A 126,328-nucleotide genomic window follows, 5' to 3' on the forward strand; every position below is an offset into this window, starting at 1 on the left:
AGAAAGCTCCAGATCTTTGCTGAACATAAACTTGTGTGCGTTCCTTTTACTAATACAGGCCTCTTCAACTACAGACTGAGGCCGGTAACATAGGCTTAGCCAGGCGTGACGTTTTGATAACCGTGTAATTCTGTCTGGACAAGGTGAGGTTTATCAATATATTTGCCTAAATTTACAACAAAAAAATGCACAATTCTAATTTGCAACAGAAGACCTCAGCAAGACTACAAATTCCTGCACGTCATCTCTAGTAGACACTGTCAGCTACCGTTCACCAGTGCGATCCAGCCTTCTGTGTCCACCCATTAACATTTTAAGTCCCCTTTCACGGTCTTAGCTGTCACTGACTACACTTTAGCTAGTTAGTTAGCAGAGCAGTAGATCAAAACATAATTTGGTTTTACTTAGCCTAGATAATATTGTTTGTCCAATATGTCGACTTTGGTGTCCATTTCAGACCTTCTGGCATTTTTCAAGGATGAGCATAGAAGCATTAAAAGGGAGAAGACCAATGTAAATCTTGCCATGTGGCGAAGTGCAGCTATAGTGAGGGGCAACTTAAGTGTGCCTTGAATTTTAAATAAATCACTCAGTGTCACCAGCAAATACTTTATACACAAACAAAAATTCCAAAATTCTACACCAAAATTACACATTTGATTGAATTTAACTATCTTATTAAAACATTATCCCTAGTGAATAACATTTTCCTGAATCATTATAATGCGATTTTTTCAGTGTGATTACAAATATTTTTTTCATTTATATTTTTTGTATTGTAATGAAACAGGCAGGGAGCAGGTCTCGAACCCTCGACCTTCTAGCCCGAAGTCCTGCGCGCTATCGACTGTGCCGCAAAAGCATGCTCGTGCGGCAGAGTCGATTTCCGCGCTTCTAAACCCAGGGTCATTACAATATGTTTTAGTATTTTCTTGTTAATACCTGCGTTCTGTTTTGTATGATGTAGTAAAGTAAGTTGTTGATCTGTATTGTGAATATATATATATATTTTTATCATTCCCTCCTCCCTCGCAAGTGTACACTCCTCAGAAGTATTGACACGTCATCAGAAGTGTCCACTTAATTTGAGGCGATAGGGTGTGTCTTAAGTGTTTGGACGTAAGCCCTATTTTAGCGATTGGCAACGCAGACGCTCTTTGTTGCGCAATAATGTAATAACATGTATGTTTAAATTTATTTTGCAACGCTCGCGTTAGCATATTAAGTCACAGCTTGCGACAAGATTTGTAGTTCTGTATGATAGCCACATTAGCAGCTAATTAGTATTTCGTTTTGGGTCGGTAATTACAGCCGAATATATAATTTACCTTGTCTGAGAGCAATTTCCCTTGTCTGAGAGCAATTTACGCAGTTATCAAAACGTCACGCCAGGGTAAGCCAACACGAAACACTGGTTGGAGTAATAACATTGGCTCGAATGTAGGTTATAATGCCTTTATATTACCAGAAAATTAACAACTGAGGAAGAATGTTTCACTTCTCAAACCTCGGTCTGGTCTGTTTCGCAAGTCTCACATTGTTGCGCCCATGGTTTCAGAAATAGTTACATGCCGCGTTCAAAACAACTGTGAGAACTGGTAACTCCGAAATCTCTGACTACAGAAGTCGGGGGGAAAACAGCTCCGACTTAGAGAAATAGATTTGAACGGTCGTCCAACTCGGAATTGCAACTCGGGCCTCTTAATTTTTTTTTTTTAGGAGGTAAAAAACTAGGGTCTCTTTCTAGAATCCGACCTGAAGATCACGGACGTCATTATTTGACCTCGTATTTTCCCCAGTTGTTTTGAACGCGGCATCAGTATGTTCAGAAACTCTGTGCCGCTACTTTCACTTTCTTCTGGTGAGCTGAAGGTGAAGGTGCATCATCTTGACGAACACGAATTAGTCTAGTTATGCTATATAGCGAACTAGTTATTATATTCTGCCCAGCTTTGACAGACACAAGGTATTTCCCTAGATGACAAACGGCTTAAAACAAAAGTAAGTCGTACTGTCCTGCTTATCATCTTGTTGTGGCACTAACGTTACTGCAGTGCTAGCTAGCCAGCTTCAAAACTTGACTTCTGTCGGGGGCTCTTTCCTGAAAATTAATTAACTCTGGCTGGACAAAATATAGAGCAGATATTTCTAGCTTGACAAATTGTGGTTTTGGTATGGTGTGGGATTTGCAAACTTTGGACTTCAGCAAACTTTGGACTTAAATCATTCTTCCAGACCAAAGGCCGGCTGATGGCGATATTGAGTCGTGTCAGTTTACCGTACCAATGCATTGTATGCAGCCGGCAATACATTCGTATCCCTCGTTTCGTACCTAAAATATTCGACTGCATAGGCTTCGATTTCCTCAACTTCAAAACGTGCAAAATATGCGTACGTTCTTTGTGAAACCATTTCCCACCACCATGCTAGAGTGGCTAAATGCTAAACCCGGATGTTCTGTATCGCGTTCAGCCAAATCAGGTTGTAGCAGTCTGTTTTTTTCCACCTAAGGTTAGGTAAAATGTAGTGCTGAGTGATTTACGTACGTGCTTTGAGGTCGGTTCGATTATTGAAAATTAATCACGGATTTTGGTTTCACTTTTTCTTTCTTAAACATTCATTGCATTATAAAGTTTTTTTTAATGGAAATTCCAAAGCCCAAAATATTTAACTTACTAAACATTGAAAATATTCCATTGTCTCTGTCAGGTCCACATTGGGTAGACATCAATATAAAAATAGGAAATTACTATAAAATAGTACAATATTTCAGGTGTATATTACTTAGTTTTTATTTGGACTTTATTATTTGTATTTCCTTAAGTCATCATGGCGTCTCTGCTCAGGCAGTAGCAGCCCAACAGCCAGACACTTATGCCCCCCATACTGTACTCTATAGTCATCCTCTTTAACTAGGCTAGCCTGCCTAAGCTTGCTGCAGAGCTGTCTGATAATCATTTTACTAGTTCTTCAAGTAGATAAGGCATACTTTACGAACTGTCTGTCCCTTTCTCTCACCATTGTGTTGTGTACATTCCTCTCATGTGGTCTGTGTGTAATTAAAATAGCAGGCATCTATGTATCCATCTATGTTCGAGCCGGGAAAAAACAGGCGCAATAGATTATGGTCATTGTAGTTAATTACCTCGTTTCTGCGGTGAACTAGGTTGAATATTTGCGAAAATGGTCCTTGATGTACTCAAACATACCTAGCTACAACCAGGTCTGCCCTGAGAACAGTCTTATTTTCCTCTAATGAGATGCTGCTAATGCAGCAGGCGTAAAAGAAACAGAACCCCTGGGCTGATAGTTTCAACCTGATTGGATAAACCCGATACATAACATTCGGGATTAGCGTTTAGCCACTAGTAGCATGGTGGTGGAAAATTGTTTCTTAAGGAAAGTACGCATATTTCTGCATTTGTTTTTGCCTGCTCATTAAATAATTTGTTGTGAAACAAGAAATAAGACATAAAAACTGAACTATTCACCCCCCCAAAGTCAATAACTTGTAGAGCCACCTTTTGCAGCAATTACAGCTGCAAGTCTCTTGGGGTATGTCTCTATAAGCTTGGCACATCTAGCCACTGGGATGTTTGCCCATTCTTCAAGGAAAAACTGCTCCAGCTCCTTCAAGTTGGATGGGTTCCGCTGGTGTACAGCAATCTTTAAGTCATACCACAGATTCTCAATTGGATTGAGATCTGGGCTTTGACTAGACCATTCCAAGACATTTAAATGTTTCCCCTTAAACCACTCGAGTGTTGCTTTAGCAGTATGCTTAGGGCCATTGTCCTGCTGGAAGGTGAACCTCTATCCCAGTCTCAAATCTCTGGAAGACTGAAACAGGTTTCCCCCAAGAATTTCCCTGTATTTAGCGCCATCCATCATTCCTTCAGTTCTGACCAGTTTCCCAGTCCCTTCCGATGGAAAAACATCCCCACATCAAGATGCTGATTACTACACACCTTTTTATAGTGCTAGGATTATTGTTCCCACATGCACATATCTCCATGTTACAGCGCACCATATGTTTCTAAAACCGTATCGCAAGCGATGATTATTGACGTTTCTAAATGTTAACAGAGCGTCGGGATTGTAGTTCAATGTCCCACCGGTAAGCAGTGTTTGTAGTTGAGAACCCTATTGATAAGGCCTTGTTAATGCCTTGTGTTCGCGATAGCAAATAAAACATTAGCTAGCTAGCTATGGTAATCTATTCTGTAGCTTAAATATCCATATCATTAAATGTGTCAATACAAAAATAAGGTCCGCCAAAGCAAAACCTGATAAAAATGTATTTATATGAATGCTGTACAATCAGTGGCCTGTTTATTAGGTACACCACCCCATTCACAAAAATGGTTCGCTCCTACAGACAGTGAGTCACGCGGCTTGCTCTTTAAAGCAGACAGATGGGCATTGAGGCATTCATTCACTTTTCGATTGAACGTTAGGTCACTCGTTTTGCCCATTCTAAGTTACATTGTGCGTGGTATGATAGTATATCAAACGGCCGGCCTCCTGGGATTTTAATGCACGACAGTGTCTAGGGTTTACCGTGAATGGTGCGACAAACAAGAAACTTCCAGTCAGCGGCAGTCCTGTGGGAAAAGACTGCTAGTTGATGAGAGGTCGAAGGAGAATGGCAAGAATCATGCAAGCTAACAGGCGGGCCACAAACAGACAAATAATGTTGCAGTACAACAGTGGTGTGCAGAACGGCATATCAGAATGCACAACTCGTTGGCACTTTACACAGATGGGCTATTGCAGCAGACTACTACACCGGGTTCCACTCCTATCAGCTAAAAACAAGAAGAAGTGGCTCCAGTGGGCACGAGATCACCAACACTGGATAATTGAGGAGTGGGGAAAAAATTGCCTGGACCGACGAATCCCGGTTCCTGTTGCATCGTGCTGATGGCAGAATCAGGATTTGGCATTCTGGAGCAAAGGGGGGTCCGACCCGGTACTACCTAATAAACTGGTTTTATGTACAGAAATAGTTTACTCAGTGGGAAATTAATATCCAACTAGTCAGTGACAACAGCGTGGAGTTTGTGACAGCAACTGTAAGATTATTATAGACTCTTATGTCCTGGGATTTCCTATGATCTTCTATGTAGAAGAACCCCTTAACTTCTAAAGACGCTTGTGTAGCTTGTGAGCATCATAGAGTAAAACACGTTTACACGTGCGTGTTTGAGAGTCTCAACTATTCATAGATGGCTTTAATAGTTTGTAGCTCAAACCATTGACTCTACAGACGTTTTTGTGAAAAAAGATCCGGCCTGAGCCACTTCGGGATCCGCCCTTGTCTCACAAACACTGCTCTAGCTTAGCCCCTGTTAAATCACACAGACTAATGGTCTGTATCTTAAACACACAATGTCGAAAAGGGGTAGGAAGTTGTAAATCACGCTGGTGCAACGGTGGGACTCATCGGATTAAACCTATCTTGGATGTCAAAGACTGTCCGTCCTTGTATCTAGAGCACTTGCTAGGAATTTAGCAGAGATTACATTTCCCTGACCCCATCTCTCAGCTGTATTCCAAGTGGCGGGGATTCAGTTTTTTTGTTGTTGTTTTTTTAGAATCCTGGAATGTAGCTTTAATGAATAGGCCCAGCTGGAGCCATGTAAGAAATATAATTTATATTATATCATGTCTGTTTATATAAATTGGCTGATGTTTTGTGTGTGTGACATAGATGGCGGCAGAAGAACCTGATGTTACTCAGCTAGAGGGAGAAGTCGTGGAGCTTGAAGATGCAACAGATGCCAAACCTGACCGAAAGGGAAGATTCCTCCTCTTTGGACTGTGAGTACCTTGTCCAAAAGACATGAAAGAGGTGCATGTTTCAACAGTCTTACCCTGGCGGAGCTATACAGTACATGCAAGGACTGACTATAATCATATTTTGAAGCTATACATAAACAATGGATTTAAGCTATACAATCTTACATTTTGGGTTTTAAGGTAGGACAGTTGTACTTAACTCATAAGGCATTTATAATCTTAAGATATTATGCCTGTCTAAGCATGTAAAATGAACTATAAAAACATGAATGAAATTCAATTAACAGACTTTTCGGACCGATATTTAACGGTCGACCAACAGCCAGAATCAGGAACAGCCTATTAAAAAAAGTAGAAACATAACATTTAAGAGTGTTAATGTTCAGACTATTGAAAGTCTGTTGGTGGAAATGAAAAAAATATATATAATTAGTGTTTCAATACATTAGTGAAGAGGGAAGAACCATGTATGATATGTGATTCCCCCTCTTCAAATAATGTTCACCACAGGGGGGCGCTACAAACCGTATCTACTGCTTTCAGTGCAGGTTATGCGCAATTAAACAGACCTGTGTTCAAATACTTGCATATTTAAGTATTTGTATTGTAAATACTTATTTTCTGTGTATTTTAGTATTTTCAAATAATGTGGCCGAATCAACTACAGTACTTCTAGGCCTAGTTGAAGTACTTTGAGACATACAATTAGAACCCACACATGCATACAAAATCATGTAAGTGCATGACTGTCTGAAAGGGATGCTGCAGAGTTTTAAAAATACTTTTAAGACAGTTGTTTTGAAAGTAGCGCTAGAGCCAAAAAGGGTCCTCGAAACACGTGACGTTGTACACAATTTTTCACGTCATTGTTCTCGAGCCATGCAGAGTGTGCAATAAGAGAGTAAAAACATTTTGTCTTTTCAAATCGGTAGACTAAATGACAATCATTTACAAAATGACGCAAGAGATTTTGTTTGCTGGCCAGGGCCTAATTGCCTTCCACGAGTGAATGTGAATATGTAAATGTCTACAATGGAAAAGTTATACTTTTATGTTTGCATCAAATACCCTACTCCTTGGAAGTTGTGTATTGATTATACAGAGCCTTCAGAAAGTATCGTTCACTTACCAAATCCACTTCAATCAGTATGGATGAAGGGGAGGACACAGGTTAAAGAAGGATTTATAAGCCTTGAGACAATTGAGACATGGATTGTGTGTGTGCCGTTAAAAGGGTGAATGGACAAGACAAAAGATTCGTGCCTTTGAACGGGGTACGGTAATAGGTGCCTGGGGCGGCAGGTAGCTTAGTGGTTAGAGTGTTTCGTTTACTGGATCGAATCCCCGAGTTGACAAGGTACAAATCTGTCGTTCTGCCCCTGAACAAGGTAGTTAACCCACTGTTCCCTGGTAGGCTGTCATTTTATATAAGAATTTGTTTTGAACTGACTTGCCTAGTTAATTAAAGGTGATTCTTTTTTTTAAGGTGCTAGGCGCACCAGTTTGTGTCGAGAACTGGAACGCTGCAGGGTTTTTCACACTCAAGTTTCCTGTGTGTATCAAGAATGGTCCACCACCCGAAGGACATCCAGCCAATTTGACACAACTGGGAAGCATTGGAGTCAATGTGGGCCAGCATCACTGTGGAAAGCTTTCAACACCTTGTAGAGTCCATGCCCTGACTAATTGAGGCTACTCTGAGGGCAAAGGGGGGGGTGCAACTCAATATTAGGAAAGACTCGACATTGACACGTCGAGTCCAAAATGGAAGGTTCAATCACTTTAAGTACAGCATGCTCATAAACATTTTTAAAAAATGAGATTGAGAAGTGTCAGTTCCTCCAGCAGTATAAAGGTTACACCCTTGAGGCCATTTCCTAGATCCAGATTAAGTCCACTTCATGCTCAATGGAGATTTTACATTTTACAATATTTTTCAGTTTCACATAACTCAAATACATTAGGTCAGTAACTTTTATGATAAACCTCAACAAGTCATCTCACAGCTACACTAACACAACATTCCATCTTGCACTCGTATAATCTACCTGGGGTATTGAAATCTGGGCCTGGGTTTGTAGCACATGCACAGATTGTTATTTGGAGATTTAGAAAATGGGAAAAGAAACAATGGAGGGCGAAGTGAAAATGACCCTAAACTTTGGCATAATTTAAAATAAAATAAAATGGATGTACCAATCCCAGATTGCCCCTTTTTAAAGCCTTAAAATTTTGATGGTGTTTTATTTGCATAAGATGCTATGTTGAAGGAATTTTAAAGATTCAGTTAGGCCACATTTTATACGACAGTCCATCATTACTTTAAGACATGAAGGTCAGTCAATCTGGAAAATTTCAAGACATTTTTGAAAGTTTCTTCAAGTGCAGTCGCAAAAACCATGAAGCGCTATGATGATACTGGGTCTCATGAGGACCGCCACAGGAATGGAAGACCCGGAGTTACCTCTGCTGCAGAGGATAAGTTCATTAGAGTTAACTGCACATCAGATTGCAGCCCAAATAAATGCTTCACAGTAGGGCTGGGTGATATGGCCAAAATCTCATATCCCGATATAGTTCATTTCATATAAAGATACATATTGATATAGCACATTTTCTGTAAATTCAATTAATAAATAGTTTATATAAAATGACCACATGTAAAGGCCTCTTTTACATTTTGAATTATACTCAACAAATAAAATGTACTTACTCATATTTGATTATTTCTCATTTAATTTAGAACCTTTGTGCAAATTTTCAATTAAGCATTTAACAAAATATTAATGTATAAAATCTAAAAATGTAAATAGAAAACACTTAAACTATAGTTGCAAAACAGACAAGACCCCAAAAATATATATATATATTTTAGGCCTAAATTTTGTTTGCAAGTTATTTTGGCATTAATACGTGTCACATTTCAATTTGCATTTGGTACCTTGGGTCGAGTGTTCGCACCAACTCACGAAACCCCCGTTTCTCGGCTGTGTCAATTCTTACCAGGATTAAATGTCAGGAATTGTGAAAAACTGCGTTTAAATGTATTTGGCTAAGGTGTATGTAAACTTCCGACTTAAACTAGGTCCCGTGTGGCTCAGTTGGTAGAGCATGGCGCTTGCAACGCCAGGGTTGTGGGTTCATTTCCCACGGGGGGGACCAGGATGAATATGTATGAACTTTCCAATTTGTAAGTCGCTCTGGATAAGAGCGTCTGCTAAATGACTTAAATGTAAATGTAAAATGTAACTATAGGTTTGTTCCCCAGTTGCATCTGTGACCTTTGGCGTTTTAACCATGCATGGAACTAATCCACTGTACCACAGGACTGGAGCTAAAGTGTGTCCTCTTACTTTTTACTTTCACCAGTCCTTTTCAGATCATGTCAAGTTTAGATGTTTCGACTTCCGTACAAATGTACAGTACCAGTCAAAAGTTTGGACACACCTACTCATTCAAGGGTTTTTCTTTATTTTTACTATTTTCTACATTGTAGAATAATAGTGAAGATATCAAAACTATGAAATAACACACATGGAATCATGTAGTAACCAAAAAAGTATTAAACAAATCAAATTATATTGTATATTTGAGGTTGTTCAAAGTAGCCACCCTTTGCCTTGATGACAGCTTGGCATTCTCTCAACCAGCTTCATGAGGTAGTCACCTGGAATACATTTCAATTAACAGGTGTGCCTTGTTAAAAGTTAATTTGTGGAATTTCTTTCCTTCTTAATGCGTTTGAGCCAGTCAGTTGTTTTGTGACAAGGTAGGGGTTGTATACAGAAGATAGTGCTATTTGGTAAAAGACCAAGTCCATATTATGGCAAGAACAGCTCAAATAAGCAAAGAGAAACGACAGTCCATCATTACTTTAAGACATAAAGGTCAGTCAATAAGGAACATTTAAAGAACTTTAAAAGTTTCTTCAAGTGCAGTTTGCAAAATTACAAGTACAAGCCCAAATAAATGCAGCCCAAATAAATGCTTCACAGAGTTCAAGTAACAGACACGTCTTAACATCAACTGTTCAGAAGAGACTGTGAATCAGGCCTTCGTGGTTGAATTGCTACAAAGAAACCACTACTAAAGGACACCAATAAGAAGAAGAGACTTGCGAGCAATGGAAACCGGTGGTGGAAATCTGTCATTTGGTCTGATTGGTTCCAACCGTTGTGTCTTTGTGAGACGCAGAGTAGATGAACGGATGATCTCCACATGTGTGGTTCCCACCGTGAAGCATGGAGGAGGAGGTGTGATGGTGTGGGGGTGCTTTGCTGGTGACACTGTCTGTGATTTATTTAAACTTCAAGCCACACTGAACCAGCATGGCTACCACAGCATTCTGCAGCGATACGCCATCTCATATGGTTTGGGCTTAGTGGGATGATCATCACTATCACGACCCAACACACCTCCAGGCTGCTTAATGGCTATTTGACCAGGAAGGAGAGTGATGGAGTGCTGCATCAGATGACATGGCCTCCACAATCACCTGACCTCAACCCAATTGATGAGTTGGACCGCAGAGTGAAGGAAAAGCAGCCAACAAGTGCTCAGCATATGTGGGAACTCCTTCAAGACTGTTGGAAAAGCATTCCAGGTGATGCTGGTTGAGAGAATGCCAAGAGTGTGCAAAGCTGTCATCAAGGCAAAGGATGGCTACTTTGAAGAATATAAAATATATTTTGATTTAACACTTTTTTGGTAACTTTTTTTGGTTATTCTACAATGTAGACACCTGAAACCCCACCTCTTTAAGGAATACCTAGGATAGGATAAAGTAATCCTTCTAACCCCCCCCCCCCCCTCCCCCTTAAAAGAGTTATATGCACTATTGTAAAGTGGTTGTTCCACTGGATATCATAAGGTGAATGCACCAATTTGTAAGTCGCTCTGGATAAGAGCGTCTGCTAAATGACTTAAATGTAAAATGTAGAAAATAGTAAAAATCAAGAAAATCCCTTTAATGAGTAGGTGTGTCCAAAGTTTTGACTGGTACTGTATATTAACATGAAATTATTGCTTGCCAGATTGTGGTGACGTGTCAATAGATATATGCAAATATCTACTAAGACATAGCCGTGAGACTTGAAATTCTTAGCCTTTGTGTACAGATCAACTCCATCCTGGTGGTGCAGTGTGCTAAGTACAGGGCTGGGAAGTAGAAAATCGTTCAAATCTCATTGATGACCTTCCTCAAGATAGCTATAACTAAGTTTGGGCAATAGCCTACTAAAATATTATGACGTAAGTAAACTCCGCAAAAAAGAAACGTCCCTTTTTCAGGACCCTGTCTTTCAAATTTCGTAAAAATCCAAATAACTTCACAGATCTTCATTGTAAAGGGTTTAAACACTGTTTCCCATGCTTGTTCAATGAACCATAAACAATTAATGAACACGCACCTGTGGAACGGTCGTTAAGACACTAACGGCTTACAGACGGTAGGCAATTAAGGTCAAAGTTATGGAAACTTAGGACACTAAAGAGGCCTTTCTGCTGACTCTGAAAAACACCAAAAGAAAGATGCCCAGGGTCCCTGCTCATCTGCATGAACGTGCTTTAGGCATGCTGCAAGGAAAGATGAACTGAATAATGCTATTTTAGGAAATCCTTGCACGTGTATAGTGTGTGGGTAAAATATTTGGTTCCACAGGTGTTAATCTATATGTATAAGCTATGTGTACGCAGTGTAAGGGCCATGTAAAGTATGGTGGTGCAAAATGTGCTAATATTATAGGTCTTGCCAGAGCCTTATAAACTCAGCAAAAAAAGAAACGTCCTTTTTTCAGGACCCTGTCTTTCCAAGATAATTCGTAAAAATCCAAATAACTTCACAGATCTTCATTGTAAAGGGTTTAAACACTGTTTTCCATTGTTACGTCCGTCGTTAAATGAGGACCAAGGTGCAGCGTGTTAGGCGTACATTTTCTTTAAAATTAAATGCTCCACCAAAAAACAATAAACAACTCAACGAACGTAAAGCTAGGAGTGCAACACATGCAACACAAAAAGACAAGATCCCACAACTGAAGGTGGGAAAAAGGGCTGCCTAAGTATGATCCCCAATCAGAGACAACGATAGACAGCTGCCTCTGATTTGGAACCATACTCGGCCAACAAAGAAATATAAACATAGATTTCTCACCCTAGTCACACCCTGACCTACAAAATCGAGAATAAAAAGGTCAGGGCGTGACACCCATGCTGGTTCAATAAACAATTAATGAACATGCACCTGTGGAACGGACGTTAAGACACTAACAGCTTACAGACGGTAGGCAATTAAGGTCACAGTTATAAAAACTTAGGACACTAAAGAGGCCTTTCTACTGACTCTGAAAAACAACGTGCCGTAGGCATGCAGCAAGGAGGCATGAGGACTGCAGATGTGGCCAGGGCAATAAATTGCAATGTCTGTATTGTGAGACGCCTAAGACAGCGCTACAGGGAGACAGGATGGACAGCTGATCGTCCTCTCAGTGGCAGACCACGTGTAACAACACCTGCACAGGATCGGTACATCCGAACATCACACCTGCGGGACAGGTACAGGATGGCAACAACAACTGCCCGAGTTACACCATTAACGCACAATCCCTCCATCAGTGCTCAGACTGTCCGCAATAGGCTGAGAGAGGCTGGACTGAGGGCTTGTAGGCCTGTTGTAAGGCAGGTCCTCACCAGACATCACTGGCAACAACGTCGCCTATGGGCACACCCACCGTCACTGGACCAGACAGGACTGGCAAAAAGTGCTCTTCACTGACGAGATGCGGTTTTGTCTCTGGAGCGGGATTGATTTGGAGGTGGAGGGTCCGTCATGGTCTGGGGCGGTGTGTCACAGCATCATCGGAATGAGCTTGTTGTCATTGCAGACAATCTCAATGCTGTGCATTACAGGGAAGACATTCTCCTCCCTCATGTGGTACCCTTCCTGCAGGCTCATCCTGACATGACCCTCCAGCATGAATGTCACTGTTCTGCCATGGCCAGCGAAGTGCCCGGATCTCACATCTGGGACCTGTTGGAAGAGTGGGGTAACATCTCACAGCAAGAACTGGCTAATCTGGTGCAGTTCATGAGGAGGAGATGCACTGCAGTACTTAGTATCTGGTGTGGCCACCAGCTGCATTGACTGTTACTTTTGATTTTGACCCCCCCCCTCCTTTGTTCAGGGACATATTATTCAATTTATTTTAGCCACATGTCTGTGGAACTTGTTCAGTTTATGTCTCAGTTGTTGAATCTTGTTATGTTCATACAAATATTTACACGTTAAGTTTGCTGAAAGTAAACGCAGTTGACAATGAAAGGATGTTTTCTTTTTAGATTAAATTGCCATATGTAGGCTATGCTTATAAATTAAGTAACTTCATATAATGTTACACTATACATCAATATTAGCAGAACATTGCAGTAATGTTTTCAGAACCACTTCCGTTATCAATACTGTATGTTCTCAGAACATTATTTGTAACAGCATAACATTAAAGAATAACTTATTGGGGTGTCCCTTGGTGGAGCGTTTTTTGGTCTTAAGAACGGCAGATTTGCTACAATATGTTGGGCAACATCCATAGACATAATGGGAGGTTCCAATATTGTTTTCTAAATAACCACTTTCATTGTATTCTGGCAATATCTCTGAAGTATATTGAGGGAACATAATTGGAACAAATATAACATCACTCTGTAAGTTCGAGAGTATTATATGTATGTTTCTGTGCTTGTTGTTATAGGTGTCTTGGATGACGTCTCCATCAGCAGAACGTTCCAGTAATGTTTTCTCATAACCAATTTCATTGAATCCAGGCATGATCGCTGAAGTATGTTTAGGGAACTTTTTTTTTTTGAACGTCCTAACATCACACTATAACTTTGAGAGTATTGTGGGAATATTCCCTGCTGGTTGTTATAGGTGTTTTCAATAGCATCTCCATCAGCAAAACATTCCATTCTCAGAACCACTTCTATATCTCCCACTTTTTGTTGCGGAAATGATGTTTTCAGAACATTACTGGAACATTGTGTTATAACGTTCCATGGTATCGTAACCTAATAATAGGGGAATGTTCTGTGGTTGTTGTCATAGATGAATGTTCCAAGGATAGCCTATTTAATGTCAAACGTTTTCTTAGTAAAAAAAAAAAAAAAAAAAGAAGTGTGTTATCAAAAACATTATTGGAATGTTTGTGGGATGTTAGATCAAACCCTAACTAGAAATGAATGGGAATGTTAGCTAATGTCCTGGGAGTGTTCCCGGCTTGCTGGGTAGCTATCTGCGTCCGTCTCTGTCATGTTATTTTTCAAGAGCACAATTCCCGCTCACATTTAAGCCCCGAATACTGAAATTCGTGATTTTGTTGGGAGGATTTTCTGTCTATAGAGCACCCATTTTTTTCCCCCTCCCCTTTCAAAGTGGCCCCAAAAATCCACCATGTTACCCAGACCTAGTGCTGTTCCCTAGGTGTGAGATTTCAAGACTACCCCACTTATGGATGTAGCTAGTCTGCTGTTTATAACCATACAGGAACCTATAGTCTGTTATACAGTTTGACCACATATACAGGAACTGCTAATAACCATACAGTATAGCTTGTTAATAATCGTATGTGTGTGTGTGTGTGTGAGAGAGGCTGATTCTGTGCTTGTCAGCAGCCATAAAGGCTACGTGCTGCACTGCCTGACCTCCACAGAGTGTGCAGGGTCATTTGAATAGGCCTTTAGAAAACTCTGGTTTGGTGTGGTGACTGCTGACTCAGGGAGCTACAGCGCGCCACCCCTGTCCCCAGTGCACGCAGGCCAAGTTCAGAGTATAGAGAGCATGTCAGGATCCTAGTGCACACCAACCGCTCCGCACGCCCCAAAAATATCGACACCTCGAGGTTTGGAGAAGGCCAAAAAAATAATTAAAAAGGAGCGAGACAAGAGGAGCAACGTATTTCAGATGCAGAGTGGCGTGGCGCTTAATGAGGAACCCAGGTAAGGGACCCCACCCACCCCCACAGTGCCACAGAGGCAGGGCTCTTTGCCCACTCTCGTACCACTGCTAGGCATTCTGGCACCATGAGGGAGGGGGTGGGGGTGCTATGGAAAAGTTCTGGATCACATGTGGGGTACAGTATGGCCTGTTTGGCCATTTCTGTGTCTGCGTGCATGTGAGCGTGCACGTGCGCATGTGTCTGAGTATGGGGTCCCATTGTTGCAGTTCTTGGGTAACCTGATGACTAGGCTCTTCTAGAACACATGCTGATATTGTGAGCCCAATGGGCTACTGTGGCCTAGCTATCTGGATGGGTCCTTTAAAGAATGGAAATATGACAGGTCTGTGAGAATTGTCACTCGGGAAGATTTACTCTGTCGGGGACATACTTTGATTCACTTATGACTTCTTAATACCCGAGCTAGCTGAACATGTTGTAACTTTATAATTCACCTGCCAGTGGATTACTTCGACAGATTTGGCCATGACATTAATGCCTCATTTGAAAATGTACGTGCTCAATGGTCTCTGAGTAAGTGGTTCAAGGATGTTTTTGATTCTGTGTGTTTTGGATGTCTTTTTGGCATTCCTGATTTGTTGAAGTCAGCAGAATGTTTTGAGAAATGTTAGCGTGTCTAATGTTGAAGTAATCAAAGGAATTGTGCCAAGTTAGCCTTTTCTCAAGGAAGCCGGGCACTACCTACTTCCCCAGAAATAGCCTCGAGTAAGAATACCGTTTTTACGGATGTCTCGCTCTTATATCGAGGTCTGATATTTTTAAATCCTTGGTTTTATGTTGAATACAGTGAGGGTCAATAATATATTTTTTTCAGTAGCATGTGTGTTATGTATTTTCATTAAGAATGCCCTGTGTTATGTGGGTACTGTTTGAAGGTGTACTGTTCTAAGATTCACCCTTTGAAAGTGATGCCAAATTTTCTTTGCAGAGGAATTTTGGTGAGTTTACCGGAGGTTATAGATGTAGGCCTATTCAAACAAGTTGGTCTGTTGGTGCCAGTAATACAAACATAAGTCCGTCACTATCAAATGGGTTCAAATACATTTGGTGTAACTTTACCTGAAACATTTATCCAGGTATCAATGGATACCTGTATGTGTCGTCTTTGTCATCACTAGCCGGCTTCCACCGGTTACGCAACCCTGCACCTTGAGGCTGCTGCCCTATATACATAGACTTGGAATCACTGGCAACTTTAATAATGTTTAAATAATGTTTTACATACTGCTTTACTCATATGTATATACTGTATTCTATTCTACTGTATTTCAGTCAATGCCACTCCGACATTGAGCAATCTAATATTTATATATTTCTTAATTCCATTATTTTACTTTTAGATTTGTGTGAATTGTTAGATACTGTTGAAGCTAGGAACACAAGCATTTTGCTACACCCGCAATAACATCTGCTAAATATGTATTATTCTTTAAAACCTTTTATTTAATTAGGCAAGTCAGTTAAGAACAAATTATTATTTTCAATGACGGCCTACACCAGCCAAATCTGGACGACGCTGAGCCAATTGTGCGCCGCCCTATGGGACTCCCAATCACGGCCGGTTGTGATACAACCTGGATTTGAACCAGGGTGTCTGTAGTGACACCTCTAGCACTGAGATGCAGTGCCTTGGACCGCTGCGCCACTTGGGAGCCCCGAGTGTGACCAATAAAATTTGATTTGATCGAATTAACCTTTTTTTTTCTTCTCTCTCCCTATGGCTTGCTCAGTAAGAAGAATAAGGATGGCAAGACGCGGGAGCAGGACTACTCCTCTGAAAGCCATTACAGAATTGTTTCACCAACATTCCAGTATAAGATGAGCCACCAGCGAGTGGGCAAGTGCATCATAATCAACAACAAGAACTTTGACGAAAAGACGGGTATGACATCACCTTTTATATTGACTTGGATACATGGTTGTCTAACACTTTTATATTATCCACACTGCTTTATTAAACTTATACAACACTAATACATTTATGTAACACAGTTACTCTTTATAAGATTGTTCATTTCCACTCAGGGCTCCAGACTCAGACCATTTAGTCACATTTTGCAACCCTTTGACTTTGAATTGGTCACACCGGTGTGAGCCCCACATTCTAGTCTGGTTACCTCAATCAAAACATTCCATTTTTTGGGGCGGATAAAACTATGATTTGGTCAAACATGCATTAATGTCATGATTCCTGTAATGAAAGTGTCTGCTCTGCCACTGTGCCTGTTTCACTGCTGCCGGCTGCTGTAATGGGAGCCTTGCACATTCTCTCTCTTCCCCCCTCGTGCACCCCGAAAAATGCATTCTGATTGTGTAACATTTCAAAATGCAATTGCGGGGGAAAAACGCAGCTTTGGAAGTAACTACCTGTTAAAGAGAAGAGGGTCTCAGCTTTCTGAAAGCCTATTTTGATAGTAAAATATATATTTTCTTAAATACAGAATTGTCAACTCGAAATTCATGACAATCACTGGATTAGGTTGCATATCAAAATGTCTTGAATCATACATTCCTGATTGGACATAGTATTCAATAAATAAGTTGTTACATCTAACATCTCAGTATTCTATTAAACATCTTGAAAGACTTTAATGACTTTATAAGGTGATTACTCTTATTGTTTCTATTGCGCGACGCTGCAATTTTGTATATTTTTTGGGTGCGACCAAATTATAGAAAAAAATGTTAGCCTGGAGCCCTGCCATTAGATATAGCTTGATTTTAGTGGCCTATTGTATAACACTGCGTAAGCTATATACTGTACATGTAGAGTACAGTGAATGCTGTTCATATTGTCTGTCAGGGATGAATGTCCGCAATGGCACGGATCGAGACGCAGGCGAATTGTTTAAGTGCTTTAAGAGCCTGGGCTTCGACGTCTGCATCTACAACGACCAGACGTGTGAGAAGATGGAGCGTCTTCTCCGAGAGGGTGAGTAACACACTGAGTACATATTGTCCGTAGGCCTTACATCATCTCGCGACAGCGAGACAGAGTAACCTGTCTCGCTGTCGCCCCCCCCCCCCCTACTGTTCCAGTGAATACATTTTCAAACACTATCAAACACTATCAAATTAGTGCTGTTTAGGGCTGACCCAATTTAGTCGACTGGTCAATTGGCTGTTGGTCGACGAGATTTCTTTAGACGAGCAGTAGAATTTGTTTTTGATTTATAATAATGGTGTACAAGACACCACTCAGACAGGCGCGAATCAGACCGGACTGATCCATTTGTGGAGACCGTGGGGATGGCACAGTCCATCAGACTAAAACATGCGCTACTGAAATTGTATATGGTCATATTATGTAAGAACAATGGCGCAACACCAAATGTGACATTATTTTAGAACAAATGCGCTTTCTCCCGCGTTGGTTCTGAAGCACATCAGTGCGCTGTTGAAATGGCGCCTTTTCCTAGACCATGTTGCTATGTGCATAATAGCAAAGTTAACCAGTGGAGTTAGGAGACGAGAAAACAGCCCTTGCCTTAATTGTCTTAGAAAAGTGAGGAGAGAGGAAACCCCAACATAATTAGGTCTATAATCAACAGCCTGACTGTTAAATGTGCCTGGCTTTATAAATCATCCATGTACAGCTGAAGTCAGAAGTTTACATACACTTAGGTTGGAGTCATTAAAACTCGTGTTTCAACCACTCCACAAATTTCTTGTTAACAAATTATAGTTTTGGCAAGTCGGTTTGGACATCTACTTTGTGCATGACACAAGTCATTTTTACATCAATTGTTTACAGACAGATTATTTCACTTATAATTCACTGTATCACAATTCCAGTGGGTCAGAAGATTACATACACTAAGTTGACTGTGCCTTTAAACAGCTTGGAAAATTCCAGAAAATGATGTCATGGCTTTAGAAGCTTCTGAGAGGCTAATTGACATCATTTGAGTCAATTGGAGGTGTACCTGTGGATGTATTTCAAGGCCTACATTCAAGCTCAGTGCCTCTTTGCTTGACATCATTGGAAAATCAAAAGAAATCAGAAAAGAGAATTGGAGACCTCAAGTCTGGTTCATCCTTGGGAGCCATTTCCAAACGCCTGAAGGTACCACGTTCATCTGTACAAACAATAGTACCCAAGTATAAACACCATGGGACCACGCAGCCGCTATACCTCTCAGGAAGGAGACGCGTTCTGTCTCCTAGAGATGAACGTACGTTGGTGCGAAAAGTGCAAAGTGCAAATCAATCCCAGAACAACAGCAAAGGACCGTTGTGAAGATGCTGGAGGAAACGGGTACCAAAGTATCTATATCCACAGTAAAACGAGTCCTATATCGACATAACCTGAAAGTCCGCTCAGCAAGGAAGAAGCCACTGCTCCAAAACCGCCATAAAAAAGCCAGACTACGGTTTGCCACTGCACATGGGGGACAAAGATTGTACTTTTTAATGAATGCGACTAAAAACAGTCTTTACTGTGTTAAAGTTTTTACAAAAAACGTTACAACAGACTCTGGTACACTTATTTTGTGTGTAATTGTTTCAAGCGGTCAGAAAAATTATATTGTAACCTAACAGCACCTGTTTGGCACACGTAATATGCACACAGAGCTTGCTCCTTTTTCTTCATCTCCAGTATTTTCTACAACTAGTCACATTTACTCCACAGATTCCCTTTTTACCTCCTGAGAAACCAGTAAACATTCCGCCGTTTAGTTTATTTGTCACGTCTGCATCCATTTTGCTGTCACGTGTTACGTGTTCAGAGTTTGATATAACCAATTTATTGATGTTATTATGATGGGCTATAGGTCAGGCCCTATTGGTCACGTGCATGCAATGCTTACAGGAGAGAGAGACAATGAGTTCTAGTCACAGTCACTCACTGTCTTAAAAATAAAAAATAAATACACAGCGCTTTTTACCACAGCGCTGCAAGTCTGAGCCAGGCCCTCCACAATCAAATCAATTGCAGTCGGACTCCCTCTAGTCATTTGTGTGTCTTAATTATTTAAGCTTCTTTTTTTTTTTTTTTACACAAAGGTTGGGTCTATATATGGAAAGATACACATTTGAAAATGTGGGCCAGTCGATTGGTCGAAAGAACAGTTGATTCTTGGTTGACGAAGATTCTTTTTTAGTCGGGGACAGCCCTAGTGCTATTGCTTAAATCCCCTGGTTTCTCCTCGCCTGTATATCGAAGTAGCTATTTAGCCTTTTTTGCAACCATGTACTTACTTTTTATTAACATCCCACATAAATAATGGTGACAATAAATAGGAAACTGGGAATGGCAATGCATTTAAAACGTTTATTTAAGCCTATTGCAATTTTAAAAGTGTGTGTGTGTGTGTGTGTCCTAGCCTCAGAGGAGGACCACAGCGACAGCTCCTGCTTTGCCTGCATCCTGCTGAGTCACGGTGAGGAGGGTATGATCTATGGCACTGACGGAGCCATGCCCATCAAGAGCATGACCTCACTCTTCAGGGGTGACATGTGCAAGAGTCTAGTGGGCAAGCCCAAACTCTTCTTCATCCAGGTGAGGGCCAAAGCCAACACTGGGCTGGGCAGCTTCACAAAACCCAGGCTTTTGTTCTAGCTAGGCTTGATTAAAGCATTTATTGTTGAGCTTAGCTCCCTAACCTTATAGAAGAGGTAGATGATTAATCATGGTTAAATATTGTCAGTTGGCACCTGGTTGGAACCAGAACGTGAAAGGTTGTCTAACCCTAGAATACAAGATGCTGATTTTCTTTTTCATATGTTTTGAGATTTTAGAATTTATTTGAGTTGAAGAGTATTAGGTCATAGGGCAAACTAGATAGTTTACCCAATGTCTGTAAGTGAGCTGTGCATTTATGCCAGTGTTTTGAAATAAAAAGGACTTGTAAATAATTGATGCTGTTCCACAAGGCTGAATTCCAGGCCCTCTTATTTTTTAGAAATCTATATAGATTATGGTTATGGGTATCCCATTTATATGCAAGGTGACTGTTGTTTTTCTTGATGGACAGATTACTAACTATACAGCCGTATTTGTAGAACTTAATAAGACATACTGCACTTTTTACTAGGTCCTTGAAAAATATATTCCTGATCTCAACATTTGATTCACCAGGCTTGTCGAGGTTCTGAGTTCGATGATGGCATACAGACTGATTCCGGGCCCCCCAATGATACCCTGGAAACGGATGCAAATCCCAGGCACAAGATTCCTGTCGAGGCAGATTTCCTTTTTGCCTACTCCACCGTGCCAGGTAACCCACAGCATTCCTGTACATTTCCAGCTAAACTAGTTCGCCCGCTCCTAAATGTTCCTTGCACCGATAGTCTGACAGAAATCCCACAGCCACCATCTCTACCTCACACCCTGGTTGTTCCAATCAACCATGGTAGCTGGTAACGCACATCCACTATCCAGTTGTTTTCACATGTGTTCAGTGTGTTTGTTACTGTGTGAGAGAATCTGTATGTGCGCTTGTAAAGTGTGTGTGCGCGCATCAGTGCCAGTTGGAGAGAGTGACGCAACTACTCTTCCAGGGTACTATTCGTGGAGGAACCCTGGGCGCGGCTCCTGGTTTGTCCAGGCTCTCTGCAACGTCCTCAATGAGTTTGGTAAGCAGCTGGAGATCATGCAGATCCTCACACGTGTGAACTACATGGTGGCCACCAGCTTCGAGTCCTGGTCCGAGGACCCACGTTTCAGCGAGAAGAAGCAGATCCCCTGCGTGGTCTCCATGCTGACCAAGGAGCTGTATTTTAACTGACCGTCATTGACCACTGACTGACAGACTGACGAGACTAACTAAACCACGCACTAACCGAGCGGTCGAAAAATTCAGGGTTGATCCAGGTCCAGCAGGATGCTGCGCGGTTTGGGAGAGAATGCCGTTTTGCACGTAGCTGGGCACAAAACAAGCTCTCCAAATCAATTTCTACAGTGGCACGCTGCGTTCATGTGTTGGTGGTGATACTTGCCTCCTCTTCAGGTTATTCCGAGGAATAATGATGTCACATTTGATCTGGTTTTTGTCAACAGGCTGTGTGAAATATCCATGTTATTTTACTGACCCGGGAAATTTGCTGCCAGTTCTGTAGGGTTGTTAAAATGTTAGGAATCAGTTGTATCTGAAATCTGTAATATCTGAACATGTTCTTGTTCATTTTCCAGCTTGTCCAAATTTGGACATGCATACAAGCATTTGATTGATTGGCCAAGATCCCAGCTAACATTATTTATGCCTCGGGGCATTTATTTTAGTTTTGGAGGGAAGGGTGCATTTCTTGACATGAAGTAGTAGATTTCCAGAGACATTGGCTATGTCTGAAAACTGGCTTGCCTACTACTCAAGCTGCATACTGTGTACTGATCGTACTACATACTATTTAGAACGTACTGTTCAGTAAAAACAAATGCAGTAAGCAACACATCTCAGCATACTACGCTCATCCTACTAAGAATGCCTAATCTAATTCGCAATTGCGTTGAGCACTGCCATTATCAGCTGTTGTCAGACACGTGGGTCTCGAAAGACGGTTCTCTTACTAAGTCGTGTGCAGCAAATTCTGAAATAATAAGCTGAAATAAGTATGACATCTTGGCATTTTAAAGCATACTAAATTTCACATAATATAAAACGTAATTTTTTTCGCATACCCAAAATGCCTTATATTTAGAACGCAAGTATGGATAATTGGACACGGCCACTTGTGAGAACGTTTATGAAACAATCGTACTTGAACGTTCTACTAAAACGTTCTACAAGTGTTTGGGGATTATTTGCTGATGATGTTATAGAACCACACGGAAACCAGATAAAACATTCCCTTAAGCTGTAAGGATCCTAGTTGGTTGGGAGAGCCGTGTCTCATTAAGTCAAAATGCTGTGATGTGTAAGGACATCAGACTATTAGAGGGGACTAGCTTATTGCAGTAGCATACGGGTCAGTTTAAAAGCACCTTATGAAAGATCACGGCAATATGCTGAATTTCAACTGACCCAGGAGGGTAGCGGCTGGAAAATGTACAATTACATTTTTGGCTATTTGTCTTAATGTTTTTATAATATCATTCATCCTCAAAAGGGATTAGGTCTCTCTCAAAGAGCAATCACTTGTCATTTGACCCCATGTAACAGCGGTAACAAAGTCAAGTACGAATAATTTAACTATTCATACCAAGAATGCACTCCCAGCAGTGACTGTCAAAGATTACATTTTACTGTCATCCTCAGGTTTCTTTGTGAGTGAGATTTATTTTTTGTGGATTTCTTTGAGTTTCACTGGCACAATTGTCAGGAAAGAGTGCTAATCTGTTGCATGAAGAAAAAAAGAAAAACAAATGTTTTATGTGGATTTTGGTCAAGGGTACAGGAAATGTTCCATCATACCACAAGCAAGGAGGATTTGAGATTTTGCCAGTTTATATGTACATACATTTATTCATTAGGTTGAAGATGATGAAGCTGTCAGTAAAGCAAAAGACAACTTTTATTGCTTGTCATTCTAACTTTATCCACCGGAGTCAATGTATTTACACTGAGTATACAAAACATTAAGAACACCACGACATAGACTGACCAGGTGAATCCAATGATCCCTTATTGATTAGTTAAATCCACATATATGAAGGGGAGGAGACGGGCTAAAGAAGGATTTTTAAGCCTTGAGACAATTGAGACATGGATTGTGCATGTGTTCCATTGAGAGGGTGAATGGGCAAGACAAAAGATTTAAGCGCCTTTAAACGGGGTATGGTAGTAGGTGCCTTCGCACCGGTTTGTGTGAAGAACTGCAACGCTGCTGTTTTTTTTTACAAGAATGGTCCACCACCCAAAGGACATCCAGCCAACTTGACAACTATGGAAGCATTGGAGTCAACATGGGCCAGCATCCCTGTGGAATGCTTTCGACACCTTGTGGAGTCCATGCCCCAATAAACTGTTCTGAGGGCAACTTCAATATTAGTAAGGTGTTCCTAATGTTTGGTATACATTATCAATATATGGCTTGTTATCAATGTCTTCTTATCAATGGCCAAGGATAATTTAACTTGTCTTTTGAAAGACCCCTTTATGTTGGCCTACAAATTCACTCATTTCGTTGCTTGTAAAATGATGTATGCCTGAATTTGTTTGTCAAAATGGAGGAAGTCCATGTGATAAGTGAATTGAATTTGGTCTCAAAGCACAAATGACCATATTGTTTCACTGTATATCAGTGTGGTAAACCGTCACAGTTATTACCACGGTTAAAGGCACCTTGCGTTGTCCATCAATTAAATTAAAATCAAATTCATTAACATTTTACATACGTGAAATGTATGAAAGTTGATTCAACTGAAACACAAAACGATTGTTGAATGTTATTCTCATGACAATTGATAAATGGTTTGAGTGTCCAATAGTCACATACATTTGATCATTAATACCTTCAATTGACAGCACTTTGGTGGCCTTCAAAAGCACACATATACATATTTAAGGTTGTCATGGCATATTCACTGCATGTTTGTCCCAAAGTCAGAAATACTCTGTCATCTGCAGAGGCAGCTAACACTTGTCACCACCAGTAATATCATTCACATGTCCCAATTCGCACACTGCATTCTTCCAATGTTGCTGCAACGTTCCAGTGCAATTTACAGGATTGCTACCATAGATTGCTAGTAACTTTGGGAAAACATCCGGTGCTAGCTTTGCTGTTCTCCCCCCCCCCCCATCTTAGTTTTATTGCATCAGTCATTCTTTTCTCTATTTTTTTTAACCTGATTACACAATATTTCTATGAACCACAGTAGTGAACAGTACGCTGGCGACCAAGTAGACATTTTACACATACCTGTCAATCACACAGATGGCACTCTTGAATCCTCTCGACACATGAATCTCTTATCAGTGATGTAGTGCCCATGCTGTATTGAAAGGAGTGTTAGCTCCACTTGTTTTGGAATGGAATTTAAGGGAATAAATCATATTTTTAGAAGTAACTTTTTAATGCTTTCCGGTGTTAAATGCTATTGTCCTCATTAATATATTTTAAAAGATTTGGAAAAATGAATATATAGTATAGGGAGACGAATCCCCCCCACCCAAAAAATGTTTTTATTGTGAATTTACTAAATATTGCCATACTCTGCAGCCCCCTTTGAATCTGGGGCAATACAATGTTTAAATTACTTCACATCAAATGAATGCCTATGTTAACACACTTTTATTGTATTAAACATGAAGATTCTATTGTGAAATGAGTAGTGTGGTTATTTTTGTCATTTTGTGTCTAACATCGTATACTCATGCTAATCCTGGATTTACAATCTATCAATTCAGTTCAATTGAAAACTTTCAGAGATGCCTAAGGGCCTGCACACCAAGTCCGACGGGTGTAAAAACAATCGTTTCACCATTAGGTGGGTGATTCAAGCTCTGGGAAATGTATTTAGGCTAGTCAGCCTGATCTGCTACAGCTAGGTGAGTGAATTATTTTGCTACTTGAAAAAAAACGTAACCCTAATAAACTACAAAAGCACAGGAATAGATTTTTTATCTTTTTTTACAACTAGAATTGTTGTATCACTGGCGATCAGGAGCACCTTTTGTATACAAAATCAGGCCCATCCCTCTTGACATGTTATTTTGTCCCATTTATCAGTAAAATCTTGAGACCTCCCACAATCCTTATAGTTTACAGTAGTGTTTGACAGAAACAAACCAATATTAACACATTTGTTTTGTGAGTTCTAAAAATAAAAACCTTCCCCAGCAGAATCTGACCCTTAAAACCTCTCTAGGGTACGTGAGACGTTAGCGTCCCACCTCTTCAACAGCATAATTAAAATTCCTCAAACATGCATGTATTTTACACCATTTTAAAGATACACTTGTAAATCCAGCCCACAGTGTCCGATTTCATATTTATATATTTATATCCAAAAATCTGAGTTTACATTGGCGCCTTACGTTCAGAAGTCACAAAACATCCTTTGATTTTGCAGAGAGCCACATCAATTTACAGGAATACTCATAATAAACATTGCTAAAAGATACAACTGTTATGCATGGAATTTTAGATGCACTTCTTAATGCAACCGCTGTGTCAGATTTCAAAAAAGCTTTACGAAAAAAGCAAACCATGCAATAATCTGAGCCGGCGCTCAGAGCCCAATCAAGACACAAATATAACCGCCATATTATGCAGTCAACAGAAGTCAGAAGTAACATTATAAACATTCACTTACCTTTGATGATCTTCATCAGAATGCACTCCCAGGAATCCCAGTTCCACAGTAAATGTTTGTTTTGTTCAATAATGTCCATCATTTATGTCCAAATTCCTCCTTGTTGTTCTAGCGTTCAGTACACTTTCCAAACTCACGACGGCAGGTCCAGCGGAAAGTACGGACAAAAAGTTATATTACAGTCCGTAAAAACATGACAAACGAAGTATTGAATCAATCTTTAGGATGTTTTTAACATAATTCTTCAATAATGTTCCAACCGGAGTATTCCTGTCTTCAGAATTGCGGTGGAACAGAGCTCGCTCTCACGCGAACGTGCATGGTCAGAGCATGGTCACTTCATGGCAGAGCTGACTCATTCCTCTCCTTCGGCCCCACTAAACAGAAGAGGCATCAGCCAAGGTTCTAACGACTGTTGACATCTAGTGGAAGCCTTAGGAAGTGCAACATTACCAATATCCCACTGTATTTTCAATAGGAGCTGAGTTGAAAATCGACCATCCTCAGATTTCTCACTTCCTGGTTGGATTTTTTCTCAGATTTTTGCCTGCTTGATGAGTTCTGTTATACTCACAGACATCATTCAAACAGTTTTAGAAACTTCAGAGTGTTTCCTATCCAAATCCACTAATAATATGCATATTCTAGCTTTTATGGATTTGTAGCAGGCCGTTTACTCTGGGCATGCTTTTCATCCGGACGTGAAAATACTGCCCCCTACCCCAAAGAAGTTAAGCCCCCAAACTCGTCAGGGCCCAAAACGATCCCCAGAGTCTTAACAGGTTAGAAATCGGGCAGGAACCAAGTAATGTGAAAATAATTTAAATTTTTTAAATGTAGCCTTTATTTAACTAGGCAAGTCAGTTAAGAACAAAATCTTATTTACAATGACAGCCTAGCGGGGCACAGCGGGTTAACTGCCTTGTTCAGGGGCAAAACGACAGATTTTTACCTTGACTGCTCTGGGATTTGATCCAGCAACCTTTCGGTTATTGGCCCAACACTCTAACCACTAGGCTACCTGCTGCCTCTTGCACTGAGATGCAGTGTCTTAGATCACTGCGCCACTCGGGAGCCCCACATATACAATGCATTCGGAAAGTATTCAGACCCCTAAAATATTTCCACATTTTGTTACGTTACAGCCTTATTCTAAAATGCATGAAATAATTTTCCCCCCTCATCAAACTACACACAATACCCCATAATGACAAAGCAAAAACAAGTTAAGAAATTTGTGCAAATGTATGAAAAAAACAACTGAAATATGACATTTACATAAGTATTCAGACCCTTTACTCAGTACTTTGTTGAAGCACCTTTGGCAGCGATTACAGCCTCGAGTCTTCTTGAGTATGACGCTACAAGCTTGGCACACCTGTATGTGGGGAGTTCATCCCATTATTTTCTACAGATCCTCTCAAGCTCTGTCAGGTTAGATGGGGAGCGTCGATGCACAGCTATATTCAGGTCTCTTCGATTGGGTTCAAGTCCGGGCTCTGGCTGGACCACTCAAGGACATTGAGACTTGTCCCGAAGCCACTCCCGTGTTGTCTTGGCTGTGTGCTTAGGGTCATTGTCCTGTTGGAATGTGAACCTTTGCCCCAGTCTGAGGTCCTGAGCGCTCTGGAGCAGGTTCTCATCAAGGATCTCGCTGTACTTTTCTCCGTTCATCGTTCCCTCGATCCTGACTAGTCTCCCAGTCCCTGCCACTGAAAAACATCCTGACATTATGATGCTGCCACCACCATGCTTCACCGTAGGGATGGTGCCAGGTTTCCTTCAGATGTGACGCTTGGCATTCAGGCCAAAGAGATCAATCTTGGATTCATCAGACCAGAGAATCTTGTTTTTGTGGCTGGAGTCTCTGACACTGCCTGGACGGCAGGGAGATCGGCTGGGCCGTATGCACTGCCCTCTGTAATGCCTTGCGGTCGGATGCCAAGCAGTTGCCATACCAAGCAGTGATGCAGCCAGTCAAGTTGGTCTCGATGCTGTATTTGTAGAACATTTGAGGGCCCATGCCAAATCTTTTCAGCCTCCTGAGGGGGAAGAGGTGTTGTCGTGCCCTCTACACGACTGTGTTAGTGTGTTTGGACCATGATAGATCCTTAGTGATGTGGACACCAAGGAAATTGACGCACTCGACCCTCTCCGCTACAGCCTCGTCGATGTGAAAGGGGCTGTGCTTGGCCCTCCATTTCCTGTACTCAACGATCAGCTCATTTGTCTTACTGACGTTGAGGGAGAGGTTGTTGTCCTGGCAACACACTGCCAGGTCTCTGACTTCCTCCATATCGGCTGTCTCATCGTCACCGGTGATCAGGCCTACTACCGTTGTGTCGTCGGCAAACTTAATGAAGTTGGAGTCGTGTGCGGCCACGCAGTCGTGGGTGAACAGGGAGTACAGGAAGGGACTAAGCACGCACCCCTGAAGGGGTCCCCTTGTTGAGGGTCAGTGTGGCGTATGTGTTGCCTACCCTCGCCTCCTGGGGGTGGCCCATCAGGAAGTCCAGGATCCACTTGCGGGGGGGGGGTGTTCAGTCCCAGATGAGCTTCGAGGGCACTATGGTGTTGAATGCTGAGCATTCTCACGTAGGTGTTCCTTTTGTCCAAGTAGGAAAGGGCAGTGTGGTGTGCAATAGAGATTGCTTTATCCATGGATCTGTTCGGGTGTTATGCGAATTGTAGTGGGTCCAGGATGTCTGGGATGATGGTGTTGATGTGAGCAATGACCAGCCTTTTAAAACATTTCATGGCTACAGATTTGAGTGCTACGGGGCCTTAGTCATTTAGACAGGTTACTATAGCGTTCTTGGGCCCTGGGATTATGGTGGTCTGCTTGAAACATGTAGGTATTACATAATGTGTCAGGGAGAGGTTGAACATTTCAGTGAACACTCTTGCCAGCTGGTTAGCGCATGCTCGGAGTACGTGTCCTGGTAATCCGTCTGGCCCTGCGGCCTTGTGAATTTTAACCTGTTTAAAGGTCTTGCTCACATCGGCTATGGAGAGTGTGATCACACAGTTGTCAGTAACAGCTGATGCTCTCATGCATGGTTCAGTGTTGGTTTGCCTCGAAGCGACTATAGCTCATCTGGTAGGCTTGTCACTGGGCAGAAAAATCACGTATTTACCTTTTTTTGTTTAATATTTATAGTTAACAATTAATATGCTTAGCAATAGTAAAGACATTTCTTTAATGCCAATGCTGTGCTTCCGAGAAAGGAGGTTTCATCTCTTCCACATTCACTCCCCGCAGCTGGTCTAGGAGTGTAGTCAAGGACATGGGTTAGAGGTAAGCTTGAAGAACAGATAGACCTGTATTGTTTCCATTTCTCTTTGCTTCTGAGTAACCTGGTCACACTGCATAAGAAAAGGGCCTCTGAGAAGTGACCAGAGTTCTTCAGCCCATCCGTTTCTTTTACTATCTTCCAAGGGCACAGCTGTGGGGCGATAGAAGAGATGGAGAAAGGAGTAGCTAGCTTGATGGAGAAAGGAGTAACGGAACTAAAGTTATAATTTGTTGGTGCGCTTTGACCCGATACAAATAACCACAAGAAGAAGCAAGGTAGCTTATATTGCCCTGATATGCTGGGGAGGGGTGGAACCAACCACGACTAAGCAGTTCTTGGGTTTCTATATAAACCCCTTATTATTTGAGCTCTAACTCCATTCACTCTGTGCATGTAGTGACCTTGCTCCCTTATTAATAAGTGAATAAAGATTTAGTATAACTCTGACTTGTGTGATAAGTGTGTCTCTCCTCATTTGATAATACAGTAATAACCACCACAGGCTCGGGTTCCCCTTTGTAATCTGCAATAGTTTGCAAGCCCTGTCTCTCCGATGAGCACCAGAGCCGGTGTAGTAGGATTCGATCTTAGTCCTATATTGATGCTTTGCCTGTTTGATGGTTCATCAGAGGGCATAGCGGGATTTCTTATAAGCGTCCGGGTTAGTGTCTTGCTGCTTAAAAGTGGCAGCTCTAGCCTTTAGCTCAGTGCGGATGTTGCCTGTAATCCATGCCTTCGGGTTGGGATATGTACGTACAGTCACTGTGGGGATGATGTCTTTGATGCACTTATTAATGAAGTCGGTGACTGATGTGGTAAACTCCTTAATACCATCGAATTAATCCTGGAACATATTCCAATCTGTGCTAGCAAAACAGTCCCTTCAGCTTAGCATCCACTTCATTGGACCACTTCCAAACTGAGCCTATCACTTGTACTTCCTGTTTGAGTTTTTGCTTGTAAGCAGGAAACAGGAAGATAGCGTTATGGTTAGATTTGCCAAATGGAGGGCGAGGAAGAGCTTTGTATGTGTCTCTGTGTGGAATAAAGTTGATCAAGCGATTTTGGGTCATTGTCCTGTTGGAAAAACAAATTATAGTCCCACTAAGCGCAAACCAGATGGGGTGGCGTATTGCTGCAGAATGCCGTGGTAGCCGTGCTGGTTAAGTGTGTCTTGAATTCTAAATAAATCACAAACAGTGTCACCAGCAAAGCACCCCCACACCATAACACCTCCTCCTCCATGCTTTACGGTGGAAAATCCACAGGCGGAGAACATCCGTTTACCCACACCGCGTCTCACAAAGACACAGCGATTGGAACCAAAAATCGCAAATTTGTACTCCAGACCAAAGGGCAGATTTCTGCCGGTCTAATGTCCATTGCTCGTGTTTCTTGGCCCTAGCAAGTTTTTTCTTATTGTTGGTGTCCTTTAGTAGTGGTTTCTTTGCAGCAATTCGATCATGAAGGCCTGATTCACACAGTCTCCTCTGGACAGTTGATGTGTCTGTTACTTGAACTCTGTGAAGCATCTATTTGGGCTGCAATTTCCGAGGCTGGTAACTCTAATGAACTTATCCTCTGCAGCAGAGGTAACTCTGGGTCTTCCATTCCTGTGGCGGTCCTCATGAGAGCCAGTTTCATCATAGCGCATGATGGTTTTTGCGACTGAAATGTTCCTTATTGACTGACCTTCATGTCTTAAAGTAATGCTGGACTGTCGTTTCTCTTTGTTTGTTTGAGCTGTTCTTGCCATAATATGCACATGGTCTTTTACCAAATAGGGCTATCGTCTGTATTACCCCCCCACACACACACACACCTTGTCACAATACAACTGATTGGCTCAAACGCATTCAGAAGGAACGAGTTACCACAACTTTTAAGAAGGTACACTGTGTTTGTCTATTGTTGTGACTTAGTTGAAGATCAGATCAAATTTTATGACCACTTTATGCAGAAATCCAAGTAATTCCAAAGGGTTCACCTCCTTTTCCTGCTACTGTACATCCTGCTCCTTCCCTGACTTTTCCTACATGTTTGTATTTTACACTGCTAATTTGTCAGAATTTTGAAATCACAAACAGAAAAGTATTTCGAGCCTTTTGACCCATCTTTCCCCCACGCCTATTCCCAACTTAACCTGCCAAGACATTGTGCTGTAGGACGTTGGCACCCAGGACGCTAATGTGTCTCTTTCTACAAATGGATAAATGGGCGATAATTGTGCACCTTCACAATTGTATTTAAATTAGGCCTAACTGAGTGATAAGGAGGGTGAAGAGGTTGATTTAGAAAGACAACAGTGTAATGGTGAGTTTGTGTTATGCCTATTTATCAGCAGCAAATAATTTGACCGCATGCCTTGCTGGTTAATAAAATTCTCCTTTGTTTTACTTTGTAAAAAGAAGCTGTTATATTTACTGTAACCCTATTACTAATCTCATGTATTGTAAGGGAAATGAAAACGTGTTGCAGTAGGCCTTTAGAATAATGCAAAACATATCCTTCACTCTATCCCTTGAACCAAACGATGCCAGCCCACTGAATGAATGAATGACAAATGGATGGGTGATAATTGTGCAAGTCACTTCACAATCAAATTTAAATTAGGCCTAACTGAATGATGAGGGTGAAGAGGTTGATTTAATTTAGAACAACAATAGAGTAATGATGAATGTATTATGCCTAGTTATCAGCATGTTATGCCTATTTATGGCGCCATTTGAATTATTTTGACCTTGCGTCTTGCAGGTTGATACCATTCTCTTTTACAGTTTACTTTGCAAAAATAAGCTGTCACAGGACTGTTATATTTACTGTAACTATTAATAATCACATTTATTGTAAGGGAAACAAAAACATGCAATATGTTGCAGTACGCCTTTAGAATAATGCAAAACATATGCTTGACTCCTGCCATGTTGATGAGCGGGAAACAAACAAATCCAGTCAGCCAGAAACTACACCTAAACGATACCGAAACGAATTACACACATAATAAGAGTTAGCCTGTAGACAATATAAAATAATCTGATGAGTGACAATATCAGTTATCAAATTGTACACGAAGAGATGGGCACATCTTGTAATTGACAGATGCACTTTATCAAATCCTCCTTCAGAGTCACATGCAGGTAAAACATTTTGAGTTCCATATACATTGTACAAAAATATAAACGCAACATGTAAAGTGTTGATCCCATGTTTCATGACCTGAAATAAAAGATTGCATAAATTTCCATACACACAAAAATATTATTTCTCTCACATTTTGTGCGCAAATGGTTTACATCCCTGTTAGTGAGCATTTCTCCGTTGCCAAGATAATGCATCCACCTGACAGATTTGGCAAATCAAGAAGCTGATTAAACAGCATGATCATTACACAGGTGCTGTGGACAAAAGGCCACTATAAATGTGCAGTTTTGTCATACAATACAATGCTACAGATGTCTCAAGTTTTGAGGGAGCTTGCAATTGGCATGCTGACTGCAGGAATGTCTACCAGAGCTGTTGCCAGAGAATGTAATATACATTTCTCTATCATAAGCGGCCTCCAACGTTGTTTTAGAGAATTTGGCGGTACGTTCAACCGGCCTCACAGACAACGTGTGTGAGAGAGCGGTTTGCTGATGTCGACGTTGGGAACAAAGTGCCCTATGGTGGTGATGGGGTTATGGTATGGGAAGGAATAAGCTACAGACAACGAACACAACTGCATTTTATCGATGGCAATTTGAGACACCGTGACAAGATCTTGAGGCCCATTGTCGTGCCATTCATCCCCCGCCATCATGTCATGTTTCAGCATGATAACGGATGGCCCCATGTCGTAAGGGTCTGTACACAATTCGTGGAAGCTGAAAATGTCCTAGTTCTTCCTTGGCCTGCATACTCATTGAAGAATGGGACAATATTCCACAGGCCACAATCAACAGCCTGATCAACTCTATCCAAAGGAGATGGGGCAGCAGGTAGCCTAGTGGTTAGAGCGTTGGACTAGTAACCGGAAGGTTGCAAGATCGAATCCCCGAGCTAACAGGGTACAAATCTGTCGTTCTGCCCCTGAACAAGTCAGTGAACCCACTGTTCCTAGGCCGTCATTGAAAATAACAATTTGTTCTTAACTGACTTGCCTAGTTAAAAGGTAAAAAAACAAGTGTCTACGCTGCCTCAGGGAAATGGTGGTCACACCTGCTACTGACTGGGTTGCTGATCCACGCCCCTACCTTTTTATAAAGATATCTGTGACCAACAGATGCATATCTGTATTCCCAGTCATGTGAAATCCATAGATTAGGGCCTAATTAATTATTTCAATAGACTGTTTTCTTATATGAACTGTAAATCTTTTAAATTGTTGCATGTTGCGTTTATATTTTTGTTCAGTATGGTATCAGAAAGAGCATATTCTGCAGTTTCTATGACACTGTCAAATAACTCAAAATTGCAGCTCTATTTCTGCCTCGCCGCAGACAAAACCGAACAGAGCCAACTTAGACAGTGATCCCAACTGCCACGGTGAGACAGGAGCCTGGAAGGGATGGCACGGTTTGGGTAGAAAAAAGTGACGAGTTTATGTGACATGCAGATGTTGCTGCACGTCAGAGATTGTATTGTTGCTTATGCGCACAGAAAAGAAAACAGTACGTGGGAAAGGCACACCTGTTAATTGAAATGCATACCAGGTGATTACCTCATAAAGCTGGTTGAGAGAATTCCAAGTGTGCAAAGCTGTCATCAAGGCAAAAGGTGCTTTCAAGAATCTCAAATATTTTGATTTGTTAAACACTTTTTTGGTTACTACATGATTATATGGGTTATTTCATAGTTTTGATGTTATTCACTATTATTCTACAATGTAGATAACAGTAACAAAAAAAGGAATGAGTAGGTGTCCCCAAACTTTTGACTGGTAATGTACCTGTGGACGTCGGGCCCTCATACCACCCTCATGGAGTCTGTTTCTGACCGTTTGAGCAGACACATGCACATTTGTGGCCTGCTGGAGGTCATTTTGCAGGGCTCTGGCAGTGCTCCTCCTGCTCAAACCCTAACCCTAACCCTGCTGCTGGGTTGTTGCCCTCCTACGGCCTCCTCCACGTCTCCTGATGTACTGGCCTGTCTCCTGGTAGCGCCTCCATGCTCTGGACACTACGCTGACAGACACAGCAAACCTTCTTGCCACAGCTTGCATTGATGTGCCATCCTGGATGAGCTGCACTACCTGAGCCACTTGTGTGGGTTGTAGACTCCGTCTCATGCTACCACTAGAGTGAAAGCACCGCCAGCATTCAAAAGTGACCAAAACATCAGCCAGGAAGCATAGGAACTAAGAAGTGGTCTGTGGTCACCACCTGCAGAATCACTCCTTTATTGGGGGTGTCTTGCTAATTGCCTATAATTTCCACCTTTTGTCTATTCCATTTGCACAACAGCATGTGAAATTTATTGTCAATCAGTGTTGCTTCCTAAGTGGACAGTTTGATTTCACAGAAGTGTGATTGACTTGGAGTTACATTGTGTTGTTTAAGTGTTCCCTTTATTTTTTTGAGCAGTGTATATATAAATAAAAAGTCAGTTAGGGAAGCTACTTTGAAAATAAATGACCAATAACTTCACGCTGTGAGATGTTAAGTTACACTAAAGCTAGCCTCATGATATAAACAGAGATCAACCACAGACAACACCCACACAAATAGCCACAGACAGAATCAGAGTGTTTAAACATCTTATTATACAGTGTTACTTTCTATACATGACAACCCATCATAAGAATTGGGTTGATTTAATTTGTACATGTTTTTACAGGTAAACCAACAAATACTTGTGCTTAAGACCTCTCCTGTTAAAAGCTCCATTCTTGTTACCCCACTTTACTGGTAAACATGTTTGAATCACCCCTGTTCTCTGGTTCTAAATAAATTAACCACGATGGGCATAGTTCATTTCACATATCTGGCTATTATTAAAACATTTTGGAAAGGGGAGCAAAGACAATGTCTTAACCCCACACCCACTCCCAACAGACACTTGGATACAAGAGACAACCTATTGTCTAGTTGTTTGTTGGTGGTTTCAAACTGGTTGGTCTGATCACAGGACAAGACAACCCCTTCCTCTCAGCCTTGAGTGCCTAAACTAACCAACGTCTAACGGCGCACACACACACAAAACCTACATAAAAAGTGCTTACATACAATGCAAGGTGACCACTTGGATACCTATTTTAATTACACCTCAGGACAAACCCCTTCATAAATCGCAAAGTTTTAAGTAGAGTTTGATGCAAACCGCCCTACATCTACTACAATATAGAATGGGGTCTAGAGAGGCGCGACTTTGATGTTGAGGTAACAGTGAACTAACAATGTTGATGCAGATTTAGCCTTGGGTTTGAGGTGTTATCTACTGTATACCATGAGTGAAAAGACCATTAAAAAAACTAACCACAACCAACCCATACCATTTCCTCTCAAAACGCCAAGGTAGTGTGATTAGGTTAGTTTTGATGCAGAAAATCTGGAAAATCTTGATCCCACTGGAAGAGTAGATTCAGGGTGGATTTAGAAAGTTGAAAGCCACTAAAACCAAACAGGGACATTCTTACATCTGAAAACCAAAGGTTACTAATTTTATTAAAATATTTAATTGTTAAACTTATGGGTATAAGTCAGTTTTTATATTGAGAAGTGTCAAAGAAATTAATGTACTTACTTACCGTTTCTTCTGTGCTGCGCAGGCTACACAGAGAAGTAGCACAAGCTGGTGAGGGAAATTGCACATAATGGAATATAACGTTGCGGAAGTTCGGAATGACACAATTGCATGTGTACAACATCTAAAGACCTACATCACGATATGGAGAGCGTGTGTTTCTAAAAGCACATATTTGTGTGTTTTTGGTCATGCTTTTTGGATGCCCGCACACTGCACAACGAGCAACCAGGAAGTCTATCACGACTGGGGTAAGTTTCTCAAAAACAAGTTTAAAAAAAAATCACACAAACAAAGCATCTTCACCCTTTTATAACATGCCATTAACATCAAAAATACAGAGTAGGTTGAAAAATAGCAACATTCTCCTTTAAAGGTCTTCAACTCATAAAATTAACATTGATAATTTGACAAAAAGTGAGATCTACCAGGAGCAAATGAGGGCCCAAATATCTAGCGAAGTTATTTCACACACAGGAAAATAAATAATGTTGTCTTATCTTAGATCAAGCACTAAAACACATTGCTAATCGGCATGTAGTCTGTGCCCTGGCTGTTTGGTTATCCATCAAGAAATCCGCTCCAGTAAATGCTTTCAGTTAATGTCACAAAGCCATTCCATATCCCAAACTGAACTTTAATTAAAACAAGTAAATGAGAAACCATGCCTCTTCAACAGATGGTGGAACACTAAACGAGAAGGCAGGCACATAATCATGTAATGTTGCTGTGACTTGAGCAATGGGAACAACCTTAAAGCTTGAATCTGAATTCAAAGCTGGATTCTGGATACAGTATATTGAAAAGAAGACTATGATACCTAACATTACTGATGCGTTGACCACATGGTCCCAAAACAATAACATTTCCAAGATGGCTTACTTCTGTAAAGTACAATTATGATATAGTTTATGATGAAAGTGTAAAATATGATTACATTTCAGTTAAACAATACCTAAAACAATTAGATTAGCAATTTTAAACCAAAGTTTAAAACAAAGTCCTGATCAAGAGAGCTGTTCCAACATATTATATCCATAATGTAAATACTTTTCACAGACAAGATGCAACATTCACCCACCAAAAACCCTTGAGGGAACATCCCAACTGAACGGCAAAGCATAAATCACCTAACCTGAATACCTACATGTATTCATGAATATTCCTAGAACATAGAGTTGTGTATGGCAGTCACTTTGACCATCCACCTATTTGCTTCACGAGGAACAGAATGTGCTCTTCCAGTTGGTCAATCTGTGAAAGAGAAGGGGGTTCAAAACATGTTGGTTCTACACTTTGGGCAGAAGATGGTCCTTAACACTAGAACCGCCGGGCCTCGAGGCATACCAGGCCAATGTCGCACCCTTGGCGTGTCTATTTTCACAGTCTAATAAATCAATTTAATATACACCATCACAAAGAAACTCATCATTTCATTTAGGCAGGTCTTAAGAAACATTATGAAACTAAGACAATGTATTCCAAAAGAGCAGCATGTTTAAAGTTATGTAACTAGTCTGTGCTCAGTAGCCTAGGCTATATGCTGCCACGACTGCTCACGTGTGTAACGCATGAAAGAGCGGTTATTCTACAAAAAAAAGTTTGATCAAAATAGAACCCTTGAGTTGTTTGGCAAACGTAGGTGTTTTAGAAACCATAGAATCTGCTCTTTCCGATAGGTTATAGGAATCAAAGCGGGTTTTTTTTGTGTAATTGACAAAAAAATGGAACAGTCTCTTCATTCACAATTGATAATATTGTCAACCACCAGAATATTGTCTATTTAATCTTGCCTTTATGCTACTTCTATTATTATTTGTGTGTAATTAGTTTTGATATAGTTCAGGTGTACTTTCGATGGGCATTATGAGATGGGCCACTAACTGTTGAGTGTACTCGTAAAACTGCTTATAACAAACTCTGTTGTATCGAAATTCTCACAACGTAAGTGTGTGAAAGACTTATTTAGGAAAAGTCAAGGACGGAGGGGGACATGACTAAAAATGGCAGCGATATTACAATTGTTAAATCACATGAACATGGTCAAAAGACCATGTTCAAAAGACGTTGGCGGTTCTAGTGTTAAAAGAGCATAAGGTTCAATGAATTTGAGATTTCACAGAAACAAGGGCCAAATAAATGGATAGCCAGCGCACAAAAATACATTTTACTGTACAGGTGCATCAAAGCTGGGACAGAGACAAAAACTGATTCTGTCACCACTAGCCTTAATCACTGTTCTAGCCCGGCTACCACTCGGTACGCTACCCTTCACCTTAGAGGCCCCATTAACATAGTTATTAAACATTGGTCACTTTAATAATGTTTACATTCTGTTTTACCCACTTCATATGTATAGACTGTATTCTAGTCATGGTTCATCCTATACAACTACTGCTGTACACAGCTTTTCTATTCATATACTGTCCACACTGTCTTACACTATACACAGTTGTGGCCAAAAGTTTTGAGAATGACAAATATTAATTTTCACAAAGTCTGCTGCCTCAGTGTCTTTAGATATTTTTGTCAGATGTTACTATGGAATACTGAAGTATAATTACAAGTGTTTCATACGTGTCAAAGGCTTTTAATTGACAATTACATGAAGTTGATGCAAAGAGTCAATATTTGCAGTGTTGACCCTTCTTTTTCAAGACCTCTGCAATCCGCCCTGGCACGCTGTCAATTAACTTCTGGGCCACATCCTGACTGATGGCAGCCCATTCTTGCATAATCAATGCTTGGAGTTTGTCAGAATTTGTGGGTTTTTGTTTGTCCACCTGCCTCTTGAGGATTGACAAGTTCTCAATGGGATTAAGGTCTGGGGAGTTTCCTGGCCATGGACCCAAAATATCGATGTTTTGTTCCGAGCCACTTAGTTATCACTTTTGCCTTGTGGCAAGGTGCTTCATCATGCTGGAAAAGGCATTGTTTGTCACCAAACTGTTCCTGAATGGTTGGGAGAAGTTGCTCTCAGAGGATGTGTTGGTACCATTCTTTATTCATGGCTGTGTTCTTAGGCAAAATTGTGAGTGAGGCCACTCCCTTGGCTGAGAAGCACCCCCACACATGAATGGTCTCAGGATGCTTCACTGTTGGCATGACACAGGATTGATGGTAGCGCTCACCTTGTCTTCTCCGGACAAGCTTAATTCCGGATGCCCCAAACAATCGGAAAGGGGATTCATCAGAGAAAATGACTTTACCCCAGTCCTCAGCAGTCCAATCCCTGTATCTTTTGAAGAATATCAGTCTGTCCTTGATGTTTTTCCTGGAGAGAAGTGGCTTCTTTGCTGCCCTTCTTGACACCAGGCCACCCTCCAAAAGTCTTTGCCTCACTGTGCGTGCAGATGCACTCACACCTGCCTGCTGCCATTCCTGAGCAAGCTCTGTACTGGTGGTGCCCCGATCCCGCAGCTGAATCAACTTTAGGAGACGGTCCTGGCGCTTGCTGGACTTTCTTGGGCGCCCTGAAGCCTTCTTCACAACAATTGAACCGCTCTCCTTGAAGTTCTTGATGATCCGATAACTGGTTGAAATGGTTGATTTGATGACGGCACGTGTTTCCTTGCAGGTAACCATGGTTGACAGAGGAAGAACAATGATTCCAAGCACCACCCTCCTTTTGAAGCTTCCAGTCTGTTATTCGAACTCAATCAGCATGACAGAGTGATCTCCAGCTTTGTCCTCGTCAACACTCACAGCTGTGTTAACGGGATTGCAGCCATAACAGGTTAACGGGATAAGTGTCATCAACAACCGCTGAATAGCATAGCGTTACATTCAATAAATATGACAAAAAATATTTATATTCATTAAATCACAAGTGCAATATAGGAAAACACAGCTTAGCCTTTTGTTAATCCACCTGTCGTGTCAGATTTTGAAATTATGCTTTACATCAGAAAAGCAATCAAATTAATCGTTTACCTTGATGATCTTCGGATGTTTTCACTCACGAGACTCCCAGTTAGACAACAAATGTTCCTTTTGTTTCATAAAGATTATTTTTATATCCAAAATACCTCCGTTTGTTTGGCGCTTTATGTTCAGAAATCCACAGGAAAGAGCGGTCACGACAACGCAGACAAATTCCAAATCATTTCCATAATGTCCACAGAAACATGTCAAACGTTTTTTATAATCAATCCTCAGGTTGTTTTTAAAATATATAATCGATAATATATCAACCGCAAATGTCTTTCACAGTAGGAGAGGGGAAAACAATGGCTGTCCAAACTCTGTTGCGGGAGCAAAACTCATGTGACCACTTGACGTGATGTTATCGTTCTGGCTCATTTTTCAAAATAAAAGCCTGAAACTATGTCTGAAGACTGTTGACACCTTGAGGAAGCGATAGGAAAAGGAATCTGGTTCATATCCCTTTAAATCCAGCAAAGGGAGGCTATGGAACATGCAGTTGTCAAAATAGAACCCACTTCCGGTTTGGATTTTCCTCAGGGTTTCGCCTGCAATATCAGTTCTGTTATACTCACAGACAATATTTTGACAGTTTTTGAAACTTTAGAGTGTTTTCTATCCAATACTAATAATAATATGCATATATTAGCAACTGAGACTAAGGAGGTGGCCGTTTACAATGGGCACCTTTTCATCCAAGCTACTCAATACTGCCCCTGCAGCCATAAAAAGTTAACGAGAGAATCACTGACATGTCGGCAGGGCTGAAATGCAGTGAAAATGTTTATTTGGGATTCAGTTCATTTGCATGGCAAAGAGGGACTTTGCAATTCATTGCAATTCATCTTCATAACATTCTGGAGTATATGCAAATTGCCATCATACAAACTGAGGCAGCAGACTTTGAAAATTAATATTTGTGTCATTCTCAAAACTTTTGGCCACGACTGTACAGTGCATTTGGAAAGTATTCAGACCCCTTCCCCTTTTCCACATTTTGTTACATTACAGCCTTATTCTAAAATGGATAAAATATATATAAAAAACGGCCTCAATCTACACACACAATACCCCATAATGACAAAGCGAAAAAAGGTTTTTAGCTCTAGAAATTCTTGCAGCTCTAGGAAGAGACTTGGTGTTTCCAAACTTTTTCCATTTAAGAATGGAGGCCACTGTGTTCTTGGGGACCTTCAATGCTGCAGAAATGTTTTGGTACCCTTCCCCAGATCTGTTCCACAACACAATCCTGTCTTGTAGCTCTAAGAACAATTCCTTTAACCTCATGGCTAGGTTTTTGCTTGGACATGCACTGTCAATTGTGGGACCTTCTCTCTCACCTCCACAGCCAGTAGTGCCATTCCACAGCTGGTAATTTCATGTAAGATGGTCATTTTCATTTCCCCCCCATTTAATCAATTTTAGAATAATAATAATAACAAAATGTGGAAAAAGTCAAGGTCTCTGACATTGCTCGTTCTGATATTTCCTAATATCTTGTTTTTTGGGGAGACTGTGTGTGTTTATTTTATTGCTAGGTATTACTGCACTGTTGGTTCTAGAAACACACTCATTTCAATGTACCTGCAAATTTGTGTACACGACCAATAAACTTTGATTTGATTGAACAAAATAAACCAAATTCTGGAGCCCTATTTTGAGAGTAAAATATAGCAACAATAGCCTAAAATTAATAACTGGTTTAGGTTACATATCAAAATATCTTAAATCTTTCTTGGATATGTCAGATTAAACAATGTATTTATTTACTTGAATCATACCATCTCATTAGCACTGTGAATTACTTTATAAGTAATTTTTTCTACTGCGTGACAAAGCAACAATTACTGTGTGACCAAATCATGGGCTGGTGCCACCACCTGAATATGCTAGTAGCAATAGTAGAAAAATGTGTTTCACCTTTTGCACCAAGTCCCGGCAGCAGCATGGAGAGGCATCATCTGGAGAACAAATACTGGAGTCAGTGCTTAACCAACTTGGAAGCCAACAGCTGGGTAAAATGTGCCAATAATGTGTCAAAGTGATCAAGTAAGCAGTATCTGATGAGTCATTTGGACATACCATTCACACTCTTTGAGCAAGTTAGGCTCTGTGGTTCCTTGGGTTCGGTATTCTTCGGTGCAGCATAATCTGAAACTACATAAGATGTATATATACAGCTCATCTAAAAGGTTTCATGTCCAATATTTAATTAGAAGATCCTACAAACACAATGAGCAAGATGCAAAAAACAAAAGGTTACATTGCCAAAGAAATCGCCACAGTGCGGTGACCCTGGAGCAGTGTAGGGGTTAAGTGCCTTGCTGAAGAGCACAACAGCAGGAAATGGCATCTGAAACCTAGAATACCACCAGACTTTCCTGTCACACATGGGATTCGAACTAGAAACCATTAGTTGCAGGCCTGCCTTTCTAACCTCTAGGCTACCTGCCACACACTACGATATCCCTTTGATACTGTATTAGTACACGGATGCCTGAACTGACACACCAGTTACTGGAGCTGTGGCCGGCGTGACTGGAGCAGTGGCCGGCGTGACTGGAGCAGTGGCCGGCGTGACTGGAGCAGTGGCCGGCGTGACTGGAGCTGTGGCCGGCGTGACTGGAGCTGTGGCCGGCGTGACTGGAGCTGTGGCCGGCGTGACTGGAGCTGTGGCCGGCGTGACTGGAGCTGTGGCCGGCGTGACTGGAGCTGTGGCCGGCGTGACTGGAGCAGTGGCCGGCGTGACTGGAGCAGTGGCCGGCGTGACTGGAGCAGTGGCCGGCGTGACTGGAGCAGTGGCCGGCGTGACTGGAGCTGTGGCCGGCGTGACTGGAGCTGTGGCCGGCGTGACTGGAGCAGTGGCTGGCGTGACTGGAGCAGTGGCCGGCGTGACTGGAGCAGTGGCGATGATGGGGATCTTGGTCTGGAATGGCTCCTGTCTGGGAGTGGAGGTCTTGGCACTGCCGGTGTGTGTGCTCTGCAGCCCCTCTAGGATCATAGTGTTGAGGTGGCCCCCGCCTCGCTCTATTTGCAGGGTGACTGACAGCAGGTTGGAGTTGCCATCGAAGTCCTGGACAGAGGCCAGCACTCCATCACTCAGCAGGGCACTGAAAAGCTCCAGGACCTCTACGGGCCACACTGACGGGAAGTGCTCCTTACCTACAGCAGACAACAGACAACATGACACAGACTGACAGGTATCATCTCAGAGCACTTCTTAAATACAGGGATGAAGACTCAGAAACAAGACGGATCAGTCACACAGGCAGTTGACAGGAAGACACAGGTCTTAGATCATATCCCGCTTTATGTACAGAAAATGAGTGTCACAGAAACTAGACAGACCAGTCACAGACATACAACAGACACAGATCACATCTCAAAGTGCTCCTACAGGCCCAGACAGACACAACGGGACAAGATCACAGCTACAGGGCTAGGCGTTAACTTCAGACTGTGCAGTTGACTTCTGCCTTGTGGCCCCTCTTACCTGTGAGGGCACAGCGGGCAATCTGGAAAGGGAGCTCCAGGAACTCTGTGGGGATGGGCAGAATGCTGGCGAAGGGGAGCTTCTCGGAGTTGCCGTAGTCTGCATAGATCACACTGGCCTCAGTCTCTGTGGTCTCCAAGAACACGGCTCTGTACCAATTCTTATCACCTGCGGGGTAAAACAACAATAGCTTTCCTCAACTAGAGGAACGTGGTCTACATGTACAGCGCCACTGAGATTTTGTGTACAAAAATGAGGGATTGAGCCATCCGTTGACAGGTGATGAACAGAGATGACTGTCCATAAAAAAAAACTGACAATATGTTTGCCTTTGTACCGTATGCAGCTCATCCAAAAATAGTTGACTTGAACTGAACTTTTGAAGGACAAAAAGAGAATGAATTCATATTCGATTTCATCCATGTTCATGTGGCTATAGTCAAAAGGAATGTGTAGTCCACATTTCATACAACCAGGTCAGTACTTCCACACTAGCATCCCCTATATCAGGTGTAATATTCAGAATATTCTGATTATTAGGGCTTTTCACATAATCTGATAATTCAGTAGCTTTTCTCAGTGCGTCACATAATGAAACAATGGCATTTCAGCTATTAAAGACTATTGGAACACACTTTTGTTGAGAGTTTTTAAGACTAGACTATTCACACTGTACTTTGACTTTTAACATTCAATCCCAACCAGGTATTTACCTGCGCGGCAGAATGCACTCTGCACTCATTGTATATTCTACACCTAAACCTCCACACTGTGTTGAAAGAAGAGTAGACCGCTGCTTGGCTGCACACACATTGTGTCATTACTTCACTATCAGACATGAAATTACCAGCTTTGGCCTGGAATGGCCACTGGCTGTGGAGGCGAGAGAAAGAGGGGGACAAAGAGAACAAACTCTGGTCTTTGATAGATAACCTGGTCTGTCCAATTTAGGAACACCTACCTGTAAGGTGCGTGTACATTTTGGCCAATTAATATTTCCTATAAGACAAGATAAATTATTATTTTTTTTAATTTTTTTTTTAAACGAGTGCAGTGTAGTTCCTCGTTTATTTGATTTGAATCTGAAAACAGAATGCTTTTTTGCTTTCATTGTCTAAAGGAAATATTGGATAATGAGAAACAGAATAACGAATTGATTATTCAACATGTTACGTTTTCAATGATCAGTTCTGGTTAAACCCATGCTCCGTAAGTTGTGGCCTTGTGGGTCAGGTGACCAGTCCAAATTGGCCTAGGTCAGTGAAACAGCCACTTCCACAACTTTTACAATCTTTTGCACATCAACATGCATCCTACAGTGCATTCGGAAAATATCCAGACCCCTTGGCCATTTCCACATTTTGTTACGTTACAGCCTTATTCTAAAATGGATTTAATAAAACATTGTCCTCAACCTACACACAATACCAAATAATGACAAACACAAAACAGGTTAAGAAATTTTTGAAAATGTATCACAAATACCTTATTTAAATAAGTATTCAGACTTTTTGCTATGAGACTCGAAATGTAGCTCAGGTGCATCCTGTTTCCATTGATCATCCTTGAGATGTTTTTACAACTTGACTGGAGTCCACCTGTGGTAAATTCAATTGATTGGACATGATTTGGAAAGGCGCACACCTGTCTATATAAGGTCCCACAGTTGACAGTGCATGTCAGAGCAAAAACCAAACCATGAGGTCGAAGGAATTGTCCGTAGAGCTCCGAGACAGGATTGTGTTGAGGCACAGATCTGGGGACGGATACCAAAACATTTCTGCAGCATTTAAGGTCCCCAAGAACACAGTGGCCTCCATCATTCTTAAATTGATTTTTTTTTGGAACCACCAAGACTCTTCCTAGAGCTGGCCGCCTGGCCAAACTGAGCAATCGAGGGGGAAGGGCCATGGTCAGGGAGGTGACCAAGAACCCGATGGTTACTCTGACAGAGCTCTAGTTCCTCTGTGGAGATGGGAGAAACTTCCAGAAGGACAATCTCCGCAGCACTCCACCAAATCAGGCCTGTATGGTAGAGTGGCCAGGCAGAAGCCACTCCTCAGTAAAAGGCACATGACAGCCTGCATGGAGTTTACCAAGAAGCACCTAAAGACACTCCCACCATTAAAAGAGACATTCTCTGGTATGACGAAACTAAGATTGAACTCTTTGGCCTGAATGCCAAGCGTCACGTCTGGAGGAAACCTGCCACCATCCCTACGGTGAAGCATGGTGGTGGCAGCATCATGCTGTGGGGATGTTTTTCTGTAGCAGGGACTGGGAGACTAGTCAGGATCGAGGGGAAGATGAACAGAGAAAAGTACAGATAGATCCTTGATAAAAACCTGCTCTAGAGTTATCAGGACCTCAGACTGGGGCGAAGGTTCATCTTCCAACAGGACAACGACCATAAACACACAGCCAAGACAATGCAGGAGTGGCTTTGGGACAAGTCTCTGAATGTCCTTGAGTGGCTCAGCCAGAGCCCGGACTTGAACCCAATCTAACATCTCTGGAGAGACCTGAAAATAGCTGTGCAGCGACACACCATTAAACCTGACAGAGCTTGAGAAGAACTGCAGAGAAGAATGGGAGAAACTCCCCAAATACAGGTGTGCCAAGCTTGTAGCGTCATACCCAAGAAGACTTAAGGCTTTAATCGCTGCCAAAGGTGCTTCAACAAAGTAATGAGTCTGAATACTTATGTAAATGTGATAATTCAGTTTTGTATTTTTAACACATTTTCAAAAATGTTTAAAAAAAACATCTTTATCATTGTCATTATAGGCTATTGTGTGTAGATTGATGGGGGGAAACTATTTAATCAATTTTAGAATAAGGCTGTAACGTAACAAAACGTTGAAAAAGTCTTAACACTTTCTGAAGGCCTATTGCATTTTGCACACATCCAGCCTATACTGTCCATTGCTTGGCCTTTTCATGTTTTTTTTTATTGTGTAGGCTATGCTGTAAAATTAATCTTATCTAAATCAAGATGAGCCCATTAAACCGGCTCACAGGAAGACACTTTCAGAACAATTGCCCGCCATCGCAATTCAGCGTGAAGAACTTGTGCTGACCGTGAGTTGGTGGATATTGTCACTCCAGGCCTGGGTTGATACCAGTTTTGCATGGTGCACGCCTGCGGGGCGAGAGACTGCCAAGACTAGAGCTTTGATCCTTAATCCAAACCTGTCGGACCCTAACAATATACAGTGCCAACATTTAAGCAAAATAAGGTTTTTGTGCGTAAGCAACATTTCTGGGATCTTTTATTTCAGCTCACGGGAACAAGACTTTACATTAGTGATGCACCGATGACATTTTTGGCCGATACCAATATTTTCCTTGCAAAAAAACCCCGACACCGATATATACAATTTTAGCGGCCTTTTAAGCATTCTAGTAGTTAAATAGTTAACACACACACACGCAGCGGTCTAAGGCATTGCATCTCAGGGAAAAAGGTGTAACAGTCCCTGGTTTGAATCCAGGCTGGATCACATCTGGCCTTGATTTGGAGTCCCATAGGGCGGTGCACAATTGGCCCAGCGTCGTCCGGGTTTGCCGTCATTGTAAATAAGAATTTGTTCTTAACGGCCTTGCCTAGTTAAATAAAGGTTACACACACACAAAAAAAATTGTTGGCATTTACATATGTCCCCATTACCAGTAAAACATAATCAAAACCTATTTTTTTATTATTTCTTTCACTTACTTGCTGTGCTGTTTTGTTGTTCATTTGTTCAGTCGTTTCATTCTCAACCAGGATTTCTATGGAATGCCGTTTGGGTCTTTGCGTGTCAAAAAGGATACACATCAAATAACACTATTTTCATGTCAAATAAGCTTGTTGACCAATCAAGACCTGAATATGACTGCACTTCACAAACGCGTTCATATATTTTTTTACATAGTTATTACACATTGATTACACCATCACTCGTATGTCATATGTCACGATTGATCGATATCTATGCTATGATGCTGGTAAAGTTGTCTCACGCACCTACAGTGCTGGTCATTAAAAAAAAGCTAGCTAGCTCATGGATGCACAAAAAAATATTCCCCAAAAACATAGCAAAACGACATAATCTGTTTCAGTAGCTATAGATAGCTAGCTAACTATATAGCTAGGTATCATCTAAAATACCTCTAATTTATAAAAATTATTATTTGATTAATGGTGGTCGGACCCATCTATGTGAAACTAGCCACAATAGCGGTTAGCATTCAAAATAAAAGTATGGCATAATTCTTCTATTTGTATTTATTTGCATCATTGTCAATGACATATTTTCATTTTGAAGGTAAACCGCAAATTCCACTATTGTGCCTAATTAGCTTCACAAAACATTACCCCGGTCCGGTCGAGCATCATTAGCCAGATTAAGCTAGCTGGCTGCTTATAACGTTAGCTTTGGGCAACAGGGTTAAGTAGCTGGCTAGCTATTTATTTTCATGAATTGAAGTTCAATTTCAATAGGCGAACAAGTGACAACCTTGATAATACTTACTCACAAGGATTCCTAAATCATTGCTAAGAATAATGAAAATGACTGCAGTTTCTACTGGTCATTGTTTTCAGGCTGGTTGTATTGGTGCTAGCTAGTGTCATGACGTTGCCCTCTTTGGGTACAGCAAGCCCCATCCCCCTCTCTCTGTCTCCCACACTCAGGCTGCTGCGACCTCAGGTCGTAAATTCCTGGAGGAGATTATCTCCTCATGGCCACAGTATAGAGAGAGAGGGAGTTTTCATAGAGAGAACAAAGGAATTTCTTCCACCTCACAGAACTTTAGGTCCGAACAACATTTATGTTCTGGAGAAGGTATAAAAGATCGGTGAAGAATCCAGCTACGAACTGGTCCATTTGGTACAATTTTGTGAAACTCATGAGACAATACGGCCACATTACCATAACGCTGTTTATACAATAGCCTCAGTAATGAGGCTTACATCTAATTGTTGTATAAAATGAGGAAAGATTAAACTATTTGTGAAATTATGGGATGCTATGTAATGTGAGAGAATTGCATTTCTGTGTAAAGTTTCACTTAAGTCACTGGCACGCCCCCATGAACACAGTTAGGACCTGGCGTCATGAGACAGCCTTTTTCTGCTCTTCCGAATAAAACCCCCACCTTGAGAATTTCTCAACAGACCATGTTTCTCTCAATTACGAGAAGACAAAGGTTGCAGACCAGCTTACCTCGATAACGAGAGGGCCAAGGTTTGAGACGATTGCTGAATCTTTTAACCATCCCACATGGTTAAACTCTTAGACTATCGATACCGACAGAATAAGAACAAGTCTTTGCTAGTCTGCAGCTAGGAATTCGCGTTCAATGATACCGAATTCCTAGCTGCAGACTAGCAATTAATATCAAATATCTATTCTATAACGACATGAATGAATGTCACTCTGAACTATCCATTCTAACCAAGACAGAGAGAGAGGGCGGACAGACTCTCCAACAGAAACAAACTTTTCAACAGAGATCCTGACGACACACTGAGCGTAAATATATATAGTGATTGCAATTGTTCCTGAATGAGTGAGCGTTCATGTGCAAAGGATTAGCATTTAAATTGTTATAATTATCAACTGTGTGTTGTCTTATCTCAGTCGACCCCCACTTCCCTTCTGTACACCTAGCCGCGATGCCGGTTTATCCCATTAGGGAAACTCCATTATCATTTCCTTGTAACAATCTACTGTTTGTTTATGCATTTCTGTGAATTACTTAGTAAATAAATGACTTAAGATAATTGATGTAGGATGACTCAGTGAAGACTGGGTTCGTGCAGATAACCAACAATTTACGACGTTTGGAATGAGACTAACATGAGGTAAATAATTCATTAATTCGAAGACTAAGTGATCAGATATTCAAATATCTGAAAGTTATGTTAGGAAAATTATAAATTTATAATCGGAATATTTTCCTTGGTGCCACGATTTCCTAGTTACATGATTAATCAATTTAGAGAGAGTTATTTGATAAATAAGTCTTCAGTTTAATGATGCCAAAGACACAACACTAGGTACCAAGCTAAAGCTAGCTACCCCAGAAGTTGCGGTCCAACAAATTATGGTTTATTACCAACGCGGTATTGTAAACACATCGTTCGTGGCCGGTGTTTGCAGACTTTTTTTGTACAGCTTTGACAGTGCTACTGTATCTTTTTTGACACGCAAAGACCCAAACGGCGTTCCATAGTATGTATGTCGTGAAGCTAATAGCAGTGACGCTATTACTGTGTAACGCCGGCAAGGCAACATCTGAAAAATAGCGCACTTGGTAGTGTGTAACGGTGCTCGACCAGTCGGCGAAAGCCAGCATCACCCACGACAGAGAACGGTTGATTGTCAAGGGCAAAGAATCCCATTATCTTGGCTTTAATCGATTTCGCCTTTGTGTTGTCTCGCTGAAATGGTATTACTCTTACAAATGATGTTCGACTTGTTGACTGCTCGATCCACACAACAGACATTGTGGGCTAGGTTAAGAATGCTGTGTTGCACGTGTAGCGCAAAATTTTACGTGGCGTCATTATGTCATGTACCTACATTAAATAGGTATGCAAGGTAGCTTTGACATCGGTTTTTAAAAATCGGCGTTAACTTCTTATGGCTGCAGGGGCAGTATTGAGTAGCTTGGATGAAAGGTGCACAGAAGTGCCCATAGTAAACGGCCTGCTCCTCAGTCCCAGTTGCTAATATATGCATATTATTATTCGTATTGGACAGAAAACACTCTGAAGTTTATAAAACTGTTTGAATGATGTCTGTGAGTATAACAGAATTGACTCAGGGGTGTGAATACTTACAGCGCCAGTGAAAAGTTTGGACACCTACTCATTCAAGGGTTATTCTTTCTTTTTTTACTATTTTCTACATTGTAGAATAATAGTGAAGACATCAAAACTATGAAATAACACATATGGAATCATGTAATAACCAAAAAAGCGTCAATATATTTTATATTCTTCAAAGTAGCCACCCTTTACAGCTTTGCACACCCGTGGCTATCTCCCAACCAGCTTCATGAGGTAGTCATCTGGAATGCATTGTTAAAAGTTTGTTCATTTATTTCCTTCTTAATGCGTTTGAGCCAGTTGTGTGTGACAAGGTAGGGTTGGTATACAGAAGGTAGCGCTATTTGGTAAAGGACAAAGTCCATATTATGGCAAGGAACAGCTCAAACAAGCAAAGCGAAATGACAGTCCATCGTTACTTTAAGACATGGTCAGTCAATACGGAACATTTCAAGAACTTTGTAAGTTTCTTCAAGTGCAGTTGCAAAAAACCATTAAGCACTATGATGAAACTCTCATGAGGACAGCCACAGGAATGGAAGACCCAGAATTGCCTCTGCTGCAGAGGATAAGTTCATTTGAGTTAACTGCAGCTCAGATTGCAGGCCAAATAAATGCTTCACAGAGTTCAAGTAACAGGCACATCTCAACATCAACTGTTCAGAGGAGATTGCGTGAATCAGGCCTTCATGGTCGAAGAGGAGACTTGCTTGGGCCAAGAAACACGAGCAATGGACATTAGACCGGTGGAAATCTGATATTTTTGGTTCCAACCGTGGTGTCTTTGTGAGACGCAGAGTAGGTGAACAGATGATCTCTGTGGTGTGATGGTGTGTGGGTGCTTAGCTGGTGACGCTGTCTGTGATTTATATAGAATTCAAGGAACACTTAACCAGCATGGCTACCACAGCATTCTGCAGCGATATGCCATCCCATCTGGTTTGTGCTTAGTGGGACTATATTTTGTTTTTCAAAAGGACAATGACCCAACACACCTCCAGACTGTGTAAGGGCTATTTGGCCAAGAAGGAGAGTGATGGGAGTGCTGCATCAGACGACCTGGCCACCACAATACCTAACCTGGTTTGGGATGAGTTGGACCGCAGAGTGAAGGAAAAGCAGCCAACAAGTGTTCAGCATGTGGGACATCCTTCAAGACTGTTGGAAAAGCATTCCTCATGAAGATGGTTGAGGTCGGGTGTGCAAAGCTGTCATAAAGGCAAATCAAATCAAATTTTATTGGTCACATACACGTGATTAGCAGATGTTATTGCAGTGAAATGTTTGTGCTTCTAGCGCCGACAGTGCAGCAATATCTAACAAATTACACAACATATACCCAATACACACAAATCTAAGTAGGAATGAATTAAGACTATATACATAAGGACGAGCGATATCAGAGCGGAACGGTCTAATATACCGTAGAATAGTATAGAATACAGTAAATGCATTAGATGAGTAATGCCAGATACGTAAACATTATTAAAGTGACTAGTGTTCCATTCCTTAAAGTGGCCAGTGATTTCAAGTCTATGCCTATAGGCAGCAGCCTCTAATGTGCTAGTGATGGCATTTAACAGTCTGATGGCTTGAGACTGAAAAACAGCTTCTGTCTCTCGGTCCCAGCTTTGCTGCACCTGTACTGACCTCGCCTTCTAGATGATAGCGGGGTGAACAGGCAGTGGCTCAGGTGGTTGTTGTCCTTGATGATCATTTTGGCCTTCCTGTGAAATCGGGTGATGTAGGTGTCCTGGAGGGCAGGCATTGTGCAGACCTCACTACCCTCTGGAGAGCCTTACGGTTGTGGGCGGAGCATTTGCCGTACCAGGCGGTGATACAGCCCGACAGGATACTCTCGATTGTGCAGCTGTAAAAATTTGTGAGTGTTTTTGGTGACAAGCCAAACTTCTTCAGCCTCCTGAGGTTGAAGAGACACTGTTGCGCCTTCTTCACTACCCTGTCTGTGTGGGTGGACCATTTCAGTTTATCCGTGATGTGGTCAGCGAGGCACTTTCCACTTTCTCCACTCTGCTGTTTCCTGAAATCCACGATCATCTCCTTGTTTTGCTGACTTTGAGTGTGAAGTTATTTTCCTGACACCACACTCCGAGGGCCCTCAAGTCCTCCCTGTAGATCGTCTTGTCGTTGTTGGTAATCAAGCCTACGACTGTAGTGATGTCTGCAAACTTGATGATTGAGTTGGAGGCGTGCATGGCCACGCAATCATGGGTGAACAGGGAGTACAGGAGAGGGATGAGAACGCACACTTGTGGGGCCTCGGGGTGGAGATGTTGTTTCCTACCCTCACCACCTGGGAGCGTCCCGTCAGAAAGTCCAGGACCCAGGGTCTTGAGCTTAATGACGAGTTTGGAGGGCACTATGGTGTTAAATGCTGAGCAGTAGTCGATGAACAGCATTCTTACATAGGTATTCCTCTTGTCCAGATGGGTGAGGGCAGTGTGCAGTTTGCAGTGTGATTGAGTCGTCTGTGGACCTATTGGGGCGGTAAGCAAATTGGAGTGGGTCTAGGGTGTCTGGTAGAGTGGAGGTGATATGATCCTTGACTAGTGTCTCAAAGCACTTCATGATGACGGAAGTGAGTGCTATAGTCGCGATAGTCGTTTAGTTCAGTTACCTTAGCTTTCTTGGGAACAGGAACAATGGTGGCCCTCTTGAAGCATGTGGGAACAGCAGAATGGGATAGGGATTGATTGAATATGTCCGTAATCACACCAGCCAGCTGGTCTGCGCATGCTCTGAGGACGCAGCTAGGGATGCCGTCTGGGCCGGCAGCCTTGCGAGGGTTAACACGTTTAAATGTTTTACTCATGTTGGCTGCGGTGAAGGAGAGCCTGCAGGTTTTGGTAGCGGGCCGTGTCGGTGGCACTGTATTGTCCTCAAAGCGAGCAAAGAAGTTGTTTAGTTTGTCTGGGAGCAAGACATCGGGGTCTGCGATGGGGCTGGTTTTCTTTTTGTAGTCTTATGATTTGTTTTGTTATCCAGATTGAGGGTTATCACACACCAGTTTGTGAAGTGCTAATATTTAGTCTAACTTACTGATATTGAATATTACATTTTTATCTTGAGTTGATCGACACTGCTGTGTCCAATCCATTTTTGTGGGTTTCCTACCTCGTGCTTTGACACCTTGTCAGAGCAATCCACCATTTAGTCCACTACCCTAGTTCCTCATGTAAGCATATTGCTAATGTTGGCATTCAATTGGTTTGAAAACATCCCAAAAGAGCTGTGTGATCTATCAGTAGAACTCTTTGTAGCATAATTCAAGTATTTGGAACAGAACTTAAATTCCCTGTCTTTCCAGAAAGAGATTTAGCCATATTGAAACGTCAAATCTGATCATAAAGTGAACGGACGGCCATATTGCCAAATCCTGAGCAGCGTGAAAAAATGGCAGTCCGTTCACTTTACGATTAGATTTCACCTAACGTTTAAAAAAATTAGTGTCATTGAGTTAGAGGTTATTTTATAGTGCCCTTGAAATGGGAAATATCTGATTGTTGTTGAAGCACTGCATGTGTATGCATTGTGTGAGGCACTGAATTAGTGTGTATTTTAGCAGTGAGAGTGCATGTGTGTGTGTGCAGTCCTGTCCACAAGGTGATGAAAGTGTGGGTTAGGGTTAGTGTGTGTGTGTGGGGGGGAATGACGACTCCTCACCCGAAAACTGGGCACAGCATGCAGCTCCTGGCATGGGTTTGCACTGACTAGGCAAGGCCTTGGTGGTGCAGTATACAGCCAAGTCCATCATCACACTCTGCAGTCTCTCCACATACACTAGACCACACAGACACAAATTAGTGTTCATACCGTATACACAGATAATTTGTGGGTGAGTCTGGTGTAATTGTACACCTGTAAAAATTGACATAGATTTCTGTAGACACAAAGAACAAGAGACAGGAGAGTCCTCACCGTGGCTGGGGTTGAAAAGATAGAATAGACTGGGGCTGACAACGGCTGCTATGCAAGGCTGGAAGGTCTCATTGCGAGGCAGCTCCACCGTCCTCCAGTCCAGAGGGAATTTGTCTGCTGAGGTAGATATATCGTTCGTCTGATTAGCACTACTAGCGTTAACATTGATTGACTAATGGTTTCCTTGACTAATGTCCTTGAAAATACAATTATTTCCATAGCTCACAAGTCACCCCCCCACCCCACACATATGCATTAGGGCTGACCCCAATTAGTCGACTGTTTGGTTGTTGGTCGACCAGAAACAAAAATATATATGTCAACTAATCCATTGCGGAGGCCTAGACTAAAACCCAATTTATGCTTGATCCAAAATTGTGGCCGAAGGCTCCATGTGACAATTGCAGCGCCTCCAGAGACATGCACAGGACAAATCAAGCGCCGTACCGCATCGCAATTCGCTTCCCAAATGTTGTAACAATGCGTAGGGCTCTGTATAACTCCGCATTGACATGATTGGTTGACGGTAGGTGAGGGTGGTACATCCTGTAGATAAACTTACTTCCTTCCTTGCCAACAGCTCTGCACTGCTCCACGAAGCTCAAGCAATATGAATGCTTTGACTTCCGCTGAGTCCGTATCATCGTAAATGCTGCATGGACAACGCAGACGTCGGCTTAACCATGCGCCCAGATGCACAATGTAATTATCTCTCTCCAGAATGCGCTCTTCCGACAATGTGCATATGTGGGAACTCCATCAAGATTGTTGGAAAAGCATTCCAGGTGAAGCTGGTTGAGAGAATGCAAAGCTGTCACGAGGCAAAGGGTGGCTACTTTGAAGAACCTCAAATGTAAAATATATTTTGATTTGTTTTAACACTTTTTGGATTACTACATGATTCCATATGTGTTATTTCATAGTTTTGATGTCTTGACTATTATTCTACAATGTAGAAAACAGTAAAAAGAAAGAAAAACCCTTGAATGTGTTCTAAATCTTTTGACCGATAGTGTATTTAAAAAAAATCTTTCCAGCCCTCTCCCTTTCGATAACCACTCAGCGTGAAAAGGGAAAGATATCATGCACTGATCAAGTGGAAATGACATAAAATAGGCCATCCCAATTACTTCTTATCAGTGCTCGACTTGGAGTGAAATAGGTTCCGGTACTCATTTTGGGTGCTGGTATGGTCTATATTTAGGTGCAGAAGCGCCACAATATTTTTGAGCTAATATTCTAAGAGGAACAGGAGCTTAAGCATTACAAAGCTCCGGTGAGCTCCTGCCCAAGTCAAGCATGGCTTCTTACCCCTTGCACAAATAGCCTACAACGGTGTCTGTCCCGAGCTCACCGGCGCTGGAAACTCTGCTCGGCCAGAATATTTTATGCAATGTTGCAAGTTCGCCAGCACAAGCTTCTGGCCGTACCAAAGTTAATAGTTGATACAAGGTTTCAAGTTTGTTGCAGACAGGCTCATGTGTAGCCAATGTGATTTATAGGATACATATTTTTTTTTTTATTGGGCTATATGTAGGCTATTACATAGTTGGCAATGGAAGTTACTTTTTAGGTTGGTACAATTTTTATTTAGATTGGGATAGAAGTTTGATTAACCACATGACAATGATTGAGATAAGACATTATTATAAATGAAATTAAAATGTGCCTATGAAAACCAGAACTGGCAAGGCAGATCAGTAGATATGGTAAGATAAATTGGCATTCCACTTGAGAAAAGTTGCAGACTCCTCGTGTAGCCTATTACCGGCAACTTAATGAAAGTAATGGCGGAATCTGCGAAAGCCAGCAGGAGCGGGAGAATAGTTGGGTAAAAAAAAGAATATTCTGGTTATCTAGATCTCTGGCGCCCTCGAGGCATTGGTCTTATTTCATCAAACCGTAAGTTCAATGCATATAGTTGATTTTATTAAAACACATAGGGTGTGTCTATATGGAAAAATACACATTTAAAAATGTTTACCAATCAATTGGTCAAGGACAGCCCTAATGTGCACAGACATTAAAATTAGGAAGTCACCCGGAAATGTATGTTAAATTCCAGAATCAATTAAATGTCCTGCTGAATTATGGCATTTTACTGTCCTGTACCGTCAACCTGATGGGAGAAGGCCAAAGCTCTGGTTGAGTGGTTGGTTGGGCTGGAGATTATTTAACAGGCTTTGCGCTGGATAGGACGTTTATTTAGGAGTGATATTTTAAGGGATGGGACTGGGTGTCAGATTATTTTTCATGCAGTTTGTAATCCTGTGAGACTGACAATGTTGTACTAGTAATATCTTCGATATGCAGGTAGGGAGTCAGATACTTGGTAAAGTAGCTAACAAAAGGAGTTAAGGTTTGATGTAAATGTTACAGACATTTTATGACTGACAGTCACGGCTGGGATTTCTTTGTTATGTCTGTGGTGAGCTTGTGGTCTATTGGTATTCAGAGGTATTTCCATTTCAACTCTCTATTTATGGTGGTAGGACCTTTGTAGGATTTTTTTTCTTATGTCAGTAAGTATGAATTGGCATTGTCTTGCTGCCATCTTGTCTACACTGTCACAATCAGAAACAACTGTCCCAGTGAGTGCAGGTGATGGAACTTAGGACAGGGTTCATTGCTTCTCTGTCCATTGCTGGATGGTTCATTTGGTGGGTTTAGTTCTCTTCAGTAGCTTATGGTATACAAAATGTCAAACCAACATCCAGTTTGTTATGCAGCGACTGCATATTGGAACTACACTGAAGAAAAATAAATGCAACATTCAACAATTTCTAAGATTTTACTGAGTTACAGTTCCTATAGGGAAATCAGTCAATTGAAAGAAATTCATTAGGCCCTAATCTATGGATTTCACATGACTGGGAATACAGATATGCATCTGTTGGCCACAGATACATGGATCAGAAAACCAGTCAGTATCTGGTGTGACCACCATCTCCTTCACATAGAGTTGATCAGGCTGTTGATCGTGGCCTGTGGAATGTGGTCGAACTCCTCTTCAATGCCTGTGTGAATTTGCTGGATATCGGCGGGAATTGAAAAACGCTGTCGTATACAGAGCATCCCAAACATGCTTAACAGGTGACATGCCTGGTGAGTATGCAGACCATTGAAGAACTGGGCCATTTTCACCTTCCAGGAATTGTGTACAGATCCTTGCAACATGTTGCCGTGTATCATCATGCTGAAACCTGAGGTGATGAGGCAGATGAATGGCACTACAATGGGCCTCAGGATCTTGTCACGGTGTCTCTGTGCATTCAAATTGCCATCGATAAAATGCAATTGTGTTTGTTGTCCGTAGCTAACCCCACCGACACCATGGGACACTAAACAATATTGACACCAGCAAACCGCTCACCCAAACACACTGTCTGTCATATGCCCGGTACAGTTGAAACCAGGATTCATCCATGAAGAGCACACTTCTCCAGCGTGCCAGTGGCCATAGAAGGTGAGCATTTGCCCACTGAAGTTGGTTACGACGCTGAACTGCAGTCAGGTCAAGAACCTGGTGAGGACTACGAGCTCGCATATGAGCTTCCCTGAGACGGTTTCTGACAATTTGCGCAGACATTCTTTGTGCGAGCACACAGTTTCATCAGATGTCCGGGTGGCTGGTCTCAGATGATCCCGCATGTGAAGAAGCCGGATATGGAGGTCCTGGGCTGGCGTGGTTACACGTGGTCTGCGGTTGGGAGGCCAGTTGGACATACATTGTTTTAAAGAATTTAATAGTAACATTAAATTCTCTCGCAACAGCTCTGGACATTCCTGCATGACAATTGCTTGCGCCCTCAAAACTTGAGACATCTGCGGCATTGTGTTTTGTGGCAAAACTGCACAATATAAAGTGGCCTTTTATTGTCCCCAGCACAAGGTGCACCTATGCAATGATCGTGCTGTTTAATCAGCTTCTTGATATGCCACACCTGTCAGGTGGATGGAGTATCTTGGCAAAGGAGAAATGCTCACTAACAGGGATGTAAACACATTTGAGATAAATACACTTTTTGTCTGTATGGAACATTTCTGTAATCTTTTATTTCAGCTCATGAAACATGGGACCAACACCGTACACGTTGCGTTTATATGTTTGTTCAGTATAGATTAAAATGAAGTAAAGTTGTGGAGCTTGCTCTAGCTTTATAAAATACATTTTCTGTCTGGGTAGTGGAAGAAGTTTAAAAAGTTTTACTTTACTATTTTTTTCCCCTCCCACCTTTATTTAACCAGGTACGCCTGTTAAGAACAAGTTCTCATTTACAACTGCGACCTGGCCAATATAAAGCAAAGCAATGCGACAAAAACAACAGAGTTACACATGGAATAAAAAAACGTACAGTCAATAACACAATAGGAAAAAAATTAAGTATATACAGTGTGTGCAAATGGCGTGAGGATGTAAGGCAATAAATAGGCCATAGTAGCAAATTAACACTGGAGTGATAGATGAGCAGATAGTGATGTGCAAGTAGAAATACTGGTGTGCAAAAGAGCAGAAAAGTAAATAAAAACAATATGGGGATGAGGTAGGTAGATTGGGTTGGCTGTTTACAGATGGACTATGTACGTTAGCTGCTCAGATAGCTGATGTTTAAAGTTAGTGAGGGAAATATAAATCTCCAGCTTCAGCGATTTTTGCAATTCGTTCCAGTCATTGGCAGCAGAGAACTGCGTGCTAAAGAATAATAACTAGGTAGTAACTTTAAATTAAATTAAATGTGGGGCTTGATTTAACTCTTTAAAAGTATGTTTGTGGTAGTGGAAGAAGATTAAAATGTTTCAGCAAAGCAGGTAATTATAGTCCAAGTTAAATTTAGTCAGTTGGTTTGATTACTTTGATAGTTGTAATAATACTATTAAAGCAGTGATAGACTATCACCCTCATTAGTTTGGATTGTGTGGCAGTTAGATCACACTTTTCATCAGACTACACTCAAGACTACTACACTTTTATACACTCTCCTACTAAAATACCACACTATACAAACTGTAATAAGAGAAGACAAGGAGACCATTGGATCCAAGCCCATAATTGCATCCCAGCTCATCATTGGATCTAAACCCCATCAATGGGGGAACACTGTACCAAACCCAGCACCACGTCTCACAGCTGCTGTGATTGTGGCAAAAAGTTATATCTTTTAAAGCTGACCTGCAGAGCCATGTGACTCTCGACAAGAGACCCAGCAAATGCCGCTTCTGCAAAAAAACTATTCAGTCTGTAAATTGAAGGCCCATGTTTGACTAGGTCACAGTGGGATACCCAGCACCTGCCCCGTTTGTGGCAAGACCTTAAAACACAAAATATCTGCCCATGCACATTAGGATTCCCACAGGAGTAAATACATTTAGCAGTGGGGCGGCAGGGTAGCCTAGTGGTTAGAGCATTGGGCTAGTAACCGAAAGGTTGCAAGTTCGAATCCCCGAGCTAACAGGGTACAAATCTGTCGTTCTGCCCCTGAACAAGTCAGTGAACCCACTGTTCCTAGGCTGTCATTGAAAATAAGAATTTGTTCTTAACTGACTTGCCTAGTTAAATGAAGATATAATAAAAAATAAAAAAACATTTAGCTGTGATGACTGAGGAAAGAGCTTCAATCTCAAGGGGAACCAAACTGTCTCCTACAGGAGAGACACCATTTAGCTGTGGTGACTGTGTGAAAATATTTTTTAAGAATAACCTGACCAGGCATAGACCAATTCAGACAGGAATGAAACAATTTAGCTGTTGTGACTGTGGTTAAAGCTTCAGACATAAACACACTAAACAATCATATACTAATTCTAGTGCTGAGCGATTAGTGCTTTTTGGAGGTGGGTTCGATTACGATCAATACATTTTTTTTGCGATATTTTTAAACATGAAATAATGACATTAGAATAATTTAAGCTTTTTAATGGAAATTCTAAAATCCCAAAAGAGTGAATGTTCAATTGCCAAAACATTCCATATTCCATTGTCTCCGTCAGGTCCACATTGGGTAGACATAAATAGAAAATTACTTTGTAATAATAAAATATTGCAGTTGTGTATATTACTTGGTTTTTATTTGATGATTAGATATTTCCCCCCCCTCAATCTACACACAATACCCCATAATGACAAAGCAAAAACATGTTTTTACAATATTTTGCAAATGTATATAAAAAATTTAAAATTACATTTACAAAAGTATTCAGACTCATTACTCAGCACTTTGTTGAAGCACCTTTGTACATGACACTACAAGCTTGGTAGACCTGTATTTGGGGAGTTTCTCCCATTCTTCTCTGCAGATCCTCTCAAGCTCTGTCAGGTTGTATGGGGAGCGTTGCTGCACAGCTATTTTCAGGTCTCTCCAGAGATGTTAGATTGGGTTCAAGTCCGGGCTCTGGCTGTGCCACTAAAGGACATTCAGAGACTTGTCACAAAGCCACTTCTGTGTTGTCGTGGCTGTGTGCTTAGGGTCGTTGTCTTGTTGGAAGGTGAACCTTCGGCCCAGTCTGAGATCCTGAGCAGCTTTTCATCAAGGATCTCTGTACTTTGCTCTGTTCATCATTCCCTCGATCCTGACTAGGTCTCCCAGTCCCTGCCGCTGAAAAACATCCCCACAGGATGATGCTGCCACCACCATGCTTCACTGTAGGGTTGGTGCCAGGTTTCCTCCAGACGTGACACTTTACATTCAGGCCAAAGAGTTAAATCTGGATTTCATCAGACCAGAGTATCTTGTTTCTCATTGTTTGAGAGTCTTTAGGTGCTTTTTGGCAAACTAAGCGGGCTGTCATGTGCCTTTTACTAGGGAGAGGCTTACATCTGGCCACTCTACAATAACATGCCTGATTGGTGGAGTGCAGCAGAGATGGTTCTCCCATCTCCACAGAGGAACTCCGGAGCTCTGTCAGAATGACCATGGGGTTCTTGGTCACCTCCCTGACCAAGGCCCTTCTCCCCCGATTGCTCTGTTTGGCCGGGCATCCAGCTCTAGGAACTGTCTTGGTGGTTTGAAACATCTTCCATTTAAGAATGGAGGCCACTGTGTTCTGTGGACCTTCAATGTAGCAGAAATGTTTTGGTACCCTTCCCCAGATCTGTGCCTCGACACAATCCTGTCTCAGAGCTCAACAGACAATTCCTTTGACCTCATGGCTTGGTTTTTGCTGACATGCACTGTCAACCGTGGGACCTTATATAGACAGGTGTGTGCCTTTCCAAATTACGTCCAAATCAATTGAATTTACCACAGGTGGACTCCAGTCAAGTTGTAGAAACACCAAGGATGATCAATGGAAACAGGATGCACCTGAGCTCAATTTCGAGTCTCATAGCAAAGCCGCTGAATATTATGCAAATAAGGTAACTGTTTAAAAAATAAATAAAAAAGTCTAAAAACCTGTTTTCGTTTTGTCATTATAGGGTATTTATTGTGTGTAGATTGACGAGGGAAAAAAATATTTTAATCAATTTTAGAATACAGCTGCAACTTAGAATGTGGACAAAGTCAAGGGGTCTGAATACTTTGTGAAGGCACTGTACATACTTATTTTGCCATAACCTTACCACTGTTTCAGGATAAATGATAAATTACTCCTTATCAAACCACATTTACTGAATCATGATTTAATTGTATTGATGGCAGGTGGGTTGGAATTCAAGTTGATATTTCTAAGTTGCGCTTGAATTTATTAGCAACAAATATTGTATGACGGCACGAGTAAAGACAAACAGGAGATATTTGATAAACATGAATTGTTCTTGTAAAAGTGTGTGCCACTGGCAATGTGACTGAATTAATTGGTTCAGCACTGTCATGTAAGCTCATGCTGAAATAAAATGAAGAGAAGTGTTTTATCTGAAGGCAAGACATGGACAGACAGATGAACTGTGACATTGCAGCCAATCTTGTGCTGTTGTCCAAAAAAGTTATTTTAATTATTACACAAGCTAGGTTTCCATCTACTTGTCGACACATTTTCAATCAAATGATACAGATTTGGTTTTGTCAACATTTAAGAAAGTCCACCAACAATTTGCTGTTTCCATCAGGCCCATCATCAGTTTTTTTTATCCGACATGTACTTGACTTGTTTAAAAATGGTTGGATGGAAACATGGTTACAATCTATTATTGATACTGAAAATACAGTAAATCTGACTCACCAGATGCAGTTCCATCGGACCCAAATGGGATGGACACTTTTGCCGGCTGCCGAGCACTAGCCTTGCTCTGATTGTTTTTCTTGACCTGCTTCTCAGTGGGCGGCTCATTTTCATTGGTGGCTGCGGGTTTGGGTGGTCCCACACTAGTGGTGGTGTCTCTCTGAATGGCAGGCTTCTGCTGGGGGATTTTAGGGACAGTGGGATCGGATTTAGTATGGGCCTGGCTCTGTCCAGGGGCTTTGGCCAGCTGTTCTGAGAGCAGTGTGGTGGCCACGTTTTGACCACTGCTGTCCAGTTCAAGTCCGTAGCCTCGCTCTGTGATGAAGAGGACACGTGCATGGAGCTGCTGGCCCACACACAGGGCCTGGAAGCGGCCTATAGACTCAGCACTCCACTGGGGGCTCAGAGGCTCAACACCTACAGGGATTGGGGGAAGACTATTTTATAGTCATGACTTGCTATGTTTTCCCACATTGACATTTGCAACAGTTTCTCACCATATTCGTATGAGCAGGTTTTGAAAACAATTACAATTTTAGGAATGAGGATATCATGAACAAAATCCCCAAAATCCTGCAAATATACAAACACGTACATACAATCTTTTCTTTGTGCAAGACCGGGTTTAAATATTTCTGTATTTACTTAACTGTATTAACTATTTTTTTACTGCTCTAGATATTATTATTGCTTGGATAACTTTAATACCTTACTGCGCAGAACTGCGCAGAACAGTAATAATTATCACTTTAGTATCACCGTGAACCATTGTAATGTTTGTTAGTGTCAATTAAGTCAGTAAGGTATGGGTTGCCAACTGGAGATTTGACATGAAAATAAAATGTAATTCATTCACACACACAGTAATGGTTAACGGTTAATGTAATAACACCAGTTAATGTTATAACTTACCGGATAACGTAATAAAACACGAAGAGATAATGTAATAACCTTTCACTTTACATTATAAGTTATGCTACTACACAGTGGTTTTTTACGTTATCATGGGAGTAACAACTTGATGAATAACGTATCATCTTTAACTGATCATGTAGCTAATAACATAGCAAAAGCAATGTTTATGTATTACTCAGTTTGTGCCAAATCGCATCTGCTCTATGTGGGGGTTGTAACCAATAGGGTCCATCTGCGATGTCATCTCTCTGAGCAGTCAAACCTGTGTCTCTTGTTACCTTGCTATGGGGCGGCACGTAGCCTTGAGGTTAGAGGGGCAGGCCTTTGAATCCTGGGTCTCATGGGAAAAATCTGGTGGATGTGAATCGGCAACTGGAGGGTTGCTGGTATCTAATTCTAGATATAATCTCCTGCCGTTGTGCCCTTGAGCAAGGCACAAGCACAAAATGGTTTCAAGAAGTAATCTTTATCTCAGGGGACTGTAAAACAAGGATCCTCAACACACAGGTGAGGTTCACCAAACCTTTTGACCACCCCCTCCTAGCGGACACCCATCCAGGCACAGACTGGATTCAAAACTAGCTCTCAAGGAAGGTTACTCATCATCATACACAGCCTGTTGTGTGTATGGCGTGTCAGGGTTTGGGTACTGTGACATCAAAAAGAAAAGTTCCAGTTGTACAATGGCCAAGTAAAGAAGTGTTATATTGGTATTTTGAAAATCTCTTTCAACTAGACCGGTTTCAGTGTGCGCTTGTCAGTTTCTATTTATGAGTATTCAGTTACTTTTGTGTGTGTGTGTGTGTGTGTGTGTGTGTGTGTGTGTGTGTGTGTGTGTGTGTGTGTGTATGACTGTGCACATTTCAATGTGTGCTTGCGAGTGTGTTTATATAGAAGTATTCCGGTATGATGTGCATGAGCTTGTGTTTGTAACTAGCAGTATATGCATCAAATTGAAGGAAGCAATACGTAAAAACATTAATCAAAAAAGTTTACATTATTCCTCAAAAAAGTTGTTACTCACCTGATAACATTACAACCACCGAATAATGTAATAACTTATTACATAAAAAACCTGTAAAGTTTGACAATGTAGAAAAGTTACTACTTTAACTGTCACACACACACACACCTGCTAGCCAGCAGCGGATAGCCAGGAAGTGGTGTTTGAGGAGCTCGGGTGTGATCGCTCTGAGGTGGGCTGGTTCTACATCACTGGTGTTGCCATAGTCCACAAAATACACCCGGGCTTTACTGCCAGCCCACACACCCTGCACCATACCACGGTACCATGCCCCATCACCTGTGGAGGGAGAGCACACACACCAGTATTAACCATAATATACAGTTTCCGACTACATTCACTGCACCAGTGGGAGTAAGAGAGAGGGCCTTGGTGATATTTTTACTACCCCATATAGTATGATAGATATTCAGTTAGAGTGGCGTTTGATAAATCTCGTCGTTTGTTCTTACCAGAGAACAGGGCGCAGCAGGGCTCACCCACACTAGGACTGAAAGGGGTGATGTCTGCCTCACAGTGCCGCTTCAGCTCAGCCCTCAACTCCGCTAGAACCTGCAGGTCTTACAACACCAACAGATATCGCTGATGAATGTCAATTACAGTGAAAACAGGGAATGTAACACATAAAAACGATGAATATAACACATGTACCATATTTAACCGTTACTGACATTCAACAATTTCAAAGACTTTACTGAGTTTTCATATAGGGAAATCAGTAAATTGAAATAAATTCAGTAGGCCCTAATCCATGGATTTCACGACTGGAAATACAGATTTGCATCTGTTGGTTACATAACAAAACAAAAAAAAGTAGGGGCGTAGATCAGAAAACCAGTCAGTATCTGGTGTGACCACAAGACACGGCTCATGCAGTGCTGTTGATTGTGGCCTGTGGTCCCACTCCTCTTCAATGGCTGTGCAAAGTTTCTGGATATTGCCAAGAACTCGAACAAGCGGTCGTACACGTCTATCAAGAGCATCCCAACATGCTCAATGGGTGACGTGTGGTGAGTATTGCAGGCCATGGAAGAACTGGGAAATTGTGTACAAATCCTTGCGACATGGGATCGTGCATTATCATGCTGAAACATGAGGTGATGGCAGCAGACGAATGGCACAACAATGTGCCTCGTCATGGCATCTCTGTGCATTCAAATTGCCATCGATAAAATGCAATTGTATTCGTTGTCCGTAGCTTATGCCTGCCCATACCATAACATCACCGAAACCATGGGCACTCTACTCACAATGTTGAAATCAGCAAACCGCTCGCCCACACAAAGCCATACAGTGTCTGCCATCTGCCCGGTATAGTTGAAACCGTGATACCTCCGTGAAGAGCACACTTCTCCAGCGTACCAGTAGTCATCGAAGGTGAGCATTTCCCACTGAAGTCGAGTCAAGACCCTGGTGAGGACGACGAGCAAGCAGATGAGCTTCCCTGAGACGGTTTCTGACAGTTTGCACAGAAATTCTTCAGTTGTGCAAATCCGGAGTTTAATCTGCTGTCCTGGTGGCTGGTCTCAGACTATAGCGCAGATGAAGCCAGTCCAGGTCCTACACATCCGGCGTGGTTACACATGGTCTGCGGTTGTGAGGCCGGTTGGACCTACTGCCAAATTCTCTAAAATGACATTGGAGGCAGCTTATGGTAGAGAAATTAACATTAAATTATCTGGCAACAGCTCTGGTGGACATTCCTGCAGTCAGCATGCCAATTGCATGCGCCCTCAAAACTTGAGACATCTTTGGCATTGTGTAAACTGCACATTTTAGAGGGTGGCCTCATTGTCCACAGCACAAGGTGCACCTGTGTAATGAATGATCATGCTGTTTAATCAGCTTCTTGATATGCCACACCTGTCAGGTGGATGGATTATCTTGGCAAAGGAGAAATGCTCACTAACAGGGATGTAAACAAATTTGTGCACAAAATTTGAGAGAAATAAGCTTTTTGTACGTATAGAACATGTCAGGGATCTTTTACTTCAGCTCATGAAAAGCTTGTGACCAACACTTCACATCTTGCTTTTATAATTATGTTCAGTGTACATTGCAATTGTATGTAGTGGTATAGAAGCAAAGTTTTAACTCAACATATCATCACTTAAGAAACAATATGTCAATGGAAAAGGATTCTGAGGTGAGGCTCCCACAGCAGTCAGAAAGTCCAGGACCCAGTTGCACAGTGCGGGGTCGAGACCCCCGGGTCTCGAGCTTAATGGTGAGCTTGGAGGGCACTATGCTGTTAAATGCTGAGCTGTAGTCAATGAACAGCATTCTTACATAGGTATTCCTCGTCCAGATGGGATAGGGCAGTGTGCAATGTGATGGCGATTGCGTCATCTGTGGACCTATTGGGGCGGTAAGCAAATTGAAGTGGGTCTAGGGTGTCAGGTAGGGTGGAGGTGATATGATCCTTGACTAGTCTCTCAAAGCACCTCATGATGACAGAAGTGAATCTTATGGGGCGATAGTCATTTAGCTCAATTACCTTAGCTTTCTTGGGAACAGGAACAATGGTGGCCCTCTTGAAGCATGTGGGCACAGCAGACTGGGATAGGGATTGATTGCATATGTCCGTAAACACACCAGCCAGCTGATCTGCGCATGCTCTGAGAACGCGGCTAGGGATGCCGTCTGGGCCGGAAGCCTTGCGAGGTTTAACACGTTTAAACGTTTTACTCACGTTGGCCAGGGAGAAGGAGAGCCCACAGGCTTTGGTAGCGGGCCGTGTCAGTGGCACTGTATTGTCCTCAAAGTGAGCAAAGAAGTTGGTTAATTTGTCTGGGAGCATGACGTCGATGTCCTTTTACGGGGCTGGTTTTCATTCTGTAACCCGTGATTGACTGTAGACCCTGCCACATACGTCTCGTTTTTGAGCTGTTGAATTGCGACTCTACTTTGTCTCTATACTGACGCTTTGCTCTTTTGATTGCCTTGGAGGAAATAGCTACACTGTATTTGGTCATGTTTCCAGTCGCCTTGCCATGATCAAAAGAGGTGATTCGCGCAATGCTGCCATCAATCCACAGTTTCTGGTTAGGGAAGGTTTAATAGTCACAGTGGCTAAAACTTCACCGATGCACTTGCTAATAAACTCGTTCACAGAGAAAGCGTATACATCAATGTTATTGTCTGAGGCTACCCGGAACATACAGTTGAAGTCGGAAGTTTACATGCACTTAGGTTGGATTCAATAAAACTCGTTTTTCAGCCATTCCACAAATTATTCTTAACAAACTATAGTTTTGGCAAGTCGGTTAGGACATCTACTTTGTGCATGACACAAGTAATATTTCCAACAATTGTTTACAGGCAGATTATTTCACTGTATCACAATTCCAGTGGGTCAGAAGTTTACATACACTAAGTTGACTGTGCCTTTAAACAGCTTGGAAAACTCCAGAAAATGATGTCATGGCTTTAGAAGCTTCTGGTTGGCTAATTGACATCATTTGAGTCAATTGGAGGTGTACCTGTGGATGTATTTCAAGGCCTACCTTCAAACTCAGTGCCTCTTTGCTTGACATCATGGTAAAATGTGATGAAAGAAATAAAAGCTGAAATAAATCATTCTCTCTACTATTATTCTGACATTTCACAATCTTAAAATGAAGTAGTGATCCTAACTGAACTAAGACAGGGTATTTTTACTAGGATTAAATGTCACAAATTGTGAAAAATGTAGTTTAAATATATTTGGCTAAGGTGCATGTAAACTTCCGACTTCAACTGTATACCAGTCTACGTGATCGAAGCAATCTTGAAGTGTGGAATCCGATTGATCAGACCAGCGTTGGATAGACCTGTGCATGGGCGTTTCTGGTTTTAGTTTCTGTCTATAAACTGGGAGCAACAAAATGGAGTCATGGTCAGATTTGCCGAAGGGAGGCCTTTGTATGCATTGTGGAAGTTAGAGTAGTAATGGTCCAGAATGCTATCAGCCCGTGTCGCGCATTCAATATGCTGATATAATTTAGGAAGCCTTGTTCTCAGATTAGCTTTGTTAAAATCCCCAGCCACAATACATGCAGCCTCAGCATGTATGGTTTCCGGCTTACATAGCTAGCACTGCCTTAGACCACTGCGCCACTCGGGAGACCTAGGCTCCCTTATTCTAATCTAGTAAAATCTCACTCCTACTGTAAGATGTTTAGAATGCCTGTACCTTCTTGGTTATATTTGTAGCAGTAGAACTCTCCAGGATTCTCCATCACACTGACCACCAGTGCCACCATCTGGCCCTCAGTAGGAAGCTCAGCACATGTCCACTGTAGCTTCTCTGCCACAGCAGGCTTGGCCACTGCGGGACAAAGAAATGGAATAGCAAGGGTGAGATACTCCCATACAACTAAAAGGCCCCTTTTTTTGAGAAGAACAGTATACAAATGCAAGATATCACCGTCATCATTGTGGACACGCTTCAAAACTAGCAAAGTTCCCCTAGCTTCGATCAATGGCCTTTTCAACAACATATCCTTCATGCCAAACTATTGACACACTATGCAATCTATAGCCTGTCTAACCAACCGGTTTGTTGTAGCAAAGCGTATCACATTCTTGTTTCATACACAATGTGCAGGGACATGCAGCAGGTATCAGTTAGTTGCTTTCTCAAATGGGAGCCATACATTCATCAGAATTTCACTCAGCTTGACCTGGCTGATAGCAACAGTATCTAAGGGGAACTGGAAGGGTCCCTTCTTAGAACAGGCAACTTTAAAGAATCTCTACGAGTACCTCTTCAGCGAGGCGGCAAAGCCCATGGCTCCCACAACAACGCGTGTGCAGTTCCCACACATGTGGGAACAAACATGTAAATGCACATTTTTTTGCCCAATAATGACGTCGGCAAAAGACTGCAGTTTTTTAAGAACGTTGGGCCAGTAACTGAAAGGTTGCTAGGTCCAATCCCCGAGCCGAATAGGTGAAAAATCTGCCAATGTGTTCTTGAGCAAGGCATTTAACCCTAATTACTCGTGTAAATCGCTCTGGATAAAAGCGTCTGCTAAATGAATAATCAAATGTAAATGTAGGAATGGTAGGCTATAGACTTATGGGCACAACGAGAAATATATACACGTTTCAACGTACAATCAGGGTCGTCCTTAGGTGATGCTGATGTAGACCTAAGATCAAGTTGGAGCGTTTAGCATTTTTGAAACACCCGTTACTGCCATTTCCTGAAACCTAGATCTTGGGATGGGCAGTATATCGTATTTTACTATATACCGGTGTTGATCTACACACTAGTGTGGATTTTTATTGTACCTTCTATAACGATAAGTGTGCTTGCTTTAGCACTCTTGCGTATTATCAGGCTGAAAGCACAACTTTAGAAAATGTTCATATTATTGGGGGATCAGCAGCGAAGCCAGTGAAACCCAATTGTATTAGTTGGCAAATACTTTTTCTAGTTCCGCCAATTTGATTAATAAAATGCTAATTCCCTTAAGACCTAGGAGGATGCAAATGTGCATGATTGTATAAAAGGCCATGGGTCACACGCTCTCATGTAATGCCATTTGGCCAAAAGGTGGCGTTATAACGCTTCACAAGCTGTGTGACCTAGAAACATGAAATTCTGTACATACACAACATTGCCAAACGGCTCAGTCGCGAAGTGGTAGGCCACATACAGGGCCTTGCAAAATAATTAATCCTAGGATGTTTGCTTGTTTTTACTGCGAAGCTTAGCAGAAATAGACATTCTAATGTTATTTATGTTAGTGCCTAGTGAGCTGCACAATAGACTCCTACTTGGGCACACCACCTCTGTTTTTGCACCAGGAACCTCCCAAAATCACGGATGGCGAGACGGAGGAAGAAATCCTCCCACTCCCACAGGATGTTGCAGGCCTCAGACAGATGGAGATACCCCGCTCGATCAAGAGTAGGGACAAAAGGTTGCCGACATAGACTTCAAAATCGTAGAGGAAGGACCGCAGATACCCCCCAGCGACTAAGGTGCAGGAAGATCAGCCTCCAGGGCGGTGAAACTATTAGTTGTTTGTATCCGCTCAGGGCCTCTCATTGGGAGTGTAGACTGGTTTGCGGGAGGCCGCTGTCATCGGCTTCCACGGCTCGTGACATGCGACCATTGTGATTGCCGTGCTCCTTCGACTACGCTATCAGATGGGATAGGAGAGATAGGAGATGGCTCCCCTGGCGAACGAGCTCCGGGCAACACCGGACCAGACGACACACAACAGCGATGAATCCAACATGTGAACACTGTCCAAACACCGGCTTAGAAAAGGTAAACATTCCACTCTGCGATTCCCCCAGTTTCTTACGTCGGCTGTCGACCTGTGCGATCCAGGAAGCCACTTCATGCCTATAATCCTTGGCAAGCAAACAATTGCCACATTGGAACTATGAGTGATCCAATTTGTCCCGAAACAAAGCATAGTACATACAACTCCTACAGCGCTGGAACCGTTCATTTACCTCTACATACAAAGAGGGCAACATTGGAAAACTCATCTGGGACTAACTTTGTTAGCTTCATGGCTAATGTTAGAGGTTTAGCATCTCTTTAAAGCAGTCTTTAACCTGTCAGTTAAGCAGGATTCCGGCGGCCCTACCTGTTAAAAACAAACTAAAACCTGGTTGTTTTAGTTAAAATAACAAACCGAGTGGTTCCTGTTTAGTGTTCAGCTGCGCACTCTGATGATGTCAGAGACCCGCTGTTGGGAAGCATAGGAGTCAACATGGACAAGAAATTGAGCTCAGGTGCATCCTGTTTCCTTGAAATGTAAAAAACAATTTTTGAGTCCGCCTATGGTAAAGATCGAGAGGAAGATGAACAGAGCAAAGTACAAAGAGATCCTTCATGAAAACCTGCTCCAGAACGCTCAGGACATCAGACTAGGGTGAAGGTTCACCTTCCAACAGGACAAAGACCCAAAGCACACAGCCAAGACAACGCAGGAGTGGCTTCGGGACAAGTCTTTGAATGTCCTTGAGTGGCCCAGCCATAGCCCTGACTTGAATCGGATCGAACATCTCTGGAGAGACTTGAAGAAAGCTGTGCAGCGACACTCCTCATCCAACCAGACAGAGCTTGAGAGGATCTGCAGAGAAGAATGGGAGAAACAGGGTCGTCTGAATACTTATGTAAATGTGGGGAAGAACGGTGCCGGATGGGTGGCTGCCTTTTTACGGGCTCCTAACACAACGTGCTATTGTTTGTTTTTCGCATTTTTAAAACTTATTTTGTACATGATGCTGCTGCTACAGTCTATTATGGCCGAAAAGAGCCTCTGGACTCACCTTGAACTGGACAAAGATTTTTTCTTTAATGAGTCCGACGCGAAGGATATAGCACTTTCTCAAGACAAGGCCCAAATCCCTGTCATTCGCGAGAAGTAAAGAAGGAAAAATTGGGGTGCTTCGTGACAATTCGGAGGCGAGTGTGTAAACTACCATCAGTACTTTTGTCCAACGTGCAATCATAGGAAAATAAACTTGACGATCTACGATTAAGACTATCCTATCAAAGGGACATTAAAAACTGTAATATCTTACGTTTCACAGAGTCGTGGTTGAACGAAGACGCAGATAATATAGAGCTTGCTGGGTTTTCCGTGCATCGGCAGGACAGAGCAGCTACGTCTGTAAAGACAAGGGGTGTGGCTTGTGTCAATAACAGCTGGAGTGTGATGTCTAATATTAAAGAAGTATTTAATATGAGGTAGAGTAACTCATGATAAGCTGTAGACAATAAGACCGCACTCAATGAGCTGTATAAGGCCACACGCAAACAAGAATATGCTCATCCAGAAGCTGCGCTCCTAGTGGCCGGGGACTTTAATGCAGGGAAACTTAAATCCGTTTTACCTCATTTCTACAAACATGTCACATCTGCAACCAGAGAGAGAGAAAATATAAATAAATAAAAACTCGAGCACCTGTACTCCACCCAGACACATATACAAACCTATCCCTCGCCCCCTCCATTTGGCTAATCTGACCATAAATCTATCCTCCTGATTCCTGGTTACAAGCAAAAACTAAAGCAGGAGTTAAGAGTGAATCGCTCAATACGGAAGTAATCAGATGACGCGGATGCTACAGGACTGTTTTGCTAGCAGACCGGAATATGTCCCGGGATTCATCCAATGACATTGAGAAGTATACCACCTCAGTCACCGGCTTCATCAATAAGTGCATCCTGGACTTCCTGATTGCATCCTGGACTTCCTGATGGGCCACCCCCGGGTGGTAAGGGTAGGCAACAACACATCTGCTATGCTGATACTCAACACAGAGGTGCGTGCTTAGTCTCCTCCTGTACTCACTGTTCACCTATGACTGCGTGGCCAAGCACGACTCCAACACCATCATTAAGTTTGCTGACGACACAACAGTGGTAGGCCTGATCACCGACAACAACGAGACGGCCTTTAGGGAGACCTGGCAGTGTAAATGTAGGAATGGAGACCTGGCAGTGTGGTGCAAGGACAACAACCTTCCCCTCAATGTGAGCAAGACAAAGGAGCTGATCGTGAACTATAGGAAAAGGAGGGCCGAAAAGGCCCCCATTAACATTGACGGAGCTGAAGTGGAGAGGGTCGAGACTTTCAAGTTCCTTGGGATCCACATCACCAACAAACTATCATGGTCAAAACACACCAAGACAGTTGTGAAGAAGGCACGACAATATCTTTTCCCCTTCATGGGTCCCCAGATCCTCAACAAGTTCTACAGCTGCACACTCAAGAGCATCTTGACCGGTTGCATCACCGTCTGGTATGGCAACTGCTTGGTATCTGACCGTAAGGCTCTACAGAGGGTAGTGCGTATGACCCAGTACATCATTGCGGACAAGCTTCCTGCCTTCCAGGACCTATATACTAGGCGGTGTCAGAGGAAGGTCCCCAAAAAATTGTCAAAGACTCCAGTCACCCAAGTCAGACTGTTCTCTCTGTTACCGCACAGCAAGCGGTACCGGAGCGTCAAGTCTAGGACCAAAATGCTCCTTAACAGCTTCTACCCCCAAGCCATAAGACTGCTGAACAATTAATCAAATGTCCACTGTAGGAGTAAATGAGACGTATAGGACAGCACATAGACGTATAGCACAGCACATAGATGTATAAGACAGCTGAACATTAAAAATAGACCACAGGAAGACAGGGAGACACATAGGCGCCTAAGACAATTGGACACACTAAGGATAGGGGAGAACAGAACAAAGAGTAGATTGACACAGTAATGAAAGGGAGAGACACATGGTCTGCTGACCTGACACACTAATGATAAAAAGACCCATAGTCAGCTCCTTCTAAAAAGTAGGCTTATAGGATAGAATCTGCTGATTCCAATAAAGGCAGAACAAAGAGTACATTGACACATTAATGAAAGGAAGAGACACAGAATCTGCTGACACACTAAGATAGAGGGTCCGGCCACCATTATAAACTAATTGAAAGCAGATATGGGCGGTATTGGGCGTGAACAAGTAGGAAGCTTGAACTAAAAGATAATGGTGGTGAATGACTTAAGAAATGAAACTTCATTTGCATAAGGGATGGACATAATACTATGTGTGTATAAATAGAAGAGCTAGGGCTCTGGGAAATTGTGTGTTCCGCGGGACATTCCGGCTGGCAATGCTCTGTATTAAAAGCCTAATTGATTTCACAAGTTCTTACGAGTGTTATATTTCTGAGACGATGTTCCACGACATATTTGGCGAGCATGCCAGGAGGGACAGGGACTGAGGAATGGCGTTCAGGGCTGGTGATAGTTTCTTTGGACAATCTTGCAAACAATATGGCCACAACTATAAAAAGGTAAGCCTGTTCTTACATAGTTGAAATGTTTGTATGGATTGTTTCAGAGATCCTGTCTCAGCGAGAGGGGCGCCACGTAAGTCTCTCTTTCAAATTTCCTAAAAAGAAACCAGTAAATACTAGAGAACTTTCGAATTCAATGAATTTGCATGTATGTGTAATTTGGGGAATTGTATTAAATATAAATGTATGCGCATGTATAGAGACTGAGTGAATAGGCGCTGTGAACTTTGCTTGTGTTAGGTGTTTAGCGGAGCGGGCATGCATGCGCTCGTTCTGATCAGACCGTTCGAATGTGTAGCTTAAATGATGCGGTTGTTTGCGCATCTGGCTGAGATGGCTGGCTATAATGAGGGACAGCCCATACGGTCAAAACAGATAATGTAGGTAGAAAATCCTGTGATACCTATTCAATAAAATTAGTAGAAGGAATGCTTGGACAGGTTACTTATGAATAATGGCTCTAAAAATAATAGAGAACTGCATAAATAAGTAGTTAGCTAGATATTTATGGCTACCGCTCCGTAAGGAGGACTGAACGGGTGAATATTTAGGATGCAGGAAGAACGTTGGCCCGATTGTGCGGCGTTCAACTGCAAAAGCAGCTTATACGGTTAAAACGTAAATAAGTAGTTAAATAAATATTCATGGCTACCGCTCCGTAAGGAGGACTGAACGGGTGAATATTTAGAGCGCAGGAAGAACGATGGCCCGATTGTGCGGCGTTCAACTGCAAAAGAAATCCTGCGGATACGAAACGCTTCGTCTAGCTAAACGGGGGGTTGAAAATCGGTAGGTCACGCCACGATATTGCTCTAATATGGAATAGAGATCAGTATTGGGGGGTGAATAGGATATGAAGACAAGCTGATCCGATTAGACAGTAGTCTCGTCATATCGTAGAAATCCTATCAGTCTAGGCTTATGTTGAGGAAATGGAGTAAGTCAATAAAGAAAGACTGTAAGTTGTTTTTAGGTAAAAACAAAGGGATTGAATGAACGAATGAAAAAATAAACGAATGTATGAAAATACTGTAAGAGAATGAGTGGATCTGTGTAAAGATAGAACATTAGAAAGAAAGGACAGGTTGTGTGTGTTTAGGCAGAGCGTCCAGAAGAGGGAGCGCGCAGCCTTCCTGTGACAGAGTATAGAGTTGAGGAAGGGTGCCACTAAACTACTGTTAGGCAGAGGGAACGAAATTAAGAAACATCGAAGTAAAATAAGTTATAATCAAGGATAAAAACACTGACGTGATAAAGTAGTAAGCGACCATAGTAAAATTACTAAAAAGGTGTCAAAATAAATAAAAAATACTGAGGCTTGTTTCACTAAAACCATGAATCAGGAATTAAACAGTAAGATTGTCTTTTAGCCTATGTAGCAAGTGGATAAATAAAGAGGTAAGAAAGTGTAGACATTATAACTAGCTAAATTATAAAGGAAAAATGTATTCGAATTGGATTTCATACTAAATAAAGTTAAAAGTAATAAAATAAGCAAATTAATAAAATGAATAAATAATGATATCTGTAAAGGGAAAAACACAGTGATGTTTGAAGTACTGTACTAGAATAAGACATTAAGTCATTTGTAGTATTCAGAAATAATGTCTGTACTATATAGAGTAGGCTTTGATAGGAGAAATTAAGTGATGTGACAAATGAATTATAATCTGGGAAAGGTGATTAGCAGAACTATTGACAATATCTAAGAACCAATAAGAAAATAGCTCTCTGTTTTGGATATACAGTGGGGAGAACAAGTATTTGATACACTGCCGATTTTGCAGGTTTTCCTACTTACAAAGCATGTAGAGGTCTGTAATCTTTATCATAGGTACACTTCAACTGTGAGAGACGGAATCTAAAACAAAAATCCAGAAAATCACATTGTATGATTTTTAAGTAATTCATTTGCATTTTATTGCATGACATAAGTATTTGATCACCTACCAACCAGTAAGAATTCCAGCTCTCACAGACCTGTTAGTTTTTCTTTAAGAAGCCCCCCTGTTCTCCACTCCACTCCACATTACCTGTAGTAACTGCAACTGTTTGAACTCGTTACCTGTATAAAAGACACCTGTCCACACACTCAATCAAACAGACTCCAACCTCTCCACAATGGCCAAGACCAGAGGGCTGTGTAAGGACATCAGGGATAAAACCATCAGGGATAGACCTGCACAAGGCTGGGATGGGCTACAGGACAATAGGCATGCAGCTTGGTGAGAAGGCAACAACTGTTGGCGCAATTATTAGAAAATGGAAGAAGTTCAAGATGACGGTCAATCACCCTCGGTCTGGGGCTCCATGCAAGATCTCACCTCGTGGGGCATCAATGATCATAAGGAAGGTGAGGGATCAGCCCAGAACTACACGGCAGGACCTGGTCAATGACCTGAAGAGAGCTGGGACCACAGTCTCAAAGAAAACCATTAGTAACACACTACGCCGTCATGGATTAAAATCCTGCAACGCACGCAAGGTCCCCCTGCTCAAGCCAGCGCATGTCCAGGCCCATCTGAAGTTTGCCAATGACCATCTGGATGATCCAGAGGAGGAATGGGAGAAGGTCATGTGGTCTGATGAGACAAAAATAGAGCTTTTTGGTCTAAACTCCACTCGCCGTGTTTGGAGGAAGAAGAAGGATGAGTACAACCCCAAGAACACCATCCCAACCGTGAAGCATGGAGGTGGAAACATCATTCTTTGGGATGCTTTTCTGCAAAGGGGACAGGACGACTGCACCGTATTGAGGGGAGGATGGATGGGGCCATGTATCGCGAGATCTTGGCCAACAACCTCCTTCCCTCAGTAAGAGCATTGAAGATGGGTCGTGGCTGGGTCTTCCAGCATGACAACGACCCGAAACACACAGCCAGGGCAACTAAGGAGTGGCTCCGTAAGAAGCATCTCAAGGTCCTGGAGTGGCCTAGCCAGTCTCCAGACCTGAACCCAATAGAAAATCTTTGGAGGGAGCTGAAAGTCCGTATTGCCCAGCGACAGCCCCGAACCCTGAAGGATCTGGAGAAGGTCTGTATGGAGGAGTGGGCCAAAATCCCTGCTGCAGTGTGTGCATACCTGGTCAAGAACTACAGGAAACGTATGATCTCTGTAATTGCAAACAAAGGTTTCTGTACCAAATATTAAGTTCTGCTTTTCTGATGTATCAAATACTTATGTCATGCAATAAAATGCAAATTAATTACTTAAAAATCATACAAAATGATTTTCTGGATTTTTGTTTTAGATTCCGTCTCTCACAGTTGAAGTGTACCTATGATAAAAATTACAGACTTCTACATGCTTTGTAAGTAGGAAAACCTGCAAAATCGGCAGTGTATCAAATACTTCTTCTCCCCACTGTAGGTATATCGGGTATGGGGAAAATTAGTGTAAGGTGACACTAGAATTTAGGGCGGTAGCAGAAACTGCCGCTATACAAGAGTTTGTATCCTTGTCAAAATAACAAACAACTAATCGGTTTGAGGTTAGTGAGAATGGAATTTTTACTTGGCGGTGTATAGTCTCTGAGCGAACAATGAGTGTTTCATAGAGATTACAGTTTATATGTGGTCAAGAAGAAGTATTAGATCACGTTTGACTTGACATCTAGTAGAGTACAGATGGAATTTTAATTGTTAGACATTCTATACCGTCATTCTCTGAAAACTGATAAGACGTTTATGGAATAAAAACTATTTGCTGATTAAAAGGTAACATTGTGAATATTAACGATATGTATACTTCCTTTTCCAGAAAAAAAGGGTTTAATCTTCTCTGGTCAAAATGTCATTGGAGACTGCATTACTGTGGAAAGCAGTTCTTAAAGTCAGTTGCTTTAAAAAAAAAAAAAATCTGGATAAGGCAAAAAAACTAAAAAACATTTTAATTTAAATAAAAATTTGGAGTTCTGGATAAGTGAGTCCAGTCCCTTTGTGTTATTGGCCTATGGTTCACTAGTAAGTACACCATGTACCGGGAATGAATACGCATTAGTAGATTTATTGGAAGGGTTTATTTCCAATTCAGTTTCAAATTGGGTATGCAGAAGGATGGAAATGTTTTTTGAAAAATGTATTTAAGTTGTTCCTAAAGAAAGGGGAGTGGAAACATATTAATGGTGTCAAAATGCCCTGAATCCTAAGAATTTCCTGTGAAAGACTGATCACCTTTACTAGAAATTGTTGGAACAGGTGGGATTTAATTATAAAATGATTAAAAGACACCAGACTTTATTCAAAATGTATAATTACTTTGAAAATCGATTATGTCTCTGGGAAAATTATGAAGAGTTGTACCCTTAAATTGAATAAGTTATTCAAATAGGTTTATTATTATTTTTTTTTTAATTATCAGTTCCTGGGGTTATGGTCTTTGGGTAAATACACAAATGTGCTTTGTTCATTCTGCATATAAAAAGTGATGAAAGTTACTCCAAAGGGTTTATTGGAGTGTGGGTCTCTGTGAGGGTTTTGTTGATAAATACATCATATGTAATTCATCTGAGAGATCACCAGTAGAATAAGGGAGTTATCATGGAAGGTGATGTCAGAATGCTTTAAGGCATGGGAGAGAATATCACCACAAGTGAGTGTGGAGCTCAAACCCACCCTAACCGACTGAATAGTGAGGGACAACTGTGTCTGATGACCTGTGAACTGTATCTAAAAATAGACATGCTGAAATGATATGGGCCAGGGAGAATAATGACTTAAAGGAATTGGGGTACTGACCTTTTATTACCACTCATGAGAGAAAAACTGAGACAAAAGGGCTATTGGGAAAATAGATAATACTAGTAATAAAAGTGTTTAGTATAAATGTTAATTACTAAAGGGATGGTGTGTATTGAATAGATACGGTCAAATTTGAGTTAAAGTAAACACTAAGGACTGTTATCCTGAATATTGGGTTGGAAAAAGTATTTTTTTTAAAAGAACTGTTTAGTTATTTGGATATAGAACTGTTTAAATTTAATTGGCCTAGGGAAGCTCTGGAAACTAATCCTGAGACAAGGTGGTTGACAAAACTTACAGAATATTAGATTAAAGGTTTTTTGTTTCTTTTGTTTTATAATGTCATTGGAATGATAAAATGTAATAATATAATTAAATAAAAAGGTAGTCTGTTGTGCGATGATACCCAAGGATGAAGAAGAAAGAGACCCACAATAACATTGGCATAGAATGAAACGGATGGACGTTTTCCCCAGGTTTAATTACATTACAAATAGTGGTAATATTGCAAATGTGCAATTATTATAATTTATTTTTCTCTTTTTCTCGTTTGGTCAATTTATTTTTGTTTTGAGGAACATAAGGTTGTGAATATGTTCCTAAGGAGGGATTGATATCTATTTTAAATTGATTAGAAAAGATTTGAGAATGTTTTAAGTATGTATCAAACAATGGCTGTTATCAGTTAGAAAAACTGTGACTACATTGAGAATATGAAGGGGCTCATAAATGAAGGTAATGATAGTGAAGGGGTGTTATTTCTAGAAATATGTATAAAAATAGAGATAATTCATAGAAAAGGAAAGACAGCTGGCTGTGTAAAATATAGGGACAATTCTAAAGTAAATAGAACAATTCACATACTTAAATTATGGTAAAAATAATAAGTGGTGGCATTTTGAACACTAGAGCAAAAGTTTAAGAAACTTATGACTTAGTTTTGTGAGGATTGGATATTCTTCCAACTAGAAGACACTTGACTGATTACATGTTATTTTACAGCAGTTGCTGTAGGGACCATCATTTGACTATCATTATGAATATTTCTGTGGCAGGAGGCCAGGTAGTTGAGGCAGAATGTTTACATAGGGCTGTTATTTAAAAATTAAGATTTAGTGATCTTGCTATAAGAAGAAAGTCTGTTGTCAGGAAATAACCCATGTGTTAGTGTGTATGTCCTCAGGGAAAAAAACAGCCAGAAATGAAAGGGCTTGGGCTGCATTCTGGAGACTGAGTGTACATCAAGATACACCAGGCTGGGGGTATACTTCTTACAACACTGCAGTGGTAAAGATCTTCATGTCTCTCTTTGGTGGGTGCATAAGTCTCACGAGAAGTGAGGTTCAGCTGAATAATGGGTGAGCTTGAAAACACCATGACAGAGGACGTGGAATCAGAGAGAGAGAGAGAGAGAGAGAGAGAGAGAGAGAGAGACTAGATTCCACTATAGACATACTGGGTTGAGTTTGGGGGCTACTTGTTTCATTTTTTAATACATCATGTGAAAAAGAATAGATGATAGGATATTATACTCTAAACAAACATGTTAAAGGAATTGATATGAAAGCATATACAGTGTTGAATTAATTCAAGAAGAGATAATGTTAATTGTAGGTTATGCACATGATTATCAGTTGAAATGGAGCAGATGGGAAACTAAGTAAAAAATGACATGATTTGGGAACACCTCTCAGAACCTGGGGCCGAAACGGGAAGACTGGGTGGAAGCATGAGGAAGCTTTTTAGGGCTTTTATTTTTGTGGAGTCCAGCAGAAAAGTATCCTGGAGGCATAGACAGGTAAAGAGAGAGTGGGAATTGTCATGGTCTCAGATTTCAGTTTTCAGTTTTCATGAATATATATATGCATAACACATAACATTGTCAATAGTGTTATGTTTTGTCTGTTGTTTTCCAAGTCTTATGTTTAGGAAACCAGAAGGAGAGGGGTTCGCCAGCTTAAGCTGGAATGTCAGTTTGTTGTGTGATGAGTGATGGAAGTAAGAGGATGTATGGTGTAATCATAGAACAGAGGCCATAAGTCTCTAAGTCTGAATGCCTCACAGAAAGAAGGCAGAAACCTGAACCAGGACGAGAGGTTCCGCGTCTGATGATCCAAGGGGACCAGAAGGACCTCTCCCAGTGATACCAGGAGATCTAGTCCACGTTCGAGTGTTCCGAAGGAAGTGGGATCAGCTGAGGAGAGAAGGACCCTACGAGGTGGCAACAGCCACAAAAACAGCAGTCCAAGTGAAAGGAAGCAAGACGTGGTACCATCTGAACCACTGCACCTGAGTCCCAACAGAGAGAAGGATACAACCACATAGAGATGAGGACACAGAGGATGCTGATTCACCAGGAGGGAGCCCGGAGGGAGCAGGAGCAGCGGAAACGATTGAGACGCCAGGGAGGAGCCAAGAAAACAGCAAATCAAGTGAAAGCCAAAATACGACAAGTGCACCGACTAATGCACCCAGAAGAGGAGGAGAGACCTCACAAGGAACAGAATGAGAACATCTCTTCCCTAAAAATTGAAACCCTTCCAGATGGAAGCTAAGTCCGGCCTGAGGAGGGAGCCTCAGGTGAAGAAAGAGGAGGAAAAGTCCCGTAAGCTGAAGAAAATGGGGATTTCCCCACAATTGACTTTTAAACTCTTGAATGGTCTCCTTTACAGACAATTGAAGTTAGAACAACAAAAGAATAATGACATTGACATAACAGAAGTAACAGTGAATGCTAGTATAGAAACAACAGACTAATGCACAATCAAGACGTATGGTGGAAGCAGGAAGAGAAGAAAGGAATCAGTTGAACAATCCCAAAAAGACTGACAAGGTGAGAATCTCTGTTCTACCTCAACTCATAACAGAAGCAGGAGAACTGAAGTCTATCTCAATAATAAGGATCAAACCCTTACCGGAGATGGCACTCTGTGGATGGACACATCACCAAACAAAGGGACAAGTCGTTTGGGATCCGAAAGGATGTGACCTGACATTAATCAAAGAAAAAGACGAGAGGGTGCTCATCATGAATCAGATTGAACCAGTTGAAGGTGAAGAATTAATAGTTGAAATAACAAAAACAACAGTGACCGAAGGGAGTAGCACCACGGTCATTAAGATTGATCCTACCCTTGCACCTGAACAAGAAGAACCTGTGACAATGACAACAACAATGGTGGCAGCTGCTGTGACGACCACAGTAGCTACCACTAAGATGACATCGACTGCCCTTACCAAGCAGACCACCGTACCCACAAAGCAACCTGAGACGTCAGAGCTAGTAGAGTTTTTTACTGACATTTGGAACTTTTTGACAAACTCTAATGATCTACCTCATGACAAAAACATTGTAAAAGCGACAGAATTAGATACATCAGACTCAGAACCACTCAAGGAAATCACACAAGAAGAAGTAGTGAAGAACGAGTGGTACGAATGGGCTAAGTATATGGCAAACAAATACAGAATGGACAATTGTATTTTGTGTAGAAAATCACCTTTGTCTGATCTCTTAATAGTCTCTGAACTGTCATCATTTAAAAACTGTGTAAGTTGGAAAAATGACCATTGTACCAATAGAAAGTATTCTATTCCCTTGTGTGACATAGAATATAGGATTGCTCTGGGTAAGCACTAGGGGTAAAACTATGTTGAATGAGACCATGCTGGGAGACAATGATTGTGCTGCCTATAACATTAGAACCGAATTAAATGGACCTCAATTAGACAGAAGTACTGTGGTTAAAGGAAAATATGAATGTTTTTACAGCCATAACACCGAAGGAATTGATGTAGGAAACACCACTGTAGAATGTGATACTATTTGGGTGCTAGAGACTGCGGGAGTTCGTAGAAATAATGATAAAGGGTTGATAATGAATAGAAAAGGGTTGTGTGGTAAAATAACTCAGGTTGCACCTTCTCTCACTATGTTAAAGAATCAAGACAGAGGTATTGCGGATAGTTTCTGGATGTGTGGAAAAAACAAATTGTTGAATGTATTGCCTAATGAATGGATTGGTCTTTGTGCCTTAGTTAGAGCAATTCAACAGGTTACCATTATTAAATCACCCCACGATGACTATGTTAATCCTAGAGTTAAAAGGGAGTATGAGAAAGACCCTGAGGTATACCTTGATGCAATTGGACAGCCTAGAGGTGTACCTCGGGAGTTCAAGGCAAGAGATTAAGTTAAATCAGGATTTGAATCTATATTTTTGTGGATAACACCAAATAAAAACTAGGAGTGGATTAATTATATATATTATAACCAACAGAGATTCATTAACTATACTGACTCGGCCCTAACAGCGTTGGGGGAACAGGTACAGGCTACCAGTAAAATGACTTGGCAAAATAGACAGGCTCTCAATTGGCTCTTAGCGGAGAAGGGTGGAGTTTGTGTTATGTTTGGGGATGATTGTTGCACCTTTATTCCCAATAACACTGCGCCTAATGGATCCTTTGCAATCGCTATGGCTAAACTTAAAGGTTTACGAGCAGAGGTTAAGGCAAATGCTGGGTTTGACTCTCATGTTTGGGATTGGTTGGACCTAGCATTGGGAAAGTGGGGAGCTATGTTTGCTAGGATGGCTATTATGCTGGGAGGAGGGTTATTGGCTCTGGGTATTGTATTATTTTATTTTAATTTTTAATTTTCTCATATTCAATTTATTATTATACTCATTGTATTATTTTTTATTTTAATTTTTAATTTTCACATAACTGAGATAACCTCAGGCAAGGTTAGGTACCTACATGCTCATGTTTCATCAAAAATGTAATGTATTAATTTTTATTAGTTCTATACCAAATTAGATCTTTTAATCTTATGAATTACTAGATATGTTTGGTCTAGTTAGGTTTTCATTAATGTTTCTAATTGGATCTTTTACTCCTATTTTAGTATTAATCATTTGGAGATGTTTGGTCCAGTTGGTTTATATGCTTTACTCTGTTTTTGTATTTTCTTGTCCATCATAGGTATTCTCATTTACTATCCCAAAGTCATATTTGTATAATTTATGTGGCTAATTAGCCCTAGAGGAGGGTTTGTAGGAGTAAATGAGACGTATAGGACAGCACATAGACGTATAGCACAGCACATAGATGTATAAGACAGCTGAACATTAAAAATAGACCACAGGAAGACAGGGAGACACATAGGCGCCTAAGACAATTGGACACACTAAGGATAGGGGAGAACAGAACAAAGAGTAGATTGACACAGTAATGAAAGGGAGAGACACATGGTCTGCTGACCTGACACACTAATGATAAAAAGACCCATAGTCAGCTCCTTCTAAAAAGTAGGCTTATAGGATAGAATCTGCTGATTCCAATAAAGGCAGAACAAAGAGTACATTGACACATTAATGAAAGGAAGAGACACAGAATCTGCTGACACACTAAGATAGAGGGTCCGGCCACCATTATAAACTAATTGAAAGCAGATATGGGCGGTATTGGGCGTGAACAAGTAGGAAGCTTGAACTAAAAGATAATGGTGGTGAATGACTTAAGAAATGAAACTTCATTTGCATAAGGGATGAACATAATACTATGTGTGTATAAATAGAAGAGCTAGGGCTCTGGGAAATTGTGTGTTCCGCGGGACATTCCGGCTGGCAATGCTCTGTATTAAAAGCCTAATTGATTTCACAAGTTCTTACGAGTGTTATATTTCTGAGACGATGTTCCACGACACCACCAGGACTATTTACATTGACACCCCCATCCCCCCTTGTTTTTACACTGCTGCTACTCGCTGTTTATTATCTATGCATAGTCACTTTACTCCTACCTACATGTACAAATTACCTCAACTACCCTGTACCCCCACACATTGACTCTAACGGTAACCCCTGTATATAGCCTCGTTATTGTTATTTTATTGTGTGTTACTTTTTATTTTATACTTAGTTTATTTTGGAAATATTTTCTTAACTCTATTTCTTGAACTGCATTCTTGGTTAAGGGCTTGTAAGTAAGGATTTCACCTGTTGTATTCGGCGCTAGTGACAAATACAATTTTATTTGGAATGTGATATTTCAGTTATTTTTTTATACATTTGCTAACATCTCTTAAAATCTGTTTTTGCTTTGTCATTATGAGGTATTGTGTCAATTGATGAGGAAAACAATTTAATACAATTTAGAATAAGGCTGTAACTTAACAAAATGTGGAGAAAGTCAAGGGGTCTGAATACTTTCCAAATGCACTGTATGAGAGGCCTGTGTTTACCACAGTCCTTATTTTCAGCATTTATCCAAACCCCCCCCCCCATGGCGGAGTTAGGCTCCGTCACCATTTTAACTTTGTTATGCATTTAAATAGTTGAATGAGTGATAACACATTTAGGCGACAACTAAACCAGACATTGTTTTTCCATTGGGATTTGGTTGTGCTTTTAGTTGGTTGAAAGCATAGTGATGACACATTGGAAATTCAACAAACTTATGGCTGTCTTTTTTTACTGGGTTGTAATCTCATTGATCAACGTCGCAACCAAATATTACCCAATTGTCCATGTTGAAATTACATGGTGTGCCCAATGGGCCAGTACTACCACTTTTAGGGGCCAATACAAAACTTTCCCTAAATTCTAGACCTCAGCTGAATCTGGTAATGAATGTTGTGTCTGTTGAAGAAGTTGAGGAGACTAAATTACTTGGTGTTACCTTAGATTGTAAACTGTCATGGTCAAAACAAATAGATTCAATGGTTCTAAAGATGGGGAGAGAGGTCGGTCCGTAATAAAGAGATGCTTTGCTTTTTTGACACCACACTCCAAAAAGCAAGTCGTACAGGCTCTAGTTTTGTCTCATTTTGGTTATTGTCTAGTCATGTGGTCGAGTGCTGCAAGTAAAGCCCTAGTTAAGCTGCAGCTTGCCTAGAACAGAGCTGCACGTCTTGCTCTTCATTGTAATCAGAGGGCTAATATAAATACTATGCATGCCAGTCTCTCTTGGCTAAGAGTTGAGGAGAGACTAACTGCATCACTTCTTTCTATTTGAAACAATGTGTTGAAAATCCCAAATTGTTTGCATAGTCAATTTACAGACAGCTCTGACACACACACTTATGCCACCAGGGGTCTTTTCATAGTGATAATGGGATTTATTTGATCATGTGAATGATTAGAATATTCCACCCTGAAACCATATGATTGTATGAAATTGATTAGAATCATGAGATTATTCTAATGGTGTGTGTGGTTTTAGTCAGTAGAATTATATATCCGGGTGTGTAGGTTGTCTATTATAGTATCTTAAAAACAGACTGTCTGAGCAAGATTCGGTGCCGACCTTGGCTGGGGCCACAGAGTACTTCCCCGGGTCTCTCTATCTTGAGGGAGGATGGGGAGTAAGTCTCACGGATTCCCCTAATCTTTGTCGGCTGGGTAGCAGGACATTGCTAATGTTAGTGTGAATGTGTGTGCGTATATTAGTGTGAATGTGTGTGCGTGAGAAGCAAGTATAAACTGAATTGTTTTGTACAACAGACCAGAGCTCCCGTAAATAAACTTTCTGACTATCGTAGCTGGGCCTCCGTCTGATTCATTTCAACCAGTTTCCTACAAATTCTGGGTTTCAGGCTGAGTAGTTAATTGAATTGGGTTTATGAACATTGAGAACATAATAAGTCCCCAAATCCAGAACAAATTCAAGAAAACGTACAGTATTATATAGAGCCCTTATTGCATGGAACTTCCTTCCATTTCACTCAAATAAACAGCAAACCTGGTTTCAAAAAACAGATAAAGCAACACCTCAACGCCTCTCCCCTATTTGACCTAGATAGATTGTGTGTATGTATAAGGAGGTTACGTGTGCCTTTTTTAAAATGATGTAGTTTTGTCCTTGAGCTGTTCTAGTCTATTAATGTTCTGTATTATGTCATGTTTCATGTGGAACTCAGGAAGACTAGATAAATCTTTCGTGACAGCTAATGGGGATCCTAATAAAATATCAAATTCACCATTGGGCGTTTGTACCCTGGCGCTAATGTATCTCTTTCTCCTCACTAAATAAATGAGATCAATGGATGAATGGACAATCGAAGTTGATAATTGTACATGTGACTTCATGATTGAATTTCAATTAACTGAATGAAGAGGGAGAAATATATTGTTGCTAAATAAAGAAGGCTCAAGTATGAGGTTGCCCATTGAGTTAATCATTAGCTGCTAGATCACAAACTCTTAACATGATCGTGTTACTAGTTAGCACCATATTGATGACTTTCATGCTAAATGAGTACAGCAGAAACACTGCCGTACAGGTTGGCAGGTCTGACTTCTAGTTACCATGAGATGATTCTGTCCAGGCTATTTCAGCCTGCCCCTTCGTGGTGGGCTCTTCGTCCTGATGGTTGGAAGGCAAGGCATAACCTGTGGCGACCAGCATCTCAGCCACATTGCCCTGGGGGTCGCTGGCCTCGTCGATCATGGCCACCAGTGCCATACCCTCCCGCTCGCCCAGGATCTCTACCCGCAGGAATCGGTTGCACACCATCCGCCTGAGCATCAGCACAGTCTCCTCTGACCAGGCCTCTGCTGTGGGACGCACTCCTATAGGGGGAGGGGTGGGATTGTGTGCGTAACAGGCAATACTTTTTATTTTAATGTGATGAGTTTGTAAGTGATCAGGTTAACACCACCACTATCCCTAAAAACACAATTTAATGCACTAGAGATTCCTTTGAGTTTGAGACGAAAAGGAAGGAATCAAAAGGCATGAAATGGCAATACATTTCTTTATTGCTATAATTTTGTTATTGACACCTTGGACAAAAGGAATGACAGATGAATAGATGTCGCCAGAAAAGCAGAAATTCCAGATTAATCAATACATTGAATTGAACATGTAATAGGTCATACCTGCCAGGGCACAAGGGATGGCCTGCATTGGCAGGGCTAGGAGTTCAGAGCTGATGGAACACAGGCGACTCAGCTCCACCTCCTCTGAGTTGCCAAAGTCAATGTAGCCTACACACACCTTCTCTTCAGAGGAGTAGGCCAGCACTTTGGCCCTGTACCACTGGTTGTCCTCTGGGAAGGTACACACGGAGAGAGATCACTACCAACTGCGATGAGATCACTGGCTGGCAATGCTCCACAAATGTCCTCAACCAGGTCAAGATTAAGATCAAAGGAGAAAGCTCATCATGTGTCCTTTTTCTGACCGTGTATGTGCCCTGAGTGAATGTGAGTACTCTAGCCTGACACAGAATTAGCGAGAGTGTCCTTACCATAGAATAGGGAGCAGCACACTGTGCCAGGGGCAGGTCTGAAGTTTTGGCTGGCTGGGGCCTGAGAGCAGTGGTCCCTCAGTTTCAGATGCAGCTCCTGGATCACACCTGTACAGACATACAACACTCAGCACCCATGATGCAAGAGACGGAATCACCTCCACAGGGTTACATTCAATTCACTAGGGCACATTAAAGCAAAACATTTTATAAACAGTTTTTTTATCAGTACCTCCTAGGGTTGCAAATAGGGACGCATGATATATCGGTGGACATATCGGGAAGATAATAGCTAAAAATGCCAAAATCTGTATCGGCCCGAAGTCTAGTTTAACGGCTATATTAAAAACCGATGTCAAAGCTCCCGTGCATACCTATATGACGTAGGTACATGACGTAATGTGACGCTACAGACGCTACACGTCTGCTGTGTGGATCGAGCAGTCAAGAAGTCGAGCAGTCATTTGAAAGAGTAAGACAACTTCAGCGAGACAACTCAAAGACGAAATCCATTAAAGCCAAGATAATGGGATTCATTGCCCTTGACAATCAACCGTTCTCTGTCGTGGGTGATGTTGGCTTTCGCCAACTGGTCGAGCACCGTTACACACTACCAAGTGCGCTATTTTTCAGATGTTGCCCTACCGGAGTTACACAGTAATAGCGTCACTGCTATTAGCTTCACAACATATATACTATGGAACGCCGTTTGGGTCTTTGCGTGTCAAAAAAGATACAGTAGCACTGTCAAAGCTGTACAAAAGAAGTCTGCAAACAAGCAAACACCGGCCACGAACGACGTGTTTACAATACCGCGTTTGTAATAAACATCATTTGTTCGACCGCAACTTCTAGGGTAGCTAGCTTTATCTTGGTACGTAGCTAGCTTTAGCTTGGTACTTAGCTAGCTTTAGCTTGGTACCTAGCTAGCACCAATACAACCAGCCCGAAAACAATGACCAGTAGAAACTGCAGTCATTTCCATTATTCTTAGCAATGATTTAGGAATCATTGTGAGTAAGTATTAGCAAGGTTGTCACTTGTTGTTCGCCTATTGAAATTAAACTTCAATTCATGAAAATTAAGGAGAAGTGCATCTAAAATTCCATGCATAACACTTGTATCTTTTAGCAATGTTTATTATGAGTATTCCTGTAAATTGATGTGGCTCTCTGCAAAATCAAAGGATGTTTTGGAACTTCTGAACGTAACGCGCCAATGTAAACTCAGATTTTTGGATTATAAATATGAACTTTACCGAACAAAACATACATGTATTGTGTAACATGAAGTCCTATGAGTGTCATCTGATGAAGACCATCAAAGGTTAGTGATTAATTTTATCTATATTTCTGCTTTTTGTGAATCCTCTCTTTGGCTGGAAAAATGGCTGTATTTTTCTGTGGCTATGTACTGACCTAAAATAATCGTTTGGTTTGCTTTCGTCGTAAAGCCTTTTTGAAATCGGACACTGTGGCTGGATTTACAACAAGTGTATCTTGAAAATGGTGTAAAATACATGTATGTTTGAGGAATTTTAATTATGGGATTTTTGTTGTTTTGAATTTGGCGCCCTGCAGTTTCACTGGCTGTTGAAGAGGTGGGACGCTACTGTCTCACGTACCCTAGAGAGGTTAACAAGAAGTATATCTTTAAAATTGTGTAAAATACTTGTATGTTTGAGGAATTTCAATTATGAGATTTCTGTTTGTATTTGGCGCCCTGCACTTTCACTGGCTGTTGTCAAGAATAATAATATGCATATATTAGCAACTGGGACTGAGGAGCAGGCAGTTTACTATGGGCACCTCTGTGCACCTTTCATCCAAGCTACTCAATACTGCCCCTGCAGCCATAAGAAGTTTACTGTCATGGTCAAAACATATTGATACAACAGTAGCTAAGATGGGGAGAAGTATGTCCATAATAAAGCTCTGCTCTACCTTCTTAACAGCACTATCAACAAGGCAGGTCCTACAGGCCCTAGTTTTGTCGCACCTTGACTAATGTTCAGTCGTGTGGTTAGGTGCCACAAAGAGGGAACATTGCAATTGGCTCAGAACAGGGCAGCACGGCTGGCTCTTGGATGTACACAGAGAGCTAATATTAATAGCGCTCTCCAAGCATGTCAATCTTTCCTGGCTCAAAGTGGAGAGATTGACTTCATCATTACTTGTATTTATGAGAGGAGGTATTGACATGTATGCACAGAGCTGTTCGTTTAAACTACTGGCGCACAGCTCAGACACCCATGCATACCCCACAAGACATGCCACAAGAGGTCTTTTCACAGTCCAAGTCCAGAACAGACTATGGGAGGCACACATTACTACATAGAGCCATGACTACACGGAACTCTATTCCACATCAAGTAACTCAAGCAAGCAGTAAAATTAGATTTAAAAAACAAATAAAAATACACCTTATTGAACAGTGGGGACTGTGAAGAAACACAAACAAGCACAGACAAATGTACACACACGATAACACACACACATATTTCTTACTGTATATATGTGGTAGTGGTGGAGTAGGGGAGTGAGGGCACACAGTGATTTTGGAATTAGAAGTTTGATGAGCAGGTGTCCACATACTTATGGTCATGTAGTGTAACACTTGTCCAGTCAAATCTACAGTATACACATGTAGAGACAGCAGTCACTACCAAGTGGACAAGAGTCAATGTACTACAGTAGTGGAGGCTCCTTAGAGGAGGAAAGGGAGGCCAAACCTACGTGAATTTCATAAAAATAAATAGTAAAACATTTTAAAAAGTTATCATTTTTAGATAACACTATAGTAAATATATTCACGTCAACAAATATTGCAATAAAAAGATCAGTAGCCTCAACAGCACTCTGTAGGGTAGCACCATGGTGTAGCCGTTGGACAGCTAGCTTCCGTCCTCTTCTGGGTACATGGACTTCAATATAAAACCTAGGAGGCTCAAGGTTCTCACCCTCTTCCATACACTTACACAGTAATTAAGACGACTTCCAGAGGACATCCTCAAACCTAGCAGAGCTCTTGCAACATGAACGGACATATTGTTCACCCATTCAAAGGATCAGATAATCTAGTACTGAAAGCATAAGCTACAGCTAGCTAGCACTGCAGTGCATACAATGTGGTGAGTAGTTTACCCAAGGGGAGATAGATAGACAATAGTTTACATTAATTAAAAAATAGAAGCAAAAGAGATTATTATTTTTTGCACACCAGAATTTCTACTTGCACATCATCATCTGCTCATCTATGACTCCAGTGTTAATTTGCTAAATTGTAATTACGCCGCTAGTATGGCCTATTTATTTCCTTACCTCCTCATGCCATTTGCACACTGTATATAGACTTTATTTTTTTCCTATTGTGTTATTGACTGTACACTTGTTTATTCCATGTGTAACTCTTTTGTTTTTGTCGCACTGCTTTGCTTTCTCTTGGTCAGGTCGCAGTTGTAAATGAGAACGTGTTCTCAACTAGCTTACCTGGTGAAATAAAGGTGAAATAAAATTTAACAAATTAAAAACTTGTAATAAATGGTGTGGAAATTGGTTGGTGACTAAACTGCTTGGAGTAACCCTGGATTGTAAACTGTCATTGTCAAAACATGCTGATACAACAGTCGCTAAGATGGGGAGAAGTCTGTCCATAATAAAGTGCTGCATTCTTAACAGCACTATCAACAAGGCAGGTCAGGTCCTACAGGCTCTAGTTTTGTAGCTCCTGGACTACTGTTCAGTCGTGTGGTCAGGTGCCACAAAGAGGGACCTTGGAAAATTACAATTGGCTCAGAACAGGGCAGCTGGCCCTTGGATGTACATGGAGAGCCAACACGTAAATCTCTCATGGCTCACTACTTGTTTTTGTAAGTGTTGACATGCTGAATGCACAAGGTGTCCTGGCTAAATTCCCAATCTGGCCCTCAACCATCACGGTCACCTAATAATCCCCAGTTTACAATTGGCTCATTCATCCCCCTCCTCTCCCCTGTAACCATTCCCCAGGTCGTTGCTGCAAATGAGAACGTGTTCTCAGTCAACTTACCTGGTAAAATAACAGATAAATAAAAAAATAAAGGTGTCTGTTTAAACTACTAGCACACAGCTCGGACACCCACACATACCTCACAAGACATGCCACCAGAGGTCTCTTCACAGTCCCCAAGTCAAGAACAGACTACGGGAGGAGCACAGTACGACATAGAGGCATGGCTATACGGGAACATTATTCCACATCAGGTAACTGATGCAAGCAGTAGAATCAGATTTTATTTTAAGAACTAGATACATTTACACATTATGGAACAGCGGGAACTGAAGAGACACACACAGGAAAACACACAAATGATAATACATGCACTCTACACGTACGCATGGATTTTGTATTGTAGATATGTGGTAGTAGAGTAGTGGTCTGAGGGAACACACTTCATGTGTTGTGAAAAGTGTTATGAAATGTAATGTCAAGTAATATCTTAAATTGTATAACTGCCTTATTGTTGCTGGACCCCAGGAAGAGGAGCTGTTGCCATGGTAACAGCTAATGAGGATCCTTAATAAACACAAATAAAGAAATTAAACAAAAGCGTATTGATGAGTTGTCACTAGGTTGTACTCACTGGCGTTGTCCAGTTTCTGACAGATGATGTCGTAAGGTGACTGCAGGTGCGTCACCATGGCAGCGAAGGTGTCTCCCAGTCCCTGGGTCAGAGGGTCAGGTGGCTGTGCCTCCATGTTCTCGTTCTTACCCACCGACTGGCGGCGGAAGTTTTCCAAGGACGCACTCACCAGGGAGTCTGGAGCAGAGGGGGACCAGCAACTAAATATTTCAACAAACTGGAGATGTGAAAATATTTGTATGAACATAACAAGATTAAACAGACAAACTGAAAAAGTTCCACAGACATGTGACTAACAGAAATGGAATAATGTGTCCCTGAACAAAGGGGGGGGATTGAGAGCCGGGCTCTTCGCTGGCCATGGCTGAACACTGACATTCCTGTCTTGCAGGAAATCACTCACAGAACGAACAGTATGGCTGGTGGCATTGTCATGCTGGAGGGTCAGGTCAGGATGAGCCTGCAGGAAGGGTACCACATGGAGGAGGATGTCTTCCCTATAATGCACAACGTTGAGATTGCCTGAAATGACAAGCTCAGTCCGATGATGCTGTGACAACGCCCCAGACCATGACAGACCCTCCACCTCCAAATTGATCCCGCTCTACCACACAGGGAGGAGGTGAGGGCCCTCGGAGTGTGGTGTCAGGAAAATAACCTCACACTCAACGTCAACAAAACAAAGGAGATGATTGTGGACTTCAGGAAACAGCAGAGGGAGCACCCCCCTATCCACATCGACGGGACAGTAGTGGAGAAGGTGGAAAGTTTTAAGTTCCTCGGTGTACACATCACGGACAAACTGAATTGGTCCACCGACACAGACAGCGTTGTGAAGAAGGCGCAGCAGCGCCTCTTCAACCTCAGGAGGCTGAAGAAATTCGGCTTGTCACCAAAAGCACTCACAAACTTCTACAGATGCACAATCGAGAGCATCCTGTCGGGCTGTATCACCGCCTGGTACGGCAACTGCTCCGCCCACAACCGTAAGGCTCTCCAGAGGGTAGTGAGGTCTGCACAACGCATCACCGGGGGCAAACTACCTGCCCTCCAGGACACCTACACCACCCGATGTCACAGGAAGGCCATAAAGATCATCAAGGACAACAACCACCCGAGCTACTGCCTGTTCACCCCGCTATCATCCAGAAGGCGAGGTCAGTACAGGTGCATCAAAGCAGGGACCGAGAGACTGAAAAACAGCTTCTATCTCAAGGCCATCAGACTGTTAAACAGCCACCACTAACATTTAGTGGCCGCTGCCAACATACTGACTCAACTCCAGCCACTTTAATAATGGGAATTGATGGAAATTATGTAAAAATGTATCACTAGCCACTTTAAACAATGCCACTTAATATAATGTTTACATACCCTACATTACTCATCTCATATGTATATACTGTACTCTTACCATCTACGGCATCTTGCCTATGCCGTTCTGTACCATCACTCATTCATATATCTTTATGTACATATTCTTTATCCCTTTACACTTGTGTGTATAAGGTAGTAGTTGTGGAATTGTTAGGTTAGATTACTTGTTGGTTATTACTGCATTGTCGGAACTAGAAGCACAAGCATTTCGCTACACTCCCATTAACATCTGCTAACCATGTGTATGTGACAAATAAAAATTTGATTTGATTTACAGGCCTCGCTGTAACGCTCATTCCTTCAACGATAAACGCGAATACGACGAATCACCTCTGGTGAGACAAAACCGCGACTCGTCAGTGAAAAGCACTTTTTGCCAGTCCTGTCTGGTCCAGCGACGGTGGGTTTGTGCCCATAGGCGACGTTGTTGCTGGTGATGTCTGGTGAGGACCGGCCTTACAACAGGCCTACAAGCCCTCAGTCCAGCCTCTCTCAGCCTATTGCGGACAGTCTGAGCACTGATGGAGAGATTGTGCGTTCCTGGTGTAACTCGGGCAGTTGTTGTTGCCATCCTGTATCTGTCTCGCAGAGGTGATGTTCGGATGTATCGATCCTGTGCAGGTGTTGTTACACGTGGTCTGCCACTGCGAGGATGATCAGCTGTCCGTCCTGTCTCCCTGTAGCGCTGTCTTAGTACGGACATTGCAATTTATTGCCCTGGCCACATCTGCAGTCCTCATGCCTCCTTGCAGCATGCCTAAGGCACGTTCACGCAGATGAACAGGGACCCTGAGCATCTTTCTTTTGGTGTTTTTCAGAGTCAGTAGAAAGGCCTCTTTAATGTTTTTATAACTGTGACCTTAATTGCCTACTGTCTGTAAGCTGTTAGTGTCTTAACGACCGTTCCACAGGTGCATGTTCATTAATTTTTTTAATTTTTTACACATTTTTTACAATTTTTTTACAAATTTTTTATTAGGGGTGTTCATTAATTGTTTATGGTTCATTGAACAAGCATGGGAAACAGTGTTTAAACCCTTTACAATGAAGATCTGTTAAGTTATTGGGTTTTTACTAATTATCTTTGAAAGACAGGGTTCTGAAAAAGGTTATTCATTTTTTTGCTGAGTTTAGTATAAGACAACACATTTCAGCAGGAATTTGAATCAGAATCCAATTATTATTATGGAACTTGGAAAAACTGTTGCAAAATGGAGACAAAATAAAATTGACACTGCTCACCAACGTCCTGTTCTGCACGCTTCTTATTGACGTCCTCCCTCACAGCGTAACCTTGGTCCATGAGGAAGGTGCTCAGCTGTTTTCCTGTCAGAGAAAGATATGGTGTTTACATGGCAGACATGAAGACAGACAACGTGAAAAGCACTTCAATAGTCATACAAAGGACATATTTTAAAAAGGGGAGTATGGTTACTATATTATGGTGTTAAAGTCAGTTAAGCATTCAGTAATACAAACATGAGAAAAAAAATTTAACGATGCAAAGATTAATGCAAAGACATCCATATAGTTCAACGCGACACTTCGTAGGACAAATTACGCTGTATACGGACAGAGAGCTGTACTCCAATAGGCGCCCCCAAAAAGATGCTCAAGGTTCCTAAACCTAAAGCTTATGTTTATTATGGAGAAGTACATGTGGTGATTCAGTTTTTCACCTTCTATTATTCACTGTAGCCAACTGACCATAGCCTTCCTGTGATACAGTACCGATAGGAGTCAGCAGGATGTCCACTGCGTAGGTGCGGTCATTCTCCTGAATGTCCACCACAGTGAGTGTCAGGCTCTTTCCAGCCACCAGCTGTCTCACAGCCATGCAACACACCCCCATCCAGCTGTCAGTCACCGGTGTTATCCCGGCGACACTGCACTCCAAAGCCTGCAAGAAAAATGCTGTGGTAAATAAACGTGAACAAGTGCAATTCATCAAGAATAAATACGCATTTGAAATAAAATAGGGCAGTAAATATTTGGGCATTGAATGTTACTCCTAGGAAACAGATTAATTTGGAGAAGGAAAATGAACTTCAGTGCACACAATTTAACCTCTGACTGATGCCTTTCTTTTATTTAATACATTTTCAAAAATGTATAAAACCCTGTTCCCGCATTATGGAGTATTGTGCGCAGATTTCTGAGGAAATTGTTTTATTTAATACATTTTAGAATAAGGCCGTTACAAAATGGAAAAAGTAAAGGGGTCTGAATTAGAGGTCGACCGATTAATCGGAATGGCCGATTAATCAGGGCAGATTTCAAATTTTCATAACAATCGGAAATCTGTATTTTTGGGCACCGATTTGCCGATTTTTTTTTATTTTTTTACACCTTTATTTAACTAGGCAAGTCAGTTAAGAACACATTCTTATTTTCAATGACGGCCTAGGAACGTTCTGCCTCGACAGATTTTTAACCTTGTCAGCTCGGGGGATCCAATATTGCAACCTTACAGTTAACTAGTCCAATGCTCTAACACCTGATTACATTGCACTCCACGAGGAGCCTGCCTGTTAGCGAATGCAGTAAGCTATGGTAAGTTGCTAGCTAGCATTAAACTTATCTTAGAAAAAACAATCAATCAATGACTGTCATTGCTCCAATGTGTACTTAACCATCAATGCCTTTCTTAAAATCAATACACAAGTATATATTTTTAAACCTGCATATTTAGCTAAAAGAAATCCAGGTTAGCAGGCAATATTAACCAGGTGAAATTGTGTCATTTCTCTTGCGTTCATTGCACGCAGAGTCAGGGTATATGCAACAGTTTGGGCCGCCTGGCTCTTTGCGAACTAATTTGCCAGAATTTTACATAATTATGACATTACATTGAAGGTTGTGCAATGTAACAGGAATATTTAGACTCATGGATGCCACCCGTTAGATAAAATACGGAAAGGAATAAACGTTTTGTTTTCGAGGTGATAGTTTCCGGATTAGTCAAAGGTATATGGTTTAGAGAGAAATAGTCGACGCGTTATAATTCCTGTAATAACTTGCGGCTGAACTTGAAAGGGGTTCCTTCGTTATTTTACCGTTCATGTCTTCCATAGAGAATGTCTTGATCTACTTCAAATAAGGTCTGTGTTTCGTGCAGGCTTAAACCGCCTCGGCGTTTTGATACCCGTGTAAATCTCACTAGGATAAGGTGATGTTTGTCAACATATTTTCATAAATCCACTCTACAATTTTTTTTTTTAAATCTTCGCTTATATTTAGCCAATATTGATCAGAGTTACCTTGTCCTATGGATATCTACACAGTTATAAAATTGGCAAGGTGGTGTAAGCCTACACGAAACACAGACCTTATTTTAAGTGAATCTAAAAAATATCCTATGGAATAAATGAAGGAACCGCTTTTCAGATTTTGCTAGGTGTCAAGGGAATTATGACTCGCACTTTGGTCGTCAATTCTTACCATGCCCATTATTAAAATAGGATTTCCTGCATATAGAAATGACAGTTTTTGTTTTCAACATTCATCACAGGTAACTTAAACTCTATTTTTATTCAAACAGTTGAGAGTATGTCTCAAGCAGACTCTTCAGTATCATTGTCACTTCAGAGCTGTGTGTGTGTGTGTGTGTATTTATGTATTATATTGAGTTAAAATAAAAGTGTTCATTGTTCAATCAGTATTGTTGCAATTGTCATTATTACAAAAATGTGTGTGTGTGATATATATATATAAAACAATTGTTTTATATAAATTGGCCGATTAATCGGTATCGGTATTGAAAAATCATAATCGGTCGAAAAGTATGTGGACACCCCTTCAAATGAGTGGATTCAGCTAAGTGTATAAAATTGAGCACACAGGAATGCAATCGCCATAGACAAACATTGGCAGTAGAATTGCCTTACTGAAGAACACCGTGACTTTCAAAGTGGCACCATCATAGGATGCCACATTTCCAACAAGTCAGTTGGTCAAATTTCAGCCCTGCTAGAACTACCCCCATCAACTGTAAGTGCTGTTATTGTGAAGTGGAAATGTCTTGGAGCAACAACGGCTCAGCCGTGAAGTGGTAGGCCACACAAGCTCCCAGAACGGGACAGCCCAGTGCTGAAGCTTCATAGCTAGTAAAAAACGTCTGTTCTCGGTTGCAACACTCACTACCGAGTTCCAAACTGCCTCTGGAAGCAACGTCAGCACAAGAACTGTTCGTCTAGAGCTTAATTAAATGGGTTTCCATTGCCGAGCAGCCACACACAAGCCTAAGATCACCATGCGCAATGCCAAGTTTCGTCTGGAGTGGTGTAAAGCTCGCCGCCATTGGACTCTGGAGCAGTGGAATTGCGTTCTCTGGAGTGATGAATCACACTTATCCATCTGACAGTCCGACGGACGAATCTGGGTTTGGTGGAAGTCAGGAGAACTCTACTTCTAAAAGAACTGAGGTGAAATTTCACGATGAACTCACACATGGTGGAATGGGTTCAATGCTGGCAGCGAGGGGCTTGATCCGATCCAGTGTCACGTCTTCTTCGTTTCCAAAGTCAATGTAGAGAACTTTAGCATTTCCATCATCTGCAGCTACAGACTGGACAACACCTCTGTACCAGTTCTAGAGGGAGATAAGCAAAGGATTAGATAGAGGCTTTAAAAATACATACTAAGTAGTATCTTTACGACTGCGTTTTTTCAATTATTCTCAGTGTTCTTCTTCATCACCTGATCCAAGGAGTATTTGACGGCACAGACCTCTCCGGTGTCGGGCTTGTAGTCTGTCCCTAGCGAGCCGCCGTTGGTCTTCTGCAGTTCCACAGTAATGGCTCTCAGAGCCTCAACCAGCTCTGGGCTTTGGACGTGAATGAAAAACCTACCAGGGCTATGCAGCTCCACCACAGACACCTTAAGCCACAGACAACCAGGAAGAGAGAACACTTCATCTGAGTACACAAACACAATGAGACTCAACATACTACATTGATAATGTTGGCCTATGTACCTACAGGACAATCGTCATTGTGTGGGTGGAACATTGAGGTATGCTGGATTAGTTAGAACAATCCACAGGTGTACAAACATCAGACATAGCATATTTTCTAAACATGTGGAAAAAATAAGATAAGTCATTAATTCTGCCTCTTGAATTCTTTCAACAGTGACATTTTAGGTCCGACTTTTTCCCGGACCTAAACATGACCTCAGGAGGACATTAAAGGAGCTGGCCAGAGCACAAACCTGAATTTCCATTCCTTTGGTGATGTCATTCTTACGGAGGTCCCGCAGGTACACTCGCTGGGAGCAAGTCACATCACCGTTGTTCACCTGCAAACGCCAGGTAACTGTGTTACAGATCTCAAAATAATGTTCTCCTCAGTTGACTGGTCACATGTTCTAATAAATTCCATACAGTTGCCTGTCAAATATATAGTCAGCCTTGCACAATTCACTATTTCTTCTAAGTACAACAAAAAAAAGAGGAAATTTTTTTGGGGGGGAAACTTAGTTCACATGTATATTTGCTTGATTTACAAACACACAGGAACAAGAAAAAAAAATGGTCTGGACTAACTTACTCATTTACTGTGTAATTTCATGTGGTAAAATAGCAAAAATGAAAACCGAACATTTTGCTCCACATTGTAAAGTGCAAGGGTGCAAATATATTTGACCTCAACTGTACAAGTACATGAACTACAAAGTGAAAGGTTCAACAAATTGTGTGAGGGGTAGGAATGGGCGGATTTTTCCATTCCCTTCTCCGGCCGTTGTATTGGTAAGCTCAATGTTGAAAAATGTCTCAGTCCCTGGAGCAAAAACGTTGTGCTATCCAGGAGTACAAGTACAGGACATCAATATGCTTCTTCCAAACATTTTACACAAGCATCAGAAAAGTCTATCATAGTTCATGTAGAATTCAATGACATTATGGAAGGGCAGCTCAGAACACCTGGATATGGATTTCAAAGAACTGATTGGGTCACTGCTTGACACCAACAAAAAACCCATAATATCTGGCCCTCTACCATCCCTAAATCGTGGCATTGAACGTGTCAGCAGACTTTTAACCCTCCATAACTGTCTACGAGATATGCAGATGGGTGTAACATTTGACAATTTTGAAACCTTCTGGAAACATAGCTCTTTTTGGTTCCTGGATCCTTTCAAAGCATTTTAAGGCTGCATTGAGACAATGACTTATCAATGACCCAAGGCCAGCTCAGTTGAGCCCTACCATTGTGTCGCTGAGTTGTCATAATGCTTCAGCAAATGTACATTACACCAGGGGCGTTGGAAGACACAATGTAAGTAACCTAAATTTGTCCCTCTCACTGCCCTGAATGCCTCTGCTGATCCTACAGCTATTGTATGCAGTTATCATGTGCCCATGAACAAGAGTTATACCATTAGCACTGAGGCGGTGTGCCCTTGTAGGAAGTGCAGGGCGTGCAGCTCACCCTGCACTAACAAATAAAATGAGCATGTCTACTTCTGCTAAGCTTCCCAGTAAAGCAATGAAAACAAGCAACCATCCCAGAAAAGCGCTAAAAATATCCCACATTAACATATGTAGCTTAAGAAACAAGGTTCATGAAATCAATAACTTGCTAATAACAGATTACATTCATAAACTCACTTAGATAATACCATTGATGATACAGTGGAAGCAATACATGGTTATAACATCTACAGAAAATCCAATGGCAGAGGTGTGGCTGTTTATATTCAGAACCACATTCCTGTAAAGCTTAGAGAGGATCTCATGTTAAATACTATTGAAGTAATATGGCTAGAGGTTCATCTGCCTCACCTAAAGCCCATTCTGGTGGGAAGCTGCTATAGACCACCAAGTGCTAACAGTCAGTATCTGGATAACACGTGTGAAATGCTTGATAATGTATGTGATATCAACAGAGAAGTATATTTTCTGGTTGATTTAAATATTGATCGGCTTTCGTCAAGCTGCCTACTCAAGAAAAAGCTTCAAAATGTTATCAGTGCCTGCAACAAACAGCACAGGAATGAAAGCATCATCTTTACTAATGCTGCAGAAATGTGCTTGAAAACAGTATCCAAATCCATCGGATGTAGTGATCACAATATAGTAGCCAGATCTAGGAAAACCAAAGTTCCAAAGGCAGGGCTTAATATAGTGTATAAGAGGTAATACAATACATTTTGTAGTGATTCCTATGTTGATGTAAATAATATTTGCTGGTCTGTAATAACCAGACGCTGCACTTTACAACTTTATGAAATTGCTTATCCCAGTTACTATTACGAATGCACACATGAAGAAAATGGCTGTAAAAACTGTTAAATCCCCAAGGATTGATGTGGATTTTTTTTAAATGATGGTTGAGAGTAGGGTTGTTACAGTGACCGTATTAAAGCCAACCCGGAGGTCACGAGTCATGACGGCAGTCAAATTCCACGTGACCGTTTAGTCACGGTAATTAGGCTTCTCCAAGCTCAGATGCTGCTGATGGTCAAACTTCCTGGTACTCAGCACTCTATTGTCCCTCTAATCACAGACATCAATGCAAATGTGATCTAAATCAAACACTTCATAAGAGCCCATGAGCTTATGTTGCGCAACATTTCTATAAGGCTATGCAAATGTGTGAGAAAACAGAGTGATGGCCTTTATTAAAAAGAGGATCCCATCAGCTTTCTATATATATTTATATATATATCTATATTTATTAATCAACTTTCCTAATATTAAGCACATTGCTTATCTTCACAACAGGAGTATCGCCTACCTGGCTGGCATGAAAATTAACCACGGGAAAGCGTTCCTCCATTCGCTATTTAAGTGCATAGATTACATGTATTTCCACACCCTGCCCCTTTTGAAACAGGTGCATGATAATGGTCCATTCTAAATCAAAACAAATTTCACACATTATTTAATATGAAGACGAGATTAAAACAAGAATAGTCAAACTTTGTCACATGCGCCGAATACAACAAGTGTAGACCTTACCGTGAAATGCTTACTTACAAACCCTTAACCAACAGTTCAGTTCAAGAAGAGTTCAACTCAAACTAAAGTAAAAAATAATAAAGAAATACAAAAAAATAACAATAACAAGGCTATATACAGGTGGTACCAGTACAGAGTCAGTGTGCATGGGTACAGGTTAGTTGAGGTAATTTGTACATGTAGGTAGGGGTGAAGTGACGATGCATAGATAAACAGAGAGTACCAGCAGTGTACAAAACAAATGGGGGCGTCAATGTAAATAGTCTGGTCGCCATTTGATTATTTATTCAGCAGTCTTATGGCTTGGAGTTAGGAGCTGTTAAGGAGCCTTTTGGTCCAAGACTTGGCGCTCTTGTACAGCTTGCTGTGCGGTAGCAAAGAAAACTGTCTATGACTTTGGTGACTGGAGTCTAACAATTTTTGGGGCATTCCTCTGACGACGCGTATTATATAGGTCCTGGATGGCAGGAAGCTTGGCACCAGTGATGTACTGGGCCGTACGCACTATCCTCTGTAGCGCCTTACGGTCAGATGCCGAGCAGTTGCCCGTCAGGAACTCCAAGATCCAGTTGCAGAGGTAGTAGATGTTTAGTCCCAGAGCCCTTAGCTTAGTGATGAGCTTCGTGGGCACTATGGTGTTGAATGCTGAGCTGTAGTCAATGAACAGCATTCACACATAGGTGTTCCCTTTGTCCAGGTGGGAAAGGGCAGTGTGGAGTGTGATTGAGATTGCATCATCTGTGGATCTGTTGGTGCGGTATGCAAATTGGAATAGGTCTAGGGTATCCGGGAGGATGCTGTTGATATGATCCATTACCAGCCTTTGAAAGCACTTCTTGGATACCGACGTGAGCGCAACGGGGCAGTAATCATTTAGGCAGGTTACATTCTCTTCCTTGGGCTCAGGGACTATGGTCTTCTGCTTGAAACATGTAGGTATTACAGAATTGGTCAGGGAGAGGTTGAAAATGTTAGGCTCGACACTTGCCAGTTGGTCCGCGCATGCTTTGAGTACACGTCCTGGTAATCCGTCTGGCCCCGCGGATTTGTGAATGTTGACCTGTTAAAAGGCTTTATCACATCGGCTACCAAGAGTGTTATCACAGTCATCCAAAACAGCTGATGCTCTCATGCATGCTTCAGAGTTGCTTGCCTTGAAACGATCATAAAAAGGCATTTAGCTCGTCTGGTAGGCTCGCGTCACTAGGCAGCTTGCGTCTGGGTTTCCCTTGTAGTCTGTAATAGTTTTCAAGCCCTGCCACATCCGACGGGTGTCAAAGCCGGTGTAGTAGTTCAATCTTAATCCAGTATTGCCGCTTGATTGTTCGTCTGAGGGCATAGCAGGATTTCTCCTAAGTGTCCAGATTAGTGTCTCGCTTCTTGAAAGCGGCAGCTCTAACTCTATGCGGTTGTTTCCTGTAATCCATGGCTTCTGGTTGGGATATGTACAGTTGAAGTCAGAAGTTGACATACACCTTAGCCAAATACATTTAAACTCAGTTTTTAAGAATTCCTGACATTAAATCCTAGTAAAAATTCCCTGTCTTAGGTCAGTTAGGATCACCAATTCATTAAAAGAATATGAAATGTCAAAATAATAGTAGAGAGAATGATATTTTCCAGCTTTTACTTCATCACATTCCCAGTGGTTCAGAAGTTTACATACACTCAATTAGTATTTGGTAGCATTGCCTTTAAATTGTTTAACTTGGGTCAAACATTTTGGGTAGCCGTCCACAAGCTTCCCACAATAAGTTGGGTGAATTTTGGCCCATTCCTCCTGACAGAGCTGGTGTAACCGAGTCAGGTTTGAAGGCCTCCTTGCTCGCACATGCTTTTTCAGTTCTGCCAGCAAATTTTCTATAGGATTGAGGTCAGGGCTTTGTGATGGCCACTCCAATACCTTGACTTTGTTGTCCTTAAGCAATTTTGCCACAACTTTGGAAGTATGCTTGGGGTCATTGTCTATTTGGAAGACCCATTTGCGACCAAGCTTTAACTTCCTGACTGATGTCTTGAGATGTTGCTTCAATATATCCACATAATTTCCCTCCCTCATGATGCTATCTATTTTGTGAAGTGCACCAGTCCCTCCTGCAGCAAAGCACCCCCACAACATGATGCTGCCACCCCCGTGTTTCACGGTTGGGATGGTGTTCTTCATCTTGCTTCTTCCTCCAAACATAACGATGGTCATTATGTCCAAACAGTTCTATTTTTGTTTCATCAGACCAGAGGACATTTCTCCAAAAAGTACGATCTTTGTCCCCATGTGCAGTTGCGAACCGTAGTCTGGCTTTTTTATGGCTGTTTTGGAGCTGTGGCGTCTCCTTGCTGAGCGCCATTTCAGGTTATGTCGATATAGGACTCGTTTTACTGTGGATAGAGATGCTTGAGGAAACAGGTACAAAAGTATCTTCACAAGGTCCTTTGCTGTTGTTCTGGGAATGTTTTGCACTTTTCGCACCAAAGTACGTTCATCTCTAGGAGACAGAACGGGTCTCCTGAGCGGTATGACGGCTGTGTGGTCCCATGGTGTTTATACTTGCGCACTGTTTGTTCGTACCTTCAGGCATTTGGAAATTGCTCCCAAGGATGAACCAGACATGTGGAGGTCTCCAATTTTTATTTCTGAGATCTTGATTGATTTCTTTTGATTTTCTCATGATGTCAAGCAAAGAGGCACTGAGTTTGAAGGTAGGCCTTGAAATACATCCATAGGTACACCTCCAATTGACTCAAATTATGTCAATTAGCCTATCAGAAGCTTCTAAAGCCATGACAATTTTCTGGATTTTTCCAAGCTGTTTAAAGGCAGTCAACTTAATGTATTGTAAACTTCTGACCCACTGGAATTGTGATGGTGAATAAGTGAAATAATCTGTCTGTAAACAATTGTTGGAAAATGTACTTGTGTCATGCACAAAGTACATGCCCTAACCGACTTGCCAAAACTATAGTTTGTTAACAAGAAATTTGTGGAGTGGTTGAAAAACTGTGCACTTATTGATGAAGTCGATGACTGAGGTGGTATACTCCTCAATGCCATTGGATGAATCCTGGAACATATTCCAGTCTACAGTCCTGTAGAGTAGCATGAGCGTCATCTGACCACTTCAATATTGAGCTAGTCATTGGTACTTCCTGCTTCTATCAGGATGGAATTATGATCAGATTTGCCAAATGGAGAGCGGGGGAGAGCTTTGTATGCATCTCTGTGTGCGGAGTAAAGGTGGTCAAGAGTATTTTTCCCCATGGACGCACGTGACATGCTGGTAGAAATTAGGAAAAAAAGATTTAAGTTTGCTTGCATTAAAGTCCCCGGCCAATAGGAGCGCCGCTTTTGGAAGAGCATTCGCTTGTTTGCTTATGGCCTTATACAGCTCATTGAGCGTGGTCTTAGTGCCAGCATTGGTCTGTGGTGGTAAACAGATGGCTACGAATAATATAGATGAGAACTCTCTTGGTAGGTGGTGTGGTTTACAGCTTATCATAAGGTACTCTACCTCAGGTGAGCAATACTTTGAGACTTCTTTAATTAGACATCGCACACCAGCTGTTATTGACAAAAATACACACACACCCAAAAATCGCATCTTCTTCTCTGTTCTGCCGGTGTTTGGAAAATCCCACCAGCTCTATATTATCTGTGTCGTCATTCAGGGACGACTAGGTGTAACATAAGATTACAGTTTTTAATGTCCCGTTGGTAGGATAATCGTAGGTCATCAATTTTATTTTTCAATGATTGCACGTTAGCCAGTAGAACAGATGGCAGTCGGAGTTTAGTCGCTCGCCTACGGATTCTCAGAAGGCAGCCCAATCTTTCCTCACGCAAATTACGGGGATTTGGGCCTGTTCTCGGGAAAGCAGTATATCCTTCTTGTCGGACTCGTTAAAGAAAAACGCTTCTCCATTCCAAGGTGAGTAATTGCTGTTCTGTCCAGAAGTTCTTTTCGGTCATTAGAGAGTAGCAACATTATGTACAAAACAAAAAATAAAGTTACAAAAAACACACACAAAAAAAAAAATAGCACAGGTGGTTAGGAGCATGGAAAACGTCAGCCATCCTCTTCAGCGCCATGGGTGACAATATTAGCCTATCACTTGTGAACGACATATCATCCCTTGTGAATGAAGCTCAGCTTAAGGCAAAAAATAAGCATGTCTTTTTTGTGTGCAAATTTCTCAAATCATAGTCCCACACCTCATGCAGCCAAACCCATAGACCAATATGTTTTGATAAGGTTTGTATCACAACTAAAGTAGCCAAATAACTTCTTAAAATGAAGCACATTAATCCGCTTTACAACGGGTGTAGAGCCTAACTGGCATATATACACAGTGTGAGTTTCAAGTTTGGGGAAGATCATTTTCACCATATCAATGCCCCTTTATAATAAAAGTATTACATGCATATTTGCATTTGCAATCACTTTTGAGAATGGCGTTTCCCTGTTAATTTAACATTCACGCTTATAGCCTACTGCCATGTGTGCTAGAAATAGCCGAATCGTTGGTCAACATTTTAAGCTTAACGTTCTGATCTGTTGCGTCAGGCTCATTGCTTAACTTTTTACGGCTAGGAGGCAGTATTCGGAAGTTTGGATGACTGAGGTGCCCAAAGTAAACTGCCTGTTACTCAGTCCCAGAAGCTAGGATATGCATATGCATTGTAGTATTGGATAGAAAACTCTAAAGTTCTTAATACTGTTAAAATAATGTCTGTGAGTATAACAGAACTGAAATGGCAGGCGAAACCCAGAGGACAAACAATCAAAAAAATCAGCCTACAACTGATTTCAAAGGCTGGCACTTTTATAATAGGGTGAAATCATGCCCGATTGCAGTTCCTAGAGCTTCCATTAGATGTCAACAGTCTTTAGAAAGAGTTTCAGGCTGGTTTTTGGAAAAATTAGCCAGAAATTGTAGTTTTTCTAGGTGGCTCCCATTTTGGCTATAGTGTTTCCAATGAGAGCGCGTTCTTTGGTACTTTTCTCCGGTAAAGACAATAACGATTCTCCTTCTTAAATTTGATCGTTTATTTGCGTATTAGGGTACCTAAAGTTTGATTATAAACGTTGATTGACTTGTTTGGCTAAGTTTATTGGTAACGTTTGGGATTCATTTTCTATGCATTTTGAAGGAGGTAAACCGAGTGGATTATTGACTGAAGCACGCCAGCTAAACTGAGTTATGGATATAAAGAAGGACTTTATTAAACAAAAGGATCATTTGTAATGTAACTGGGACCTTTTGGAGTGCCAACAGAAGAAGATCTTCAAAAGGTAAGGCACATATATCGCTATTTCTGACTTTCGTGTCGCAACTCCCTGGTTGAAAATGATTTGTTATGCATGTGTGTGCTGGGCGCTGTCCTCAGATAATCGCATGGTTTGCTTTCGCCGTAAAGCCTTTTTGAAATCTGACACGGCGGCTAGATTAACAACAAGTTAAGCTTTATTTTTGATGTATTGCACTTGTGATTTCATGAAGGTTTAATATTTATAGTAATTTAATTTGAATTTGGCGCTCTGCAATTTTACCCGGAAGGTGTCGAAATGCTAGCGTCCCACTGATCCGCAAGAATTAACAAAGAGCTGCAGTTAGTTTCAGAATGGGTGGCAAGGAATAAGTTAGTCCTAAATACAATAAAAGTATTGTATTTGGAACAAATCATTCACTAAAACCTAAACCTCAAATAAATGTGTAATAAATGGTGTGGAAATTGAGGAAGTTTGTGACTAAACTGCTTGGAGTAACCCTGGATTATAAACTGTCATGGTCCAAACATGTTGATACAGCTGTAGCTAAGATGGGGAGAAGTCTGTCCATAACAAAGCGCTGCTCTGGCTTTTTAACAACACTATCAACAAGGCAGGTCCTACAGGCGCTAGTTTTGTCGCACATGGACTACTGTTCCAGTCGTGTGGTCAGGTGCCACAAAAAAGGACTTCGGAAAATTGCAATTGGCTCAGAACAGGGCAGCACAGCTGGCACAGTACTACATAGAGGCATGGCTACATGGAACTCTATTCCACATCAGGTAACTGATGAAAGCAGTAGAATCGGATTTAAAATACAGATAAATATACACCTTATGGAACAGCGGGACTGTGAAGAGACAGGCACATAACACAAGCATTCTACACACAATTGCACATGGATGTTGTATTGTAAATATGTGGTTGTGGAATGGTGGCCTGAGGGAACACACTGAATGTGTTGGGTAAGGTGTGAAATGTAATGTAGTATTTTAAACTGTATGTAACTGTCTTATGTTGCTGGGGATCCGTAATAGGTACAAATACAAAAGGAAAGATAATAAAAAATATTTAAGTTGAAATACATTTACTAACTCGTATCAGCTCCATTAATATTCCTTTAACAGCCTCACTGAGTAAGTAGTGCTCTATTCTGGCCCTCACTGTAATTCATTTTCAAAGCAACTCGAGTCAGAGCAGTAGTGATGTGCAGTTTGTGAACGATTCTTTAGAGCAGGATTAATATGCTCTCCTCTGGCTCAGTGGCTCCGGAGATGTGCTCTGACCACCAACTGTATAAGTATGCAGAGAGAAATAGATCATGCTGCAGGAAGCAAAGAGAAGAAAACGACATGTTTAGAATTGATAATTGATCGCATGGTGCAAGAATGAATGCAATGAATTGATTATTATCGATGGAAATGGCTTTGTAGAACAAAAACACAGCTTTCTCTGCTCAACAAATTTCAACTCGACAATTAATCATTTGGGGGGGGGGGGGGGCTGCTGCAGTTTGCAAACGTTATTGTGCCAATCTCCCTCGCAGCAGTCAAGCAATTGCATTCCGCCAATAGTCATTCTCAATCGAGGAGTTTATTCAATCAGTATCGCTGAAGCGCTGCTCTGTAGCATGATTGAAATGTAATTTCCGCTTCAGCCAACATATGCAGTATCAAGAAATTGTTATTTGAATGCCTGTCAATCACAAATGTACATTGTTTGAAGCACACTTATAAGTCTGTCACAAATGACAGCTCCAATAAGCCCCTTATATTGAACGAGAGGCTTGTAGAAACATGATTCTTTTGAGTTTTTAGTTCATCGTTCGCCGGTAGGAGGTCCTACGTGCTCTGGGCATTACTGAAACAAATTAATCGAAAGATTTATTTTGACTGAACAAGTTCAAAAGATTGAGTCAGTAAAAAGAGACAAACTTCAGGAATTTGGCCAATTGAAACAAGTGTGATTTTCTCCACAGCACCTCAACACAGAAGAAATGATACCTTGGAGTCTGACGGGTTCTGCCCATGTCCCATCGGTGAAGCTGGGGTTTCCTTTGGCTTATCACTTTTTGAGATGAAGGGTGAAAAAAAAAAAAAAGGTGCATTTTAGATTTATTTTTAAAGGAACAATCTGCAGTTCAAACAACAAAGCAGACACCCCACCACTGATTTGGTAATAAGCTGAGAGATCAAAATTATAGTTCTCACCATGTTTAAAGGCTATACTGTGTTTTTTTTACAATTACATTGTACAAACAATGGATTTTAAAAAAAATGCTTATATTTTGGGTTCTGATGGAGTATGTTAAACTAAGTCATTTTCTTCAAGAATCAATGGGTATATCACTAATTTAAAAGTCCAGAAATGGAGGTAGCAATCGCATACTGCCCCTTTAAGCTTAACATGAAGTAAAAAGGGTTAAAGTTGCCTGCCTAGCACTAAAACATTCAATTCAACAAATCACCTTTGATTGAGCCAACAAAAACCATGATTAGTTAGATATTCACCTTGTGGGAGTATCCGCAGTACTGGGCTTGCACATGTGCCTGTGTGCATTCCAGTCCTCTGACTGGCAAGCCACTGAGCAGTAGCAGGTCTTCTTGCAGCGCGTGCAGCGAAGGTTACCTGGAAAAGATAAAAGGTTTATTCAATTCTAGCCCAGGTTATAGACCTCGATCAATAGCATCCAACAACTAGCTTTAATGATTTGTTGTGTACTGATCAGTGATTTAAGGGATGCGGATTTAATAAGAAATGTCTACCGATTATGGATATACCTTCCAATGCGGGACACGTGCTGCTAAACAGGTACAGTCATTTAAGTGCGACTTAACATGAACACTTCTCCTATGTTATACACTGTGAACAGTAATCCTGTTCACAGTATGCCGTAGAACATGTGGGGCAAAGACAAACAAAGTGATACATCAATGAGAAATTAGCAGGGAAATAAGACCAACCTTGCTGACTGCAGTAGTTGCACAACTTAACTGTGAATGGGGGCATAGAGGCTGTTTTCTACAAGGGCAAAATAACAAATGTTACACATGTTGTCACTGCCTTTCAGGCAGGCGTTACATTTGAGAGATGGAAAATTGATATTACAATTGAAAAATAATAAATGCATACCATAGAGCCGGTTGTGAGTAGAGTGGTTTCTTTTCGGCTGGCCTCGGCTTTGACAAAGAAAATAAGTATCATTATTTACGTGCTAAAATTAGGGTGTTAGGTGACGCAACAAACAATGGATGCCATGCGAGAATTCGACAAAAAACAGCAGTGATCAAATAAATGTAAAAATACATAAATCATTTGAAAACATGAATGAGGAAGTTAACCATGTCAAGAAATCACAATACTGTACGTTATGATATTTACATGAGCCCAAATGTAAAGTGCCGTGTTCAGAACTTATGAAACACGTAAAATTGGCGTTCATATTTGCTCTTTGCGATGGGTATTCATCATTCTACTCGAGTAAGATCGATGTGACGTCGTATTGGCAACAAGTATGAGAAAGTCCTGAGGGTGTTACACAGTCAAAGGTACTAGGACTGAAAAATAAGGCAAAACCTTTCTCCTTTGCTTCGGTCATTGATGTTTTCAGAGACACTAAAGTAGAGGTTACAAAGTAGAGCTTCGTAGCTACATTTTGGTGTATGGGTTGTCATGGATTGGTTCACACTCACATGGTGCCTCCCGTGACGAGAAGCTAGGTAGCTAGCTGTGTGAGAGAGTGTTTATTGGCCTGACGCTGTTCGCTGAAGTAACTTCCTGGGCAAGTGGCAGCCCTACTCTGCAGTGGGGGTATTGTGCCAGCTCCAAATTTTGTGATTGATGGTTTTATTTGCTAGAAACGGTGCAGCTTATCCTCCCATAACAAGAGCAACTCATCAACACCAAACATATCACAACCCAACTCAGGTGTATGCCTACCTTAGAAGTAAGCCATCTTATTAGACAAGTAGTGTAGCCTTCTGTGTTACAGTTCAGACTTAGTGAGACGCTTGGGCGGTAAACGGTATACCAGGGTATTTAGAAATAACCATGGTATGGTTTTTACAATACCGTTTAAACCATTTTTGAAGTTTTTCAATTTTGATTTAATATTTGTAGCCATTTTTTAAGTAAATACCTGCAGTCAACTTGTGGAATATGTTAAGAGATGAAGCAGATCACGTTCTTCATTTCACAGGTCACATTATGAAGCTTACCATAGTCCCCCAGAACAGTTGAGCCAGTCACGTGTTTGTTAATAGCACAACGGGAGAAAGCAGGAGCAGGTGAGTCCAACTGAATTGACAGGGGTTGTGTTTTATAAGAGAGATCTTTTATAAAACACAACCCCAGCTCATAAATGTATTCATATATAGATAGGTAGGTGCTACCTCATGTCATTTTTGGTGCGTTTGACATTTACAAGTGAATGTGAACGAGAGGCATTGTGCAAAATAAGAATTGATGCATGGCTGTCTGAAGGAGGAACGGTACTGGCTACATCAGTCAGAGCGGTACATCAGTCAGAGTGCTGTCCGCTGATAGAATGCCCGTTTGTGAATTTTCATCCGAATGGAGAAGTGCAACTGAAACTGAAGCACAAAATTTGTCTGACACCGAGCAGATATTACAATAAAAAGCACACAGGCCTGTTGGCCTAGTGTCTCCAGACTCCACACAGACATAGCGTGTAGCCTGCACATGCTGCTCCAGAGCCAGTACCGTTCTTCCTTCAGACAAACATGCATCAATTTTTATTTTGTACAATGCCTCTCGTTCACATATTGTTTCCCATGCTTGTTCAATGAACCATAAACAATTAATGAACATGCACCTGTGGAACGGTCGTTAACTTCTTCAGGCTAGGGGGCAGTATTCGGAAGTTTGGATTAATAAGGTGCCTAAAGTAAACTGCCTGTTACGCAGGCCCAGAAGCTAGGATGTGCATATAACGGTAGTATTGGATAGAAAACACTCAAGTTTACAAAACGGTTAAAATAATGTCTGTAAGTACAACAGAAAAAAAGCAAAGGCAAGCGAAAAGCCGAGGACAATCCATCCACAATTTTTTCCCCCAGCTCACCTCTGATTACAATGGCTGGGAATGGGAATATAAAAGGAGGTCATCCCAGATTGCAGTTCCTAGGGCTTCCATTAGATGTCAACAGTCTTTAGAAAGAGTTTCAGGCTGGTTTTTGGAAAAATTTGCTAGAATTTGTAGTTTTTCTAAGTGGCTCCCATTTTGACTTTAGTGTTTGTAGCGCGTTCCAGTAAAAGCGCGTAGTTCGTTATTTATCTCCGGTAATGGTCTCCGGTATTCTCCGTCTTAAATTACAGTTTTTATTTACATAATAGGGTAGCTGAGGATTGATTAGGAACGTTGTTTGACTTGTTTAGAAGAAGTTTATTGGTACGAGGGAAACCGGTGGCTTACTAAGTCAAGCCGCGCCATTGACACATACTTTTTTGGGGATATGTCGTGGCAATTTCCTGTATTACCAAATGCAGAGAGTTATAAACCACACACCAGTTAGAGTTATACTTAAATTTCATCTTTAATAATATGAGCTTCAAAATCGCCCTTTGACTCTCAGATCAATTCAGTGTCTATAATGAATTCTGAGAGTGCCTACAAAAGAATACCAAGATCTTTTATAACTAAGATACACCCCTCTCAACTCACATGACGAACCACAGATCTCAGGAACTCTTCACAAAGGGCCTTTTACTTTAGAAAGGAGTATCCCATAGCATTATCTATAAATTATCGTTCAGTTTGGTCTCTAAGACGAGGTTCTAATCTCATTCCTGGTACTTCATAGTACCAAAACATTACCTCATCCATCTGGAATGCTCTTTAGGCTTTATTGGCCAAAGACATCGTAAATCTTCTCTGTCAGTGCTATCTCATAGAGGCCCATCCTCAGTGGAACACACACACACAATAGTCGACAGATTCTATTCTGTCGACTAAAACAACCATTCTAATGCAATGATTATAATATAATCTTACAAGCACTAAAACATAATCTCGCAATTTTCCATGACAGATATAAAGAAGGACTTTATCGAACAAAAGGACCATTTGTTATGTAGCTGTGACCCTTGTGATTGTAACCAGATGAAGATCTTCAAAGGTAAGTGATTTATTTTATCGCTATTTCTGACTTTCGTGACGCATCTGCTTGGTTGGAAAATGTGTGTAATGCTTTTGTGTGCGGGGCGCTGTCCTCAGAAAATCGCATGGTGTGCTTTCGCCGTAAAGCCTTTTTGAAATCTGACAAAGCAGCTGGATTAACAAGAAGTTAAGCTTTTAAATGATGTATGACGCTTGTATTTTCATGAATGTTTAATATTACGATTTCTACAATTTCAATTTGGCGCTCTGCAATTTCACCGGATGTTGTTGATGTGGGACGCTAGCGTCCCAATGACCCGTAAGATGTTAAGACACTAACAGTTTACAGCTTTAGGCAATTAAGGTCACAGTTTTGAAAACTTAGGACACTAAAGAGGCCTTTCTACTGACTCTGAAAAAACACCAAACGAAAGATGCCCAGGGTCCCTGCTCATCTGCGTGAACGTGCCTTAGGCATGAGAACTGCAGATGTGTCTAGGGCAATAAATTGCAATGTCTGTACTGTGAGACGCCTAAGAGAGCGCTACAGGGAGACAGGACGGACAGCTGATGGTCCTCGCAGCGGCAGACCATGTGTAACAACCCCTACACAAAATCTGTACATCCGAACATCACCTCTGCGGGACAGGTACAGGATGGCAACAACTGCCCGAGTTACACCAGGAACGCACAATCCCTCCATCAGTGCGCAGACTGTCCGCAATAGGCTGAGAGAGGCTGGACTGAGGGCTTGTAGGCCTGTTGTAAGGCAGGTCTTCAACAGACATCAACAGACATGTTGCCTATGGGCACAAACGCACAATCACTGGACTAAACAGAACTGTCAAAAAAGTGCTATTCACTGACGAGTCGCGGTTTTGTCTCACCAGGGGTGATGGTCGGATTCGCGTTTATCGTGAGCGGGATCGATTTGGAGGTGGAGGGTCCGTCATGGTCTGGGGCGGTGTGTCACAGCATCCTCGGACTGAGCTTGTTGTCATTGCAGGCAATCTCAACGTTGTGCATTACAGGGAAGACATCCTCCTCCCTCATGTGGTACCTGATGGAGTCACCTTGGGGTCATGATAGGGGCTGCACCAAATTATTGATGTATTATAATAATTGATTATGCTTATGTTGTATTAATATAAGGGGAAAGGCTATAAGATCCCTCCTTCAGTACATCTATAGGGTCGTGGACTACAGATTAGATATAATATATATTATAAGGTTTAATATTGTTCCACAGTTATTTTCTAGTCTCTGCTTCTTATAAGAAACGGTCAGAGATGTGATAGTTATTGCAGTCAAAACAATCGGTGAGAAGGCGCAGCAAGGCTAAAAGAGATGCTTAGACACAGAACCCTGCAGGGGAGTGAAAGAGATGAGACAAGTCAGACATACCACTATAAAGCAACTTGGGGAGTGGTAAATTACTGCTGAGCCCTTAGAAAACACTGGAACTATTGTTCTCCCCTGCAAGTTTGTATAACTGTATATGCATGGGCTTGGTCTCATGAGTAGAAGGTGTTGACGTACGCAGTTACATCACTAGGGGTTGACGGCAAGCATATTAAAACAACTTGGACCCTTTCCTATTTTACAGAACTTACTCAGAAACATGCGTGCTATGTTCCCATTGTCAACTTCTGTCTGCAATTGCATTAAAGGTTTTTGATTGATTTACTTAAAGATATTGTCTGATTGCTGATTTCCCCAATCAGCAAATGATTGACAAGGAACCTATCCCAACATACCCTTCCTGCAGGCTCATCCTGATATGAGCAAAAAAAGAAACGTCTTCACTGTCAACTGAGTTAATTTTCAGCAAACTACATAACAAGATTCAACAACTGATACATAAACTGAACAAGTTCCGCAGACATGTGACTAACAGAAATTGAATAATGTGTCCCTGAACAAAGGGGGGATCAAAATCAAAAGTAACAGTCAGTATTTGGTGTGGCCACCAGCTGCATTAAATACTGCAGTGCATCTCCTCATGGACTGCACCAGATTTGGCAGTTCTTGCTGTGAGATGTTACCCCACTCGTCCACCAAGGCACCTGCAAGATTCCGGGCATTTCTGGGGGCAATGGCCCTAGCCCTCACTAGAGGTTGACCGATTATAATTTTTCAACGCCGATACCGATTATAGGAGGACCCAAAAAAAAGCAGATACCGATAAATCGGTCGTTTAATTTATTTGTAATTATGACAATTACAACAATAGTGAACGAACACTTTTATTTTAACTTAATATCAATAAAATCAATTTAGCCACAAATAAATAATGAAACATGTTCAATTTGGTTTAAATAATGCAAAAACAAAGTGTTGGAGAAGAAAGTAAAAGTGTAATATGTGCCATGTAAAAAAGCTAACGTTTAATTAAGTTCCTTGCTCAGAACATGAGAACATATGAAAGCTGGTGCTTCCTTTTAACATGAATCTTCAATATTCCCAGGTAAGAAGTTTTAGGTTGTAGTTATTATAGGAATTATAGGACTATTTCTCTCTATACCATTTGTATTTCATATACCTTTGACTATTGGATGTTCTTATAAGCACTTTAGTATTGCCAGTGTAACAGTATAGCTTCCGTACCTCTCCTCCCCCCTACCTGGGCTCGAACCAGGGACATATCGACAACAGCCACCTTCGAAGCATCGTTACCCATCGCTCCGCGGCCCTTGCAGAGCAAGGGGAACAACTACTTCAAGGTCTCAGAGCGAGTGACGTCACCGATTGAAACGCTATTAGCACGCACCCCGCTAACTAGCTGGCCATTTCTCATCGGTTACACCAGCCTAATCTCGGGAGTTGATAGGCTTTAAGTTATAAACAGCGCAATGCTTGAAGCATTGCGAAGAGCTGCTGGCAAATGCACAAAAGTGCTATTTGAATGACTGCTTACGAGCCTGCTGCTGCCTACCACCGCTCAGTCAGAGTGCTCTATCAAATATCAAATCATTGACTTAATTTTAACATAATAACACACAGAAATGAGCCTTAGGTAATTAATTAATGGTCAAATCCGGAAACTATCATTTCGAAAACAAAACTTGTATTATTTCGGTGAAATACGGAACCGTTGCGTATTTTATCTAACGGGTGGCATCCCTAAGTCTAAATATTGCTGTTACATTGCACAACCTTCAATGTTATGTCATAATTATGTACAATTCTGGAAAATGAATTACGGTCATTGTTAGGAAGAAATGGTCTTCACATAGTTCGCAGCGAGCCAGGCGGACCAAACTGCTGCATATACCCTGACTCTGCTTGCACGGAACGCAAGAGAAGTGTCACAATTTCCTTAATTAACTTCTCTAGGATAGGTGGGACGGTAGCGTCCCACCTGGCTAACATCCGGTGAAATTGCAGAACGCTAAAATTCTAAATACACCATTCGTAATATTAAACATTCTTGTAAATACATGTATCTTACATATTTTAAAAGCTTAACTTCTTGTTAATCCAGCCGCTTACCAAGCATACCATGCGATTATCTGAGGACAGCACCCAGCACACAAGTATTACTAGCATTTTCCAACCAAGCATTAGCGTCAGAAATAGCAATAAAATAATCAATTACCTTTGAAGATCTTCTTTTGGCAATAGAAAAGGTCCAATCTACACAATAAATGGTCGTTTTGTTCGATAAAATCCATTTTTATATCCTAACACGAAACATTTTGTAAACGGCATGTGTCATGAATTCCGTCTCCTTCAACTTTCGACAAAACATTAGATGAATTACTCATACTAAACTTACGTTTATCTAATCATGGTTGGTTTCACTGCAATCCTCTGTTTGTTTGTAACACAACCAGACTTCATGGTTCTTTCGCGGGACGTATTGACCGAAAGGAACTGATTTGAACACACCAAACAATGACATCATTGCGCACCAATGATATGACCAGTGCTTCGTTGATTAACTGTATTTCGGCCCAATGACCACTGATCGTCTTGAAATCTAGCTTGGTAGATAGCCAATGAGCTGAAGTAAACGGCAATGTGTAATGGTTATATCCGGGAAGCTTGAAACTCGAGCGTAAAGACACTCATTCGCCATTGAAAATTTTACCTGAAGCAGCCACGCTGGTTACGCATAGCAGTATTGTTGAGAGCATTTTCCGCAGTTTTATCTGAAGAATTATGGCGACTAAATCTTGGAAATCAAAGGCAAAATCTAGGTATACAGATCTACACGATATTATTGACGAAATTGATAGAGAAAGTGAGACGGAATTACTACAAGATGAGTCAGAGTGTGACAATAGTTTTGACTCGCAAACCGAGGAGATGTTCTTGTATGGAGAAGATGCAGTGTTGGACTGGTGAGTACTTCTCATGCCGTTGTTTGAAATTAATCATATCAAAAATTATTCATTTGAGTTGTTTGAGATATTTAAATTTTATTTACCATATATAAAAAATATAATCAGTAATGAAATGTGTAAAGTACCCATGGCTCTACATTGTGGGTAGAGTGTATGTACAGTGGGGCAAAAAAGTATTTAGTCAGCCACCAATTGTGCAAGTTCTCCCACTTAAAAAGATGAGAGAGGCCTGTAATTTTCATCATAGGTACACTTCAACTATGACAAAATGAGAAAAAAAATCCTGAAAATCACATTGTAGGATTTGTAATGAATTTATTTGCAAATTATGGTGGAAAATAAGTATTTGGTCACCTACAAACAAGCAAGATTTCTGGCTCTCACAGACCTGTAACTTCTCACTCATTACCTGTATTAATGGCACCTGTTTGAACTTGTTATCAGTATAAAAGACACCTGTCCACAACCTCAAACAGTCACACTAGTAGTGATGCACCGATATGACATTTTTGGCTGATACCCGATATTTTCCCTGCCAAAAAACCCTGATACCGATAACAAATATTTAAAAAAATTAGCGTCCTTTTAAAGCATTCTAGTACAGTTAACTATTTAACACCTACACATGGACGCAGCGGTCTTAGGCATTGTATCTCCTTGCAAGAGGGGTCACTACAGTCCCTGATTTGAATCCACGCTGTATTCACATCCATGATTGGGAGTACCATAGGGCGGCGGACAATTGGCCCAGCGTCGTCCTGGTTTGCCGGGATAGCCGTCATTGAAATAAGAATTTGTTCTTCACTGACTTGCCTAATTAAATAAAGAATACACACACACACACACACACAGACCAAAAAGTTATTTTGTTGGCATTTACATATGTCCCCATTACCAGTAAAACATAATCAAAACCTATTTATTTCACTTACTTGCTGTGCTGTTTCGTTGTTCATTTGTTCAGTCGTTTCATTCTCAACCAGGACTTCTACAGAACGCCGTTTGGGTCTTTGCGTGTCAAAGAAATACACGTCAAATAACACTATTTGACCAATCAGGACCTGAATATGACTGCACATCACGTAATAATTTAACACGTTCATTTAATTTTTTACGTAGTTATTACACATTGATTACTTTCACTCGTAATTTAATATGTCACAATGATATCTATGCTATGATGCTGGTAAAGTTGTCTCACGCACCTACAGTGCTGGTCATAAAAAAAGCTAGCTAGCTCATGGATGCAAACAATATTCTTCCCCAAAAACATAGCAAAACGACATCTGTTTCAGTAGCTATAGTTAGCTAGGTGTCATCTAAAATAACCCTAATTTCTAAGACAGTTCTTATGTGATTAATGGTGGTCGGACCCATCTATGTGAAGCTAGCCACAATAAGGATTAGCCACAATAGTGGACTTTGAAGTTAGCCTTCAAAATATAAGTATTTTGTATTAATTTACATCACTGTCAATGTCATACTTTTATTTTGAAGGCAAACCGCAAATTCTATTATTGTGCCTAATCCTTATTGTGGCTAGCTTCGCAATGCGGTCAGGTCGAGCCTCACTAGCCAGATGAAGCTAGCTGGCTACTTGTAACGTTAGCTTTGGGTAACAGTGTTAAGTAGCTGGCTAGCTATTTATTTTCATGAATTTAAGTTTAATTTCAATAGGTGAACAACAAGTGACAACCTTGCTAATATTTACTCACAAGGATTCCTAAATCATTGCTAAGAATAATGAAAATGACTGCAGTTTCTACTGGTCATTGTTTTCAGGCTGGTTGTATTGGTGCTAGCTAGGTACCAAGCTAAAGTTAGCTACCCCAGAAGTCCAACAAATGATGCTTTATTACAAACGCGGTATTGTAAACACAGCGTTTGTGGCCAGTGTTTGCGTGTTTGTACAGTTTTGACAGTGCTACTGTATCTTTTTTGACAAGCAAAGATCCAAACGGCATTCAATAGTATGTATGTCGTGAAGCCAATAGCAGTGACGCCATTACCGTGTAACTCCGGTAGGGCAACATCTGCAAAATAGCACACTTGGTAGTGTGTACCGGTGCTCGACCAGTTGGCGAAAGCCAACATCATCCACAACAGAGAACAGTTGATTGTTAAGGGCAATGAATTCCATTATCTTGGCATTAATGGATTTCGCCTTTGAGTTGTCTCGCTGAAATTGTCTTACTCTTACAAATGATTGCTCGACTTCTTGACTGCTCGATCCACACAGCAGACATAGTGGGCTAGGTTAGGAATGCTGTGTTGCACGTGTAGCGCAAAATTTTACGTGGCGTCATTACGCCATGTACCTACGTTATATAGGTATGCACGGTAGCTTTGACATCAGTTATTAACGTCAGTGTTAAACTAGACACCAACCGATTTTGGCATTTTTAGCTAATATCGTCCGATTCCGATGTTCACCGATATATCATGACCTTTTCCAATCACTTGAAAATAAGATCTTATCCTCATGAAATAAAGTGTTCTGTGTTTGAGAAGCTTCTCTATAGCATGGAATCCAAAGTATAATACCAGAACCATAATATAATTTTGACCCCTAACACCCTACTAAAATCACTACAGTATTCATAACTGACAGACATTCTGCATGGCCATTATGAATATCAAGCAGCCATTACAGTTAAATAAATCCAGGAGCTGTATTTCGAAATGACATTTTCACTAATCAACAATCATTTGACACAATGCATAGCACATTCATACAAATACCATCCCCGTTGGAGCTCGCTAGAGGCCGGTCTGGTGTTGGGCCAGGGGCCCTTGGGGTTGCAGCGGCACCTGCTGGGCTGGTTGACGGCCTCCTCAAAGGCATGTTGGGTTGCACCACGTTTTGGAAAGTTTCACGGTTCATGATCATGCTGTCAACCCTAAATGAAAGAGCATATTAAAACAGTCTTAGCTACGTTGTTGAAACATTACCATATCACTACAAGATTGATTTGGCACTTCGTTTGCGAGCAACCATGTAGCTAGCCAAGTTGTTTGACGAATGACTACTAGCTAGCCAACTGGTGGTGAACGTAGTTATTTTCCTCCAGCCTATCATCGTGGCAAGTTAAATGTGCCTTCGAAATATAGCTAGCAAGATGTGTCCCAATATAACTAGCTAGTTAAGTGACCTTGAGTTTGCACCATATCATTGGAAGACAACTCTTCAATTAGTCTAACGTTACCTATCGACTTGCTAGTAAATTAACTGTTTAGCCAACTCCTGTAACGTTAACTAGTAACGAAATTAACTGGCTAACTCAGCGAGACGCTAGCCGATTATTTTGTAGATAAACCCAAAGGCTGCATAAACACTAATTGAAATATAAGCCATTTATAGTGTAAACTTGAAAGACGTCAATTTTTCCAATGAAAACATAATTCTTTCTTATGTCATTTCGTGATAAATTTGAATGTACCTGTCTTTCGCTGTCACACGTGGTGTTGTGCCTTTCCGTCTCTGATATGCACCCATGCGGTGGACAAGACATTGTCCACGCGCTGCGCTCCAGATTTTGCGCGTGCCAAGTTGCTATTGTTTGTCTATATACCAAAAATATATTTATTGGTTTGGTATATACTTTGATGATGCTATTTAGATCATCTATGCACTCTCGAGCCCTTTTGTTAATTAAAGAGGCAGTAGGGTAGACAAATTAATGGTGTTCGTTTTTCAAATGTGTCATTTATTTAACCTGTCCAGGTGAGATATTTGGGTCGTTCTGTCGGAGTTATCGGAAGTTCGTAGTTCTGACTGAGAAGTTTCACTAGAACGACCCTCCAAATTGTAATTTCAAGTGGCAAACTGAGGAAATATTGTTTATGTTCCAAAATGCATACTTGTGTTTTGTCTAAAGCATATTCATAGGTTGCACCTCGGTGCACGCGATACAATTGCAATCAGTCGATATAATTGTCAACTATTATTAGAAATCAAGCGATATGAATCAGACAGTGGGGCGCCGCCTGACCCACTAGTTTGTCAGAAGGTTCAAATCAACGTTTCATATCTTGTTGTAGATGTACCGTACTAACAATGACACAATAACGCGAGATCACATTTCCAGCATGCCGAAACCCAGACCTCCCTTGCCCGCCATAGGAAGCAACATGGTAATTGATCAATAATAAGTGAGCATTGCATTGGCACAGATGGCTAGCTTTACTGACATTGCTAGCCCGTGGTCGCGTTGCTAGCCATCGGGCCCGTTCCAGGATGCAGGTCTACACAGGTGCGTTCATTGCAAGGCTACGCACGGTTGCTTTGCAAGCCCGCGGGCGCGTCGCTGGTCTACACGGGTGCGTTCCAGGGGTCTTCATTGCTTCATAACGGATACTAACAGATTAGCATAATTTGTTTAGATTATTTGATGATTTATTGGCCTCTACTTTTACTACTTTTTTTTTTTACAAATCCAAAATCACTATTGCAGGGCTGATCAACTCTGTTCCTGGAGCTCCCACCCTGTAGGTTTTCGCTCCAAACCCAGTAATAACTAACGTGATTCAATTTATCAACCAGTTAGTTAGGAGCGCTAGATAAGGGTTTGAACAAAAACCTACACTCCCATTCAAACCCAGAATCCTATACTGAATTTCTCCAGACTTCCAAAACAAGATTTGGAAGGATGGCCACGCGAGGCTAGTGTTTAACATATAACCACATACTGGTGGTGTTCCTGCCTGATTACCTTGAAGACGTTGCATTGTATCAACCGATGGTTGTGCTCCATGTCATCTACTGTCGGGCATTACATTCCTATATCATATGATGTGGTTAGCTGATATGTTAAACCCCTATCCAAGCTTTGTGAGATCTGACAGGCGTTTGCAATGTAGTCAGGTTTAGGAATGGCACCCATATGATTTAGCGGAGCGGTATAGCAATCTAATGCCCGACTGCGCAGTTGATGACGTGACATGCAAATGACGTGCTATACAACTATTGGTTGATGCAATGCATTATCTGCAATTTGGTCAGGGCCTGGAACATGATCCTCAACTAGCTGAATCAGGTATGTTAGGTTAGGGTTGGACTGAATACCCACAGGATGGTAGATCTCCAGGAAGAGAGTTAGGTAGATCTGTTGTAACCTATGTGAGTACTAGGTTGTATTTATTGGTGCGGACCGTAGCAGAATTCCCCTTTTCAATGGAAAACTAAAAATAAGCATTTCTTATAGGACAAGTTCAGTTAGTCCCTTGCAGTTTCAGTCCATTTTCATTCTGTTTGGTGCCTATTGAATACGAGCCTGTACTGCCTCCAACCAAGTCCCAGGCTTTTGTGGGCACACTGCCCCACGACGACTCATTTGCTCTTCTATAGTTTCAGTTTAATTTTTGTGTAGAGAGTAGTCTCGTGCATTGGTCGTTGACCGATGGCCGACCCAGATCAAAAGGAATAATGTGACGGACTGGTCGTGGTCTCCCATCTCATCTGTGTGTTGTGTCTTTAGATTGTTCTGTTACACTGGTCACAGCAAGACTATTTATTGCCACACAATCAGAGTTGGTGGTCATTTATTTTGGTACAGCATGATAGGCAACAACTCGCACAAAATTTTAGTTTGAATTTATTAGTAGACAAGTAGAACATTTTAAGGCCCAGTGTGAATTGCATTGACTCTTGAATTCCAAGAGACAAAATAATATAGAACAGCAAAAGTATGAAAAAACAGACATTAGGTTGGGCTGAGGCTGGAGCTGAAGGTTGGGCTGAGGCAGGAGGTTGGGCTGAGGATGGAGGTTGGGCTGAGGCTGGGGCTGGAGGTTGGGCTGAGGCAGGAGGTTGAGCTGAGGATGGAGGTTGGGCTGAGGCTGGAGCTGGAGGTTGGGCTGAGGCAGGAGGTTGGGCTGAGGCTGGAGGTTGGGCTGAGGCTGGAGCTGAAGGTTGGGCTGAGGCAGGAGGTTGGGCTGAGGATGGAGGTTGGGCTGAGGCTGGGGCTGGAGGTTGGGCTGAGGCAGGAGGTTGAGCTGAGGATGGAGGTTGGGCTGAGGCTGGAGCTGGAGGTTGGGCTGAGGCAGGAGGTTGGGCTGAGGCTGGAGGTTGGGCTGAGGCAGGAGGTTGGCTGGGGCTGGAGCTGAAGGTTGGGCTGCACCAGGACCTGTGTCTAATTCCCTGGAGGTTGGTAATAATATATGCATGTACACAGAATATAATAAACATTAAGGACACCTGCTCTTTCCACGACATAGAGTGACCAGGTGAATCCAGGTGAAAGCTATGATCCCTTATTGATGTCACTTGTTAAATCCACTTCAATCAGTGTAGATGAAGGGGAGGAGACAGGTTAAAGAAGGATTTCTAAGCCTTGAGACAATTGAGACATGGATTGGGGTGAATGGACAAGACAAATGGCGGGGGTGCAACTCAATATTAGGAAAGTGTTCTTAATGTTTTATAAACTCAGTGTAATTGTATGTTATGTAGTTACAGTGTGTATGTTTTGGGTGTTATGAAGGATGCTTGGCTTAGTTCAATACTCAATTCCAGATAAACAACAGTGCACTGCACCTGACTTTGCACAGCAAATGTGCACTGCATGATAAAAGAGTAAAAGAGTAATTGTAGTCAATGACCAGAATCTTTGCTGGCGTAGAAAGTCAGTTCAGAATTAGATATTGGGTAAATGTGTGGAAACTCATTTACCACACTACGTAATGGATGAGGTGTTTCAGTGCAGACACTATATTAAAAACACATCTGTTTGACGGTATTTTTTCCAAATGTACTGTGAATGTAGCCAACAAGTCAACCTATATTTTGTCTTTGATTATGAAGAACATACTTTAATACCTTACAATGTATTACTCTGTATTTATTTTCTTCCAGACATACACAGTCATCCTTGCAGTTGCAATGAACTTCATTATTACTTAGCCACAATTATTTTTAATTTTTTTAAGTGTTACTCAACATTGTGTTGGGTGTAATTACATTGATAGATCTAGTGAACATTGGATAAGCAATACTGAACTGCACTGGTTGGGCGTGACGGAGAGAAGTTGTCACTACAACCCTTACATCAAAGTTGTCTGAAGCGGAATGGAAAGTGCTATGCCCTGACCAGTTATTCAAAGGAAAATCCTCGTGTCTAATTTACATAAGGTTGATTAACTTACCGGCGTGGACCCAAAACAAACACATTCTTCACATTTATAAACTACCTTTTTAAAGTTTCATTGCAACCATGGTGTTCATTTTTACTGAAGTGTATACGGTATATCAAATAACATGACAATGATCCACATCATATGGGTCAGACTGTTCTATACCACTTAGCCCAAAACATTATAGCCCAGAGGTGGTAAATAAAACCTTTAATGGTTGGTATGATTTGTATTATTATGATAGGGCTCTGAAACCCATAGCCGATTGGCTTCAGACTGAGCATTTCACACTGGAAATGGCTGCCGACAGTGAACTCAAGTTAGGGGTTATATTTAATGTCAGACTGTCCTATACCACTTTGCCCAACACGTGATACCCCAGAGGTTGTAAATAAAACCTTTAAAGGTTGGTATGATTTGTATTATTATGATAGGGTACTAAAATCTATTAGCCGAATGGCTTGAAACCATGCTTGAAACAGAACGAGCCATTCGCCTATATGGAGAAATCATGTAGCACAATGGAACGAGCCACAATTGAAAGCTATGGTGTAGTTTACAATGCACTGCTGGAATGGGTTAAGTGTATATTCGATTCATAAAATGATTTTCATCGATACACTGGGTCACATTTATTTGGATAGTCCGGATTTTTCATCTGTAGATGCTCTACAGATAGTCATACCATTAATAAACTATGTGTTCTGCCCTCACAATGTGTAAGCTACAAAGCTTGGCAGACAGCTTACACTCCTCCAATAAAGAATCAGGGAGACACTGGTGCCGTTAAGAATCTTTAGTAGAATATATTTTGTTTGTAAAACTGTAACAGATACAGAAAGGAGAAAATGTATTAGAAAAATCACTATATACATTCACACAAATGGATACAAATAAAGAACAGCATTTCTATCACGAGTTGGCAGCAAGAAAATAAGCTGAAAGGAATTTTATAATAGCTGTACATTATAGGAACACATGTAATTACAAAAGTACAATGATTAATGTTTTGCATTAGTTTGAGATTAAGAATCAGTGGTAGACTGATAAGTGCATGAAGAGGTCAACTGTACAAAAGTCATATGCCTGTTTGTTGAAACTATACTTTCAGTTCCTGTTGATACTAAACTCAGCAAAAAAAAGAAACGTCCCTTTTTCAGGACCCTGTCTTTCAAAGATAATTCATAAAAATCCTAATAACTTCACAGATCTTCATTGTAAAGGGTTTCAACACTGTTTCCCATGCTTGTTCAATGAACCATAAACGATTAATGAACATGCACCTGTGGAACGATCATTAAGACAGTAACAGCTTACAGACGGTAGGCAATTAAGGTCGCAGTTATGAAAACTTTGGACACTAAAGAGGCCTTTCTACTGACTCTGAAATTACAAAAAGAAAG

The 126,328-nt window shown here is 41.4% G+C and overlaps 2 protein-coding genes across 10 annotated transcripts; one reads left to right on the forward strand and one right to left on the reverse strand.

The window, feature by feature from the left end:
• Positions 1-1,229: 1,229 nt before the first annotated feature.
• On the forward strand, positions 1,230-25,020 carry casp7 (caspase 7, apoptosis-related cysteine peptidase). 5 transcript variants are annotated; one of them, XM_071346965.1, is made up of 7 exons: positions 1,230-1,393; positions 5,714-5,823; positions 16,541-16,692; positions 17,614-17,742; positions 20,138-20,313; positions 20,893-21,031; positions 21,315-25,020. In XM_071346965.1, the coding sequence occupies exons 2-7, from the start codon at positions 5,714-5,716 to the stop codon at positions 21,539-21,541; spliced, it is 933 nt and encodes a 310-aa protein (XP_071203066.1). In that variant the 5' UTR covers positions 1,230-1,393; the 3' UTR covers positions 21,542-25,020. The 5 variants fall into 5 exon arrangements, with proteins under 5 accessions (XP_071203066.1, XP_071203065.1, XP_071203067.1 ...); XM_071346964.1 differs by lacking the exon at positions 1,230-1,393 and adding an exon at positions 1,812-2,001; XM_071346966.1 differs by lacking the exons at positions 1,230-1,393; positions 5,714-5,823 and adding an exon at positions 14,615-14,790.
• An 11,303-nt stretch (positions 25,021-36,323) lies between these two features.
• tdrd1 (tudor domain containing 1) lies at positions 36,324-121,355 on the reverse strand. 5 transcript variants are annotated; one of them, XM_071346977.1, is made up of 26 exons: positions 121,235-121,355; positions 120,537-120,694; positions 110,460-110,506; positions 110,291-110,348; positions 109,838-109,955; positions 109,331-109,394; positions 99,312-99,398; positions 98,799-98,978; positions 98,548-98,691; positions 95,832-96,000; positions 95,343-95,426; positions 92,724-92,900; positions 88,103-88,210; positions 87,732-87,902; positions 87,159-87,422; positions 68,473-68,607; positions 64,751-64,858; positions 64,407-64,577; positions 62,360-62,776; positions 54,203-54,319; positions 53,948-54,064; positions 43,444-43,611; positions 42,462-43,112; positions 42,033-42,107; positions 41,871-41,911; positions 36,324-37,280 (listed from the first exon to the last, which is right to left on the reverse strand). In XM_071346977.1, exons 1-26 carry the CDS (start codon positions 121,288-121,290, stop codon positions 37,218-37,220), a joined length of 3,948 nt encoding a protein of 1,315 aa, XP_071203078.1. In that variant the 5' UTR covers positions 121,291-121,355; the 3' UTR covers positions 36,324-37,217. The 5 variants fall into 5 exon arrangements, with proteins under 5 accessions (XP_071203078.1, XP_071203077.1, XP_071203076.1 ...); XM_071346976.1 differs by having other exon boundaries at positions 54,203-54,316; positions 95,808-96,000; XM_071346975.1 differs by having other exon boundaries at positions 95,808-96,000.
• Between the last annotated feature and the right edge of the window lie 4,973 nt (positions 121,356-126,328).

This window comes from Salvelinus alpinus, chromosome 17 (assembly GCF_045679555.1).
Source record: "Salvelinus alpinus chromosome 17, SLU_Salpinus.1, whole genome shotgun sequence".
Classification (NCBI taxonomy): Eukaryota; Metazoa; Chordata; class Actinopteri; order Salmoniformes; family Salmonidae; genus Salvelinus; species Salvelinus alpinus.

Bases quoted from the DNA above. Each gene is read 5' to 3' on its own strand.
- casp7 (XM_071346965.1), top strand. From the start codon at position 5,714: ATGGCGGCAGAAGAACCTGATGTTACTCAGCTAGAGGGAGAAGTCGTG. The intron at 16,693-17,613 runs GTATGACATCAC...ATTGTCTGTCAG, and splicing joins GAACTTTGACGAAAAGACGG to GGATGAATGTCCGCAATGGC. The intron at 20,314-20,892 runs GTGAGGGCCAAA...TTGATTCACCAG, and splicing joins CCAAACTCTTCTTCATCCAG to GCTTGTCGAGGTTCTGAGTT.
- tdrd1 (XM_071346975.1), bottom strand. From the start codon at position 121,290: ATGGGTGCATATCAGAGACGGAAAGGCACAACACCACGTGTGACAGCG. The intron at 110,507-120,536 runs GTATTTGTATGA...TCTTTGTCAAAG, and splicing joins AGCGAGCTCCAACGGGGATG to CCGAGGCCAGCCGAAAAGAA. The intron at 96,001-98,547 runs GTGAGTTCATCG...TTTTTCTTGCAG, and splicing joins TTGAACCCATTCCACCATGT to GCTTTGGAGTGCAGTGTCGC.